The sequence below is a fragment of the Tenrec ecaudatus genome, chromosome 12 (assembly GCF_050624435.1).
Source record: "Tenrec ecaudatus isolate mTenEca1 chromosome 12, mTenEca1.hap1, whole genome shotgun sequence".
Lineage (NCBI taxonomy): Eukaryota > Metazoa > Chordata > Mammalia > Afrosoricida > Tenrecidae > Tenrec > Tenrec ecaudatus.
In genome coordinates this window covers 137,210,817-137,350,650 of record NC_134541.1, presented here as the reverse complement: position 1 = coordinate 137,350,650, position 139,834 = coordinate 137,210,817, and the positions used below count along the sequence as shown (strand labels likewise).

Sequence of the window (139,834 nt, the reverse complement as noted above, 5' to 3'; positions counted from 1 at the left end):
GACAGTCGAAAGGGCTCCTCTTCCAAGCTGGCTAAGCAGCTGTCCTCTGGACTCGGCTTTCGTGATGAGAACAGAGGAACTGTCAAGGGGAGCAGCTTGAACTCAACACAGATTCCTCACCCCCCAACGGATGACCTAGGGTCTGCCTCTGAAGACCATTCCTAGGATCCCTTAGGTGGTGTGATGGGTGCCATGTCAGGCTGCTAACCCCAAAGTCAGCAGTTCAAAGCCACCAGCTGCTCTGAAGGAGAAAGGTAAGGCTTTCTACTCCCATAAAGAGCTGCAGTCTTGGAAAGCCACAGGGACAGTTCTGTTCTGTCCTAGAAGGTTGCTATCGTCAGCATCAACTCAACGGCGGTGAGTTTTTGAGTTCAGAAATCCTGGGTGGTGCAAATGGTTAGTGCTCAAGGCTGGCAACTGACTGCAAGGCTGGTGGTTCAAAGCACCTTGAGATAAAAAATTATAGCTCTGCTTCTGCAAGGCCAGCCACTGAAAGCTGCAGGAAGCGTGGTTCTTCTGACATGCTGGGGAGCAAGGGGAGCCGGGACCCAGTCGACAGCAACTGGTTTGGGTGTAAGTTGGAAGACCCTTCCAGCTCCATCCATTCTCCAGGGTCTGGCGCCACTGTCTTTTCTAAACTTGTTGGGGTCTCTCCTGGATGCGAAACGTTGGCACCAAAAACCAGGAGCTGGGGAACATTCCAGAATGGTCATCTTGTTTCCCGTTCCTATGGGAACACCTACTTGTTCACAGCCCACTGTCTTCAAAGACTCTCAGTGATGTCTCAATGGCAGGACACAGCGCCAAGGGGACACAGCGCCAAGGGGACACAGCGCCAAAACACAGCCTCTGTTCAGTAAATTCATTGACCTAGAAATACAACAGGTCAAACCTCTCTCCCCTGTCCTTGTACAAAAGAGCCAGCTGGCTGACTCATCACCTTTAAGTTTGGATGACCTGAAGACCTCTGACCCGGCTGAGCCTATACACCTGCCTGACCTGGGGACCTGAGATGCTGCCTCTCAGACATTCTAATATTGTGTAAGGATTTCTCATGCCCACATAGATCAGCTATCTAACGACTCCAGGCCTCCTTTGAATAAATGTACTTCACATAGAATTTTATCTCCATGTGGCTATTCCTCGCTCATAAACAATGCAAAAGAGCACAATCTAAAAGCTACACACCCCAGGACTGGATGATGCCCTGCTACCGTGACCAAACTTTATTATTACTATTTTTAGCTTAAATAATACACATTTGCTATCTTAGAGTTCTGTATGATAATACAGAATTTGGGCATGCAAATGAGTCTCATGAAAACCAAGATGCCTACTAGACTGCATTCTCTCCTATAGGCTGCAGGGTAGAATCCATCTCCCTGTCTTTTTCAATGTCTAGTGTCCACCTGCATTTCTCCTTCAGCTCAGGGCCCTCGTCTTCCACATCAAAGCCGGTTATAGAGACTCAACTTCTTCCCATGTCACATCACTCCGACCTCCTTCCGGGCTCACATCTCCTTCTGCCTCCTTGAACATGACTGGACATTCCGATCCAAGAGTTTACAGAAGAATCCTGGTCAAAAGGGAGGGAAATGTAAAACAGAATTACAAGCTCTTGAAAATACTCTAGACTTTCTGGATCCCTACCTGGAGATTATCATTCATCTTTAACCGCTAAATATCTCAAGATATCTTGGGATGAACGTATCTCAAGTAAGTTCAGCTTCATGAGTCAAAAAGGTTGGCCTTGAGTGTCATAGCCTTTAAAGACCATGTGACCCCGGCCACTTGACATGAGATAGGACTGTTGGGTGGGGGGGGCAGGGAGCTCAAGGGGGAGGTCACTTCAGGAAAGGAGGGTAACCACAGGGTGACAACAAGGCCATGAATTGTGCATGTCGAAGAGATCGGATCAATATATGTACTCTCTTCACAATGGCAATAAAGCAAATAAAAAAATTTTTTAACAACAAAAAAAGCACCAGACAGTCACCACCTTTCAAGTGAAATTTGAGAAGAATGCGTGGAACAGAGCCAAGCATCCCTACCGAAAATAAAACATTCTACTTTGCTCAGCCGAGATTCAATTATCTCTCTAAAAAAGGGCTTTTTTTTTTTAACACCTCCCAGCAGGCAGCAGACCCAGTGAGTTGGTTGAGGATCACAATGCATAATCAAGCAGCCCAGAACTCGCGGTGTGAAATAAAACACGGACTGGCTTGGCTGAGATCAGCCGGCGTCTCAGCCCACAGAACATAAACACTCAGAAATGATTCTGATGATCTCTGTAGAATGGCTTCCACACCCTAATCGGTGACACAGTGGGGGTGACAAAGTCTCTGCCCTTGGCATGCTATTGACTTAGTTTCATGTTTAAAACTCGCAAGCTCAGGATGGAAGATAAACACACAGGGAAAGCCCTCTCTTTTCCCAATCAAATAACACATGCTCACTAAAGAAAAATAAGGAAGTATCTCCCCACCCTACCGCTCCTCTCCCCAATAAAAAAAATCCCAACGATAATCCCACGATTGCAAGACAGTCAGTGCTAGTGTCCTGATGTTTGGGTGATGTTCTTCCAGGCCTTGTGAGTTTGCATGAATGTGCATGGGAATGTGGTTTGAGTAGGGCAGTGCCTCGTCTGCCCTTTTCTAAATTGGTCTCTTGTGGCTAGGGGTCATAGAGGGGCCCAGTGGGCAACAGAACGAAATGCTGTCTGGTTCGGGGCCACCTTCAGCGGTGTTGGTATGTCTGAGTCCAGCCTTGGCCGTCACTGGCCTCAAGGAGCCCTGAGAGTGATGCCTAGTTGGACGGCTAAATTCAAGGCCAACAGTTCAAAGCCACTCAGGAGAAAGCTGAGTTTTCTACTTCTCTGAAGAGTTACAGTCTCGGAAACCCACAGGGGCCGTTCTGCTCTGTCCTACAGGCTTGGTATGAATCAGAAGCAACCCGATGGCAGGGGGGTTCGGGTTTCTTTTTTAGTTTCATTGACTCACCTATTTGCAGTGTCCTTCCTGAGGATGCGTCCGAAGTCAGGCAGTCAGTCCCAGACAAGATTCTGCACTCCAGAGAGTTTTCTTTGGCTGGTTTTTGGAAGCGGAACACCAGGCCTTTCTTCCTAGTCTCTTAGGAAGCTCCACTGAAACCTGTCCGCCATGGGTGCTCCCGTGGGTCTTTGACACACAGCAGTAAAATAAAGAGTGTTGATGTTTCACTTTGGGGGGGGGGCACGGTCACTCCACTCTGGCCTGCCTTCTTTTTAAATTTTCTTTTCTTTTTTATTTCCTGGCCTGCCATTGAAGGCCTTTGGGCCCCAGGGTCTTTGAGCTGGAACGTCCAGTCCCTTGTCTTCCTTTTTTCGGCCAGTCTATCCGCCACTCTTGCCTCGTTCAAACAGACAATGTTTCCATTTTACACTGACCCCAACGTGTGTCCCGTGGGTGTTGCTGTGCAGGGTGCCCTGCTGGACTCCAGCTCTGTGGCCTGACCTCTTGCCCACGGGACAGCCTCTGGGGAGTGGAGCCACTGCCCACAGTGTTCCCACCGGCTCCTTGTATATGCGTACGGGGCCCAAGTCTTTTCCTTGGAAATGCTTGTGTGAAGTGCAAAGGAGTTTGCCATCGGTTTCCCCTTCAGAATGATGACCTAGCACGGTTTCCGTTAAGGATCCCTGGTGGCATGCTAGGCTAAGCTTAAGCATTGACCGCAAGGTTGATGGTTCGGGGCCACTTTCTTTTCTTTTTTTTTTTTTTTTATGGCTAAGAGAGAGTTTTATATAAAGGTTAAGTGCACATCAATGAAACATCTCTACCCAGTGCTGCTGAAACCCACAAGTCCAACATTAACCCATATGTCCAACACCAATCCACAAAGTCCTCCTCCAGCTCACAAAACACACATGTTGAAGACAACTGCAGAAGGAGAGCCAAATCCGTGAACATGTAAGCATCTCGGCGCTGGCAGGAGTTTCCACACGGCTGCTCCAGCCCCCAGGGCTGCATTGGTGTAGGTCCATGTGGCTTCTCCTCAGGGATGTCTTGCAGGAACTCTCGGGGCCACTTTCTGCCCCTGTAAGAGATACAGCAAACACAGAGGACCTGTTCTACTCTGTCCTCTCAGGATGCCTTGAATCAGAATCAACTCGACGGCAGGGTACTACCTGAGGTGTAGTGGTTACCGTGTTGGGCTGTTAATTGCAAGGTCAGCAGCTTGAAACCAGCTGCCCTTTGACAGGACGATGGGGCCTTGTACTCTCGCAAAGAGTTACAGTCTGGGAAACTCACAGGGGCAGTTCTACCCAGACCACAGGGTCAGAATCAACTCGATGTCATTGAGTTTGGACCTGGGACTCTAGAGATCTCTGCACCTTCTAAGGGGAGTCTGAGGTTGTGTGGCTGCTTCTCTGGAGCCGGTGAGAAGGACAGGCAAGCAGCCCGTCACCTTTGATGGTGACAACCTGGGTGTCCCAGGAGCAGTGAAAAGGCCCTTTTCTAACACAGTCCAGCAGTTAAAGAACCTGGCCCCACCTCCTTCTGCTGTTATCAGATAATAAAACCATTGAGAATTCCAGAAGGAACCTTACCATCCGGCTCAGCCTGTTGGCAGCTTTTGTGACCGCAGTCTGTAGCTTTGGCCACCAACAGGCAGAGCCAGGGAGGGGCGGGAAGTCACCTGGGGCCTGTCTCCCTACTTGGGTCAGCATCTGGGGGGAGAAGGGGCTTTCTGCTGGGCTCAGAGCCCCAGAAAGGAGCCTCAGGCAGGATTGGAAACAAGAGCACACAAGGTGTATTGGGGTGAGTGATTTTTGAGCCTGGATCTGGCACCACTGGGTCATAGAGCCCTTCCTCACCTCTGGTCTTTGGGGTCTCACTAAAAATTTCCCACTTGGAACTCCAGGGCAGATGGCACCTGATCCCATTTGAAGACACCCTACAGAACTGTGGGACCAGGAGCTTAAGACTGGGCAGGCCCAGCCTTGTTCTCCTTCCCTGCTCCCTCCTGTGGACATCAAGGGTCCTTGATGAGGTGGGTGGCATTAGGAGATGAGGAGAGACCCACATGGGTCTTTCAGGAGGAGACTTGCAAAGGAGAGTGTCCTTTGCAGGGGCAATCTCAGACCTTCTCCCTGAGCTGGAGCCAGACCATGATGTGGCACCAGCAGATTGGGTGCGGTGAGGTAGCAGGCACCACATTGCCTGCCCAACCATACCTGGTCCACCTGCCAGCAATGCCCAAGTGAAACGCCCACCTGCACCTGGCCCAGCTGGCCCGGTGGGAACTGAAGTAGGAGGCGACATCCGGTGCTACCAGCCTCAGATTTATGGGCTTAAGGGCAAGAGCCCCTGGACTGGCAGGACTGCTGAGCTAGGATGGGTTTCCTAATCAGACTTGGCCGCCCTGCCCTGGAATGCAAATGCTCACACACACACACACACACACACACACACACACACACACACACACGAGGGCAGGGAGCCCTCTTCCTATTCACTGGGGTACAGGGAACCCTGGCTAACAGACACATCTTAGGCACTCCAAGTCTGTAAAGACAGAAGGTGGATGATGAAGATTGACACGCGCCCGCCTTGGGGAATGCTCACAGGCCACCCCAACTAAGAATGACAGCAGGTGGCCGAGTTCCAGGGCCACAGAAAGCCAGGGGTGGGGTGGAAGTGGGGGTGGCAATCCTCAGAATGAAAGGGCATTTCTTGGAGCAGAAGGTGGGGAGAACATCTAGATGGCGGGAACAGCAGAAGCAAAGGCTCAGAGGCGAAGGGCTTAGTGTGGGTGGGTCTGAGCTAGGGTAGGTGGTGAGCCTAGAAGGCCGTGGGGCATGGAGGGAGGGGACACCTGGCCCTGTCGGTGGTAAGGAGACACCAGCTATCTTTAAGGAGCATGTTGTTCAAGAAGACAGCCCTGCTGAAGGCAGGCAGGGGCACAGAGAAGCGAGAGAGGGAGGGAGGCGGGGTACAACCCACCCTGCTCCATCCTCAGGGAGCAGACCAGGACAGGTAGTGAAAAGGACAGTGAACCAGTGACATTGAAAGGGGGTGGTGGGGTGGGATGGGAGGGGGTGACCAAAGTGACTGTGCAATTTTTTGTAGTGTTCCAGCCGAGATTTAATTATTTATTTTAAAACCATCTTATTATATAATTCCCATACCGTGCAATTCAATCCTTCAGTCACATTAAGAAGAGTTGTACAATCATCACCAAGAAATTTATTTTTCTTTTAATGAAAATAAACTGGGAGTTTATGATAACAACAAAAACTTTTTTTTTTTGTCAGCCTAGCCCTTACATGTATCCATATCCCTACCATGCAGAAACTCTCTCCTAATGCACTTTTTGAACCTTCTAATACTATCTGTCACTAGTGTTCGATGCATCAAATCTGTTCCTATTAACAGCCTGCGATACGCAGACCACACGACCTTGCTGAAAGTGAGGATGGTGCCTTCAGCCCTGTGTGGATTAAACTCAATGTAAAGAAGACCCACATCCTCACAATTAAGCCAACAGGTTTCTTCACAAGAGAGACGAGACCCTAGAGAAGGACCCCATGCTTGGTGCAGGGACGGTGAGGAAGAGGAAGACCTTGACCAGATGACTGACACAAGGCCTGCACCAACGGGCTCAAACATTAGAACAATTTGGTGCAGGACCGACGGACGGCGTTTCGTTCTGTTGTACAATGACCCACAGGCTCGCCGTGAGTCAGAACCAATTCGATGGCACCTACCAACAACAATGTGTTCTGGTCAGAGCTGTCATTGTCCCCCAGCCACGCAACTCAGGATCAGAAACAAGTCCGGATACAGTTCTTGGGTCAGGACAGCACCTTCTCAGCCTTGCCAAGCAGGCAAACCTCCTCCTTCTGGACTTGGGTCTCTGGGTTCTGTGGCCCCCTCAGTATCTGCCCTGCTCAGGAAAGTGTTATAAAGCTCGTTGGCACTGTCAGGAAATGGCGCAGAGGCATCCTCATTCCACCAGTAACCCTTGGCCTGAAGGTGCTCAGCTGTTGGGGGGCCTGTGGGACAGAAAGCCTACCATGCTGTCTCTGCTAGTCTCTTGGCTCTGCTTCCTCTGCTGTTGCCCTTTCTCTCACATGTCCTCTCTCTGCGGCTCCGTCTCCTGGGTCTAGGAGGTTCCCAACCCAGGGACCTCAGGTTTAAAGCATGCCTTCTACACCCAGCTCTTCTTTCTAAGTCATAAGATCCTGGCTTTCCACTTCTGGGGTGGCTAAAAAAAACCCCATTGGGGTTCCACATGTTGTATTTGCACACCTCCCGCCCCACCCCCAAAGGTGCCGTGCATCTTATTTACATGATTAGCAACCCATCTGATACCTTTGGCGGATCCCACAGCAGCCTCCCCACTCCTTGCATAGGCTCTGCCAGTCATTTGGTAAGCTTTTCAAAGACCATGGCTAACCACAAACCATGCCCATTGCTGCCTGATCCATTCAGACGCTTCCTGGGCTGTTGGGACAGAGCAGGACTGTCCCAGAGGCTTTCCGAGGCTGTTAATCATTTCAGAGCCAGACCTCCACATCTTGTTCCCATTCCACAGCTGGTGGGTTTGAACCTGTCAGTTAGCGGCTGAGCGCTTAACTGCTGGGCCACCAGGGCCCCTCAGACGATGGCTGCCAAGGGCATGTGAAGTAATTCATTACACCGCAGCTGGCTATTCCCGGGGCATCTTGAAGACCAGCTCTCCGAGTTGCTCCTTTTCCTGTTGGGGAGCAAAGACGGGTGGAGTCCAAGGAGGGGCCCAGTCCCTGGCTGCTAGGTCTCTCTGTCAGGTGTCCTGGGAAGAGGACCTTTCCTCCTACGGAGATTCCTGCTGGGACTTTCTTCACATGGGAAGGGCATTCAGAGGCTGGACAAGTCATCTGAGGGGCAGGTTCTACTGTGCTCAGCTGATCAAGGTTTGTTTAAACACTGTGAGCCACTGGGAAAGCGTTGTCCCTGCCCCACCTGTGCCATAGAAGGTGACCCCTCTCTGATGGAGCAGATACCTGAGGAACACCTGCTAATAGTCACTGCTCTAGAGGAAAGATTCAAAGTCCAACCAAACTCACTGCCATCGAGTCAATTCCGATTCCTAGCAAGCCTATAGCAAGGGTAGAGCTGCCCCTGCAGGTTTCCAAGACTGTGACTCTCGAAATAGAAAGCTCCATCTTTGCCCTGGGAACAACTGCTGGATTCAGACCGTGGCCCTGTGGCGAGCAGTCCCTCTTGTGACCGGACATCACCGAGGCTCCTCCCAGGGGAGAGAGGCAGAGACCAAACTCTCTGCCATTTGGTGCATTCTGACTCCTGGCGACCCAGTCAGACAGGGTCGAAGCGGCCTTGTGGGTTTGCAAGATTGTGAGTTTTTCTGGGAGTAGGGAATCTCGCCTTTGTCTCCCAGCCAGATGTCTTTTATCGTGACCCACTGATTGTCTTTAACAGGACAAAGAAAGGGCAAAGACAAATGGCTCGGAGGAAGGGGAGACCATCAGCATGAGGCCATAATGCTGGGGTCGGACCCACAGAGGCCCCTGCACAACAGAGGGAAACACTGTCAGGATCTCACATTTGAGCCCATTGTTGCAGCCAGTGTCCGTCCATCTCGCTGAGGGCCTTCCTCTTGTTCGCTGCCCCTCCACTTTACCAAGCACGATGTCCTTCTCAGGGACTGCTCTCCCCTGACCGCATGCCCCACATACGTGGCACGAAGTCTTGCCATCGTTGTTTCTGATGGCTTTGATTCTGGCTGGCCCTCTTCCAGGACAGGCTTGTTGGTTCTTTTGGCCGTCCATGGTGCCTCCAGGATCCTTCACCGGCACCCTCCTTCAACGGCATCCAGTCTTCAAGCTTCCTGATTCCACGACCAACTTTCACTTGCATGTGAGGCGATCGAAAGCACCTTGGCTTGGGTCAGGCACGCCTCAGTCCTCCTGGCTCTCCAACCACGTGTCCTTTGATCCCTGGGGTGCTGCTTCTATGAGCATTGATTGGAATCCATGAGGCCATAACGGTGTCCAAGGATTCACACAGGACGTGGTGCACAGAGGGGACCATCACATAATCATAGTTGGTGACAGATACATTCATCACACTTGTGGGGGGCAGTGCAGAAGGAGGAGGAGGGCAGGCACACTATTGCAGACTGGAAGAATTACAAGGTTGGTTCTCAACCCTCAGATCAAGACCAGCGAAGTTGGAGTATATCTCCAAACCTTGGGACCCTAGTCCCCCCACTTCCACCAAGGGTGTGACCAGGCCAGTCCCCAAGGGCAAAATTGCCCCTTCCTGGGCTAGCCAGTTTCAGCAAACCTACCCTGCCTGAGAGCAAAGCTTTTTATATTGCCCTTCAAAGGCCAGAGCGAACTCAAGGGAGACTATCTAGGTTAGGAGTGGGCCATTTGGAAAATTATAGCACCATTCCTGGGTCAAGCAGGAGAACGACAGGACTTTCTGCTTCTGTAAACAATTACATCCTCAGAAAGCCCCAGGTTCTACCCTGTCCTATTGGATCCTCATGGGTCAAAACCACCAGCAGCTCCGTGGGAGAAAGACTGGGCTTTGTACTGTGAAGTTACCGTCTCAGAAACTCACAGGGGTGGTTCTGCCCTGTCCTGTAGGGTTACGAAGGGTCGGCATAGACTTCATGGCAGTGAGCTTGGTTTTTGGTTTGAATGGCATGGCTGCCTGCTGTCAAGTCAACTCCAATGCATAGCCAACCAATGGTGTCCCGGTTCTAAGTTGGGCTGCTAATCCTAAGTCTGAAAGCCCCGGCCACTTGGAAAGATGAGGCCATGACTCGAAACTGACTCGGTGGCAGGGAGTGAGGGAAAATGCAATGGCCGGATCTGCTTCTCTTGGGTGGGATTGATTTCTTGGCCCTGATACGGTTCTCGGGCCTGACTCTTCCCACCTCTGAGCCAGGTGAAGGCTTCAAGTGGAGGTAGGGCTCCCATTGTACATCGCTGGGGAAGAACGTGGACAAGACCATGGGCTGCCAGAAGAATCAACAAATCTATCTCGAAAGAAGTTCAATAGAGTGCTCCTTGGACACGAGGCTGGTGAGGCCTCATCTTGGGACATCTTATCAGGGGACGCCATTCCCTGGCTAAAGATGCCATGCTTGGTAAAGTGGAAGGGCAGTGAAAAAGAGCAAGGCCCTCCAGGAAATGGACTGACCCAGTGGACGCAACTGCAGGCTCCAGTATAGCCACGGTGGTCAGGGGCGCAGGAGGAGGCAGTGTTTCCTTCTGTGGGACACGGGGTTGCCATGCATCAGAACCGACCGCAAAAGTGCTGAGTAATTGTAAGCAGTAACCTTCGTGCACCTCCAAAACCAAGCTCACTGCCTTCGAGGCGGGGCCTACTCACAGCCACCCCGGAGGACAGGGTAGCGCTGACCCTCTGAGTTTCCACTGATGGGAGTAGAGAGCCCCATCTTCTCCTGTGGAGTGACCGGTAGTTTCAAACTGCCGACCATGCAGAGCGCAGCCCACCGTGCAGCCACTGTGCCACCAGGGCTCCAGTGGCCAGCCTAGTGCTCAGAATGTAAACTTTAATACAGCACCGGTGACGTTGGATGTCGTCTACTTTCCATTCTGAGGCTTAGCAAGGGCTCTGGAGTCAGACAAGGGAGTTTGAATGCTGCCCTTGCCACTTGCTTTCTGGGAGCCTGTCTGTCCACATCTTTATCTGCTGCTGCTGTAACAGAAAGACCTCAAGTGGAGGTCTTATAGGAGGCTAGGAGTTTGGATTCAGAACCTAGGGTAAGTCCTCTCTCTCTCTCTCTCTCTGTGTGTGTGTGTGTGTGTGTGTGTGTGTGTCTTCCACTTCTGCTTCCTGGTCCCTTGGAGACCTCTTTGTGACTTGGTAACTGTCTAACCCCATCTCTCCTTGGCTCACTTGATCTTATAACGCCAAAGTTAGAAAAGCCCACCCCCAGTGCTGGCTCATTAACATAACAAAGACCAGTCGCTTCCAGATGAAATTCCAACCGCAAGCACAGAGGCTAAGATTTCTTGAGGACACCAGTCAACCCTAACGGTGATCTTGGCCAAGGCACTTGACCTCTCTGTTTCTCCGTTTCCTCACCTGTCAGATGGGAACGAAGACAACTTAAGCCAGTCTTGTGGTGTGGAGTCCTATTTTTTTTTGTCTTACTCCATCCATTTATTGTTCAGGAATCTCATTGTATGGCTGGAGAAAGCACAAAACAGTACCTAAGAGGCATCAAACAATTTAAAATTTTATACAAAGATCAACTCTTTGTTAACAACTCTACAAGCCTTATAACCCTTACCAGTGTCTTCTGTGAGACTGTGATGAGAGCAGTCACCCACGCAATCACTGTGATACATCGAGAAAGGCGGCAGTACACTCAAGGACATGGACTGTCAACTTGGCTCCAACAAGAGGCTCAAGCACAGGAACAATATGACGATGGTGCAGCATCCTCTCTGTTGTCCATATGGTCACTGAGTCAGGATTGACTAGATGGCGTCCACGAAGGAGATGTTTTTTTATAACAATCAGAAATACATGATACCAAAACTTGCCTCTTTCTGGTCTACAACTGTAATGAGTATTACTGGCTGTACTCTGAAGCCTGGCAGGCTAGTCAGCTTGTCTAAAGCTACACTTAATGCAACCAAAGGGAGTTTGGGTGGAAGGAATGGTTAGGCCTAGATTGCTAACCCATGAGTTGTGAGTGGAGCCACACCCACCCTCCCACACAGCAGAAGATTGTTTTAGTAATCTGCTCCTGTGATGACGACATCCAAAAAGAGCCTAAAAACCATTTCTACTCTGTTACAAGGGGTGACTAGGAGTCAGAATGCATTCAATCGCACCTAAGAACAATGGAAACAAAGGTCGCCAGGTAATACATGTAATCTGTGCTAGACTGATATCCTAATCTAACCACCTAGTGATACACAGAAATAAAAAACCTGGCAGTCTGCTTACAATAAGATTACAGCCAAGGATATCCTATGGAGCTCTTCCACCCTATCACATGCAGAGGCCCCTGTAAGTTGTAATTGACTTATGGCAACTATGGAGTTCTATTTTTACGAAAGTTCCTTGTCAAAATAAAGTGAGTCAACCAGGCAGTTGTTCTCTGCACAGAGCACCTGGAGCCACTGAGAGAGAAGGAGAGTTAGGAAAAAGAGAAATCTATGGAATTTTTTAATGTAACATTGGCGATGTGATGGTTACGGTTGTGCTGCTAACTGCAAGGTCAACAGTTCAAAACCACCGGCTTCTCTGAGGTAGAAAGGCAATGTGTCTACTTCCATAAAGAATTACAGTCTCAGAGACCCACAGGGGGCAGTTCTCTTCTGTCCTATAGAGAACAGACAGAGCATACCAAGCCACAAAGACCACTGCTGCAGAGTCGACCCCAACTTCTAGTGAGCCGGTAAGACAGAGCAGAACTGCCTCAATGGGTTTCCCAGGCAGGAATTCTTTATGGAAGCTGACTGACGGCCTCATCCCTCCTGCACGGGGGTGGGGCTGCTGGATTCGAACTGCCCATTTTGGGGTTAGCAGCCCAACACCCCTACAGCCCCTGAGCTCCCTCACATCTGTTTTAGGGTATGAAAGAGACCCCCAAGGGGCACGTTTATGAAGTCTCAAACAGGACAGAGACAAGGACAGAGCATACAGATAAAGGAGACCTGTAGCACGAGGGGATCGTGGCATCCAAGGGTCCACAGAGAATCTGGGGCTGAGGAGGACGTGGGAGGACCAAGGAAACTGTCCCTGAAGCTGGACTGGTGGCACATGACTGTATCACAGTGGCAGTGGAATCAAGACCTTGAAATCAGAACATGTACACTATGCCCCTCAGATAAAGCTTCAAGTGTTACTACTTATAAAATGTTACAATCGGCCCAGTACCTAGAAAGTGGTTTGTAAGGCACCGTCCAATAAAACTCACCTTCTAAGGAAGGCATCCGCACTAACGAGGTTGGCGAAAGAGACATTCATGGTATGATTTTGACGTGGTGCTCAATTCCTCAATCTCAAAATCCTGTGTGCACTTTTTAACAAATCCTGAAATGATACCACAATCAAACCCACTGCTGTTGAGAGTGGGTTCCAACTCATAACAACTCCACAGGACCAAGGACAACTGCTCTCATAGACTTGACTGGGCTGCAAATACTTACTGAAGCTGACTGCCTCATCATTATCCTTCGGGGTGTCTGGTGGGTTTGAACCACCCACCTTGAAGTCAGCAACACAATGCCAGACTTACTGTGCCTCCAAGGGGCCTGGCACCTCTCCAGTGAGTTGAAAAATCTATATGAAAAACTGATTTCCTCTGTAAACCTTCACTCAATTTATAACAAAAAGTTAAAGAGACAACACTTTTCTGACATCAAGGCGACACAATAGGATAGGATAGACCTGCCCCTGTGGTTTCTGAGACTGTTAACCTTTACAGAGTAGAAAGCCTCATTTTTCTCCCAAAGAGCTGTGAGTGGTTTCAAACTACTGACCTTGCTGTCAGCAGCCCAATGAGCAAGTGCTATACCTCGCATTCTTCAAAAGCAGTTTTGTCTCAATTTTGCTTAACCAATTGTATCCCCAATAGGCTCCTATAAATGTTCTAGTAGGTATGAAATGGTATCTTGCTGTAATTTACATATATACATATATAATTACACATGCATACACATTTTATATATATATATATATATTTTTCCCCCCCTAATAACCAATGATGGAGCAGCCCTGGTGGCATAATGGTTACGGGTTGGGCTGCTAACTGAAAGGTCAGCCGTTCAAAACCACCACCTGCTCCCAGGGAGAAAGAGGAGACTTTCTCCCGCTGCAGAGTCACAGTCTTAGAAACTCACAGGGGCAGTTCTATTCTGCCCAATAGGGTTGCGTTGAACCAGCATCAATTCGATGGCAGGGAGTTTGGGCAATGACCAGTGAAGGAGCCCTGTTGATGTAGTGGATTATAAGTAGGCAGTTGATATTTTCAAAAGCTCATTCACTGCCCTTGAGTCATTCTGACTCATGGTGGCCCTGACGGATACAGTCGAACTGCCCCTGTGGGTTTCTGAGACTAGGTAAGTCTTCAGGGGAGTGACATCTCTTTTGTGACATCAAGAGGGGAAGCAAGTGAGCAAGGATGAAGGGACATTCTACCACAGAAAGAAACGCTGATGGAGGACTGCAGCCTTTAGGCGTGGGGCCCCTGTACTGGGAACCTCCTGAAACTGGAAGACACACAGACTTCCCCTAAAGCTCACACTGAATTCAAATTTCTCGTTTCTTAGACTGTGGAAGAGTAGGTGTTGGGCTGCTAACTGCAAGGTCAGCAGTTGGAACCCACAAGGTGCTCTGCTGGAGAGAAACACAATTTTCTACTCCTGTAAAGATTGACAGTCCCTGAACTGGAAACACAGGGAATCCAGGACAGATGATCCCTAGAGGGCCAGTGGTGAGAGTGGCGATACCAGGAGGGTGGAGGGATGGTGGGGTAGAGAGGGGAAACTGATAACATAAATCTATATATAACCTACTCCCTGGGGGATGGACAACAGAAAAGTAGATGAAGGGAGACATTGGACAGTGTAAGATCTGACAAAATAATAATTTATAAATAGTCAAGGGTTCATGAGGGAGGGAGGAGCAGGAAGGAAGGGTGGGGAAATGAGGAGCTGATGCCAGGGGCTTACACGGAGAGCAAATGTTTTGAGAATGATGAGGGTAATGAATGTACAAATGTGCTTTATACAATCGATGTATGTATGAATTGTGATAAGAGTTGTATGAGCCCCCAATAAAATGATTAAAAAAAAAAGATTGACAGACCCTGAAGCCCACAGGGAAAGGTCTACCGTGCCTTACAGGGTGGCAATGACTCAAATTTGACCCAATGGCAGTGAATGAGAATGACCAAGGATACTAAGTATCCTTTCATGTGTTTATTGGCTATTTATCTATCTTCTTTGGAGAAATATCTATGTAGAATCCTACTCCTTTGCCAATTGTTAAATTGAGTAAGGGTTGTGGATTGAGTTACATCGACCCACCCCCTCAAAAAATAAAAAAAGTTTGTGTCAACTTGGCTGGACCAGTATTGTGTGGCTGACTTCCATTGTGTGATCTGATGTGATTAGCCTCGTGTTGTGATGTATTATAAATCATAACTACTGTATGTTAATGAAGGAGTCCTCACGGTGCTTTGTTAGACATTGAGCTGCTAACCGCAAGGCCAACAGTTCAAACTCACCGACTTCTTCCCAGGAGAGAGATAAGCTTTTCTACTCTCACAAAGATTCACAGCCTTGGAAAGCCTAGACTGAGTCACTCTATGTTGGACTGAATTTGAGGCAGAATCAATGTATCTTGAGCTTTGACTCACAGCCTTATGAGTGTGTGATGGCATACCTTACTGAAGTCGCCAACCTTACTCAAATCAAACACTTGCTTAGGTCACACCTTTTCTATAACAAAATCAAAGAAGAGAGAAGGGAGCAGAGAGGGGAAGGACCTCACTCCTATAAAGAAAGAAGAGTCAGGAATGGAGCATGTCCTTTGGGCCCAGGTTCCCTGCGCTGAGAACCTCCTGGACTCAGAGGAAGATGGAGATCGCAAAGAATGCTGGACCCAGAGATGTTAGAAGGAGACAGGGCCTTTCCCTGGAGCGGGCACCCTGAATTCAGACTTCACGTGTCCTAACCCGTGAGGAAATAAATTTCTGTTTGTTAAATCCATCCATTCGTGGTATACTTCTGTTACCGCAGTGCTAGAGAGCGATGACCTCTTTGTTGAATCGTAAGAGTTCCACATGTATGATTTGCAAATATTTCCTTCCATTGTGTGGTTGTCTTTTCACTTTCTTTATGAAGTCTTTTCAAGCACAAATGTTGGATCTTAACAAAGCCTTTTTCTCTTCTTTTTAGTCACGTGTGCTCTTGGTGTCATTTCTGTGAAACCCTAAACCAATCCAAGTATTTCCTTATAATCCTTTTGTTTTTACAAGGTCAGAATTAATAGCCTATGTTTCATTTCTGATATTAGAAATTTGTGACGACTTTTTTTGCCAGTCTAGTTAGATATTTGTCAATTTTGTTGATCTTTTCAAAGAATCATCTTTGGGTTTCACTGATTTTTCTATACAGTTCATTCTTTCTTTCATATTTCTGTTATAATCTTTATAATTTACTTCCACTTCTTGCTTTAGGTTAACCTTGCTCTTTGTTTTCTCATCTCAAGGTAGAATATTAGGTTATTGATTTGAGATTTTTCTTATTATTATATAAATGAAGGCATTTGGAGCTATATATTTTCCTCAAAGCATTGCTTTATCTACATCTTGTAATTTTTGGTAGGTTGTGTTTTCCATGTTAATCATCTTGAAGCATTTTCTAATTTCCCTTGTGAATTCTTTTTTTGACCTATTAGCTACTTGTGAGTGCGTTGCTTAGTTTCCATATGTTTGAGAATTCCTCAAATCCCCTCCCCACCTTTAAAAAAAAATTATTGGTTTGCTATTTCACTCTGCTATGGCCAGAGTACACTTTGTATAACTTCAATCCTTTAAAGTTTATTGTGGCTTCTTTCATGGTTCAATGTATGGTGCATCCTGAAGAATGTCCTATGTACACTTGAGAAGAATGTTTGTTCTGCTGCTTTGGGATGGAGTGCTTTATATAGATGTCTGTTAGTTCTAGTTGGCTGATAGAATTGTTCAAGTCTTCCAGAACCTTGTTCAAGTCTTGTAGTTCAAGTCTTCAATACATTATTACAAGTCAGGTGCTGAAGTTTTCAACTGTTATTATGGAATTTTATTTTTCTCTCTTGAATTCTCGTCTTTCCTTCTTGGGGGCTTTCTTGTTCAGTGTATGTTTTGTGGGGCTGGTACTTTTGTCACAACAAGCTGCTCGTCCTTATCTCTAATGCATTTTTGTTTTTAATTGTGTTTTGTCTGATATTAGTATAACCATACCAATTATTTTGGATGCTGTTTGCACGGTATTTCTTTTCCATACTTTTGCTCTGGAGCTACTTGTGTCTTCAGATCTAAAACACATCTCCTGCCCGAAAGCCACGATGGACACGCCTTCAGAAGCAGTGAAGGGAGTAATGATTCCCTGAGGGTTTGGGAAGAGGGGAGCTGATAACAATGACGACTGTGTAACCCCACTTGAGGGGAATGAATTACAGAATTGCAGGTGAATAGGCAGATTGGATGGTATAAGATACAGCAAATAGATATAATGTAATGTAATATAATATAATTATAAGGGTTCCTGGGGGTAGGGTGGGGGAGGGAGGGGATCAAAGGGAGCTGATATCAAAGAGTTCAAGAAGAAATAAAATGTTTTTAAACTTATAATGGTAGCAATTGTACAATCATGCCTGATCTAATTGAATTATTGACTGTTATAATATCTGTAAGAGCTCCCAATAAAATGATTAATAAAATAAAATAAAATGAATCTCTTGTAAGGAGTCTATAGTCGGGTCATGGTTTTCTAACCATTCTGTCAATTTCTACCTATCCTTTTGTCCATGTACATAGAATACAGTCATCAATAAGGTAGGATTTGCACCCACTGTTTTGTGATTTATTTTCTGGATATCTCTTGTCCTTTTTATTCCTCCTGTGCCCCATCACTGCCTTCTTTTTTTTTTTTATTTTAACAATTTATTGGGGCTCATACAATTCTTTTCACAGTTCATACATATACATACATCAATTGTATAAAGCACATCTGTACAGTCTTTGCCCTAATCATTTTTTTCTCTTTTCTTCTTTTACATTTTATTAGGGACTCATACAACTCTTACCACAATCCATACATATACATACATCAATTGTATAAAGCACATCCATACATTCCCTGCCCCAATCATTCTCAAGGCATTTGCTCTCCACTTAAGCCCCTTGCATCAGGTCCTTGTTGCTGTTCTTAACAATAAAAAATGCTTGGCAGTTGTCCTGGAAATTTCAATTAGTATGATACTTTAAAATAATCTAGTTCAGATTAATATCAGCTCAATTTTAATAGCGCACACACTTTTACCCCAATATAACTCTCACCTTCTGTTTTTTGGCACTAATATCATCATACAAATTATATCTTTATACATTATAAGCCCATCAACACAGGTTTATAATTACAGCAGTACATAATTATTTTTGAAAACAAGATAGGACAGGACAAAGTTAAAAATCAAAATACATTTATGTTGTCTATTACAATTTGGTCCTTAGTTCCTTTTCCTGGTACTTTTTATTTCTCCGGGTTAATTTGCGTTGTTATCTACCAATCTTTCCTTCTAGTCCAAAGAACTCCCTTTCGCACTTCTCATGGACATGGCTGCTAGCAATGAACTTGCTCAGCGTTTGTTTATCTGGGAATGTCTCAATTTAATCCTTCCTTCTTTTGAAGGATAGTTTTGCTGGATATACTATTTTTCCATTTTTCTTCAGAACTTTGAGTATGTCATTCACCTCCTGCGGAGCCTCATGGTTTGGATGAAAGGGTAGATGTAAATCTTCTTGAGGGTCTCTCAGACATGAGGAGTGACTTTATCTTGCCACTCTTTCAATATCTTTTCCTTGTCTTTGTCTTTTTGATAGTCTGTGATGTCCGTTTAGGTGTGGATCTCTATGACATCATTGTGCTCAAGCTTCTTCTTCTTTTTCTGTTGTCGATTTAGTCTGCTGGTCTCTCCAGCTCTGGTGTTAAACAAGGGAGCCCTGCTGGCATAGTGGGTTATGACTCATTGGGATGCTGATCAAAGGGTCAGCAGTTTGATTCCACCAGTTGCTCCTCAGGAGACAGATGAGGTTTTCTGCTCTCGTAAAGATTTAACGCCTCAGAAACCCAAGGGGCGGTTCTACTCTGTTCCATGGGGTTGCTACAAGTCAGAGTAAACTTGATGACAGTAGGCAGGATGCTAAACAATAGCCACGGGCTGTCTTTTGAAGGAACCCTGGTGGCACAAGTGATTCAGTGCTTGGCTATTGGCTGAAAGGTTGGTAGCTTGTGGTAGTTACATAATCTACTGTCAACTTGAGGAAGGATGGACTCTGGCCTGTCAATCAGGATATAACCAATGAAGCCTCTGTGTGGGCGTGGCCTTCTCTTGAGGATTCTGGGAACTCCTGTCTTCCTCTCTGGAAGCAGGACACACACTCTCTCTGCTTGACATTCCTGTTGAGAAGCCACATGGAGTGACGCTAATGGAACCAGAGCCCTGGAGCTGGAGGAGCCACGTGGAGACCCATGCCAGTGCTGAGATGCTACTACCACCACTGGATCCGCAAGACTTTCCACCCACTGGCCTGTGTTCTGCCAGCATTTGGCATCATTGCATGTGTTGCGTGAGTCTGAAGAGGAATTTGTAGATTGGTATTGGACATATGGGATAACATCAGACTTAAGGGCTTGATCTGGACTGGGCTGGGATATTTTCTTAATATGCAATTACTCTTTGATATAAAGCTCTCTTACATATATGTGAGTGTCCTGTTATTTGTTTCTCTAGTTAACCTAGGCTAACACATGGTCCAAACCCACCCAGACAAGAAAACCCTACGGTGCAGTTCTACTCTGTTCCAGGGGCGTGGGGTGAGCTGGAGTTGACTGGATGGCACCTGTGTCAGGCTGGGTAGATGAGGGAAACAAATCCATAGAAACTCATATGTATATAAGAGAGTGTTTTATATGAAGGGTAAGTGTACATTAAGAAAGCATCCCAACCCAGTGCTGCCCAAGCCCACAAGTCCAACATTAACCTATATGTCCAACAGCAATCTACAGAGTCCTCCTCCATCTCACAAAACACATATGTTGATAATGACTGCAGGAGGAAAGTTGAATCAGTGAGTGTGTAAGCATCTCAGCGCTGGCAGGAGTCTCCTCATGGCTGCCCCAGCACCCAGGGCTGCATCGGGGTAGGTCCATGTGGCTTCTCCTCAGGGATGTCTTGCAGGATGTGAGCCTTGACAGCTGAAGCAGGGAACTGGCTAAGGCAGCTGCACCCTGGTCCAACCATCAGAAAGCAAGAGACCTGAGAACTAGAAAGGCGAGGCTCACTGAGCCATTTATCCCTCCGCCCTTCAATGACTCCCACATGTGTTTATCGGCCAGGTTGGCACAGTAAACTTTAACTATCTCAGTACCCAGTGATAACCTTTCTTTGACAAATCGGGCTGTTTGCACGGAGGGAGAGAGCACTGGGTGAGTTCAAAGTCAACTTGGAGAATGGTGCTTTCCTCGGGATCTGACAGACAGGGCAAACAGTGACCATCTTTGGGAATGGGCTTGGGGAAGGGGGTCTCCGATCCCGTTCTGCCTCCTCCAGAGGCTCCTAGGCTGCCTGTTTTACAGATCCCACGGTTGTGAGTTTTGGTTTTGAGGTCTTTCATGGACACAGCGCTTGAAGAAGAGGAGCAGGACAGGTTACAACCCCTCAAAGTCTGCTGATTTTACCGAGGTTCATCCATGTCTCTTGGATAGATGCTCCTGTGATGTTGCCAACTTTTGATTAATTTAAGTCTTCTTTAAAAGAAAAAAAACATTTAAATGCTTTCTTGTACCGTTATAAACCATCTCCGTGGACCACATGGTCAGCCCAACATCCAGAACCTGGCAGCAGCCTCAGGGCAGCCTCTGAGCCTCTCATTCTATCTCGAACAGAGCACACATGTTGGCCTCACACACAGGGTCTTTCATGCTTCCGATGCTCAAGGGGCTTGTGTTGTCTGGGAGCTCCGAGTGCCCCTGTGTATGTGACCAAGTTGGCGGGAGGCCAGAATTCTTAACTAGTTGATTTTGACGACTTGGGGACCAGTGTTCTTGTTCTCACGGGGAAATGGATTTCCGGTGACCCCTCCTTCACCGTTCTGGAAGTGCTTCTCCACATGACATTGTTTTCAGCCTCGTTTGTTTTCCTCTGTCCTGGAAGAAGCACCGCCAGGGCGCCCCTTAGAAGCGAGGGTGGCAGGACTTCCACGCACGTACTCTGACTTGCCATCAGGAGCCACCAGTGCCTGGAGAAGGGGATCATGCTTGGCTAAAGGGAGGGTTAGTGAAAAAGAGGAAGACCCTCGATGAGATGGAGTGACACGGTGGCTGTCACACTGGGCTACAGCTAGGCAAGGATGGTGAGGACCTAGCAGAGTTTTGTACTGTGGCACATAGGTTGTCTCTGTGACCTGGAGCCACCTGGATCATACCTAACAGCAACCACTGTCTGGCCCTGTTTTTAACGATGGCTATGTTGAACCACTGGCATGCAAGCTCTCTGAAGATTTAATGACTGGCTTCCATATGAGCTGACTTGGCAGGTCCCTCGTGCCTGCAACCCATTTAATACAGCTCATTTCTGCAAACCTTTTGAGTGCCTGCTGGGTGCCAGATCTCCAGAAGTGCCTGCTCACACAGGAACAAGATGCTTCCAGATTCCTCAGCAGCCAGCCTGCACCCAGAGCTTGCTGGCAGGACAAATACTGCCAGAAGGGTGGTCCAGGCAATGCCTTGACATGAAAGCAACCTTGGCCAAGACAGAGCACAGGTGAGAAGGGCTGAAGGATGCCTGAAGGAGGCTGCTCCTAATCTGCAGAATGGAATCTGTAGTTGTGCCAAGGGCTGTTTTTCCAAGGTGTTGGTGCAAGAAACCAAGCAAAGAGGGCTGTTTGCTTTTCTTTATTCGCTTCATCACTGGAACGTGTACAGGGGAGGAACCTGGGTAATGGAACAGTGGTGAGATGGGGTAGAGGTCTCCATTAGGCATCTCTGAGGAACACATGTCTTAAGCCTTATTTTGGGATGTGGAAGGGAAAAAATAAAAGCTTTCCAATGTTTGGTCTTGCTCGGCTAATAACGAAACCTGCTTTGGCATTGTGGCCTGACATGCTGCACCTTAATTATAATGAACAATCCCAAGGATAATGAGACAGGGCGTAAGTTAGGTAAACAGAGTCTCTCCCTAGTTTCCTCAAACTCAAAGTCCAGCGTGTCCTGATAGGAGGGGAAGCGTGGTGGCAGAGTGATTGTGTTTCTTTTCTGTGCCTTTGCCTTCCTTCCTGGCCCCAGCTAGCTTTCAGCAGAAAGCCGTGGACACCTGGACATAGCATTCCATGGCCTGGGCTTTGTCTGTGGGTCCAGGGCTAGGTTAGGAGCATGGCACCGTGCTATTTGGAGAGTGTGGAAAATTGTGGAAAGGTTTTCTCCCGTTACCAGGTGGTTACCAGGTTTACAACATTCAAACCAGTTCCTCTCACTGCCCATCAACCGGACCGCAAGGGCTGCTTCAGAAAAGAACCTGGCACAGTACCAACCCCCAGGCCTTTGACCACGACGACACTTCCTCCTGAAACTCTTGAAGGGAAGCCTCAGGGAACGGTGTGAGTGGGAGGTGGTGTGATCGGGTAAAGGTCTCCATTAGACAGCTAAGGAATGCAAACCTTAACCCCTGCTCTGAGGAGTGGAAAATAGAGTTTTCTAACTTTCTTGTTTCGAAAGCAACCTCTCCACCTCTCGGTGGGGAGAGAGGCGTCTGAGGGCTGCACCTTCCTGGCCACCAGGCTCCAAACCTAGATGCCTTTCTTCGTTCAAAATGGGGCAATGCTTCAGCACCTGGCTGCTAACTCAGAGGTGGATGGTTCGAATCTACCCAGTGGTTGCTCCTGTCAAAATCACAGCCCAGGAGACCCCATGGGACAGTTCTGCCCCACAGGGTTGCTGTGAATAGGAATCCATTCTATGGCACCTAACCTAGAATTCCTCCCCACCCCGACCCTCAGCTCAATCAGATAGAGTTCCTGCCCTCAGAGAACTTACAGTCACTGGACTGTGACTGCTGTGAAGGGTCGGGGAGGGTCGTAAAGGAGAGCCACTCATTCCTCCTGGAGGCTGGGGAAGGGCCTTCTTGGAGTCAGGAGCCTAGGTGAAGTCATGCGCTCTCAGGCTTGAGACATGAAGGAGGAGTTTCTGCCAGGTAGACAAGAGAGGGCAGGAAGGGCACTCCTGGCTGAGCCAAGGAGCTGAATCATTGGATGACTAGGGGAGGGGCATCCTGTTCTTGTGGAATTTCCATCAAAAGCCCAACGCCCAACCCTGAGCGGATGTGTAGGTCATCGCCAGCAGAAGAGCTTTAAGAAGGCCCTGACAGGGAAAAAGCCACAAAGACAAAACAGTGCCCTGTTGGCATGTTATAAAATCCCTAGGGGGCGGGTAATTTCAGGATAGATGAGTGACTTCTATTGTCTTCTTTCTACTGGTCTGCATTGGGGGCTTGGAACTAATCGTGGGTATGACCTGCTGTCCACGCACTCCTCAGACTGCAGGGGGCGCCCTGGCGGCCACCCCGCCCTCCGCCAGAGCGCTGACGATTGGCCGACGGCGCCGTCTCTCACGGCGTCCCGCCCCCGCGCTACGTCACATGACGCAGCCCATCATGGCGGCTGGAGCGCGGCTTCCCGGGCCCGCGGCTCCGCAGGGCTGCTGCCGTTGCTGCTGTTGAGACGGCGGCAGTGGCGGTGCGGGCGGGCTGACGGGCGCGTGGGAAGGATGGTCTTTCTGCGGCCGGAGCGGCGGGTGCGGACCAGGAGCCGGGCTGAAGTTAGGCCGAAGCAGCGTGTGCTCGGGGGCAGCCGGCGCGGGTGCCGCTGAGGCTGCGGAGGAAGGCAGGACCGACTGACTGACTGACTGGCGGGCGGACAGACCGACCCCCCGAAAGCCGGCCTTGGGGGCCGTGCTGTGGATGAGATGCCGCGGCCGCCGGCGCGGCCGCCAACGCCGCCTCTGATGCTGCTGCTGCTGCTTCTGGCTGCCGGCAGCGGCGGGGCCGCGCCACTTCCGCAAACAGGTGCAGGTGAGCGGGCCGCGGCGGGGCTGGGGCTGCGGGCCGCGGCCACCCGGCGACAGGGCGCGGGGCGACGAGGATCGGAGGCCTGGCTGGCGCGTGAGGCCGGGGAAGCGAGCCTGAGCCAGGCTCCTGCCGCAGGGGCGTGGGGTGGGGGCGGGCTGCCGCTCGAGGGCCGAGGCGGGGGCGAGGCGCTGCCATCGAGCTCGGGGAGGGCGCCGAGCGGGGGTGGCACGACCGAGCCGTCCCGGAGGAGGCTGCGGCACCGGCGCTGGACCTGTTGCCCGAAGGACCTCAGCCTCCATCCTCCCCCTCGCTGGCAGCGCTGCCTCCCCTTCCAGATGTCACCTGCCTCCTGTGCGTTTCTCACTTCTTATAAATAAAGAACCGTTTCTTCGCCCGCGATCATACTCCGATGCAAATGACGCCGGGAGCCTGGCGGAGTTTCTGTCGCTCCCCGCAACTTGTTCCGAAGTTGTAAATTGATTTTCAGACGCTCTGCTTTTCATTCGAAATGAATCTCTGGGGGGGAGAAGGAAACGACTCGGCTATAAATATTCCTCTCGTCGGAAGCATGTCATCCGAGTGGCAGCCTTTGACTAACTATTGACAGCCTGGCCCGGGATGATTGAAGTTTCTCCTTTAGCTAGGTCGGTTTGCGATGTATTTATTTTTTTAGCGCCCCCACCACCCCCCTTTCCAATTCCACAACCTCGATCGCATGGGAGGTTGCTTTTCCTCCATAGAACGTGAACCCAAGAAAGCATCCCAATTTGATTTGCCAAAAACGAGGCTAATGTGTCACCAGCGTCCGCTGCTGATCTTTGAAACGAGGGAGACCGACGTTTTAGGGATTAACGGAGATTTTCTTTTTTTTTATCTGAAAGAGAACTTAAAAGAACCATCTGCCCTGTTTCTTTGTTTAGCTAGTGGTGCTCCTTAGGCCCAGGGAGCCATGTGCCCTAGCCAAGGTGACACAGCTAAATTGCAGGTAGGAGCACAACTAAAACTCAGGTCTTCAGATTCCCCTGGTGTGTCGGTTTCCTGCTTGCCACGCCAAGCCTTTTTCAGGACTTTGCATAGAGGCCAGGAGTTCATTTAGGGTGACACAGATTGGGTACAGAATGTGGAAGGACTCTTGTCAAGACACATTTTTTTCGAGCAAAGGACAACTCTTACAGTCATATAACCATAATGGTTGCTGTTGCCCAAAGCCACGCAGCTATGACATTGAGTGAGTGCCCTTTGGCTGAATGTTCATTGTTATCGTTGTGCCATGTAAGGTCGCTCAGACAGTCTGGAGTGGCCACTGCCTTAGATCAAATATTTGTGAGGGTGAATTCTGTTTTCTGATCTGATACAGAGACGAGGCGTGAATGGGGATAGAGGTGTATAGGCTGCCCAGGCAAGAATCGCAGAAAGTACCTTGGAAGATAGAAAAGATGACGTAGAAAGATACTGACATTGAAAACTAAGCACTAGAGTAAAATGGGTGAAGAAGAGTATTTATGTGAAGAGGGTTCGAGAAGTTGCCCCATGACTCGGGGTGCCATTGAGATTTTCGATATTCTGGAAAGCTTACTTTTCCCGTGGGAACCTATAGAATTGTACCTGCCTCTCTGGCGGTTGTTTATTCCATTCTTTTGTTATTTTGTGGAGGTGTGACTGGTCAAATGTAAGTAGGTTCTGTTGGGGCGGGGGCGGGGGGGTGGGGGGGGAGCTGTAAAAGGAAGCAAGCAGAAATAAGTAGAAGAAGTAACCCTCAAACAGAAACATATGTTGGAGGTACCAAAATCCTAAAGAAATAACTTGGTAAGTTAGCATAACATTTGTGTCCATTCTGATACCTGCAGCTATGTGGTCTGACAAGAGGCCTGTAATGGACAGGTACCAGTCCTGGTGGCTGTCAGGTCTGTTTCAGGAGCAGCCCCAGGTGTGTCCAGAGTCTAACTGCCCAGTCATGTTTTCGGTAGCTAATTGTCCAGTGGTAGATCGCCAGGCCTTTCTTCCATGGCTCCTCTGAGTGGACATGAGCCTCCAACCTCTTGGTTAGCGGCCAATCACCAGGGCCTCTTGGATGACTCGTACTTGGATTTAAAGTCAGTTGTTCACAGTCAACAGAGATTTGGGGGTTGGCTTCTCCATCGAGGAGTGATTAGGAATCCGGTAACAGGTGGATTCTTGATCAAGAGAGATTTGATCAAGACGAATGAAAAAGAAAAACTCTTTCGGCTTCTCTGGACCAGTGAGCTCACTTGTGTTTACCATGATCTGAAGGGCTGTCATTTAAAAGTCGGGCTGGCTGGTTTCAGCTGAGGAGGCCTGCTGCACAGAGCCCCTCTGCCTCCTTCCTTGTGGCCTTTCTCTGTCAAGTTCAAGTGGGTCTCAGTAGCTCTGAGGAAGAAGTCTGGCATATTAAAAAGACGTTGGAAATAGTGACCAGACTCCTCCTCTTTGCCCACGCTCTGCCGTGGTGGAGTAGCCTGTGGCGCAGTGAGTACTCAAATCTCAAGGTCAGCAGTTTGACACCACCAGCTGATCCTCAGGAGAAAGACGAGGCTTTCTACTCTTGTAGTTCTCCCCTGTCCTAGAGGGTCGCCATGAGTGGGAGTTGCCTGGGTGGCTGTGAGTCTGGTTTAGTTTGGTTCCATGGTGGGGGAGACAGCCAAGCTTGTGGTCCGTCATTCAGAGTGAAGATCATTTACCTAAGGGGCTTTGCGACCTTTCTAGGTGAGGCGTTGGGAAAAGGTCCTTACGCCCTCAGTCATCCTCAAGTTATGCAAAGACTTTGAGTGGCACACAGGCCTCTGCACTGCCTTGCCTCAGAGCCTCTTCTGAGACTTTCCATGTCGATGTTTCTCTGAGCCCTCAGCCTTGCTGACCCCCCCTTGCGGGATCTTACATAAAGGGAGAAAGTCCACCACCCCACACAGTTAAAATGACCAGACTCAGACTCCAGGGGAGAGATTCCCTTCTCTGGGCCACAGTTACCAGACCCTTGAAGAAGGAGGAGGAAATGTTTCATATGCCTTTCGGGAGACTGCCAGGCTCCACAGTGAACGTGGGGGCTGCAGAGGAAAGGCGAGCCAGTGTCTGTCAAGACAGCTGGGTCCGTCCACTAGTGCTCATTAAATTAGGAGAGTGGTCAGACGAGGAGACCCTCTCGGAGTGTCCTGCGGCATATTAGGTCACCAAGTACAGAGGAAGCTTTTAGCCGTTCCAGATAAAGGGCCGCACGGAAGTCTGTGCGAAGCCAGTGGGACTCCGCTGCTGATTAAATGCCAGCCAGTGGAACTGGGGCTCTCATTTGAGATGAAACAAAACAGACTTGTATCTTGCGGAATCTTTCCACAGGGCAGGAAGCTCTTCCCAAAGTGTGCTTGGCTGGGCTTGTCTTCCGAGCTTCTGAGAAGGAAAGATGCCTTCCAGAGTCATTTTTCTCAGGATTCCTGGTGACCAGGCTCAAGGTGCGACTGGGAATGTTGTAATTACAGCGTTCAGTTGGTGATCATTTTTGACCAACCGAGTTCTGCTCAGCTCCCCGGCAGTGGGAGGTTTGATCAGCATGCAAGTGGCCGAGTCCCAGGGTTTTGTCAAAGCAGTGTGCTGACTATTCCTGCCCTTCTCTAGAAATGGAGAGAGCGTCCTCGGCCCCTGGGGTCCTCTGTGGGCTGTGTCAGCTAGATAACAGCGTGGTCTATAAAAACAATCACAGAAAGACATGGTGGTGCCAGGGCAGGAACCCCAGGCCCTACAGTGCACACACAAATAGCTCTTTCTTGCCACTGTTGACCAGCAGGTTGGCGGTTCAAACCCATCCAGCCATTTTTACCCTGTAGGAGAGAGACCAGGCGGTCTGGCCCCTCAAGATTACATCCAGGAAAACCCTCTAGGGCAGTTCCTGGTTATCACCGAGGTTTGTAGGCGGTGGAACTAGGGTTTCCAACTGGTTTGTTCCTGTTCTGTGCCCTCCTAGGATGCTCCTTTTCCATCCCAGACACACAGACAGACAGACAGATAGAATCTACGTTTCTGCAAGATCCTTGGATGGTCTTAAATGTGAGGGGACTCCAAAAAGGTCTTAGGAAGATTTTTGTCTTCATTGTGCTTTTACTTTGAACAGCCTCCCGCCCCACCACACCACACCACACACACTACCTGTAGGAATCACCTGGGGGTCTTCTGTCTGCCATGGGGTGGAAAAGGAAATTCTTTCTTTTAAATCATTTTATTGGGTGCTCCTACGACTCTTATCACAATCCATACATTCATCCATTGTGTTAAGTACATTTGTACATTTATTGCCCTCATCATTCTCAAAACATTTGCTTTCTACTTGAGTCTTTGGTATCAGCTCATTTTCCCCCTCCCTCCCTCCCCGCTCCCCTCCCATAAGAACCCTTGATAATTTGTAAATTTATATTATTTTGTCATGTCTTACACTGCCTGACATCTCCCTTCACCCACTTTTCTGTTGTCCATCTCCCAGGAAGGGGATTATATGTAGATCCTTATAATTGGTTCCCCCTTTCTACCCCACTTTCCCTCTACCCTCCCAGTATTGCTGCTCTCACCACTGGTCCTGAAGGGTTCATCTGTCCTGGATTCCCTGTGTTTCCAGTTCCTATCTGTACAAGTGTACATCCTCTGGTCTAGCCATATTTGTAAGGTAAAATTGGGATAATGATAGTGTGGGGGGAGGGGGGAGGAAACATTTGAGAACTAGAGGAAAGTAGTATGTTTCATCAGTGCTACACTGCACCCTGACTGGCTTGTTTCCTCCCCACTACCCTTCTGTAAGGGGATGTCCAGTTGCCTACAGATGGGCTTTGGGTCCCTACTCTGCACTCCCCCTCATTCACAATGATACTATTTTTTATTCTTTGATGCCTGATACCTGATCCCTTCAACACCTCATGATCACACGGGCTGGTCTGCTTCTTCCATGTGGGCTTTTGTTGCTTCTGAGCTAGATGGCTATTTGTTTACCTTCAAGTCTTTAAGACCCCAAATGCTATATCTTTTTTTTTCTCCAAATGCTATATCTTTTGATAGCCAGGCACCATCAGCTTTCTTCACCACATTTGCTTATACACCCATTTGTCTTCAGCGATCGTATCAGGGAAGTTAGCCTCATAGAATGCCAGGTTAATAGACCAAAGTATCCTTGCGTTGAGGGAGTCCTTCAATGGAGGCCCAATGTCCATCTGTTACCTTAATACTAAGCCTATAAGTATATGCAGATAGACCTATTTCTCCATCATATATAAATATATTTACATATGTACATGCCTGTATTTAGACCTCTATAAATGCCCTTTGCCTCCTAGTTCTTTCCTCTATTTCCTAGAATAGGAAATTCTAGGATGGAATCAAACCAGAATAAACCAGTTGGAATCTGGTTGCACTAAACTCTGGCACCAAAGAGCCACATAAATAAGAGATGCCTGGGCTCTGGAAAAGGAGCCCTGGTGGTGCAGTGGGTTATGCTTTGGGCTCTAGTTGTAGGGTCAGCAGTTTGAACCCACCAACCGCTCCTCAGGGCTTTCTGCTCCCATAAAAATGGACAGCCTTGGAGACCCACAGGAATAGCTCTGCCCTGTCCTGTAAGGGTTCCGGTGAGTCAGAATCTACTCGCAGGTTCTGAAACGATCCCATCGGTCCTCAGAGCAGCGTTTCAGTCCAGTTGAGAGTCAGATCCATGGATTAATTACAGGAACTTGGGATTTGGAATAAGGCTTGGGTATGAGGCCTTGCTCTCTTGTTTCAGTAGCTTTACAGCCATGGGTCAGGTACTTAACCTTTATCTAATTAGAGAGTAGGGAGAGAGGAGAGGCTATCTGGTCTCGTAAAGTCTCAGTCTCAGAAATCCTATCCAGGGTCACTATGAGCTGGAATCAACTCAATGGCAGTGGTTTTGGGGTTAAAGGGACGCTGTGGGGATAAAGTATAGTGTCATATCTGGGGTGGTACCAGGTCTGGTATATACCTGGCACTTGGCAGCCCTGATTTCTCCATTGCTTCCCAAGGCTTTGTAGGTTCTCTGGCTGATCTGTGGAATCTGCTAAGGGTGGGAAGCAGGTCTCCACGGGAGGAACTCCTTGGGGCAGCAGGGTGTCCATCCTGCGATGTCTAGAACTTATTGGAGTCAGAAAGCTTTGTTCCTCACACTAGCTCATTAGCGGGTAGGCCGAGCAGAGACCCTTTGGTGAGCAGTCTGGGTTACAGTAAGCCGCTTTATTCCCTCTTGGGATTCAGAATGCTAGAAATTTCCAAGATTATCTGAGTCTGATTGTATAGCATAAACCTTTATTTAAACATCAAGCTGCCTGAAGCACTTGCATGTGGCCAGGAGCTGGTTTTAATTGGATTAATGGAACTCTGAGCAAGCAGCCATCGCTGCGCCTACTCACAGCGGCTCCCTGTGGCCAAGCAGAACCACCCCATGGGCTTTCCTCGTCTTTCCTCCTCCGGGGAGTCCTGTGGTACCCTGGTCAGGGTGCTGGGCTGCTAACCAGCCACCAGCCACTCTGAGGGAGCAAGATGTGGGAGTCTGCTTCCATAAAGATGATTCACCGGAACCCCCTGGGGCAGTTCTCCTTTGCCACTTCAATTCACCTTGTGGGAGTTGCCTCCGCGCTGGTGGCTGTGGGTTTGGTTCTAATCTTTATGGAAGCAGATCACCAGGCCTTTCTCCTGCGGAGCGGCTATGTCGGTTCAAAGCACCAACCTTCCCTTTTGCAACTGAGGCCTTCCTTGCTGTTCTTCGCTCTTACGTAATTGATCCCAACCAAGGTTTTATATCCCATGAAGCTTCCCCAGAGGTGGTAGAGTGAACCCTGACCTGGGACTGAGCAAGCTTGGGTGGCAGGTGGTGACTCAGCCAATCTGTATGTCTGTCAATCTATGTAGCTATATTAAAACCGCACTTTCTACTGTGCTAGACTCTTTAAAATACTCCGCAGCACTCGGACCCAAGGAAACCAGTGTTATCAGAAGAGGAAGCTGGACAGGCGTCCTGACGGCTGCACCAAGATGTGTCGTGTCCCCCCCCCCCTTCATCAAAACCAGCACATGGGAAAGATGGCAAAATCAGTGTGTTGGAGCAAAATGATGTATTTTTAAATTGTAGCAAGTGACTAATTTGGAGCTGTGCCTCGGCGTTACAGTTATTTGCCACAAAGAACAGGCCTGCCGGGGGAACAGCCTCAGTATTTGAAGAAAGGGTATTATTTACTTTCCTGCAAAGGTTGTTAGCAGCAAGCAGGGAGCCCGGATAGCATCTGTTTGCGTTGTGTTTCAAGTGGGAAGAGTGGAGACAGCCGACACCGCCTGTCTCAGGTGCTGGGAACCTCACATTGGTGTGGTACGCCTCTCTGCCTCTCACTGCCCGGCCCCCAACGAGGCTAGCACTGCGCAGTCTCTTCTCTCCCACCCACAGAGGCTGGCCTGAGACCTGCTAAGACAGAGTAGTGGAATCCACCCAGAGACAGCTTAGAAGAAAGGCTTGGCGATCCACTTTTGAAAAATCAGCATGGGAAACCCTGGAAGCAAACTCTGCTCTGACATGCCTTGTCTGCAGCCAGTCCCCAGGAGTCAGAATTGGCTCTTCAGGTGTGTTAGTCTAGGTACATTAGAGAAGCAAATCCACAGAAACACATATGTATAAGGGAGAGCTTTATATAAAAGGTAAGTCCACATTAAAGAAAGCATCCTAACCCAGTGCTGTCCAAGCCCATAAATCCAACATTAGTCCATATGTCTGACATCAGTCCACAAAGTCCGTCCTCCTCCATCTCACAAAACACACTATGATGCTGACTGCAGTAGGAAAGCTGAATCAGTGAGTGTGTAAGCATCTCAGCACTGGCAGGGGTCTCCACATGGCTGCTTCAGCACCCAGGGCTGCATCGGGATAGGTCCATGTGGCTTTTCCTCAGGGATGTCTCACAGGAAGTGGGCCTTCCAGCTGAAGCAGAGAACTGACTCAGGCAGCTGCACCCTGGTACAACCATCAGAGAGTAAGACACCTGAGAACTAGAAAGGTGAGGCTCAATGAGCCATTTATCCCTCCGCCCTTCATTTAACCCCATGTGTGTTTATCGGCCAGGTTGGCACAACAAGCTTTAACTATCTCATAAGGCAACTGGTTCTGTTCTGTTTGAGATTTCTAAGGACAGGGGTACGGTTCTGTAGCCCTAATCCCTCTGGGGGCTTTGAAGACACAGTAACCTTGATGTTGCCTTTTTTTTGCAAATCTGGCCAGCTATGCATTCTTTTCTCCTAGGAAGTCAATCGTAAAAGGTTTAAGTTACTGTCAAGTCAAAAGCAGGGGTGGGGACCAGCCAGACACTGTGGCCTGAGCAGCCCCAGCATCTCTGCCTTTGGTCCCAGTGTGGGAAGTCTGGTCAAGGGAGACTCTTGCCATGACATCTGATTGTGACTCGTCGTGACTCCCGAGTGACAGTACAGCCGCCACAGCAGGTTGGTTCCCGTGGCTATGTGGAAGCAGATCACCATGTCTTTCTTAGGTGGAACCAATGTGTTTGAGCTGCCAGCCTGTCTCTTAGCAGCTGAGCCCCTTGAAGGAGGCTGCCTCTGCAGACCCCACCTGCCTCTACCCTCTCCTGGCACAAAAGGGTTAAGGTTTGTAGAATATTCCTGCAAACCCCTCTCTTCCCCTCTATAGTCCCTCTATTTGGAATCTCCTGCCTCTTCCCTGCTTCTTTCTCTATGTACTGTCTGTCAGTTACACCTCTTTTGGGGGGTAGGGGGCAGGGCAGTGGCTTTCCTGTCAGTGTCTGTGAAGCACCCACAGTTCCTCTGGTACAGGCTGAGACTACTGGAGCTTCAGGTGTTTTAAAATTAATTTATTTAATCCTTTTATGTTCCTACTCATGTGGCTTTCCTAAGGCGGAGATTCAATTGCCCCTGATGCACCTCTGTGGTTTGTTGTACAGGCAAACTTCATTTTAATGGGCCTCACAGGTAAGCGCTTTTTACAAAGGTGGCTTCTGTTGCTCACATTGTCCAATTTTGTCCATTAGAAACTCTTTCAGTTGGCTGCCGTGACCTAGCCCATCTTTCATCTCTTCCTCACTGGACCCTTCTTTACTTGCCCTGGTAGTGCAGTGAGTTGTGTTGAGCTGCTAACCAGAAAGTCAGTGGTCGAACCCGCCAGCCACCTCATAGGAAAACAGTGAGGCCATCTGCTTGCGCAGAGATTTCCAGATTCAGCAGTCCTGTGGAGCAATTACCCTCTGCCCTCCAGGGTCGCTGTGAGTTGGAACTGACTCGATAACTTTGCATGTGGTGACTTTCTAACACACAAGAAGCTCAGATCTGGGCTCTGGATTTGCTCATTGCTGGAGCAACCATACAGAATTCTGATCCTCAGTTTCCTATAGGACCTGAGTCCCAAGAGGGAAACAGAGTGGGAGAGACCTTTTGGAAACTGTAGAGACAGATGACTTGTCACTTGATTGTCCTTTGCTCCAGCAACACAATCCTCTAAATGTCAACTGATATATCAAACCACACTCAGCCGCCATCAGGCCAGTTCTGGCTCCTGGTGACCCTCCAAGGCAGTGGTTCTTACCTTCCTTTCATACAGGTCCTCATGTGGTGGTGACTGCTCCCCCAAAACCATAAAATTATTTTTGTTGCTACTTCATAACTGTAATTTTGCTACTGTTATGAATCGGACAACCCCTGTGAAAGGGTCGTTCGATCCCCAAAGGGGTCACGACCCACAGGCTGAGAACTGCTGCTCTACGGCAAAGCAGAACTGCCCCTGTGGGTCTCAGACTGCCAGTCTGTCTTCGAGGGAGTAGAAAGCCTTTTCCTATTTGAACAATACGGACAGCGTATTTTTAGAGCAACCAGTGTATGACTGATAACTGAAAACCCACTCGACTCACGGTGACCCTAGGACAGGAGGTAGTGACCTGCCTCTCCCAGAAATGGCTCTATAGCTAGGCATGCGTCGTCTTCTGCTGAGAAAGGGCCCCCTCAAAGCTGCTGCCGCCTCCTGACTAGGTCTCTGCCCCCAGGAGGTTGCTCAGGTGGTTTGCATTTCCCTCTTGTACCGAGGGTCGCCTCTAATAAGTCTTGTAACGGTGGGGCAGGGGGGTGAACATCGGACCTGGGTCACTCGAGTGAAGGTTAGCTAAGGGTCGCCCTGCTCATCCCTGTGTAAGCCTCACTGTAGCCTGGAAAGGAGACAAAACCCACTGCCTGCAAGTTGATTGCCGCATAGCTCTCTGGGGGGCTGACCTTTCACTTAAACAGCCCAGGGCATGGCTACGGCACCATCAGGGCTCCGAAAAACCAACCCACTTTAGACCATTTGCTCCCTCACCCTCTGAGAATCAAGAGGGGCTCCCTATTTGCATAGAAAACAGTTGTTAGGACTAAGCCTTATGATTCTTTTTCTTTTAACCATCCTCCTGCTCTCACCACACACACACACACACACACACACACACACACACACGCAGTGTTTCTCTGCATTCCCCCCGCCCCACGGTGCATCGCCCCCACCTGCTCATATGTAAACCCCAGGCAGGCTCTCACCTGAGATATACTTTCGGGATAAAGTCTGGGTGTTTGTGCATCACCAGCTCACTTCCATCAAGGTCCCTTAGTAATTTGCAGATTTCTGAGCCCCAGACAAACCAACTGCCTGAGAATTCTGGAGATGGGCCCGGAAATCTGCATGGACATTGCTGTCCCAGTGACCCCTGACCCTCCGCCCAGGGCAGTTTCCTTTTCATCCTGAGGAGCAGCTATGTCGTAAAACTTGATTGACCTGCGTAACCAATGAGCTTCAAAGAAGGAAGGAAACATTTTTTAATTTAGGCGTTACAACACTATCACTTCATTATTTTGGGTGAAGTTTAGGTTCCCACGGGTCATACGCCACCTTGGGTTACTGTCTTCACCAGGTGTGGGCATCCCCAGGACCATCCTTTCTGCATGTTCCCTACCCCTGGATGTTCTCACCTGTGGTCCAAAGCCAGCGTTGGCCTGCAGGTGTGGTATGGATGATTTTGTGAGCCATTTGAAGCACCTGGAGTCTGAGGAATCTCAGATCCTGACCAGCACATGAGGGGGCTTAGTGGGAAAATGGAATAGAAAGATGATGGATTTTCCCACGAACTTCTTGAAGCCCCTTGCCCATGACTGTTGCTCTGAAGAGTCGTCTTGTGCAAACTAGGAATCGTCCTATGAGCCAAGAGCTCGGCACCGCCCAGGCAGATGGAACAGCTGTGCTTTTTGACCTGCGTTCAGGTTGGCCTGCCTGTGGGAGTCTGCATGAGCAGTAGCCCCTGCCTTCTAAAAAGATGCTGAATAATTACCAGTACAAACTGAGCCTGCAGAGCCTGACTGTCAGGTGCCACTTGGGCTGCGAGCTGAGAGCCTCGAGGTGTGGAGGTGCGGCCACAGCTCCGCCCACTTTGCCGTGGGCCGTGGTGGCAGTCGGTAGGTCGAGTGGGAAGGCATTCTTCTGGAGCTGACAGAATACAGTGACATTATTCCCTGGGTGCATGCTACAACCCAGTTAATGCTAGGTCCGTAACATCTTGCTTTTTAAAACGTTTGCATTTATGAGCTCATCTCTTTGAGATTTATAGCTGATTGCATTATTTTCTGTAGAAACTTTCCCCCCCTCTTCTTTGGGCTAGCTGATTGCTCTTTGGGGATGTATTGATAGGTTCAAAATATTATTAGGGGGCTAAAGAAAGTTAAAAAAAATTGTCTCGAAACTGCCGTGTTATAAACTAAGAAAAACCTGAACACTGCCATCGAGTAGTTCTAATTCCAAAAGTCTGTATAACCAGTTGGGTTGATTCTGAACACTATGGGCTCAGAGACTGGTACAGGTGACACAGTTTGGAGTCTGTCTGTGCCTTGGGTCCTCACTGCCGTCCAGTCGATGCCGACTCACATCACCCTCCAGGACAGGGGAGAACTAACTCTGGGCTTCTGAGACTGCAGCTCTTTAAGGAAACAGGAAGCCTTTCTTTCTCCCTCAGAGTGGTTGGCAGTTTCCAACTGCTGGCTTTGTGGTTAGCATACCAGTGCAGAACCCACTCCCAGGGGTCCTGGTGCCTTGGATGGGAGAAAACAAATCATCTCCAATAGTGATTTTTCAGAGGTTGCTCTTATTCAGAAGTGAAATAGCTATAATTTAAAGAGGTTCAAGGGTTTCGTTTTTAACTTTTTTGTCTTAAATTGCTGTCACTACATATGTAACCAATCATTTGCCCTTTCTGCATTCTTCACATGGACGAGGCAGTGATATCTGACACCCTTCCTGTGTAATTTATCCATTTCCACGCTTCCCTTCTTCACCCCTGACAAGTTCACTGCCCCCTAAGGGTTCAGGATCACAGCTTCTCCTGAGAAAAAGTTGGGGTTTTGTTTTTGGCAGCCCCGGACAGGAGACATGTATCTAATGTGACCTTTAATTATACATATAACTTTGTGTAATTTTATAACCTGTAGTTACAGTAAGTAAATCTCGAAGCCATCTCTGTAGCGAGTAACTTAGAAGATAAAGGAAGATGACTCTGAAATCATTGTGCACATCCCAAGTAACTACTGCATCATTGCACGCTGAAGTGTTGTGATCTACTGGTCACCTCTCAGATGGTTGTGTTAGGTGTCATCCAGTCAGTCCCAACTCAGAGCCGCTCCGCGTAAAACAGAAGGACACAGTGCCTGGTCCTGCACGGCACCCTCAGTTGTTGCTGTTTGCCAACCCATTGTTGTAGCCACTGTGTCAGTCGTTCGGTCCATCTCTCTGATGGTCTTCTCTTTCCTCACCAACTTCTGCTGAGCATCCTGCTCGTCTTCTCTGACCAAGCACGATGCTCTGCCCCAGGGACTGGTCTCTCTGGATCACATCTCCAAGGACTGGAGAGGATGTCTCGCCACCTTCCCTTGGGAGGGGCACTCTGGCTGTCCTTTCCCCAAGACATATGACCACCATTCAAAGGCATCCGTTCTTGGGTTTTCCTCATTAATCACTAAACTCACAGTATTTTTCCTATTGCACATCCTTTCTCAGAGTCCTCAGCAAATGACCCCATGGCTCCCTTCAAAGGGCAGAGAGAAACCCCTCCACCTCCCCTCCTGATTGCCACTGGCAGTTTGCCTCTGTCGACCAGCCGCACCTGGTCCCCTCCCCTCCCGGATGCTGCTACCAGTGACTGCGTGCCGCGCTTGCTCTTCCCCAGACTGCTATTAAGATGCAGCCCCCGACGCAGCGTGCCGGAGAACAACAGACCAGAATAGTCCCCAGAACCCCGTCACTTAACACTAGCAAGCCTTAACACAAAGAACATGGGCTGCAGTAAGGATGTTCACCACGCAGCACGTGCAGACGCACAGCGCTTTGGGATCCTAGAGGCCCAGGTGGAGAGCTGGGGAGCAGACACATCCACTGGGCCCAGAGAGGGGTTGAGTCCATGCCACCAGCAATAGCATAGGCCACTCTAGCATGAGGGACCCTGGAGCCCCAAACCCACTGCTGTCATCAGTCCTGACTCAGTAACCCTCTAGTCTTCAGCCTTTGAAGACCATTCTGGTTTGTGTGGGGAGGGGAGAGGGGGGTGTCTAGTGTCTGTATGTGTCTGTCTGTCTGTCTGTCTGTCTGTCTGTCTCTCTCTCTCTCTCACACACACACACACACACACACACACACACACACACACACAATCATTTCTCCTCTGCAGCAGATTCTACTTACTCTCTCAGTAAATGAGGTGAAATTTAAAAATACATACCATGCAATTGATACTTGCAATACTAAAAAAAACCCTTCATCTTAGAAATTATGAAAATAATTTTCATAGCATCAGTTAGCATCTCATATACTAGATGACAATTTATTGTATATCTTTTCCTATATAGCTTGGTTTGGTTTTTTTAAGGGTTTTTTTTTTGTCATTGTAAGGACACCCCCCCCCACCTTTGTTTAGTGTTAAGATCTGAGGGAGGAATAGTAAATAAAATAGTAGCACCCTTAAGGTTCTCTGGCTCGTGGCTATTCATCACCCCATGCGCTTTCCCTCCACCTGCTTCAGACAGGCTCTCTCTCACCTCCCAGGATTGCTTTTCCGTTTCCAGCAGCCCCCATGGCTTCCTTTCCTGGTGGGCTGTCCCTTTGTCTCCTCCCTTTAGTGTTCTGGTTTCCTGTCTCTGGCCTGTTTCTTTCCCTCTCCCGCTCTCCGCTCTCCTTTTCTCTCTTTTGTCAAGGTAATGCTCGTGGCCTTAACAAATTAAATCAGCTTCCAGGTCTTATAATGAAAATAACAAGTCCCTGGCCCGCCCCTTCTAAAACCCGACTGTGTCCCTCGGGTACCTTCCTTCAGTGTTGTTGGCTTTTTTAAAGTCATGTTGCTAAATATCGTTCCACTGCATTTTGACCAGAAGCCCTAGTGGATTGTGCTTTAGGCTGCCAACTGCAAGGTCAGCAATTCAACTCCGCCAGTGTCTTAGGACAAAGATGAAGCTCCCATAAAGACCTTGCAGCCTTGGAAACTCCAAGGGGCAGTTCTCTGTCCTGAAGGGTCTGTATGAGTCTGAATTGACTAAATGACTGGGTTTGGGGGTTGGTATACTTGGTGGGATTAGATACTGAATTGGGTGGCTTCGGGGGCCTGTGCCCACTTAGCAGCTGTGCAGAAAAGGCCTGGCAATCTGTTCTAGTAAAGGTGACTGCCTGGGGACCCCCGTGGGGCAGCTCTACTGTTACCTGGGCTCACGTGAATCAGAATCCGTCCAAGGCACACAACCACTTCAGGAGAAGAGGATATATATGTTCACACCCATTCCCCACCTCAGTATGATCTTTCAGCCACAGGATAAATCACTGTTCAGGGTATATATTTCTATGGCTCTACAAATCTGTGTTTCTGATGATTGGGCCCCTTTTCCATCCTTGTCCCTGGACTTGCCCCTTGTTTACCTAGCTTTCCGTACACGTGTTCCTCCTGCAGCCCCGTCCTCAGCAGAGGGTAACCTCCTGGCCAGCTTGCCCCTCTTGGATGGTGTGTTCTGTTGAGAGGTCCGAGGCCATGTGATCCTCTTCCCTCCCACCCTTCCCCGGTAGCTTCTCGGGTGTCCACTGCCCTTGGTGCTGAGAAGTTGCCCAGATGTGCGGTGCCTGCTGTCCTCAGGGTGCAGCATCTCCACTGAGTAGACCTTGGGCTTCTGCCTGGGCAGGGGACGGCTGCAGACTGTGAGCTACTGTAGTTGTCTTTTAAAGCTTTCAGCCTAGGCTGCTGTGCGTACTCGCCTCCCTCTGCTGTCTTCACATTGCCTGCTCCCCAAGTAGCTCTGTCTCCAGGTTCTGGCTGGAGTGATCCATGATTCCGGCCAGCTGGTGTTCTCACTGGCAGCCTTAGGCCCTCATTTTCTCTCGACCATGAGGTCACTGGGTGTGGTTTCAACCATCCTCCTCCAAACCCCTGATGATGACAAACAGAGCAACCCACCTGCCCTAAAGCAAACCCCTGCTCTTGAGTGACGCCGACTCCTGGCCCCAGGTCAGGCTAGAGCTCCTCCTGGGAGTTTCCGAGGCTGTCAGTCCTGACAGAAGCGGGCAGCCTCATCTTTTCCCAAAGAGTGGCTGTTAGTTTTGAACTGCCCACCTTGTGCTAAGCAGCCCAACAGTCCCGTATTCCTTTTGTGCCGCTACCAGCAACTCATACACTTCCTTCTCCAACTCTCCCTACTTGCCAGTCTTAAAATTAGTTGGTCCCACCTGTGTGTCTTGAAGCACTAATTATACCTGATGCACTTGTGGTCAGTTCTGTTTCTGCATACTCTGTAGACACGCCAGGGGCAGCAGTCTCGTGTGGGAAGGCCTAGGTGCCCTGGCCTTGATGTGCTGTAGAAGGGTTTCTGTCACTTGCATAGTTATGAAGACAGTACTTACCAAGAAACCTTTACCAAGGAGGCAGGAGCCCCACATGTGCAGAAGCAACCAGAAAAGTTGAATGCCTTCTCCCTGCCCGGGCCCCTGTCTCCACCCCCACCCCTTAATGGGCAGTCCTGCCTCATCCCCACCAACATCCAAGTCCTCTCATCCCTGTTATTTTGAAGCCAATCCCAGACATATGATTTCATCCATAGATGCTTGAAAAGAGAGCTCTGGTGGACACATTGTCCAAGAATGCGCTTCACATACCTGAGCAGGACTTTTAAGGCAGACCTGAAAATGTTAAGTTCCTCGCGCTGGAGCCATTAAAGTAAAAGCTGGGCACGGCCACCCAGCGATCTCAGGTGACACTGTGGGTTAAGTGACAGACTGCTAACCTCAAGGTTGGTGGTTTTAACCCACCAGCTGCACCTTGGAAGATGAAACTGTCTGCTCTCATACAGATTCACAGTCTCAGGAGCTAAGGAGCTAGCTCTACTCTGTCCTGTAAGGTTCATTCGAGTCAGAATTAACTCAGTGGCAGTGGCGTTTAGAGTCATCCCTCCCCAGGAAGTCAGACACACAGGCAGGACATCTCTCTTTTCTTTTTTGTATTGCCCGAGAATGGTGAGGAGCCCTGGTGGCACAATGAGTCAAGCGCTTAGCTGAGAATCGAGAGGGTGGGGATTGGAGCCCACCAGCAGCTTTGAGGGAGAAGGACGGGTTTACTCCCGTGGAGACGATGCCTTGGAAGCCCTGCAGGGGGCTCTGGGTCGGAATCAACTGAATTGCCCACAGATCTCAGCTGGCAGTGATGTTGAGAAGCACCACATGCCTTTCCCCAGGGTGGCCCATTACGGGAGAGGAAGGGATCCTGGAGCTGGTGGCTCTGTTTCTGTGTGCAGGACTGATGTGTGTGCTCGACGCCCACTTCCAGTGACTCAGTGATAGCCACTCAAGTCACTTAAGACTCACAGTGACCCTACGGGACAGCGAAAAACTGTAACTCTTTTCAGGAGCAGAAAACCTCATGTAGCCACCTGAGTGGCTGGTGGCTCTGACCTGCTGACCCTGGAGGGAGCCCCCAGTGCGTAACCCACCACTCCTCCAGGGCTCCCTCTGTGACAGAGCGGCCCAGTGTGCTTCTGTACTTGGCTCTTCAATTGTTGAGCGGGTCGCACGGCCCCCGGAGGAACCTGACTTCAAACTGCTAAAAGTCAAGTCCTGGGAGTCGCTCCCTACCTTCTTGTGATGCCAACGTCATGAAGGTGCTAGTTCAGAGTGTCACGCAGCCCAACTTGACCTCCTTTGGGCCAAACTTTTGTGCTGCTTTAGCTGAGCTGGGGAGAGAGTTGACAGTTTCCGGAACCCACTGGGCAGATCTGCCCTCTCCCATAGTGTCCTTGTGAGCCGGCATCAACTCAGTGGCAGTAAGTTTGATTTTGCTTAGCTGAGCCAAAGGACACCATCGCTGTTCTAGTTGAGAGCAAGCAGCTGTTTCATGGCCAGGATCTCACCCCAGGTGGGCAGCAGCTCTCCGTCACATAGCCTTTGGCTAAGAGGAGGGCCAGCCGGCCTCGCTGAGCATCGCTCATGGCCCAGGCCTCGCTCATCATGGTGGCATGGCTGGACATGTGACTGCATCCTCTCACTGGTTGTGTTTGGTCTGAGGGGTCTTTGTGGAATCTCTGATTCATCAGCCAGCTCCTCCCTGCCCTGCTTACTGTTCTCTGTGCGCCACACTATTCTCCCTGCATCGGGTGTCTGAGAGTCTGGCTAAGTATGGTCCTAAATGTAATGTGCCCCTACAGGAAGTCAGGCAGTACCTTCAGACCCCAGGTACAGGACACCTTTAGGAGGGCTGGGTCTGTCATTCTGAAGTTTTAAATGAAAATGCGCCTTCCCAACGATGCTCCAAACGTTCCTCCCTGGTGGCATAGTGGTTGTGAGCTGAGCTGCTCTTCAGGAGGAGGGGGAGGAGGCTGGCTGCTCCTGAAAACTGTCTGGGAAACCCAATGGGGCCTTCTCTGGCCTTAAAGGACCCTGATAGGGTCGCTGTGAGTTGGATTGACTGGATAGCAACTGAGTCTGTTAGCAGCCCGGGGGCACTAGCTGTAAGGCCAGCGGTTTGAGTGCACTCAGGCTTCGCGGGAGAAAAGCCCTGGGCACCTGCTCCCCTGGAAGAGACGGGTGGGCTGTCGGAAGAAGCCGGGCTGGACCTGAGGGGCCTGGTGGCAGCTGCAGGGTGGCGCGGGCTGGTCAGTCCTTTCTGTTCATGGGCTCTCGAGCAGACACAGTTGCCTCCCCTACAAATTTCCTGTAAAACAACCTGTTATGTAAGTGCCCGGCACTGCCTCTGGCAAGTGTGTAGCTCCTTCCCTGCCTGGGGACAGAGAGGTGGCCAGTCTGCACTTCCTCTTCCTGCTGCCTAATAGGAAAAACACACTGCCATCTAGTCAATTCCACCTCATAGCCACCCTGTAGGACAGACTGAAACTGTTGATCTCTATGGGAGCAGAAAGCCTCAGCTTTTTCCCTTGAAGAGGCTGACTTTGCGGTGAACAGCCCACCATGTAAGCCCACTCCTCCACCAGGGCTCCTTGCCCCTTGAGCAGGGTCTCCCTAAGTGAGCCAACAGACTGCCGAAGGTATCTGCTGGGTCCCTGTTACAAATGCCAACAGAGAGGCTGCGGGAACCTGACTGATCCAGCAGCGGAATCTGGGGCTCCCTTGCAGGAGACAGGGTGCCTCTGGGCGCTTCCTTGGCAAGTGCAGAGGGGACTTTGGTGGTGGCCGGAGGAGTGGGAAGCTAAGGAGGAAGGTCTGTGTAGAAACAAGCACCTGGTACTGTCGGTGACCGCATGTAGGAGAAAGTGACTTTTTAAGAAAGCCAAGGTGTTTGATTTGACAAGAATGTGGGGCAGGGAGGCTGGGGGGGGCGGTTCTTGGAGACCCAGGGAGGAGGAGGTATCCTTTTCCTACTGGGGAGGAGAGGACCACCTCATGGCTGTGCTCACTAGGGTGTGATGCCTGCCGGGAGGACCTTACTCAGCACAACTGGAATGTTCTGGAAAAATGGTGTTAGTACCATCTTCTTTGTCTGAGTCTGAAGCAGACCTACTCTGCTCACCAGTAGGTGACTCTGGGCCTGCTTCATGTTCTGCTTGGGCTCACTTGTCCTCCCCTTGTCCCTGCCCCACAGCGCCTGCTCTCCTACTCTCCTCCGCCCTCCCCACCCTTTCAGAGTGCAGCCACTGTGCTGGGCTCTGGCAGGTGCTTGTATTGGATAGGCCTGCCCCCTGCCCCATTTAGCCTGCAGTCTGGTGGGGACGACAGATGAGAATTATGTCCCTAAAATATGTGTCAGCGTGGCTGGGTCATGCTTCTCAGTGGTTTGACAGTTACATAAGCGTGGGAATCTGGCAGTTATGTAATGATGTACTCATTCCCCGAGATGTGATCAGGCGAAGTAAGGGGTGGGGGGTTGGCATGGAATCCAACACTCTTACTTAGGTCACAGCCCTGACCCACGTCGGGGGAGTGTCCCTGGAGTGGTGCCCACATCACTTTCATCTCACAGGAGATAGGGAGAGAAGGAACGACATCAGAGAAGAGTTGGAGGTGGAGCACATCCTTTGGACTTAGCGAGCTGAGAAGCCCCTAGACTTGGGAAGTTGATTCCAAGACTTGCGGAGCTCTCCCGGGGTTCCCAGGCCTGGAGCTGTTGAAAGGAGTCAGGAACCCTTATCTCGCGCTAACGAGAGGGCACCTCCCTGAGAGCGGCACCCGGAACCTGCATGTTAGCAACTTTGTGCCGGCCCTGCACGGGGAGAACTCAGACTCCCAGGGTTTGTTGGGGGCCCAAAGACGGCAGGGCCAGCTAACCTGTGGGACGTGCAGGGTGCTGTCCTGGAGACCAGGAGGTCCAAGCTGGGATCTGAATGATGAAGGTGGAGTTGGGGAGACCCTTCCTGACAGAGGAGAGGGTAAACATGGAGACTTGGCAGCCAAAACCACTGTGGAAAACAAGACGGAACCTGAAACAGCCATTCCACAGACAGGGAAATGGAACGGACCGAGACTGCTGTGCTGTGGGAAGGCCGTCTGCTTCGTATTCAGCTGTATGCAAATTAATCCCACCTCCGTTCCCATTTTATACCATTTGGCTGTCAGGAGTTGTTTAAAGGTCTGTTCATACTAGGAGAAGGAGGAGGCAAGAATAGAGATGATAAAATTGTTACGTTGTACTTTTTTCTACTCAAGCTTTTGATGATGGGAAATGTCCCCTGAAGGGTCATCAGTTCATGGCCAGCCTGATCCGTTCTGCCCCACCTGCCTTCTCTACTCAGCATGCTTTTGTTGCTGTTGTTGCCCTTCATAGCCTTTCACACAAATTCCAGACATAGTTGACTACTGTCTCTAAAAGATAAGGAGTATTCCCCACCCCACCTCCCCTACATCCCCACTCTCCCTCCTTGCTTTGGCCCCTGGAGTTTCTCGTAGTTTGTATTGTGCTGATTAAGATTCCCTAGTGACGAAACAGTTCAGTGCTGGGCTGCAAAGCCCAAGGCTGGTGGTTCAGACCCACTGGACAGCACCAAAGAGCACAAGCCTGCCTGCTGGTCTCCTGGCGAGCACCCAGCCCATAGGAGGCCACAAGGAGGTCATTTCACCCGTTCCACCACCTCACCTGGGAATTAGCAGTGGGATCTAGGGACCCTGTCCAAAGTCAGGCTTGATATTTTGTTGGTTGTTTGTGGTGGTGTGCGTTTCTTTGGTGACGGTGGATGCTTCAATCAGGAGGGACTGGTGGCCGGTGTCCAGTTGAATGTCCTTTTGAATTATCAGCGATTGACAGTTACTCGCTCCCTCCCTCTCTGCCATCAAGTTGATTATGACTCATAGTGACCCTATAGGACAGGACAGAACTGCCCTTGTGGGTTTCTTAGACTCACTTTGTGGTGATTTCAAACTGACCTTGCAGCTATAGCCTAGTGTGTGCCACCTGACCCTGGGGACTGTAACTACTGAGACTCCATTCTCACTGCTCCTGGGCAGTGCGAAGTGTTGGGCTGCTAACAGCAAAGGATGGGTGGTTCACACCCACCAGCCACCCTGAAGGAGAAAGGTGAGCCTGCCTGCTCCTGTACAGATTTGCAGGGTCTCTGTGAGGCCGAGTGGACTCGATGGCAGTTGGGTGTTTTGCTTTTCTTCAATTACTAGTTGCTGTGTTTATGAGTGCCCCATTCAGAATATCGTTGCTGTTTGCTGGGATCAGCCTGCGCTGAGGGGCTGTGAGTGGCAGTTAGCCAGTCACTGCTGTGGATGGAAACCCTTACTGCGTTTCAGTCCCTTTTGAGGATCATGTCCTCTTCCCCTTGGCCAGCAGGAGCTCTGCAGAGGTTTAAACCCTCTCATGAGGGGGGGGGGGTCCTCTGATGGTGTAGTGGGGTCTGTGTTGGGCTTCTAACCACAAGGTTGGCAATTCGAGCCCACTCGTTGCTTTTGGGGGGAGAAGCATGAGGCTTTGTGTTCCCGTAGAGATTTCCAGTCTCACATACCCACAGAGGCAGTTCCGACCTGTCCTGTAATGCCGCAAGGAGTCGCCGTCGCCCCTAGTAGGTCCTCTGGGGGTGGGGGGCTGAGATCGGTTTGAACTGCTGAATGCAAAGAATATAAACCCCCACCGAACTCCAGATTTTAAAAAGATTAAATAGTATTTTGAGGGTAAGAAAACGTCCTTCCTGAGACCTCTTACTTGGGACTGTTGGTTTTCATCCTAATGAAGTGACACTTTACTGTCTTTCGTGCACCTCATTGCTGGGACTCGGATGACCCCGGACGAGCAATGGCAGCTAAGAGGAAGTTGGCGTCTCCTGTGCTGACCGGTGTAGAGGGACAGTGCTGGGTTGAGCAGGATTGCTCCGTTAAGCTTAAGGCAACAGTGACAACTGCCATCAAGGCACTTCTGACTCAGTGATCCAGTGTGTGTCAGACAAGAACTATAGTTTTGTTTGTTTGTTTGTTTTCTGTTTCTTCTTAAATTTCACATATTTTGCTGTGGTTGTCAAGAAGACACAGCGAAAGCATGCTCCTTTCAGCCATTTCTACACATCCGATTTGGGGGTCAGATCCCAGGAGTGGCACAACCCTTCTCTCCCTCCCCAGTCTCATGCACTCATTTGTCCCTCAAGTTCCCGGGCATCCCCCAGAGGCAGCAGACCCTTCTTCCACGGGGATTCCCTTTTAAGAGGGAAGACTCTGCTTGAAGGCTTAAAGATGATCCCAGGGCAGTAGTTTCAGGGCCTCCTGTGCCCTGGGCAGCTGCAGAAAGAAGAAACCAGGAGAATGTGAAATTTTGTTTGCAGTGCAGTGTTCCACTGCAAACGACGACCGGAGGCTTCTGAAACATAATGTCTTCTTACCGTGTACCTTTAACATTTTAAGATTGTACCTGGGTCACTCATTGGTTAAAGACCCAGGTGCCCCGTGTTCACTTGGGGTTCCAGCGAGGGAGGTATAATAGTGGGGCAGTGCTCAACTTGGCTGTGAGCTGCCTGAGAACTCACCCCCCCCCAGTTAGCAGGTGTCGGACATCCACCTCACAGCGGTCTCACGTTTTCTGATGAAGTCCAATGCTGAGGGTACATTTTAGCACCTCCAGAACTGTAAATGGAAAACTGACATGGTGTGATGTAGTAGTGGTGCCAGATTGAATTTGGAGGGAACATACAAAGTATCCCAAATCCCTCAGCACCCTTACCCCCGTCGTGGGACAGCTGGCTCTAATGGATGGACAAATCCCTGCTGGGGCATCTCTGTCCAGGCTGAGCCTCCTGCTGCTGTAGAGGAGAGCCCCTTTTCGCCCCCGTTTCCCACCGTGCAACCAGAGCCTCCCAGAAACCTGAGTTTCAGCTTGCCCACAGAGGGGCATGGGGACTTGAGTGACGGCCCTCGCTCAGGTCCCCACAGACACGTCTCCCCTTTCAGCCGTGCCCTCGCTGTTTGGTTTCTTCCTTGCACGGCAGTTTTGACTTGACCAGTGGGTAGAATTTTTCAAAGCGTGGTGCTCATGAACAGATCAAAAAGTAAAATACAGTAAACAGACTGGTATTGAAAAGTAGCAACAACATGTTGACTCCTGCGTGTGAGCTCCCTCCCTCGTGCATGTTGGACATGGCCATTGGTACTGTCCCTGTCATTCGTTCTCACTGGTGACGCTGGACTATAAATAGGCTTGGTGGACATGGGGGACACCCGAGGACAGGCCGGGAGGGGCCCCTGCAGTGCTGTGGCAGTTTTGAGGATGTGGCAGAGGTAGGACAGAGCTCCGCATGATCTTTGAACATGGATCTCACTTTCATGGCACTGCTGAGTCTCAGAAGACGGTCTCGTGAATCAGGCCATTGAGCCAATGCCACAAGACAGGGGGAACGCGTGCTGATAACAGTATGGTGAGAAGATAGGGTAGGGCCGCTCTGTGGAGTTCACAGAGCCCTGGTGATGCAGTGGTAGCTGCTAACCATGAGGTTGGTGGTTAGAGCCCGTCAAATGCTCTGTGGAAGACAGATGAGGCAGATTGCTTCTGTAAAGATTCACAGCCTGGGAAACCCACAGGGAGCGGGTGGGGGGGTGTAGTTCTCCGTCTACAGGATCTTTGTAAGTTGGAATTAATTTGATGGCAGTGGTTTAGGGGTGGCTTTTGTTTGTTTGTTTGTGGCATTTTGGAGGAAAGCCTCAGAAGTATGCAATTTGTTCACGGTGGTAAACTCCAATTCTAAGTTCTTCCCCCAAAAAGGCATCGCTGGGTGGATTCTGTGATGTGGAACATGTGGCAGGAGTGTCAGTAGGCATGGGCGTCCCTCTGGATCAGCCTGGGCTGTCCCCTTGTTTATTAAGGTGGACTTTGACTCGGTGAAAGGTCACTGTGCACATTAGCCTTCCTGACACTGATGGTATAAGCCCCACCAAGGAGCCCCCTCGACCTATACGTGACCAGTCCACCCTCAGCTCAGGACTCCAGTTTGAACGTGGTCCTGCAGCGTCTTTCAGAAGCACCCCTCTCTCCAGGAAGTAGGGTTCGCTCCCTTCCTCGGTCGGTGTGCCGTGTGCTCAGACCTCGGTGGCCTGTTTTCAAGGAGGAGGAGGGTGCTGTCAGAAAGACCCCGCCCTCAGTGCGGCTGACCGCACCAGACAGGCTGTGCTCACCTGACTTCAGTTTGGGTGCCTCTTATCTTCAGATCGGTACGTCCAGTGTTCAGTGTCGCAGCAGGTAACCTGCTGATGTTACCCTTCTCAGCTGTCATGTTTCCACGCCCTGAAGGCGACACATAACTGAAGACGAGGTTGACAGAGGTTCCGATCCTGAAAGGCAGTCACAGTGAAAATTTGGGTGGAAAGGAGGTATTCGATGTCCATCAGAAGGGACTTGAGGTGGGATTGTGGTTGGAAAGGGACCCAGGAGGCAGCTTGCAGCAGGCAGAGGACGGGTCTGGAGAGCCCAGCTGCCTCCATAGCCTCGGACCCATTGAACCGTGGTGTGTGTGTGTGTGTGTGTGTGTGTGTGTGTGTGTGTGTGTTTCCTTCCGCTGGGCTGAGGTGTGCCTGTCAGGGGAGCTGACTACAGTGGCTGCGGGCTCTCTTGGGCCATCTGAGACAACTTCCCGGCCAGCAGCTCGGTGTGTCCTGCATTGATCAGCAGCGTGGGCTTGAGCATCGCGGCACTTGGTACTGAACTTGTTACTCACCCCATCTCTGTTTGGGTGAAAGTTGACTTGGGGAATGGTTCTCTCTCTGCAGGGGAGGCGCCTGCTGCGGAAGTGCCCTTCTCTTTCCTGATCCTCTCAGTGTGCAGTCTGATGCTCTTCGTCGTACTGATCGCCAACTGTGTCTCCTGCTGTAAGGAACCAGAGATAGACTTCAAGGTGAGTGCGGTGGGGGGCCCTCAAAGGCATCTTTTGGGGTGTTCGTTACTCAGGTACACAAGGGCCCCTGCCCCACAGTCCCTCAGGCGCAGGGCTGGGCAGATGAGACCTTCCTTGAAGACGGAATAACTAGTACGTGTGGTGGGCTGTGCTCAGAGACACAAACCTCGGTCACTGCTACAGGCGGATGGGAACAAGCCGCTGAAGCCGGTGCCCACACAGTGTTCTTCACAAAGACCGGAGGCTGGCCCTGATCTGTTAGCCCTGCCCTGCCCTGCCCTGGGAGTCCTGTGAGTGGGGATCGTGAGGAAGGACAGGCTGGTGATGGTTTCAGGTCATTACTTTTGGCAGGCCGGTGAGTTTGTGGTTCTCACAGGTGTTGAATGGAGCCTCAGTGACTTCTGGTCACTTGTTGGCTGCTCAGTGCAAGGACAGTGTTTTGAACCCACCAACCATTTCCTGTGAGAATGACAAGGCTCTGCAGGCTCAGAGACCCATCGGGGCAGCCCTTCCCTGTCTCAGAGGGGTTTGCCATGAGTCAGAAGTTTTGGGCATTAGGTAGTCGAACCCCAGGGACTCCCAGAGTGCTTTGTGTGAGGTGAGGAAGAGAGCACATTGTGTTTTCCTGGAAGCCCCGAGTTTCTGATTGGGGGACACGTGCTGGCACAGGGCCAGGTGCTCATGAGAGGGGGCACCCACAGCAGCTGACGGCTGTAATCTGCCAGGAGGTCCGCTGGGAAGCCCTGCTCTAGAGCCTGCTGCCAGCCTGCCTGGGTGCCCAGCACATGCCACTTCAGAGGGCACTCTGGGAGAGAAGCAGCACTGGAACAAGAGCGGAACGAGGACCTGCACACACGCCGAGACCGGTCCTTCCAATTGGGGCAGGGGGCTGTAGACCTGTGTGGCCCACAGCGTGTACACACGTGAAAAACAGTACCTTTGCATTAAACAGACATTTCAAAGATGGTAATTCGGTAAAGGCTGGCCTTGTACTGACTGGCCCGCCTTGCTCGGGTCCTGGTCCGTTTTCAGCCTGACAGGGTAATTTCCCCTTGTCATGTTTTCCGGAGAAACGCTCCCTTAAAAGCATGGCTTCACGGCGCTTATTTTGATAGACAGCACCCGCAGCTAGAGGTGCGTGTACAGTGAAAAGGAAAATCAGTTAGTTCTGAATTTCCCCATGCAAAGACATTTGCGAAGTGCGTCGTTTAGCACAGACAGACAACAAAAGGTTCCCTTAAACTCCCGCTCTGTGTAAGCAAAGGTCTACGCACGGAAGCGCGGTTCTGTTGTGTAAAGTCACATGACCCTTTTAGAACACAGCTCATTGAACCTCAACCTGTAGGTTACAAGTACTGTGAAACACACGGCAGGTCTTCCGATTCTGCTCTTTGGGATTTGAGAACGCAAGGATCGACGCCCAGTACTGGGGCTAAGTTTGAACTGGGCAGAAATTGACGCTCAGAGGAGTGAATGAATTCGGGTCTGCTCAGGGCTAGTGAACACCGCTCAGGCTTGTCTTGCGTATGTGTGGCCTCACGTGCACTGACTGCCGCCAGAGGTGACGAGACTCCTGTTTCATGGTAGGAGTTTGAAGACAACTTTGATGACGAAATAGATTTCACACCACCAGCAGAAGACACCCCCTCGGTGCAGTCCCCAGCAGAAGTCTTTACGCTCACCGTACCAGACATTGCGCTCCCAGCCCCCGCCCAGTTCCAGCCGTCTGTAGGTAAGACCTGCCCCGCCAGTGGCATCCTTTCCCAGTTTGCCTGGGAGTACAGGAGAGGAGCACGCTGTGAACTGCAAACTGGGCAGCCGGGTGCTTAGCAGTGGTCAGGCCCGTTGCTTTCCTACAGGAGCTGCTTCTGTCCTCTCAGGGGCTCTGGGTCTGCCTTGAGAATACAGCAGGTCTCCTTGTTCCTTCTAAGAGGGACGTTGGCACTGTTTGTGAAAAAGAGCCGTTGAACGGCCTTTGTTAGCTAACTGGTGACCTGAAGGCCAGTTCCCCCGTGGGAGAGGCTGCAGTCCCGTGGGAGTGTAGGCAGGGACTTGTGATCTGTCCAGGGAAAGGGTTGGGCTGTCCATTCACAAGCAGACCCAGAAGGAACTCCACCCAATTTTGTTGTTTCTCGCCTTTTAAAGTGCAGTGTAGTTTAAAACGTAGTCTTGTTCCTGACTCCATGGTATATGCACGCGCTTTGGTCCTCACACATACGGATGTGTGTGCAGTGGCGGGTCTCTCTCTAACCCTCGCATTTGAGCCCCACCTCCCTGGGTGACCACTCTTTGTGGTTTCTTCCACCTCTCGCCAGTGTCCAGATGCAGAGCCCCCCCGCCGCCCCCCCGCGCACACACACCACACGACTTAGTGTCTCATTTGACTCCCACAGGCCTGATTAAGTAAGTACATTATTTGGCAGCCATTTTCACTCATGGGTATACCCTGGGCGTCTTTTTTTTTTTTTTTTATCAAGAACAACAGCCTGTGCATTCGGGTTTATAGACCCGGGTGATTTGCACCGAGGGCACTTGAACACGGGAGCTCTGGTGGCACAGTGGCTGCCCATTAGGCCAGCGGCTTGAACCCAGGAGGAGGAAGACGAGGCTGTCTGTCCTCATAACCCACAGGGGCAGGTCTGTCCATCCTGCAGAGCTGCTGTGAGTAAGCATCCACTTGATGGCAGTGACCTAGGAGCACGGCTGATCCAATAGACTCCCCCTCCCGTGCACACCTAGGTTATTTCTAATCTCCTGCTATTAAAAACAAAGCCCGCGCCTTGTGGCTGGCAGACAGGTTGAGTCACAGAATAAAGAATGTCACCCATGGGTGCTTATTGCTGAGTTGGTTCCAACCCACAGTAACCCTGTAATAAGTCTTTTTTTCCCTCTCTAATGTTCTCTGCCCTTTTACAGAAGGTTTGAAGTCTCAAGTCTCACGCCACAGTCTCAACTACATCCAGGAGATTGGCAATGGCTGGTTTGGAAAGGTGAGCGTCTTCCTCTCTTCGCTGTCCTGTGTAAGACTTAAAGCCTGGTAGGAGCATCACACGCCCCACCACGTGCTGTCTCCCGCCTGGAGTTTGCCTGGCGCACTGTGAGCCCGGCATTCCCGAGCGTGGACTGTTATCCAGAAAAAGGTCTTTATGTGAGTGTCAGCAGGCTTCCTCACTTGTCAGCTTATGAGGAGTGAGAAGGATCAGAGACTGGGACTGAGAAGCTTTCCTTCCTCGTCAAGTTAAACCAGGAGCCTGGGGGTGCAGCGTGACCGTTTCTACTCGCTCATAGGAAGGTTGGTAGTTCAAATCCTCCAAGTGGTTGCTGGACAAAAAGATCAGGAGACCAACTCCTGTCAAGAGTGACGCTTAGAAAGTCGTGGGGACAGTTCTCTTCTGTCACAGGACGTCACATGGAGTCACTGTACATCCAAAATGGACTCCGTGGCCCTTGATAACAGGCTACACAATTTGCTTTTTCTCCTTCTTCTCCTGCTCCTCCATGCCTCCCTGCCTTTCTTCCGTTTCCCTTTGTGGCACCCAGCCCATTTCAGCTCTTTGGAGTGGGGAAACCCTTGGGGAGAGCTACTGGGTGGCACAGTCCCCACTCCAGGCCCGTCACTGGTGGTGGTGCATGTTGCTGATCTTTGCCCCTCGGGTTGTGGAGGATTGTCATGGCACAGCAGACGCCTCCACAGAACTACTGTTACCCTGCCTGTGAGGCTCCCGACCGAGTGGGCTGTCTTGGTAGCAGCATGGCTATGGGGAAGACATGCTTGCTCAGTGGCCGACCACCTTACACTTCTGGTCTTCCTGTCCAAGTGGTCTTTCAGTCCTGTGTGTTTGGCCCCTCCAAGCTTCCTGAGTTCCCTAATCTTCGAAGCCAGGTAGCAGAGGCTGTGAGGTCTCAGGCCTTACTCCTTCCTGGTGCTGGGAACGTGTGTGGGAGAAGATGAGTAGTACCCTGGCCTGTGGGGCACACTGGAAAGCTGACAGTGGGTAGGACTGAAGCCAGTCCCTGTAGGGGGTGGGCAGACAGTTCATAGTTGGAGGCCAGGGCAGCACAGAGGAGCCTAGTGATGCCACAGACTGGGCACCTGAGACTCAGCATGAGGTGTGGGACGTGACCCAACATCACCTTTTATTGTTATTACCCCACCCCACCCCCATGGCACCTTTTAAAGATGGTCTCTGGCAGCCAAGGCGAAAGCAGGGATGTGGGTTAGAACGTGTGTCTGACTCCCAGGGCTGCCAGAAGAAAGCAGATCACCATGGACAGCAGCCGTGTAGTCCCTCGCTGCAGTGGCTGCACAGGAGCCCTGGCTGGGCAGCACTCCACAGGAGAAAGACCCGGTGCTTGGTGGTCATCTTCCATAAAGATTACAACCTGGAGAACGCATGGGGCACTTCGTTTATATCCTGTCACTTAGGGTCACTATGACCATGATTCAGGTGCCAGTTTCCGCTGGAGTTCCCTGGGGGGAACCTCTTCCCTACCTCTCTCTTAGTGTCTGGTGTTGGCCAACAGCCCTTGGCCTGTGGACAAATCGCTGTCATCTACGCCGCCTTCTTCCACCTCTGTGTGTCCCCGTGGCTCTGTCTCCTAGTCATGTATAAGCTCATCTTCACTAGCTCACAACTCTGAAGACCTCATTTCACATATGTAGGTTCCAGTGGACATGAGTTTGAGGGGACACCACTGAGTGCAGAGCTCAGCAGCTGACCCGGAGGTCTGAGGTTCAACCCCATCTACCACTACCATCTCTTCCCATTAAGACTTGAGTCTCAGAAACTGGAGCTGTTTTACTTGGTGATCATTATGAGTCAGAATCTACCTCAGGCAGAAACGAGCAAGACTGCAGAGAGAGAGCCCTTGGGGGAGGAAGCAATTGGTCTGTTTTGGATGTTTGGTTTTTGAGGGTGTGGGGCTCAAACTCAAACTCCTTGCCACCAAGTCTGTCCTGACACACAGGGTAGAACTGCCCTGTGGGTTTCCACAGCTGTCAATCTTTATTTACAAGGGTAGAATTATCTTTCTCAGTGTGGCTGGTGGTTTCGAACTGCTGACCTTGAGATGAGCAGCCCATCATGTAACCCACTGTGCCACCAGGGCGTCTACAGCTGGATGTGCACTCCAGGCTGAAGAGCAAGTGCGTGGCATTGAGGAGTGAGGGGTCCGTGTTGGACGAATGTCTGTGTGGTGATCGAGCACCGAGGATGATGGCGGCAGTAGCGGGGAGAGCGGCGGACTGAGCCAGAGCATTGACCAGCCTGCTTTGTTTCCCCCCCTTTTTGAAACCGGAGTTGATGGTGGAGCCTGTGAAAGCTAATGATTGTTATGGTTACTGTTTATGCACAAGCTGATGATTTAAACCCAAGGCTGTGACTTAATTCTCAGAACCTCGTCGTGTTTTCCACCCCCACTTACCTGCTATTATGTTCCTAATGAGCCTGTTGACTGTGTTCAAGTCCTCACTCTTTGCTTCCAGGGCGTTAATGTTGCACTGAGCATTTTCTAGAAATAGGACGGCGCTCTTTGTCGATGGTCCCGCTGGCTCATCTTCAGTGCTGTGTTTGGGACGACCTCCACGACCGCCACGCTGCTCCCTCTGACACTCAGTGAGGAGAGCGTTTCACTGGAGGCCTGCGGTCATGATAAGGGCCTGCTATCTTTGGAATGCTGTGGGTCTTCAGGGTTACATAAAAGTGAGACAGTGCATTGGCTGTTTGTCGGTTGATGTTCCGCCCCCCCCCGCCCCCAGGTGGTGAAGAGTTTTTAGAAACATTTCAATTGTGACCCAGTTGAGTTTGTAACAATTGGTCTATTGTTCCTTTCTGTGAAAAAGCAATGCTTGTAAAAACAAAGGTAAACCGCTTTTGATGGTGTAATTCAGTGACCGTTTACAGAGCAGATCATCAGGTGTACATTCAGCAGTTCATACACGTTCTCTTTCGTCTCGTTCATTACAGTCCCCTCGATAGCCCATCACTGATCCCGCTTCCTCTCTGGGCTTCCCATTTTCCATCTTCCCCCTTCCTGGTCCTTCTGAATCATAGTCCACTTTTTAATGAGTAGAAAAGGAAAACATGACAAACATGTTGCAAGTAAAATGACCCCCTTTCGGAGGGAAGAACGCGTTTGCGTTTTCCAAGGGTTTTCAGGATGTCTGTAAAATAAGAGGGTTACCAGCTCGCTATTTAATTTGATTTTCCATGTTGCGACTTGTGGTCAGAGAGAATGGACTTCTTGCCGTGGGAGTGGAGGTGACGTGAACCCTGCTCTTTGGTTGCAGGTGCTCCTTGGAGAGATTCACACGGGCACGAGTGTAGCAAGAGTGGTGGTGAAGGAGTTAAAGGCAAGCGCAAGCCCAAAGGAGCAAGATGCTTTTCTGAAAAATGGAGAACCTTACTAGTAAGTACACCTGCTTCGCGTGTGCTTTATGCCCGTGTCCCGGGGTCTGTTGAGAGCCAACTGTTTAAAGCCACTTGGCCAGGTGAGGGGTGGGCAGTGGGCGGAACTTTAGGACCTTCACTCGCAAAATACATGATGTCATTAATTAAGAACCAAAGTTCCATGACACAGTACTCAAAATGCCCAGGTTTCAGTCGAAGATCACCCATCTTCCCCAGAACTGGAAGAACTCCACTTGGATGAAAAAGACTACAGATGCCACCTTTCAAGATGGCACATGTTAGGATCACCTGACAGGGGTCTACGGGCAGCCTTCAGAACGATGTCTCGGTGAGCAGTTGTCAACACACTGGGAAATAGAAGATTTAAAACAAACTTGGAAGTGAAAAATAGTCACACACACAGACACCTCAATGAGAAAGAATTGCTGAAAAATCTTCCAACTTTGGAAAAGACATAAGCATTTCAAGAAGGTGAGCGAATCTCAAACAGGCAAAAGACCCAAAGAAATCCACACCAAGATACATCCGCATCAGACTACAGACCAGGAGAAAGCAGTGCTCAGTTACAGCACCCTTGTCACCCAAACCACGGAGGCCAGTAGGAGCCAGATCGAGCAAAAGCTTTGCCAGAGCACCCACGTGGGTGGGAAGCTGGCCACACACCAAGGAATCTCCCGTTCCACTGGTCTCGTGGTGGAGGCGGGATTTCATGATACCAGGTCTCCTCGTGGGGTGACTGCATCGTAGCTCTCAAAACCCTGAGCTCTTGGGGCCCAGCCAAGTTGCACGCATGTTCGTTCTAACCATCGCAGTCACGGTGAGCGGAACTGACGCGACATTTAACAGCAATAACAACTATTTTCAAGAAACAACCGAACTCTAAAATATATACAGCTAGAATGGGTAGAATTGAAAAGAGAAACAGCCCACAATTATTAGTTGGGGATTTTAACATCCCTTTTTCAACAATTGGCAGGAAATTATCAACAGTATAGAATTCAGTGGTGCCATCAGCCAACGGGGTCTGATTGACATTTAAAGAACACTAGAGGGCAGTGATTCTCAACCTGTGGGTCGTGACCCCTTTGGTGGTTGAACTACCTTTTCACAGGGGTCACCCAATTCATAACAGTAGCAAAATGACAGATATGAAGTAGCAATGAAAATAGTTTTATGGTTCGGCGGTGGGGGGGGGGGTGTCACCACATGAGGGAACTGTATGAAAGGGTCACAGCATGAGGAAGGTCGAGAACCACTGCTCAACCACCCAGGTAACACATTCCAAGATAGACCAGATGTTGTGCCATCAAGCAAGCCTCAGTCAATTTAAAGAATTGGAGCTATGCATAGATTTTTTTTTTTTTTGCCCACAGTGTAATCAAACTAAAATTGAATGATGAATAGATTACGGGGGGTGGTGGGGAGTCTCCAAACATTTAGAAACAAAAACAACACTTCTCAAAACTCAGTGGCTCAAAGAGGACGTCTCAGGAAACAAATCAAGTGGACAACTGACCAGGAGCCCTGGTGGCCCGGTGCTAATGCAAAGGCTGGTTGTTCGAACCTACCAGCTACACCGGGAGAGAAATGAGGATCACAGTCTTAGAAACCCTCGGGGGTAACTCCTCTCCGACCGGCAGGGCCATCCTGAGTTGGAACTAATTCCATGGCAATAGATATAGTCAACTAAATATAAGCAATATGCAGATGATAAAATGTGCTGGCTTAATATATTTTCATAATAAAACAGTAAGGACAGGGAAATTCATAGCACTAAATTTATAGCTTGCATGAGAAAAAAAGAAAAAGTCTCAACAGGGAAGCAATAAAGCCCACATGGAAGAAGCACTCCAGCCTGTGTGTCAACGGGAAGATGTATCAGAAGTTTAAAAACAAGCAAATTGATGTGAAGGGGCATGGGTGTAGTGGAGACCCAAACCCCACCTATAAGCTAATCGGACAGTCCCTCTCACAAGGGCCACACAGAAGGGATGCAAAATCTAGGGTGTGGGAAAGCGCTGATGAACCACATAATTATCCTCTAGTTCTCTAATATTTCCTCCCTTTACTATTCTGTTTCTACTTGTCTTAACTCATTAATCATGTTAGATTTGCGTATGTTCGTTTGTACATTTAAGATCCTCGGCTCATGAAAGCCAGAAACAGTAACAGGAGTGAGTAACGGTTCTGCGAGGGCACGGGGATGAGGAGGCGCTGAGAGCACGATGACCTAGTAACCCACTCGATAGGGTCGAACAGCAGCCTTGTGTGTGAAGGGATAGATTGGACCTTCTAAGATACGACCACAAAGAGCCAGAAAACTAGGAAAATAATAAGGGTTCCTGGGACGTAGGGTGGGGGAGGGAGGGGACCAAGGGGAGCTGGTGTCAGACATCAAAAGGATAGGGAGGGAAGACTATGGCTTCGTGGCAATGATTGTAATCTCAACAGAATTCATTTGATAAGGGTCGAGGCTGATTCTGTACATTTTCATATTGAATATGTGAGTAGTGTGCATCTGCTTAGTATATTTATATTGTGACCTTCTCGGTTCATTTTCTTTCATTATGAATGTTAAAATGTGAGGTAAACTGTTAGCCAGTTATGCTAGCGTGCTTCTTAATGACAAATACCGCTGCTCTTCTTTTCCAGTATTCTCCAGCATCCGAACATCCTGCAGTGTGTTGGGCAGTGTGTAGAAGCAATCCCCTATCTTCTCGTGTTTGAGTTCTGTGACTTGGTAAGTTTTTAGTAGAAATTCGGTTCAAAGCTTTGATAGGGTTGAGGCTGGTGATGGAGGTGGTGTTAGTTTTTTGGGGGGTTTTGGTGTTGGTTTTTTGAATGATCAATTTTGCTGTGTTTGGGTGAAAGTTTATGCAGTGAGTTAGGTTTCCATTTAACAATTTCTATACAAATACGTCAGTGACAATTTGTATATTCTTCAGGTGTGTCAGCATTCTCTGTGTTTGCATCCTGGTTGTTCCATTTCCTATTCTCTAGTTTCCATACCCCCTTATCTTTTCATCTTTGCTATGAATTAAAGGCTGACCTTTTGGTCTTACCCCACTGCCCTCAAGTCGATTCTGACCCAGAGCGATGCTGTAGGACACGGTTTCAGTGTCAAGGTTGTCCATCTTTACGGAAGCAGATTGATGTTTCTTCTTATGAGTGACCAGTGGGTTGGAAATGTTGGTGTCTCAGTTGCCTGGCGCTTAATCCTCTGTGACACCAGGGCTCCTTTTGGGCTCATAGCAAGTGTTTTTTAGTAGAGCTCTCCATTCTCTCGGGTTGTTTTGTTGACACCCCCTCCCCCCAGCTCACTCCACTTCTGAAGGTGATCTCGGGGCAGTTTGGCTCAAGGCTTGAAGGGCATCTCAGGGTCGCAGCCTGTGGGTCCTCTTCCTTCTGGGAGTCCAGTTAGCTGGCCTTTCTTACATAGTTAACTTTTGTTGTGCATCTTTCCCCCACTTAACCAGGATAGTTTATTATGCCCGAGGTCAGATCCTCAGGGCGACAGCTGGGAACCCAGAGTTTTGGGGCAAGGTCGGAATGCTGGCCAAGTGACTGCTTTCCCTTCTGCCTCTCTGAAGAATCGCCATACCTTAAATCCACAGCCTCTCAGTTGACCTGTCAGTTCGCCTTCACAGTGACTTCAGCACACGGAGTGAAAGGCTGGCTGAGTCGGTGCTGTGGCACTCTGCTGCCCCCTAGTGTCGGTGTGTGTGTTCGTTTGTGTGGAGCCTTTTCTTTAAACTTAGAAAAGATTGCAACTATTTTCATTTAGAATGTATTGGTGTATTTGTCATGGTTTGTGTGTTTTATGTATTTGTTTTTGTTTAAATAATGGATCAAAGCCTTTCTAAAGCTCATTAAAACCATTATATAAATAGATTTGCCTTTTTTGAATAGAATGAATCCATTTTTCACAGGTAACTCTCTTAGCTCCTACACAGCACTGGTCTCAAGAATGGCACGGGAGCGGGCGGTGTTTCTTCCTGAGTGGGTGCAGTCACTAAGAGCAGCAGCGTGCCCATTGGCCCTTGCAGCTGTCCTGATCTTTGGGCCTGCTTTCTGCTGCCCGCAGCCAGTGAGCCCTCAGGGCACAGGCTGACACATTTGGCTGCTCAGACCCTCCAGCCTCTACACCAGTCAGCTTCCATAGCGACGCACAGCCCTGGGCGGCCTACGTGGCAGCTGAGCTCTGTTGTACAGGGTCTCTGGGAGTCGGACCCCCCCCCCCCCCAGCAGCAATGGGTTTCTTTTTGTCGGGATGGTGGTGGTTTTCTGTCCGAGACATCTGACAAGGCCCTGATGACCCTTCTAGAACATGGAGCAAACCCGGGACTACTCAGTGCATCCGCAGTCATCCAGGAGAGAGAGCCCTGGTGGTACAGAGGGTTATGTGTTGACTGCTAATCACAAGGTCAGCAGTTCGAAGCCACTACGTGCTCTGAGGGAGAAAGATGAGGCCGTCTGCTGTCTGTAAAGAATTACAGTCTCAGAAACCCACAAAGGCAGTTCTACTTTTCCTATAGGGCAGCAGTTCTCAACCTGTGGGTCACGACCCCTTTGGGGGTTGAACAACCCTTTCATAGGGTCGACCGATTCATAACAGTAACAAAATTATAGATATGAAGTAGCAATGAAAATAGTGTTATGGTTGGGGGGTCACCACAACATGAGGAACTCTATTAAAGGGTCCAAGCATTAGGAAGGTTGAGAACCACTGCTCTAGGGTCACTGTGAGTCAGCATTGACTCATTGGCCATTTGTACTGGCCCGCCTCCCCAATAGCAGGAGCCCTTTCATTGTCTAGCCACGCCAGAAGCTGATGAACTTAGATTCTAAAGTAAGACCTCCTTCTCTGTATTACATGTTACCTTCTGGTGAAACCTGGAGAGTGAGATGTTTCAGGGAGAAGATATTTTAAAAACAATGAGCGGTAACGAATGTACTTCAGATAATACTGAAAAATACCTGTACGTCACTTGAAAGGAGGCTGCACCGCTTGCCAACAGCAGCTACTGTTTGTTTTGAAAATGGGCCAGGCGGCACCCGGTCATCTTACTTCATGTAAGAGCAATTGTTTCCTTAAATGGATATTGACATAAAGGAGTTAAAAAAGGCCAAACCAAGCCCATTGCCATCAAGTCAATTCTGATGCAGTGGCCGTCTAGGACAGAGTAGAACTGTCCCCAAGGGGCTTCCAAGGCTGTACGTTTTGGCAAAGCAAGCTGATTGATTCATCTGTCTTCAAAGCGATGAGTGAGTGGCCTTTTAGGTAGCAGCGAGTGCTTAACCACTGTGCCACCAGGACTCCCCAGAGAGAGTTAGGCACATGAATTTGAGTTGCCATTTCATTGATAATAAAAATCGACTTCGGCTGTTTTTTTTCAAATGACCGGATACAGGTCAAATGGTCATTCCTACAAGGATCACTGAGATGGAGAGAGAGATGCAGGTGCTGGGAGGGGGCCCAGGGGGTATCTGACAAAGTGCTCAGTGTGAGAAATGAGCATGCTTCTAAAGCAGCGGTTCTCAACCTGTGGGTTGTGACCCCTTTAGGGGTCGAACGACCTTTTCACAGGGGTCGCCCGATTCATAACAGTAGCAAAATTACAATTATGAAGTAGCAACGAAAATCATTTTATGGTTGGGGGTCACTCCCACACGAGGAACTGTATGAAAGGGTCGCAGCGTGAGGAAGGCTGAGAACCACTGCTCTAAGGAATGTTGTGCTTCAACGTGTTATTAGAGAAGGCTCTCTTGAATAACAATGGCAAGTATTGTTTAGTGGGTTCAGGAAATTTTCCTTCCTCAGGAAGTGCTGTCCTGACTCAGTTTTAAAAAGACACGGTTCTTGGCTCCCTGTCTAAATTTCATTCACCATAGCTGAAAGGCGGCGCCATGGTGGCACACTGGGCCAAGTGCTCACCGGCAGTCTGGTTCCCCTCGGGTGACAGACCTGGAAACCCTGCGGAGCAGTCCGACTGCCCTCCCTACAAGGCCGCTAGGGGCTGGTGTGCTTTGGATTCTGAGGACAGAAACCTCTGATTCTCAATGAATCGCATCCCATTGAAATGCGGCCAGTGGGATACAGGCAGTTTTTCCCTCCTCAACAGTGGATTCCCCGAAACGGAGCTTGTGCTGGGCAGCCAAGCAGGGGTGGCCAGGCTGTACCGTGCACACTGTGAGTTGGAAGGATGCCTGGTAGTGCAGCGCTCAGCTACCAGCCAGAAGCTTTGCAATTTGAGCCCACCAGCCACCCTGTGGGGCAAAGCTGAGGCAGCCTGCGTCCGACAGCCTCGGGATCCCTGGTGGGCAGTGCTGGAAACACTGGCCCTGCGGGCTCGCTCCCAGTGGGGATGGACTTGACCGCAGGGGTGACAGTGTCTTGATGGATCTGCTTTTTCCTGCTCAGGCTGTGACCCTTCAAGTAGGCGGTTGAACGTCTCTGACTTTCTTTGCACAGAGGTGTCCGGGCAGCAGTGGACCCAGGGAGAAGCACCAGCACTGAGAGGCCTTTTCCTCCTCTCCTTCTTGCTTTCCGACCCCTCCCCGCCCGGCCCTGTGCCCCCCCCCCTCTGTCTCCCCAGTGCCTTGGTGGTGCTCTGTGGTGCCCCTCGACGGCACAGTCACGAGCGAGTTTCCCTGGGACCCTCCTGAGGCAGAGTTCCCCGTACTCTCTGCACATGTCCCAGCCACCCCCAATTCTAGAGTTCTGCACCGGAAGGCCTCGGTGGTCTTGCCCTGTGCCGCCAGGTGACACAGCATTGGGCGGGGGCAACCAGGATGGGTGGCCTGGAGAGGGGAGAGCGTCTCACTAGGGCACCTTTGTTTCTTGTCAGCTTTGCAACGTGGCCCAGCTGAGGTTCTTTGTCACTTGGAGCCCGTCGGTGGAATAGGGGCTGTGGGCAGAGGCACACGTGTGCTGCCCCTTCCCTCGGGCAGGCAGAGTCTGAAACTAAAACTGCCCCCCTTTGCAGGGCGACTTGAAAGCTTACCTGCGCAACGAGCAAGAGCACGTGCGAGGGGACTCGCAGACCATGCTGCTGCAGAGGATGGCCTGCGAGATCGCCGCGGGGCTTGCCGCCATGCACAAGCTGAACTTCCTGCACAGGTAGGCGTCCACAGCTCCCCTCCTTCTCCACTGCTGACAGCAGCCTGTGCCTCCCGTGCCAGGCTGCTGCCATTTGGGAACACCTTGTCTTCCTACCATGCTACTGTGCTCCAGTCCCCTGGGCTGCGATGGGTTTCCTGAATCCCAAACTCCCTATGTTTCTCAGAGTTGGTGGGCAGAAGACCACCCCACACCCCCCAACACACACCCTTTAAAAAGTTGATAGACGTAACAAGGAGCTGGTGGCATAGTGGTTGCATGTTTGGCTGCCGACCATGATGTCGGCATTTGCTTCAAGGGACAGAGATGAGACCCTCCTCCCATGAAGATGAGTCATGGAAACCCCCAGCAGCAGTTCTGCCCTGGCGTGAAGGTCAGAGTCAGAGCACTGGACTCAGATGGCAGTGGGTTTGGTTTGAGACAGAACAAGCCACACAGCACTCAACCGTTTCTACAAGGACCCTCGGTGACATCGATGACATCCACGTGCACCCTCTCAATGCCTATGTTGGGCTTCTGAAGGCACTGAGAGTTAAAGCGCTGAGCTGCGGACCCCTACATGGGCACTTCCAGCCCCCCCAGGGCCTCCAAGGGAGAAAGAAGTGGCTGTGTGCTTCCAAAGAGCTGGAGGCTTTGGAAGTGGGGTCAGGCAGTTCCCTCCGAGTCTGAATGGATTCGCGAGAAATGGGGTTCTGTGGGGCATTAGGCTTCTGTTGATTGCTGGCTGTCACCGAGCCCACCAGTCCAGGTCTGCGAGAGAAGGGGGTGTGCAGCTGTTTGGATTCCATCATCTCCTGTAAGGGCCTCAGCCAGAGCCCTGCTCCTGTCCAGGTAGTGTTGGGGTCCACCTGTGGAGGGTGTGAGCGGTACAGTGATGGACAGGTCAGGTTTCAGTGCCAGTTGACTGGCTCTCTGTGTGTGCCCACATCCTCTTGTTGAGACAATGAAAGGCTCCCTGTCCTGCCTCGGAGCAGGGGGAGGGACATGCACACCCACAGGAGTTTCTGCTGATTCGTCTCTGCCCTGGGGAGCGGGGCTCAGGAGGGCATGGGTGCTGTTTTAGCTCTGTCCCAGACTTTCACGTCTGCTTGCTTCACCCCCTTCTGACCTGGAAAGCAGCACCTGCACCTGCATGGCGGGGGACTGGCTGGGTGCTGTGGGCAACGTTGGTGTGCGAGCAAATCAGCGCGGTCCCTTGCTGGCTTACAGTGAGAAGCAGCTGGCTGTGTTTCCCGGGGCGGGGAGGGCTGGAGGAGGAGCATGCACTGGGGTGTGGAAGAATGCACTCCCACCGTTCAGGGAGAGGGAGAAGGTAAATTATTAATATTGTTCTTAGAGGTCTTTATCTTGTTTGACTTTCTATAATGGATAAACCATTCTGATAGCAGCCTTTTCAAAGGACCTGAAAGGTTAGGGGCTTCTTAAGCCCTGAGGCAGACTCCCCAAACAAGACAGTCGATTGTCTTAAAGTGGAGCGCTCCGGCCTGTCACTTTTAAACCCTTGCTGCCAGGCGTCGTAGGTAGAGTGGATTGCTGCCTGGTGCGCCCCAATGAGGAAGTTGGCGATGCCGGCAGGTGGAGCATTAGGAAAGAGGATCTTAGCCCAGTCGGCTTCATAAAGCCCTCAAAGGCCGCTGGCAAGTGCGTTGAGAGGCCAAGAGCCCTTTAGTGCGTGTACTTTGAAAACTCGCCAAGGTGTCAGAGGCAATGTGATTGTCTGTGAGTTTCTTTGGGTTGAACCTGGTGCGGAATCTGGTGAACTTTAGAGGAAACACATGGCTGGTGATAAGTCACGAGGTCCAGATCATATGCAGGTGCAGAAATCAAGAATCAAGCGGACGTTCTTGTAAGCAAAGCAGGTTGGGCTTCTCTGTGGCTGGTCTGGAGGAGACCTGGTGGTGTAGCAGACCCCGATGCGCTACTAGCCACAAGGTCAGCAGTTCAAAACCGCCTGCCGCTCCGCTTGAGAAAGATGAGGCTTTCTCCTACTTTGGAGTTAGTGTCTTTGAAGCCCACAGGGGCAGTGCAACCCCGCCCTGTAGAGTCACCATGATTCAGAATTGACTCGATGGCAGTGAGTTTGACTTGGTTTCGGTGGTTGGTATATCTCATACTTTGCTGATCAGCTACTTCAGGCCCAAACTGGCCCGCGCAGCCCACGCCTCTGCAGACCTCTGTCGCTCTCCCACGGTGTCAGCAGCGTGGAAGCAAGGCCTCGCCGTGTTCCGCGTGGTGAAGGTCCCACGGTGCAGGGGCCCATCCAGAAGTCTCTTCATGGTGTTCAGCGACCTCACTCAGAGCCCTCCTGTTCCGGTGTCTCAGTCCCCCACCCCCTTCCTTTCTCACCTGTGTTTACAATTGTTGACCACTGGTCTGATTAGGTGATTTCTAGAAGGTGTCCGGGACTGGCTGCTGGTTCTCATTCATTCCTGAGCCAGTCTGTTGGTTCATGACAACGTGGTCTCCAGGACTGGTTTCCATTCAGCTTTGAAGAAGCTTTCAGGGTACGCGTCTCCAGAGCCCTTCATTGTCTTAAAACCCAAGTTCTAGAGGTGCAGCACACATGCCGGCCACCACTGTACGCTGGTGTGGAGCCCTGTCCTGTCAGCCAGGCCAGCTGCTGATTCCAGACGTGGTCACTGCAAGGCTCCCCTGGCCCTGCACTGACGTCAGGCTGTCTGTGGGCTCTGTGACTACGTCCTCATGCAACTGCAACCTCCAACCAGGACCCCTGGGCTCAGTCTGGGAAGAGGCCCGGATCAGAAAGCCCCCTCTACTGCCTTCTCTCCAGGCACAGCACCCAGCTGACTGTCCTCAGTGCTGTGTGCAGTTCTCCACCCCTGTCCAGCTAAGTCAGAGCTAGGCAGTGAGCCCCATGAAGGCCCTGCTGTCCCCACTATCCAGCTCCAGGCACCCCTGGGAACTGAGTGAGGACAGTGCCCCTCCTTTGTCACCAGCCCTTGGATCCCAGTCCCCCTGTGGTGGCCACGTTCCAGCCGAGGACATGGTCTGTGTGTGTCCACAGCCTGTGGTGCCTGGGCTACAGTTGGCTAGCAGGGAGTGAATAGGGTTGCTCTCCTAGTCAGAGCTGACCAGTGAGCAGGCCGCCTCGGCCTCGGGTGAGGCTCTGCCAGAGCTCTGTGGGTCCAGTTTCCACTTGGGCCTCTTTGAGCGAACGCCCGTCTTAAGGGCTGCTCGGCTGCATCTCTTCCGAGCCCAGCAGTGGTTTGGTGTTTTTTTCCACCTTCCAGGCTGCCAAAGGCTACCTGGTGTGAGGCAGGGAAGAGACGGGAGGGAACGTGGGTCACTCACTTTACCATGTAAGCAGGTAAGCCACGTCACCTAACTCTCCCGTGAAATGGGATTCTCTCTACCCCGAAGCCTGCTGTCCAGATTAAGTGAGGTGGTGTGTACCAAGCCCCTGGGGGACTGTCCAGTAGCTGTAGCTCAGCACCCACAGGCGGCTCTCGGGTTTGCTCAGGGTGGTGTGGGGAGCAAGGAGCCCGCCCAGGGCGCCCTGCCTACGTGGGCAGAGCAGAACCTTGTGCTGCTGGCATAAACAGATGGAGTCATTGTGAAAATGGCTCAGCCACGTGGAGCTGTCACCTTCCCAGGGTAGATGGACAGCCATCCTAACATGGACTTGGGTCAGGCAGTTCCCTGAGAATCTGCGCCCTGACCTATTTATACTCCAGGTGGTGCTTGGGTGACACCATCACAGCTCCTGCGTCCCACCTCCTGTGTCTCTGAGCACCACCCATCCACAGCCTTGAGCCCCGTGCTGCTGCCAGCAGCTGCGGGGAGGGCTGCACAGGCTGAGGGGCTATGGAGAGGGGGACGCGCCCCGTGCGTGCTGCAGCAGAGTGGTGGCCTACCAGGGCACCCTCGCGGCCCATGCAGCCTGGTCACTCGACCTGTTTGACGGCTTGTGAGGAGCCTGCCCCAGGCATGTTTGCACTTCCTGACCTGACGGGCACATTGACGTCAAGAGTCAGCCTTGTTGTTCAGAAGCTACACCCTATGTCGTGCTGATCATCAGTGGCTCTTGCTGGTGGTGTGTGTGTGTGTGTGTGTGTGTGTGTGTGTGTGTTGCCTTTTCACCAGCTTGGAACGGAGTGATGTCATTCCCTGGAGTGTGGGAGGCCCATTCATGTTTCTCAGACATTTCACTGTACTTTGTGTTCACCCTGCATCTGCCATGAGATGCACGGCCTTCCCGTGCATTCGTAGACTCGCCCAAAGTCACAGTCAGTTCTGGGTTGTGGAGCCAGTGCTTGCCGGCAGGCCTGTGTGAGGCGCAGGCATGTCAGGAAGCCCCAGGCGCCCGGTTTCCCGCCTCGTTACCTCTCCTTTCCAGGTACCAGAAGCACAGCTCCTGCCCTGAAAGCGCCGTGGGCTGGAGGGCTCCTCAGAGGAGGCCATTCCCAGGTCACTTCCTGTCTGAGCCTCACATTGGCTGTATCCAAGGCCCCACTGAGTGTCCGAGAGAAGCTGCTCCATGGAGTGGCCCAGGTGCCAGGTGGCCAGAAAAGACCCTGGGGATCAGGGGTGGAGCGGGTGTTAGAGGTACTCCTACTTCTCTGTGCCTCCGCCATCTCTCTCTGCCCTGTAAGTGGGAGCCCCACCTCCGAGGGCCATGGTGGGAATGGAAAGAGCTGTGGGGTGGGGTGCATGACGAGCGTGCCTGGGCGACCCTGCCCCATGTGCAGTCGCAGGGGGTAGGGAGTGGCGCTGCGAGCGCAGAGCTGCCGGTCCATGTAACTGGTGCTCCACCGGACTCAGCGTGGCCTCCCCAAAACCACCACTGACTGGAAGCCCACCAGACCCACGGGCCCTGGTCAACTGCCTGATTGGAAGCCCCTCACGTCTCTTCTGTGGTGCTTCCACCAAAGCCAGGGAGAACATTCGGAGTGTTGATAGTGCGGCTTCTTAAATGATCCTGGTGTTGAGGATCTGAGACTTGGTCAGCCTTGATTTTCCGCAGCTGTAAAACAGACACCTTGTGACTGGCATGTCCAACACTGTGGTTGGTGCTTTCAGAAGCGAGGCATTTGGTCATGTGCTCTCAGTACCATCGAGTCGATGCCGTCTCAGCAACCCTGCAGAACTGCCCTGTGCATTTGTGGGACCGCCTCTCTTTATGGCATGGGAAAGCCCGGTCTTGCTCCCCCTCAGGGGCTAGTGGTTTCCAACACACAGCCTCGCGGATCACAGCCAACACATAGCACTGCGCTCCAGAGCTCCAATTTGGGGCCTACGATCATGTAAAGACACGCACTCACAAGGTTGAGCTAGAGAAACCCTGTTTGGGAGGACGACTGATACCTGACTCGAGCTTCATTCAGTGGTTCTTTTCTCCTGAGAAGTGAAGAGACTAAAGACCAGACCCCAAAGGTCATCTGAGACCTGTATTGGAAGTTCCCTTACACAAAGTAGTTTTTCTTTGTTGAATGATATCTTTTTGGAAAAAAAATTCTTCCTTATACTGAATAATGTGTTTTCAAAACCCCAAACTCCAAACTCTCTGCCATCAAGTGCTGACTCAGTACCCCCTGTGGCCACCTGAGGCTGTGACTGTCTGTGGACGTTGGAAGCCCCATCCGTCCTCCTGGGAGCCGCTGGTGGTTTCCAGCTGCAGACCCCACCCCACCCCACCCGTGGGGCTCCTTGCAGTTTGTCCCACGTCAGTCTCAGCAGACTTGTCTTTGCCCCCTTGTAGAGGGGTGCAGTGGGTACTAACCACGAGGTCAGCAGTGGAACTCCGTGGCCCCTGTGTGTTCCCGAAAGATTTACCGGGGGCAGCTCTGCTATAGAGTTGTTATGAGTTGGAATTGACTTGGTGGCAGAGAGCTTGTTGTTTTGTTTTTTGGAGTTCCGGTGGTAAGGTGGAATTTGGAGGAGGTGCACGTAATGTGGAAAGGGCCTGATGATGGAGTTTACTCATCTCAAAGTGGGGACGGTCTAAATTTGGGGTACGTACTGTTGTACCTGTTCACCTGAAAATACATGAGCTCTAGTCCGTTACTGGAGCCTCACAAGTTGTGTTGTCTCCTGAATGTGGCCCTGTCTGGGGGTCACCGGAGTGGGGCAGACAGTGCCCTCTCAGAAGGAGAATGCAGCGAAGCAAGGGACGTTCTCCGGGTTCTCACACGCTCGCACCCTCTCTGTTGCAGCGACTTAGCCCTGCGGAACTGTTTCCTGACCTCTGACTTGAATGTAAAAGTGGGGGACTATGGCATCGGGTTCAGCAGGTACAAGGTAAGTGGGTCCTGGGGAGCGGCCCCTCCCTCTGGCTCACTGTCACTGCCTTGGTGCTGCTGTGTGGGAGAAGGGCGGGGCCACAGCCAGGTGCCTTCCTGGAGAGGGCTCCCTTCCCGGCATTCTGGCGGTGACGGGGCGGCACCCCGAGTACTGTTGGGACTGAGAGACCCAGTGCCCCTCAGCATGAGCCCATGGGGGCCGCCCTTGTCACCTCGAGCGCCGCACCGTGCGTGTTAAGCAATATCTGGGCTCTGGTTCTGTCAACTTGGGACCTAGGTCTTACACTTCTTGTCATAAGTCTACCAGGGAAGGAGGACCATTGAGAACTGGGTGGGCATGGAAAAAGGCTGCTGTCTGGCTCCACTTTCCAAATATTGCCCCCTCACAGGCCCATAAGGGACAGGGGCTTGGCTATTTCCAAGTTCTTGGTCTGTACCTCAGACACGGAGTCCCTTCATTTCCAGGAAAGGCCACCTGGAGGTCATGGCTCGGAGCAGCCGTGGTACCCTGAGGCTTCTGGGAAACCCTCCCCTCCTCCTCCCAGGAAACGCTCTTCAGACCCACTTTCCCCCTTCCTGATAGTGTGTTTTTTATGTGGATTCTGAGAATCGCCGGGAATTCACTCACTGCGTTCACCAAAAGTGTGGCCCTGCTCAGAATCTCCTGTGCCTCTCCATCCCCCAGGAGGACTACATTGAAACCGACGACAAGAAAGTGTTCCCTCTCCGGTGGACTGCCCCTGAGTTAGTCACGAGCTTCCAGGACAGACTGCTGACTGCAGACCAAACAAAATACAGCAACATCTGGTATGTGCTGGCTGCCTGGTCATGTCTCTGGAGCTTTACGTAGCCACGTCCCACCGCGCTTGCATTTCCCGGAGAGCTTCCTTGGTGGGAGGTGGACGGCACTGGACCGAGAGTAGGAGAGAGGCTGACACCGCTGCAGCGGTCGCCAGGACAGCAGATTGGATCTGCGGGGTTTGGTTTCGCTTTCTCTCGTAGGACGGTACCTGTCATCTCTGACTCTCACTAGTTTGCCATGGCCAAAACTCAGAACCATGTGCAGTCTGAAGGGTGGCCTGGCCTGGCTTTGCCCTGGGTCCTCCTGGAGATGGCTCTTTGCCGCTCTTGATGGTCACTCTGTCATCAAGTTTGACGGCTCTTTTTTCACGCTGAAGAACCTCATCCTATTCCGTCAGCCGTTCCCGAAATGACCAGTGACCCTGCAGACCCACAACGTGGGTGTGAGGCGCTTGACCTCTACCAGGAGGCAACCCTTCCCTTGTTCCCACAGGTCCCTGGGCGTGACGCTCTGGGAGCTCTTCGACAACGCTGCCCAACCCTACGCACACCTGTCCAACGGCGAGGTCCTCAGCCAAGTCATCCGATGGCGGGAAACCAAGCTGCCGCAGCCCCGGCTTGAGCAGCGCTACTCCGACCGATGGTGGGTGGCTCTGTGCCAGGTGTCCCAGGCGTCCATGCGTCTCCCGCTTTTAATTCATGATAGGAGAAGCACTCGCCTTGTGCTCTTATTCATGACTGTTGTTTTTAATCGTTTTATTGGGGGCTCATACAATTCTTACCACAATCCATAGGTACATCAATTGTGTAAAGCGCATTTGTACATTCATTGCCCTCATCATTCTCAAAACATTTGCTCTCCACCCAAGCCCCTGGCATCAGGTCCTCATTTTTCCCCCATCCCTCCCCACTCGCCCCTCCCTCATGAACCCTTGATAATTTATAAATTATTATTTTGTCACATCACACTGTCCAACATCTCCCTTCACCCACTTTTCTGTTGTCCGTCCCCCAGGGAGGAGGTCACATGTAGATCCTTATAATCGGTTCCCCCTTTTCAACCCACCATCCCTCCACCTTCCCGATATTGCCACTCTCACCACTGGGCCTGAAGGGATCATCTGCCCAGGATTCCCTGTGTTTTCAGTTTCTATCTGTACCGGTGTATATCCTCTGGTCTAGCCAGACTTGTAAGGTAGAATTGGGATTATGATTGGGGAGAGGGGGAGAAAGCATTTAGAACTAGAGGAAAGTTATATGTTTCATCGTTGCTACATCACACCCTGACTGGCCAGTCTCCTTCCTGCAACCCTCTGTAAAGGTCTACCTGTGGGCTTTGGGTTTCCACCCCACACTCCCCCTCATTCATACTGCTATGATTTTTTGTTCTGATGATGCCTGATACCTGATCTGTTCAGCACCTCGTGATCGCACAGGCTGGTGTGCTTCTTCCATGCGGGCTTTGTTGCTTATGAGCTAGATGGCCGCTTCTTTACCTTCAAGGCTTTAAGACCCCAGATGCTATATATTTTGATAGCCGGGCACCATCAGCTTTCTTCACCACATTTGCTTATGCACCCATTTGTCTTCAGCGATTGTGTCGGGAAGGTGTGCATCGTGAAATGCCAATTTAATAGAACAAAGTGTACTTGCATTGAGTAAGTGCTTGAGTGGAGGCCCAATGTCCATCTGCTGCCTTACTACTAAACCTATAAATAGATGCATGTAGATCTATCCTATATAAATATATTTACATATGTACATGCCTGTATTTAGACCTCTATAAATACCCTTTTGTCCCTATTTCTTTCCTCTATTTCCTTTTACTTTCCTCTTGTCCCACTATTATGCTCAGCCTTCATTTGGGTTTCAGTAATTTTTCTCGGTTATATTGCCCTTGCTGAATCCCTACCAGGCCTCCCTCTTACACCCTCCTTGCCACTAATTTTGGATCACTTGTTGCTCCCTTGCCCCTGGGTTGGTCAACACCACCTCCTTTCCCCACCTCCCTCTCTCCCATGTCCCCCAGAACCATCGGTCCGTTGGTTTCTCCTCCAGACTGTTCATGCAGCCTGTCTTATCTAGATAGACCTGCGGAGCTAATAATCACCAAAAAACAAGGCAGAGCAAGACAAAGCAACAAAAGAGAACACAGCGATGACAACAGAAAAGAAAACCAATGACCCAGAAAAGAATAAATTAATTTGAAAAAGAAAAACACTTTTAAATCTTAAAAAGAGAAAAACCTGTACATAGATCAAGGTCTGATTTTTGACCTCTAGGTATGTCCTCCAGTCATGACTAGTTTTTTAATCTACGTATGTTTTATTGTTATTGTTTTTGAGGGGGATATTTTTTTAATGAGCAAGAACATGTTGTATTTTGAAATACAAGTGATTTTGTTTCAGACAATAAGAAAAAATTTTATCAAGATTAATAAGAAAAAGATTTCCAGTTTATTTTTTTTTTCTCTAATGGCACTGCTTAAGAGGGGGCTTCTGAAAATTTGTGGGAAATTCTTCCATTTTCCCATCAGCTTCTTGAAGTCCCCTCATCCAAGTGATCTCTGAGACCCTATGTCCCCCACTGTGCCCTAGAGAAGAGGGCAGGGCTGCCCCGTGGGTTTCCAAGGCGGGGAGTCTGGATGGAAGCAGATTGCTCCCGTGGAGCAGCTCGTAGGCTCGACCTGCTTGTCTATTCGTAGTTCAGTGTTTAACCCTCGGCACCACCAGGACTCCTTGAGCCAGTCTACATAGAATTAAAATTACAATCTGTAAATTGTCAATCAGAACAAACATGCCTGCTGGTCATCTCTGTTGATATTTGCAAAACAGGCTTGCTGTACGTCTCTCTGGACCGCGGCCAGCCCGCCATGTGTCCGGCTCTTGTGCCCCTGAAGCGCGTCAGCCTGTGTTCAGACGCTGCTCAACCTCGCAGGTTGCTAGGACTGTGTTTATCCCAGAATAACTCGGCGTATAAAATACTCTGTTTTGAAGTCGTCTGTTCTCCATGCAACTGACAGCTACCCTTTAAGAACATGACCGTGATCCCTAACCAGCCCTTCCAGGACTCAGCTTCTGGCCGCCTTTTCCCCTGGACTGCCCTCTCTGCCTGTTTCCCTCCCGCCTAGTCCTCTCACGATGCTACAAAGGTTAGGGTGCTACTATAGGGGGAGCAGTTAGAGACTCGTCAAAGTTGTGACCACTCGCAAAATCAGACGCAAGTAGACCCAGGCCTATGAAGCCGGCGCGTGGCTGACCGAGCAGACCCCGTAGGCTGCGCAGGCTGGGTCCAGTGGGTCAGCCAGTGACAGTGAAACACCTTGAAAGCGGAAAACCCTTCTGGGGCCCGCGTGATAGCCCTGCCTCCGCCTCCCACGGTGCCGTCCCTCGAGCTGAGGCCTGCGCTCTGTGATGCGGGTGGTGGAGGTGTTGACGAGGGGTTGCCCAGACACAGCCTCTCCCGTCAGTAGGTTAACTCCTCTCCCGTTCCCTCAGGTATGAAGTTCTTCAGTTCTGCTGGCAGCCCCCAGACCGGCGGCCGGCCGCCGAGGATGTGCACCGACTGCTGACCTACCTGCGGATGCAGAGCCAGCGGGACTTGGAGGTGGACTTTGAGCAGCAGTGGAACGCGCTGAAGCCCAACACGAGCAGCCGGGACATGTCCAGCAGTGCTGCCTTCCCGATTCTTGACCACTTTGCCAGGGACCGGCTGGGCCGGGAGATGGAAGAGGTCCTCACGGTGACCGAAACGAGCCGGGGCCTCAGCTTTGAGTACGTGTGGGAGGCGGCGAAGCAGGGCCCTGTTGATGATGGGCGTGGCCAGGCCCCCCCAGATGAGGCCTTGTCCTACACCAGCATCTTCTTCCCGGTGGAGGTTTTTGAGAGCGGCAAGCAGGTCGGGAGCGGCCAGAACTCCCCCCTCAGAGTGCCTGGGGTGCTCCCGGTGTTCGACGCCCACAACCTCTCGGTGGGGAGTGACTACTACATCCAGCTGGAGGAGAAGAGCAGCGGCCACCCGGAGCTGGACTGCCCGCTGACCCTGCTCCCCGCCGAGAGGGCCACTGAGGCTGCGGCGCCCGGGGTGGCCCTCGGGAGCCTGGAGTTGGAGGAGTCGAGCACGGAGGAGGACTTCTTCCAGCCCAGCCTGGAGCCCCGGGAGGCCAGCCTCCCCGAGGACCTCCATGGCGCCAGTGCCCCCGACAGCCCTTTCAGCAGCCTCTTCAGCGACCTGGACAAGCCCGAGGAGCTGTCCAGTCACCCGAAAATATTTGACCTGATGGAACTCAATGGGGTCCAGGCCGACTTCAAGCCCACTGCCTTCCATGTAGGTGAGGGGCAGCCCAGTGAGGCTGGCACGCCCTGCCTTTCCGAGAGAGAGAAGCCCCGGGGGCTGTTCGACTGTGAACCCCTCTGCTTATCCGAAGATCTCGCTTCTCTGAGCTCTCGAGAATTGTCAGAGAATTTCCTGTTTCTCCGAGAGAAGAGCCTCCTGAAAGACCCTGTCCCTGCCAAAGAGCGCCCAGAAGACCTGCAGGCGGAGCTCAGGAACGCCGGCTTCCTCGAAGCCGCCCCAGGGAATGCGCGCTGGGCCTCTCTGGATGCTGAGCTGAGGTTAGCCGCAGACCCCCTCAGCCTGCCTCCGCCACAGGAAGGGGTCAGGACCCGGGGCGCAGAGCTGGCAGGTCACAGTGCCAGCACCCCCAGGCCATCTCCCCCGGAAGCGCAGGTGCCTTCTACCTCACCCGCAAGGGCAGAGACACCCAGCAGCCCACCTCCCAGTACCCTCCTGAGGCCGGGGAAAGCCTCACCCACGGGCTCAGCTGCCAGTGCCCGTGATGGGGCGCTCTGTCAAGAACTGAACCCCAACTGTGGGCCTGTCCCTGTGGAAATGACCTTGACCGATGCCCACATTCAGAGCACGGGTGACGGCCCACAGGATTGCCCCCGCCTCAGCGAGGAGACCGTGAGACTTGCCAGAGGTGACTCCGGTGGTATGGATGGGCTCTGTGGAGGGAAGGCAGACCCAGGTTGTAGCCCCCCAGGCCTGGGCCAAAACTTTCGGATCCCACTGCTTCCGGAAGCCACCCCCAGTGGTGTTCTTCTGGATCGACGTGGAGAGGCTGTGGAAACACTTGGTCAGCTGACTTATAAGGACTCCCCACAGGAAGTGGGCTTGGTGTCCGCCCTGTCCTCGGACTCCACCAGCCAGGACAGCCTCCTAGAGGACAGCTTCTCCACTCCCATCCCAACGTCAGAGCCCTCAGCAGAGACCCCCGACTCCCTGGACTCCCTGGGCCCCCCCACACCCCCACAGCTCCTGCCCCCAGACAAGCCTGCCGACAGCGGGTACGAGACCGAGAACCTGGAGTCTCCAGAGTGGACCCTGCACCCCGCCCCGGACAGTGCCACCGCCGAGAGCCCCGCTGAGGGGGACGGCGACAGTCAGGGGGTACCACCACCCAACCCCGTCATCATCATCTCAGGTGCCCCGGACGGCCCCGCGCAGACCTCCACGCCCGGCTCCCAGAGCTCCTATCGAGACTCGGCCTACTTCTCCGACAACGACTCTGAACCCGAGAAGAAGTCCGAAGAGGTCCCTGGGACATCAGGGGCAGCCTCGGGGCCCTTGCCCGAGCCCAGCCCCCCAGAGAACAGCAGTGCTGCTGAGTACCCTTGTCTGGAAGCCACAGAGAGCCACCCTGGTCCCAGCCAGCTACCGCCAGCCCTGCACGACTCCAGCCTCCAGGAGCCGAGAGAGCCGTTGGCACTGGAGCAGACTGGTGTTGGCGCCCAGCTGCCTTCTCCCGAGGCCGAGGCCACTGGCAGCCCCTGGAGTCTGCTGAGCTGTGAGCTCAGCAGCATCGAGGAGCTGGAGCCCCAGGAAGCCCAGCCCTGCTCCCTCACGTCCACCGGGACCAACACAAACGAGCTGCTGGCCTACACAAGTGCCACCCTGCACCCGGGCGGCCCCACAGAGCTGCTGGGGGACAAGGAGGGCCCCAAGCTGAAGGAGCCAGACATCGAGGGCAAGTACCTGGGCAAGCTTGGCGTGGCGGGCCTTCTGGACCTCTCTGAGGACGGCGTGGACGCCGACGAGGAGGACGAGAACAGCGAGGACTCGGACGACGAGCTGCGGGCCTTCAGCCTGCACAGCCTCAGCTCTGAGTCAGAGGACGAGGCCGAACAGCCCGTGCCCATCGTCATCAGCAGCAGCGAGGATAGCCGGCACCTGCGGAGCTTGCTGAAGCCGCCGGCACCCCCGCCCCCACCCCCCGGCCAGGCCCAGAGCCAGGGGAAGAAGGCTGTGACGTTCTTCGACGACGTCACCGTCTATCTGTTTGATCAGGTACCTGCTCTCCCCCATGGCACATCCCGCTAGGGGTCTAGGCACCTGAGCAGTGAGTAGCCTGTGGGCTGCTCACTGCCTCTGCCAGGCAGCTGGTGGTGAAGAAGCAACAGGGTGAGGAGCGTGGTGAGCTGCATGGCCAGGGCTGAGCTGAAATGCCCCTTGCTCAGGGAGGTGAGCAGGAAGGAGAAGTGGAGGGACGTGTCCCGGGTGCCTGTCCCCAGCCTGCTGAGGTGGGTGACCTATGCACCATGCCCTCTAGTCTCCAGGAACCGTGAGGTGGGGTTACATAGGCCACGCCCCTGCGTCCTGGGAGAGGAGGCCCACCCTGTGCGTAAGAGGCTCTCTTTCCAAGCTGCCTGTCATCCAGTGGATTTGGACTCAGCGGCCCTGTAGGGCAGAGTGGAGCTAACTGCCCCTGTTGTGGTCTCTGAGGCTGTGACTCTTTCCAGAAGCAGAAAGCCTCATCTTTTTCACACCAGCTGCTGCCCCTGCTGTGTCGTTAGCAGCCTGGTGCACCAGCACTTCACCATCAGGGCGTCTCTGGTTGAAAGCTGGGTCGCAATGAGCCGGAGCTGATGCCAGAGCCCCTGACAGTAAGCAGCAGCATCGGTAACCTAGTTTGGGTGTGACATTTACGGACCCACCACCCCAGAACCCTACCGCCTGCCCCTCATTGGCACGTCCACCCCACCCCTAACTCCTGCCCATCACGCATGTGTTCTCGACCCGAAGGGTTCTCCCTTTCCAACCGGATCTGCCTTTTCCAACGGGATTGACACTGGCTCCTTCGGGATTCCGAGAGATCGTTTCTTGTGTCCCTGGCCCATCCCTCCTGATTGCCGGGGGTGGTATTCCTCAGAAAGAAGGGAATCACAGGACCATCCCCCCTTTCTGTCCTTCCACCGTGAGGACATGCATGTCCCCACTCCCCGGCCCCTCTGTCCATTTCTGACACCAGCCGTTCCTGCAGCACCGCTCCCCTGGCCCCTGCCACCCAGAGGAGTCAGGACATTGCCCTTCAGACTGACCCAGAGGTAGATGCCTGCGCCACACTGGGTTCTGACCTACTGGCTGCAGGTTTCGATTGTCCTGCGAGCTCCGCACTGGGGTACCGGCTGGGCTCTCAGGGCCTGTAGCAGCAGCCTGCTGGCTCCCACTGTTGTTTAGGGCTGACTGACCCCTGGCCCCACCTGCAGGCAGAATGTCGTTAGAGCAAGAGGGACCACATGGAGAGGGGCCACCTGCAGGCCTGCAAGGACGCCACAGGGCGGGAGACCCAGCAGACTCCCACCTCCACCCTTGGAGTCTGGGTGGCTTTCACCAGCAAGGGAACCCCTGGAGCTCCCATGTCCATGTTCCGTGTCCATGTTGGGGGTATCCCCCAGGTGTGGTGCGCTGCTCCCCACCTTTGGGAGTGGGCTCTGTGCCCCAGCCCAGCTCCACTGCGTCTTTCCACACCACCTCCCTCGCTGGGCCGGCAGAGGCGCTGCCTCCACAAGCAGACATTTGCTGACAGGAGGATCTGTGTGGCTTTCAGGAGACCCCGACAAAGGAGCTGGGGCCTGGGGGAGGAGCCTTGCACGACCCCTCGCTGAGCAGCCCCGCACCTCCCTCAGGCTCTCCCTACCTGAGCAGGTGCATCAACTCGGAAAGCTCCACTGACGAAGAAGGTACCCCCCTCTCACTGCGGGGCAAGGGGAGTCGGGAAAGCGGGCCTGATGGGTGAATGGTGGCTGATTGCCCTGAGGACGGAGGGACTTGCCTGCTCCGTCCACCTCGGCCCAGGGTCACAGGACTGCGCCTCGCTTGCCGATTTCAGGTGGCGGCTTCGAATGGGATGACGACTTCTCCCTGGACCCTTTCACGGCTGCCAAGCCTGCCCTGCAGACGGCCAAGTACTTCTCCCCTCCCCCGCCGCCCCGCAGCCTGGAGCCCAGCTGGCCGCCTGCCACGCCCTACTCCAGGTTCTCTATCTCCCCGGCCAGCCTCGCCAGCTTCTCCCTCACGCACCTCACAGACTCGGACATGGAGCAAGGAGGTGAGGGGCTGGGCGGGTGCTGGTGGCCCCAGCTGGGTGGGTGGGGAGTCCCCTCATGTGCTGACCCAATGCAGCTGGAGCATGTCTACGGCAGGCATCCACTCCAAGAGCTCGTTACCATGGTGAGCGTTGCCTGTGCCTTGCCGGTGGGTGAGGGTGACTGGCAGCCACCCAGGGGCCGCCCCACTCTCCCTTTGGCCCCTTCGTTCTCTGGGGCAGACCCTTCCAGGCTGCTGGCTTTGGCTCCTCCAAAAGGCCAAGGCTGTGTCCTTAGGATCCCTGCCTTGTGCCTGGGAGGGGCCCAGACCCACCTGGCTCTTCCCCAGCAGTGCAGCCAGCCCAGCCATTGGGCCCCGGGAGACGCCCCATGGGGCTGGGCGGCATTTACCGGGCAGGAGCGCATTTGAAGTCCTATCATCTGAGCACGTGGGCCCTTTTTGTCCTGCCGCCCGGCTGAGAGATAAGCCCTAATAGGTGTACTTTTCAAATTGGAAGTGCATGGGGCACATGACCAGCGTGAATTCTCAGGAGCTGGTGTTTGTGTTTGTTCCATACGGTGTTTGCCCAGATTAGGGAGAGGCCAGGCTTGTAGGGAGCGGGCGGACGTGGGAGTTCAAACATGTGTCTGGACGGGGTGCCTGACAGGTGTTACTTGTGAAGGAAGAAAAGTGGCCCGGGCAGGTGCTGCTGCCTGTTTTAGGGCTGCGCAGCCTCTGCTCATTCCCCCGGCTGCCGCCGCCGCAGCGCATTTTCAAGGTCCCTGTCACAGCTCTGCCCCTGCCCCTGCCCCCTCCCCCTCTCTCCTCCACAGGAAGCAGCGAAGATGGAGAGAAAGATTAAGTGGGTGCCAATTGTGCCCTCAGAGCCGAGTCCCTGAGCTGCCAGCCTGAGCCTGGACATCCACTCGGCCCCTATGGAGACGAGGCTGCGAGAACAAACCAGGCGGTGTGTGGCAGCCGGGCAGTGCGTGCTGGCACCTGGGTGCATGTGCACACCCTCTGCACCACCCTCGAGCGTGGCCGGCTGTGCTGTCTCTTGGGCCGTGTGTCCTGTCCTGTCACCCTGCACCATGCCACGGAGGGTGCCATCGTGAGCCGTGTTCATCATCACTGACAAAATCATCAATTGCTTCTGTGATTGCCCTGTGGGCAGCTGTCCCGAGAGAACCTTAAATTATTGCAGGAACTGAGCCGGGCACGCTGGGGCCACTCACTCGCCTGATTCTCTTTCTCGGTCCTGGCGTCTGTTTGCTCTGCATGGTCCTTGCAAAGCTTTCAGCTCCAGTGTCTCTTTCACAAACGGTCCTGGTGGTGCGAACGTTCTCATAGGAAGTACCTTTGAGGGTCAGAAAGCACCAAGCACCCTGTCTCACGGATGAATCAGACCAGTCTGTTTCTTCTCCACCGTTCCCACAGCGAGAGACCCTTCCCTAACGTTGGTCATTAGGGCAGGGGTGTGCCCAGAGCTGGACTGTCAGGTTCCTGTCGCTGCAGCTTCTGCCAAGCACGTCCGCTGAGCCGTGGCCAGAGTGGCTCAGGACTTCTGCGTCTCATTCGAGGGGCGGATTCCTGTGTCGCGGGGGCGTCTGTGGACGTGCTTGCCGCTCTGGCTGTTCCTCGGCTCCTCGGGAAGCTCCCGGGAGGTCTTTGTCTCAAGCCCTCAGGGTGTTGAGGATGCGTGAACAGATCCTGTTTGTATCTTTCAGGCAGTGTTGACTTGAACTTTTCAGTAATCCCCAGAGCAGACTTACTCTCTTGTCACCACTCCAAGTTCAGCCAGGCGAGGCCGGTCTCGTTTTAATACGAGGCACACACCACCTCCTGTCAGGAACAAGGACACAGCCCAGGCGGCCAGCCCGACCCCCAGCCAGGACATGTGACCTGCGGGAGGCCATGGCTCTGGGCTGCTGGCCCCGGACCCACCCAAGCCCACCCACCACACCCTTCAGCCTGTCCTTCTAGCCGCCGCTTCAGGCGGGCTCTCCTCTCTCAGAGTTCGGACAGGGTGGGTTCTCAGATGCCCCGGCTGCCCCTGCCCCGGGCTGGCTCACCTGCCATCGGCACAGGGTGCGGAGGACACGGAGTGGTTTGGCCTCCAGCCTCCATTCACCTCCAGTTTGCTCCTCTGAGCGCTCACACTAGCAATAAAGTCCAGAGCAAGAGCATCCAGCAGGCTCGGCCCCAGGGACCCACCAGCGAGGGAGGACAAGGCCCAGAGAGACTGCCCGGGACACCCGGCAGCAACTTTGCCAAACTTGTCTGAATTCCGCTCTTCTCGTCCGAGACTTCGTGAGTTTCTGGGATTTTTATGTCTGGTGACCGACCAATCTTGGTTGACCTAAAGACGTGAAAGGCTATTGGTTACACTGATTTGTGAGTTTTTTGTGTTTGTGTGTTTTTGTTTTTTCATTAGAGATTTAAGGAGCTCCATTTTCGTGAGTAGCATCCAGCATTTCCATGGACTGGAGTGTCCATAGCCCGCCGGCCCGGGATAAAGTCCGCTGGCCCTGGGGGCTGTGCACTTTGCACTTCACACCGCGACTTCCTACTCCCATTCATTTCCCAGCCAAACCAGCCTCAAACTTGAGCTTCAGCGAAAGTTTTTCGGGTCCCCCCACCTCTTTTTAATTCTCTCACGATCTCATAATTAATTGCCAAAAAGTAAAGTGTGTTTTCTACGCTGACTGGGGGGGGTGGGTGTAGTAAATCTTATCCTACCATGGTGTTGCATGACGGGGGCAGTGTTTTATTGACAAAAAGCCCTCGAGGCCACGTGTTGTGAGCACGCTCAAGCAGCATGCAGCAGGACGTAAGCCGGGAGAGCGCCGCGCCCCAGCTCCAACACAGTTTGTGTATCACAAGCCCCTCCTTGCCGCCGGGGAGGTGGACACCCCTGGCCCAGAGTGGTCTCACCTGGACGTCCCAACATGAGTCCACCTTCACTCATTCTGGCCTTGGGGAGTGTGCATTCTCCCCTCTATGAAAGAGCAGCCAGAGTCCTCTTCCCCTTAGCTAGTTAACGTGTTTGATCATGAAGCCAGAAGAAGACTGAGTCAACCGCGCCCCAGCACCTCCTGTGGCATGGGCCATGTGTCCTGTGAAGAAGCCGACTGGCCAGCTCCCACCCGCCTTGCGGTAGACAGAAACTCAAGGCGGGGTCAGATCAAAAACAGATGGCCCCTGCTCTGCTCAGTTGCACCGGTGATCGATTCTCAACAGCACGCTCACCTCCAGAAAGTCTGCCTCGCTGTGGGGAAATGCCTTTCACAACCTCTGTCCCCTCTTCCATGGGTGTCTGTAGGGCTCGTGGCCTGTTGCTTGTGAGTGCTGGGGGCTCGGACGGATGGGAGACACCTCCCGTTGTCACACACTTCACTGCCCTCCAGAAATTCCAAGGGCCCACTCTCAGATGTTCTGTGCCAGCTGCCGCGGACTTGGGCGGACGTGATCACTCTGGGTCCAAATTGCAAAAACACTCTGCCGAAGTTGTGGGGTTGGCTCCAGTCTTGGCTGTCAGATAGGATCAAGGCCTGGGACATGGTGACAGTATTTTATTAGTGGTGGCCTGTCAGGACAGTGTGGACACAGGCTGTCTGCATCGGGTGCTTGGGCCCACACAGGGAGGCAGGTGGGACGGAGGCTGCTGTGCACCTGTTTTCAGACAAGGGGCTGTAGGAGCAGCCACACCCCCTGCCACAGCCCTCTGCAGCTCTGGCGAGATGCCAGTTCTCGAACCTTCCGTCCACAATGGTGTACATTTTTACATTGTAAGATTTTTACTATATATTGATGCATAGTGTGATTCAATAAATTGCTTGTAATTTAAGAATTATTTAATATTCAAAAATAAATATAGTTATATATTTATAAACTCTGGTGCTGGGTTCATTCTGCATTGTCTGGTCCTTCCCCAGGGCCCCAATCACCACCAGGCCCTTCTCAGGCAGAACCAAGGCCCCCCCCATGCTCCTGAAAATTAAAGAGTGTGTGTGTGTGCCCGTCCGTCAAAGCATTACCTGCTTGAAGCTTTTTTTTTCTTTCGTTCACGATGTTGATTTCTGAAACCTTCAATGGACCCAACTGCCAATGCTCTCCCGGGCCCAAGAGGCCTCTTGGGAACCCTAGCCGACTTCCCCCATCAAGCCTGTCTAGTCTTCTGGGAGTGGCTGCAAACAGGGCCTGAGGGGGTGGTTCCTGGCCACCTGCTCAGGCTCACCAACCTAAGTATCACCAAGTGGAGAAAAAGACAATCCAGATCCCAAGGTACCTTCAGTTGCCCTGGAAGTGGCAGCATCCCCTCCCCCACCGCCCCAACAAGTTTACCACCTGGTCTGGTCCTTTTTCCCCACCTGTGGACGATGGGAGCCACAGGCTAGCAGGTGGGAGGGAAGCCGTGTTGGCCCAGTTGGAGAAGGCTCATTCCCGGCCAGTGCACCTCATGCACAGCCCACACCTGCCTGCGGCTATGATGGTTGAACAGGTGTCAGCAGGGCTTCCAGATTCGGAGGGACTAAGAAGAAAGGCCTGGTGGTTATTTAAGAAAACCAGCTTTTCCAAAGCCTACAGATCACAGCAACCCCATTTACAGCGGGTCACGGCAACAATGGCTCAGCGATGGAGCAGGAAGGACGTGGCAGGCAGTGGTCACTCAAAGGAACTGTGTAGCAGACTTGTCATGGGTCTCAGGTCACTCCAGGGGGGTTGAGCCTGCTGCCAGGTGAGGGTGGTGAAGGGATGGAGATCAACTTGAGGCTAGGGTTGGATGGAGGATGAGGACAAGTATTTCCTAATGACCTGGACACTTCCTTGATCAGGTGCCACCCACATCTGATGGCCCTGCACCCACTGCAAAGGTGTGAGGGGGTCTGGGGCATACTGGCAGCCTGCACCCCACAGCCCTGGGTGTCGCAGGGTCCCCCTTAAATGCCAGAGGGCTGGGGGTGGTCTTGTCCCTTGATCAAAGCCAAGAGGCTCCAGCTGCTTCAAGACCTGGCGGGGCGGACGGTGCCTTACTGCAAAACGGCTTTTCCAGGAATTGCGCTCCGCGCTGCTTCTGCAGCCCTGGGCCAGGTGCGCGGCCGCCAGGGGCAGCCCAGGCTGTGCACCCCGGGATGGGTGCCGTAGCCTGGTTTGCCGTGGGGCGCCGGGTCTCCGGCTAGCGGCGGGGGAGGCCCTGCGCCGGAGCAGGGCTGGGGGCGGGGGGAGATGGGGAGAGAGCGGCTCCGGAACGCCAGGTGCCTCCGCCCCGCCCGCCCCGGCCCCGCCCCCGGCGTATTTACATGCGTCCGCGCCCCGCCCGGGGCGGCTAAAGCGACGTGTCCTTGTCCCCCGTGGGCAGCAAGTGCGTGCGGCTGCGGACCCGCAGGTACCCGAGGGGTGGGGGAGGGAGCGCCTGGGTCCGAGCGCCGCGGAGACCGCCCACGTGGCGGGATGGGGGCTGCGCAGCTACTGCTGACCTCTGACCTGCGACGGCTGCGGTCCCAGCGTGAGTGGGGTCGGGGGCGAGGCGGTGGGGGGGGGGAACGCGGAGCGGGGGGCGTCGCTGCCTGTCCACAGCCGCAGGAGCAGCAGGGCGTCATTGAAGACCCCTCCCAGGGCGTCGCTGCTGGTGCCCACTGGTGCCAGGATCACCTGAGCCCTGGAGGCACTTGGCCCCAGGGAGGTCCCTGGGGCCAGTGGACGCCACCCAGGGACAGAGGGGGCACAGCACACAGGGAAGGCTGCGGGGCAGTGCAGGGCAGCTCAGGGCTCAGTGCGTGCTGCGGGGGACCGGTCCCCTTGTCACTCGGGCGCAGCTGCCCTGTGCGGCGCCTAAAGAGAAGAGGAGGAGGGTGTCAGGGGGCTGCGGCTCTAGTGCCCCCGTGGGCGTCTATCCACCGCGTGCCCCCACCGTGACCACCGACCACGAGGACTGACCGAGCCCCGTGTTCTGCATTTCAGCTCCCAGAAACCCCCCCGAGCCCGCCTTCTCGGACAGCCCTCCGCAGCCATGAAGACCAAGAGCCGGGCCTCCGGGCGCCGGGGGTCCGCGCAGGGCGCTGAGGCCGCCGCCGCCAGTGAGCAGACGCCCGAGCGGCTCGCGCAGGGGCCCGCGCCGGAGCCTGGCCGGGGTCTGCGGAGCCGGGCGGCGCGGGCGGCCGCGGGGCCGCGGGCCGAAGCGGGGCGGCGGCGGCAGGGCCCGGGCGGCCGGCGGGAGAGCAGCGTGCAGCGGCGGCTGGAGAGCAACGAGCGCGAGCGGCAGCGCATGCACAAGCTCAACAACGCCTTCCAGGCGCTGCGCGAGGTCATCCCGCACGTGCGCGCCGACAAGAAGCTCTCCAAGATCGAGACGCTGACGCTGGCCAAGAACTACATCAAGTCCCTGACAGCCACCATCCTGACCATGTCCAGCGGCCGCCTGGCCAGCCTCGAGGGCCCAGGGCCCAAGCTCTACCAGCATTACCAGCAGGGGGCTGGCGAGTCCCCGCCAGAGGGCCACCTGCAGCGGTACTCCACGCAGATCCACAGCTTCCGAGAGGGGACCTAGGGCTGCCTGGGACACCAGCGGGCCAGCCTGCCCTGCCCAGCCCCTGTGGTCTGAGTCTCTGGGGTGGCTTGGTGCCCCTGAACCTGGGCTTAGTGGCCCGGGCTCCCCATCACTCAGGCACTTCCCAGGAGCTGAGAGCTGTTTCCTGCTCCGTGGGCGACAAGTTTGTGGCTACACTGGCCCCACCTGGCATCTGTGGACAGACCCTGGTCTTCACTCCTCCCCCTCCCGGGCAGGGACAGAGTCCAGGGAGTGGGAGATGACTTGTCCTATTTGTTGGCAGCTGGGACCCTCCGACCTGCATCGTTGGGCGGGACCGACCTGGATTTGGCCTTCTCACTGGGGTAAACTGAGGCCCAGAGCTGGCCAGGAGCAGCCTGAGACCACACGGAGTTCCTAGCAGAGCCCAGGCAGCTGGAGCTTTCTAGCTGAAGTTGAGGCGCTCAGACAGGAACTGTGAAAAGAAGGACCTAGGTTCATTCTAAGAGGGAACAGCCAGAAGAGGGGGAGGGGGCAGGGCCCTTTTTAGCTACCACGTGGTGGGCTCCCTGTGGGGTCCATGCAACCCAGGCCCACCTGTGGCCCTGGTACTGGGGGGGCGCTCAGAGGTGGGGCTGGAGGCAGGGCTGGCCACCCTTCCTGCTCATCTGTGGGGTGTGCTGGGCTGTCCCCATGTAGCAGCCTGGGAAGGATGGAGCTCCCCTCCGGTTACCTCTCAGGCCTATTCCTGGTCACATGGGGTCACAGCGACTGATGGAAGGCTCCTGGTGGCACAGCAGTTAAGCATCCAGGTACCCACGAAAAGGTCAGCAGTGTGACCGCAGCAGCCACCATCCAGGAGGAAAGGCGCTGGGCCAGTGCGGCTGTCCTGCAGGGCCGCTGTGAGTAGGGATGTCTCCACAACAGTGGGTTTGTTTTTCTTGGTTGGCCTGAGAGGATTTTAGGGTGTGCCCGGATCCTGGGGACAGTTGGGTCTCCCTCTCCCAACTCTCCAAGGCAGGGGGGGGGATAGGCAGCTTGACAGGTCCCCACAGCCTCAGGCCAAGCTTCCTCCTGCCGGGTGCTGACTTGGCAGGACTTCTTCTCTGCCCCCAGCACAGCCGGTGACAGTGACGGCCTGGCTGAAGGGAGGCGGGAGCTCAGGCCCATCCAACAGGGTGCTCTTGGTCTCAGCTGTGGCTCTCCAATCATGAGCGGCTCTGCTCCTCTTCTCTCCAACCCCTCCCCACCCCCGGTCAGGCCATCCCAGGCCTCAGTCTTCTGAGGGGGGCTTGAGAGGGTGGTCTCTTTCTGTCAGCAACACCCAGGTCCCGACCTCACCCCCAGACCACCCCTCAGCCAGCAGTCAGGGGAACTACCAGAATATAACCCCCCCACTGCCCAGCCAAGGGAGAGTGGGAGCCTGCAGAGTGGGCGCTGAAGAAGGGTCCAGTAGGGGGACGTGGGTGTCAGGGTACCCCTCGCCTCTTTCTGCTTCCTGAGGGGTGGTGGGGCCAGGCAGCCAGTTTTCCATGCCCCTCGGCCCCATAGAGATCCCAGCTCTGCTTTGGGAGGGACGGTCTGGGCAGGGCTGCTCAGGCCCTGGTCTTGGACACTCCAGACCCCAACCACAGAACCCCATCAGGCACAGAGACCCTGGTGCGCTGCCTCGGGGTGACACCTTCAGCGTCTGGAGCCTGGGGGGAGGGGTAGAACGGTGGCCCTGTCATCAGGGAACTAAGAGGTGAAGGTGTCCGGCTGCTGTGATTCTGGGGGCAGGGTGACAAGGGAAGAACCCAGAGCTGCTGAAGGTCACGCTTCCCAGTGGCTCCTCAGAGCTTGGGGACCTGTGGGGTCAGAGAGGTAAAGGACCAGAAGGGTGCTACTTGGCGGGGGGGCATCTTCATCACAGTGGGCCAATAAAAGTGTCATGTGGTTTCGCACGCAGGCGTGCCTTTTATTGGACATTCATTGCACACTTATCTGAGGAAGTGGGGTGGCCCTGGGAGGCTGGCCAGGGTGGGGATGTGGGTGCTCCCAGGAACCAACAGCAGTCATGGGGTGACATGTCCTCTTAGGGGGAAGCAGCCCTAATGCCCCCCACCCCCGCAGAGAGGGGGCAGGGGACTTGACTTTAAAATGTAAACAAGACAGGGAGGGGCCACCCTTCATGATTGGTCTGAGAGCTCGGCGCCATCCACCCTACCCAGGACCCACCTCCCAGAATGCACCGTGCCCTCAGGTAGCTCCACATCACTGGACAGTGAGACCGAACCAAGTGGGACCGGCCCTGCTCTCGTGGGAGGCTGGATGCAGATGGGCACTGGGTCCCAGGTGGGCACGGCAGCCCGCCTGGCAGCCCACGGCCTTCTGGACCAGACATCCAGGCAGGAAACTGGCTCGGGACTCACCTAGCAGGCTGTCTACTGGTGCCCTCTGAAGCCCTGCAGTTCTGTCAGGGGCTTGTGGGGGCTTCAGCCCCAGCACAGGGTCTTGGATTGCTGCCCGGTTATCCAGGCTGGCCCTCACCCTGGACTCCACCTCATGATCCACAGAAAAACTCTACCACCCCAAGACCTGTGTGTGGCTGCCCAGTGACCTGGGGACTCACTGGACTGCAGGGTTCTGCGTCAGGAGCAACACCCACCCGGAGAGGGGGCTGCCCGTCCCCTCTCAGCCACTTCCCTGCAACTTCTGAAGGAAGGGCCCCCTCCTTGCAGGTCCTGTGCTGAGGGACGCTGGCCCCTCCAGCCTCTCCATCCTTCTCTTTGGAGGGCAGGAGGCACAGGGGGTGGGATTGCTGCTGGCGATGGGGGTCTGGGCTCAGAATGGCATTCCTGGTTCTGGTCCTGGAGATGGGGTAGGTGGTGGGAGGAGCTACGGGGTTTCCACAAAGTTTCACATTCTGGGCACTTGCATCACGATCTGGATGATACTGGCCCCTCAACACCTCACGGGGCCGCTGACCACCTCCTGCAGGGGCCCGCCGGCTTCCTGGCACCTGCTCTTGGGGGCCCTTGTGGCGTTAGCCCGGACAGAGATGTAGTCCCAGCCACCCTGGGGAGGAGAGGGCAGGAAGAGTCTCTGAGCTGTTGACACTCTGGGTCCCTGAGCCAGGTGTTTCCCACCATACTCTCAGCAGGCCCTGGTTAGGGACCCCCACTGGGCCCCAGGGGAATCCCCACTCTCAGGCACCTCTACCACACTCAGAGCCTCCCCATGGCCAGGTATCCCCAGACCCAGGGGACCCCCCAAGTCTAGGCATCCCCAGCCTCCCCAAGGAGAGACCCCCCCCAAAGTCAGACATCCTTAAAACACCCTCCCAGCCTTGCTCACCCCGATGCCGTAGTCCCAACCATGTCCCGTGGGCTCCGGGGGCTGCACTCCTGTGCGGTGACACACCGTCCCCCGACTCAGGCTGTGGCTCCCCTGGACTTTGTTGGCAATGACCCAGACCTGGAAGACAGACTGCTGAGCTTGGGGCCTTGGGGTGACAAGGGCTGGGGGCGAGGCGGGGCCGGGAGTGAGCACAGACCTGGTCCAGGGGCCCCACAGAGACCCTGCGCACGTTGTTGGAGACATGCTCCCAGCTGCAGCCTTGCGGGTAGCTGGGGGTGATGCCTTGGCGGTACCACAGGTTCCCTGGGGAAGAGAGCAGGGCAGGCACGCTGTCTCTGGTCCTCTGCCTCTGGACACACTCGGAGGCCGAGGACCTGCCATCGAGCCCATGCTGACCCGCACGGCCCCACAGGGCAGGCCGGGACAGCCTTGCTTCCCAGACTCTGACTCGTCCAGAGTAGAAAGTGGGACCAAAAAGCAAACCCACTGCCACGGAGTCGAATTCTCATGGGCAGACAGAGCCAAGGGGCTCTGAGACCCAGTCCTTACGGAAGTGGCCAGCCTCAGCTTTCTCCCAAGGAACGGCTTGTGGGTTCAAACGGTCAGCCTTTCAGTGAGCACCCTTATGCTTAACCTGCTGCGCCCCAGGACGCTTCGTAGAGAGATCTGGCCTAAGCGCCCTAACTGGAGTCCAGAGCCTGCTATCCCTGAGTCGTCCTCAGCTGGGCAGGCCCTGCAGGGGACAGTGAGCAGGTGGACTGGGGCCAGGTGCACCACACCCACCTCCTGGCTCCTGGCAGGTCCTGTGCTAGAAGACCATGTCTGGTGGTGGTGGGGGGGGGGGGGTGTCACTGCACCCAGCAGGAAAATACCAGCTCCTACCCAGGGAACCCCAAACTCCTGGGAGGACTGGTGCCCACCTCAGAGGCCCCACCCCAACCCCCTGGGCCTACCCAACCTCGCAGCCTGTCTGAGAAAATGCAGACCAGGGCTGGGGTCACCCAGGAGGTCATTCGGACACTTAAGACTGTGCTGGCCCCTCGTGTGCTCAGGGACCCGGGGCACCGAGGCCCCTGGGCAATGATCGCTCACCGTTCTCGTCCACGGTGTACACGGCCGTCTGCCCGACCGACACCTGCTTCAGCCGCTGTTTTGGGGGGGATGGGATATGGTACCAGCAATCACCTGCAAGAGGAGCCAGGAGAAGACAAAGGCTGGGGCCAGGGCAGGGAGGCAGGGGCCAGAGGGGTCAGGAGAAGCCAGTGGAGGTAGGGTTCAGTCTCTGCTGGGGTCCTGGCCCAGGCACCCAGCAGCCTATCATGAACACTTGTTGAGTTGACTGACATCGGGAGACCCACTTCCGTGCCAGGCGTCCCTCCAGCTCAGGGGTGGGGGTTGCCTGGCCAGGCCTCTGCATCTCGAGGGTGGACATGCTGGGTTGAGGTTTTTGGGAAACACTTACCGGCTGGCTGGGAAGGGGACACGGCACCCCGATAGAAGGCAGAGCCATCTCGGGCCACGGCCCACACCTGGTAGCAGCCGCCCACGGAGACGCAGGTGAAAGGCTGGTCGGTGCCCACGTGCAGCCAAGAGGAGCCCTGGGGGCAGAGGGCACTGAGGTGGCAGCCAACATACATGGCTCGGGCTGGGCCACCCATGGGCCCTGGCCAACCAGCCCCAGGTGCCAGCCCCTGGGCAGCAGCTCTCACTGGTGAGCATCCGGGGGGCGTGGCTCTGGGGCCACATATAAGGGCAGCCTGAGCAGCACAACCCTGACCTGATCTTGATCACATGACCTGCCTGGGCCTCAGAGTGCTCCTCTCTCGAGTGTGGAGGGAGCATGCTGAATGAGGAGCTTGGTGACCCCAGACCCTGAGAGAGGAGGTCTGCTCATCTCAGACCCTGGGCAGGGCACGTGTGCATGTGTGCCACTGTGTGGGTGAGGGGGGGGTCGAGCACATGCGCATGTGCTTCTGTGTTTGTATGTGTACACGCCCATCTGTGGTGTGTGTGTGTATGTGTGCATGCACATAAGTGGTGTCTGTGTGAACAGGTGTATACATACAAGCATGCATCTGTATACCTGTGGGGTATGTACATGTGTATGTGTACACTGTGCATGCATGAGAGTGTGTGTGTGTGTGTATGTGTGTGTGCACGCCCACCTCTGGCGTGTGTAGGTGTGTGTGCTTACCGCTGGGTTGAGCTCAGACACGCCCAGGCGGCACAGCACGTCCCCCTTGTCACTGATGGCCCACAGGGCGATGCTGCCCTCGGCGCCTGGGCTCTCAGGGATGATGGACACATCCCCCAGGGCAATGGGGGCCACCTCCAGCCAAGGCCCGCTGGTCACCAGCTTGCATTTTCTGGAAGGAGAGCAGAGGGCGGACAATGAGACCCACTGCCTGGAGTCCGTGGTCGGTGGGACCACTCCTCACCTCCATCCTCCCCCTGCTGCCCTGGACCCCAGACTGGCTCACGTCCACCCTCCAGGACAGAGCAAAACTGTCCCCAAAGTTCCCCCGGCTCTTGTCCTTCACATGGAAACAGACTGCCTCTTCCTCCCTCAGATCGGCTGGCAGGTTCACCCAGCACTCAACCCACCTGGGAAAGGTCTCACCAGGTGCCGGGGAGACCCCCCAGGAGCAGCTCAGCTTGGGGAGGGGCCCCCAGGTGAGACAGAGGTGCAGGGTGGGTAGAACTTCTGGATGATGAGCGTGGACAGGGCTCCTGGGAGGGGCTGTCCCCTCCAGCCCCACCCCCAGCCCCCAGCAGTATCTTGGAAACGGGAGCCTGGAGGCTGGCAGCCCTTGGGCATTTCCTGGCTTGACCTTTACTTTGACTCCAAGCCCCGCCCTCCCTGCCAGTCAGCCCTCCCCTTACCTGGCCCAGCAGCGCCTCCGGACAAAGTCCTTCATGGTCTTGTAGCCCCTGTAGGCACTGTGAGAAGCAGGACAGGAAGCTGCTGGCTCACCTGCTCCAGAGCCTGGACCGGGTTCTGGTGGGTGCCTTCCTCCCCTCAGGCCCAGCCCCACCCACTGCCCCAGGTATGGCCTGAGGCCTCCAGCAGGCACCCTGGCATCTGTCTGCAGGAGGAGGGCCCTGGGGCTGGGCCACAAAAGGCAGGGCAGGGCACCTGGTCAGCCAGGAGGGGCTGGTTCAAGGGTATAGACCACCTCCCAACCCCATTGGGCTCCTTTAGGGAAACAGGAGCATTCTCTGCAGGTAAGGGCCTGGGAGCCCAGGGAGTAGGGGGTGGGGTGGGGGGAGGAGTCCCAGCTGCTTCCCTTGGGGCCCAGGCACCCCCTTTTATAGGATTGTACAATGCAGGTGCTCCTAGCACCCCAGCATCCTCCTCCAGCTCCCCCCCCCGCCACTTCCCTCCACACCCCCAAGTAGCACACTGCCTGTGGCCTGCTCACACTGATACCCACTCTGGGCCTGGCCCGACCGCCTGGAGGCTGCCTCAGCTCTGGTCACAGGGCCCCCACTCTGGCCTCCTGGGTCCTGGGCCCACCTGGCAGGGAGGAATGGGTTGCCACGGCCTGTGCCCAGGGTCCTCGCATTAGGGGCCACAGCTCAGGGAAGAGGGGAGAGGGGCTTACGCAGGAAAGTCGCTGGCATACTGCCATCCCTCCTGGTCGGTGCCCCCAGAAACGCTGAAATCCACATACCAGTCAGAGACCTGGGGAGAGGCGGAGTCAGCACAGGGGCCTCCTGCACCCAAAACCTAGGGGCCAGGCAGACCTCAGAACCCCTGTACCCAGAAACCAAGTGGCCAGGAAGACCTGGGGATCCCCTGTACTCAGAACTGAGGGGCCAGGAAAACCTGGGAACCCCCCAACCCTGACAGAGGGGCCCGGCAGACTGAGGGTGGGGCCTGTCAGCCCGAGCAGGGCTGGTGCTCACCCAGGTCCACTGCGGCGAGGGTGGCTTGGTGCTGGCCTTGGTCCGCTCCTGCAGCCCCGAGGCGTCACTCCACATGTGCCGGTCTGTGGGCAAACCCCTGCGAGGGCAGCACAGATGACTGGGGAGCACCCAGAAGCAGGAGGCCCTGCCCGGGCCCTGTGGGGACCAGCTGGGACTCTGAAGGGAGCGGAGGAAGGAGCCCTGTGCTGTGCGAGCCACAAAAGGCGCCCCCTCCCCACCCCTGCAACTTCCCCCTGCCCCGGGCGGACACACTCAGGGACCCAGAATTCAGACGAGCGGCCTCTAATCTACCAAATGACCAGTCCCCCTCTCGTGGGGCTGGGAGACACAGATACCAGGACATGCTCATGGGAGTGGTGACAAGGAAACCTGGGCACCCCCACCCTGTGGGCAACCTCCCATTCAAGGCCTGGCGCTGTGTCTCCAGGCTGTACACTCGCTCCTGAAAGCTGCCCACAGAAACGAGTGTGTCCACCCTCGGCCCTCCCCAGATCCCAGGCCTGCCCAGACATCCATCACCGCCAGACACACCAACAGACAGCGAGAATGCCGCGGCGGTGCTGCCTGCCGCTGAGCCAGGCACCCACAAGAAGGAAGTCCATTCACTGGGTGCTGAGCTATATGCCTCCACCACTGCCCACCCCCCAACCAGAAAGGAAAATCACTGCCATTGAGGCCATGATGCAGACTCACAGCGACTCTGGGGACAGGGGGAACTGCCCCAGGAGTCTCAGCGGCGAACCACTGACCCTGCACCACCTTCCACCTTCCCCTCCTCCCCCCAAAACAGCACAGCAAGCACAGCCATGACAGCAGCCCCTAGTGAGAGACGCTGGGAACGGGAGGGCAGGGAGTTGGGGCAGCGTGCCACTTCCTGACCCGAGTGGTTACTAAGCTGGTGTCTGGGCATGGCCCAAGGAACTCACTCCCTGCCATCCTGTGGGTGCCAACTCAGAGCGACCCTAAAGGACAGGGTAGAAGTGCCCTGGGGGTCTTCGAGAGCGTGACCCTTTATAGGAGCCGAAGGCCTCGTCTGTCTCCCAAGGAGCGACCGGTGCTACTGAACTGCTGCCCTTGCAGATGGCAGCGGAACACGTCACCACTACGCCACCGGGGCTCCTGACCCAGGGTGTTCTGCAGCCTGTGTGTGATAGACCACACCTGCTGTCACGGGGTCAATTCCACCTCATAGCAGCCCCGCCGCATCCATTCAATTTTCCCATGGGGTTTCCGAGGCAGGTGATCTTTCTGGAAGGGGGCAGCCTCATCTTTCTCCCAAGGGGGGCAGTGGGTTTGAACCCCTGACTTTGTGGTGCCCAGCCAGGCACTCAAATGTTGCATGGCCAGGGTCCTGTTCTAGGTGACAGCTCCCAACAAAGGGGTTTTCAGGGGGTCTCCCGGGCTACCTGCTGGTGTAGCCGGTGACGGGGTTCCAGCGCTGGTTCTCATAGATGCAGACACACTTCACGTCTGACTGTGGGTAGATGTTGCTGGTGCTGCCGGCCAGGCCTGGGGGGGTGAGGCGGGTGTAGTGCCTGCCCCTCAGGAACTCAGGGTTTGGGCCAGCAGAGAAGGGGGCTGGGGGCAGGGCCAAGACCCACAGAGCAAGGGTAATGTGGACAGAGCTTGTCGAGCAGGGGGCTGGGCCAGGTGTGCACACCTTACCCATGACTGAGCTCAGCTTCAGTGAGAGAAGCCTGCTGAGAGGAAACCACCCCCCCCACCCAGCAGCCCCTCCAGCCTCCTAGCCTCATGCTGTTCTCAGCTGTACACACCCTCTCCCCATTGTGGTTAACGCCTTGGGGCAGGTGTGAAGCCCACCTGTTCACTCCTTACTATAGAAAAAGTACCTGGGACCATCCACGCAACTCCCACTAGCCCCAAATTCCTCACTTGTTTTAAAAAAAACAAACCCAAACCATACTTACGGCCATTGAGCTGATGCCCGCTCATGGCAGCCCTGTGGGACAGGGTAGAACTGGCCCTGGGGGCTTCTGAGACGGTCACTCTATGGGAGTAGACGGCCTCGTCTTTCTCCTGAGGAGCGGCTGGTGGTTTCAAACTGCTGACCTTGCCATTAGCAACTCAACTCATAACCGCTTTGCCACCAGGGCTCCCTTGCAAGCTGGACACCAACAAGCGGGGAGCGTTGCGGTGGTCTTAATGGACCACTGCACTATCAGGATTCAGTTCCTCCTACCCGCCCCGGGGGGAGCCATCTGGGCTGGGGCTGGCGGCCGTTCCGTTTCAGGGCTTGTTTCTGCCCAAGTTTCCTGCTGAGAGCCTTGCAGAACTTGAGGGGAGTGGCCCCCAGGATTTCAGCAAGCTCTTTGCTCCCTTGTCCCTTAAGTCTCAGGCCAGGGAATGAGGGGATTGGGGTTGGGCTGCCCCAGAGGTCCCATTTGAAATGAGACGAGTGAAACTGCAGGGCTGTGGCAGCTTGTCTTTCTAGAATGGTCCCAGCCCTTCCCGTAGCTCCTGGGTGCTGGGAAGGACCGGTGGTCTCCAGGCTGACCCTCAGGGGTCAGCCCAGGGACTGCCTGGCCCCTGTCACCTCCTGGGCAGGCAGAAGCATTGGGCAGGGACACCTGGGAGGGAGCCCTGGGCACTGGGCCTCACCTTGGAAGCAGCCGCCGCCGTAGCCGCCTGTGTATACCCAGGCAGTGTTGTTGTAGCCCAGGCCCCACACAACGCCTCGGCCGCTGGCCTCCACCGCCCGCAGATGACCGCCCATCTGCCGCCAGAACCTGGAGGGGAGGTGGGTCCAGCTGCAGTCCTGCCTGCAGCCTCTCAGCCTCAGGTGAGGAGGTTGCCTGCCTCCTGGCACCCTGAGGTGTGAGTCTTTGGCCTCCAAACCTGGATGCAGGAGCAAGCCTGGCTCCTCCCCAGGCTGCCCGAGGGATTTACATTTAGTGTGACTTCCTGCTCCTGGAGGAAGCAGGAGGGGGCTCTGGGGAAGGGAGCTCTGCCTTTAGGTGGGACTGTGAGGCCCCTCCAGACAGGGGACCCCAGGTCTGTGGGCAGGGGGTTTGAAGGTCCCTTCTGGAAGCAGGTAGCTCCCAGCCCTCTGCAGACAAGGTGGCAGACTCGAGTTATCTCACCAGACAGCAACCCCTCCTGTGGGCAGAGGCCCCGTCCCCATCACCAGGGACGGCCTGACTCCTTCTGCCAGGCCCCAGGGAGCTGGGATGAAGCCCAGTGGGCGGTGGAAGGCCAAGCACCCCTGCACCCCTGCCTGTGGAATGCTCCAGGACGCCCCTTTTCTTCTCGCCACCCTCACCTCCTGTGACCTCTGCCTTCAACCACCTGTCCCCCAGTACCTCCTCACCCCCTCTGTCCTTCAGAGCCCAGCGGGCTCCACCCAAGCCCAAGCAACCCCCTCTATCCCCCACAAGGCGACAACCCTGGGTACCAATTGGAAGGGACACTTACATGTGGTCACAGGGCAGTGGGCGCTCAGGGGCCTCCAGGTCCAGGCTGGGCTCACTCACGAAGATGTCCCCCTTGCAAGTGACAGACCAGATGGCCTGGGGGGAGGGGCGGCCATGCACCTTCCGGCTCTCACAGCACGAAAGGCTGAGCAGGGCCAGCTGGTGGGGGAGATGCACGAGGTCACGGCAAGGTAGGGGTGGGCTGGGCCAGGTGGGCCCCAACCACAGCCCCCTCCCTCCCTCACTCACCCAGTCATTCATTTCCTGCTCGGTGGCAGCGGCCAGGCGTGCGGGCCACCTCTGCCGGGTCCTCTCAGGAGTGTACAGGGCGAAGGAGTGCTTGGCCTCGTTCAGGATGGGCACCAGCACTGTCACCTCATTGAGGAACAGGTGGAGGTACTGTCCAGAGAGGGCCACATGGTCACTGAGGGGAGGGGGACGGCCCCGGGCAGCTGCCCGGGGTCACCTGCTTCTACAGACTTTATCCTAGGGGGGCTCCTGTGGGCTGCGGGGCCAAGGCCAGGGTGAATAAACGCAGCATTTCCACACTGCGGTTATGGGAAGGAGCCCTGGGGACATGGTGGTCACACATTGGGTTGCTAACCACAAGGTCAGCAGTTTGAAACCACCAGCTGCTCCGAGAAAGACAGATGAGGCTGTCTGTTCCTGCCAAGAGTTAGTCTCCAAAGAGGAGTAGAAACCAAGGGCTCAAATAGAAAGTGGATGTTAGAAAATGATGATGACAACATAGCTACAGATATGCTTGATACAATGGATGTGTGGATTGTTATAAAAGCTGTAAGAGCCCCCGATAAATTACCTTAAAAATAAAAGAGTGACAGTCTCAGAAGCCCACAGGGGAGTTCTACCCTGCCTTGTAGGCTCGCTGTGAGTTGGAATCAACCCCTGTGGACACCCCCACTGACCCCGTGCCCCAGCCCTGTGGACACCCCACAGTGCCAAGATTCTCATCTGCAAACTAGAGCCCGGTGTGCCCTGCAGGTGGTGGGGACAATGGAAGAGCCAGCACACACAGGGCCACAACCACAGAGGACTGGGCACCAGGAACAGCAGTCACTGGGCGGCGGAGGGGTGGGGAAGCGGGGTAGTTGTGGCGGACTTGGGAGGGGGAATTGGAGCCAGCACTGAGCACCAGGGGTCCAATCCAGGGTGGTGTTCCAACCCTTCCCCTCACTCTGCACCTTCTTCTCCTCGTGGACCACATAGTAGATGAAGAGGATGCTGTCGCGCACACCATCATGCCCTGTGAACTGCTCCAGGGCCACGCGCACGTCCACCCACTTGTGGGGCTTCCAGTCACACCACCACTGCAGCGTGCCTGTCTTCACCCACACAGACTGGGGAGGGGCGGGGGGTAGAACAGAGGTCATAAACAGGCCGGGGGGTAAGGGGCCTTCCAAATATCCACCCCCAGAGCCACACAGTGGGGGCCAGCAGGCTCTCTGGGGGCTCCCACTTAGCCCTGCCCCCAGCCGCCCCTTCCTGGTGATGAGATAGGGACCCCAGGGGATATCCTTGGGACCCAGGCCCACATCAGTGCTCAGCACAGCTCTGGCTGGGTGTCAGAACCCTGCCCCAGAGCCCAGGCTTGACCACTTCCAGACCCCAACTCCCCTGTGGGAGGAACCAGCTTAGGCTGCCGGGACCACCAGGGTGCACACTGTGGACACCCTAGGGACACTGTGCGGACACCCTTTGGACACCCAATTGACAGCCCTGGGGACACTGCATGGCCCTCCAGGGACATCTGTGGGCACCTGTGGGGAGCTGGCATGCAGCCGTCACCCTGTGGGCACCCCCATGGGCCCCCCACCCCCTCCCTGCCTGAGTACCAGGGCACCTGCTCCACAGCCTGCTCGTAGTGCCGGAAGTTCTCCAGCTCACGCTTGGTCCGCTCTGTGAGCTGCTGGAAGATCTGCTTCCTCCAGACCGCGGTCTGAGCTGGCGTCACCGGCGGCGCCAGCGTCTGCACGGCCAGAGACAGGCCTGCGGGGCCCAAGCCTCAGCACCGTCGCTCAGGGGACACTGACCATGCACAGCACATAGAGGCCCTGGCTGCTTTCACTTCTGTTTGGATGTTTGCTAGCAAGCACCATCCAGGAAGCTGGGCCCCTCCACAGCCTCAGAGACCCCGCTCCCCAATACTTAGCCTTAAGGTGGCCCAGGGAGGGGAGGAGGGCAGTGTGCCTGACATGAGGAGATACTCAGTGATGCAGAGGTGCAGGCAGCAGGGTGGGGCCTACTTCCGAGCCTGGGACACTGCCCACATGGGCCCCTCTCCCATCCACCCTGTCCTGAGAGCAGGGCCGCTTACCTGGCTGGGCAGAGAACCATCTGATGGTCCCGTGTGCCTCCACGGTGCAGCCTCCTCCAGACACCCAGGCCCACAGAGGGTGGTCATCGTTGACATAGGGCTCGTCCAGGCCCAGTGGCAGGAGCCCCAGGGAGGAGAGGCCTGTGGGCTCGGGGGGCCCAGAAGCCGAGTGGCCGGGCGCTTTCCTTGGCTCCTTGAGGTCGATATTGGTCCAGGGCAGCTCGGCCGGGGAGGATGCAGGGCTGCGCCGAGACCCCTCACCTGAGTCCTCCTCAGGCCCCGCGGTGGGCAGGCCGGGCCCTGGTCCCCCAGCCGAGCTGCCCTGGCAGCTTCCAGAGCCTTCCAGAGAGTCTACAGGGTGAGGCTGGTCAGGGACTGGTCGGTCTGTTTCTGATGTGGCCTCAGTGTCGCTGGGGGCGGAAGACTCACCACCACCCCTCACCTCCTCGCCGAAGAAGCAGCCGGCGCTGGGGGCACAACGAGGGGGCCCGTCACCCTCGGTGGAAGCCCTCCCCCCACTGATCCACTGACTCTTCTGGCCCTCTGTCCACCTGGTCCCTCCTTCCTTCTCCATAGAGCTCAACACTTTCACACCACCTGCTCCTGAGACACATCGGCCGTGCTCACACCCACCCTGCCAGCCACCCCCCACTTCTTCTGGGAAGGTGCTGAGTCGCTGCTGTGAGGGGACGCCAACTCGCTGAGCCCCGGGGAGGAAGCAGCACTGCCCCAGGGGTTTTCCAGCTCGCCGGTTCTATGGAAGGGGCATGGTGGCTCAAAGGTTAAAGCGCACCGCTGCAAAAGGAAAGGCGGCTGCCGGGAGGAAGAAGGGGCAGGCTGCAGCTGTGAGGGTTTCTCACCCACTGCCACGGAGTGGCCCCGGCTCAGAGCCACCCTACAGGACAGAGTAGAGCCGCCCCTGTGGGTTTCCGAGGCTGTGTGGCTGTTTCAGGGAGTAGAAGCCCCACTTTCTCTTGAGGAGCAGCTGGTGGTTTTGAACTGCTGGCCCTGCGGTTATAGCAGGAAGCCCAGTGGGGTTGTCCTCCTCTGTCCCGATACTCAAAAACCCAAACTCACTGCCGACGCTGACTCACAGCGACCCTACAGGACAGGAGAAGACTGTCCCTGTGAGTTTCCAAGACTAACTCTTTTTTTTTTTTTATTTTCCAAGACTAACTCTTTATGGGAGTAGAAAGCCCCGTCTTTCTCCCACGGACTGGCTGATAGCTTTGAACAGCTTACCGTTATGGTTAGCAGTCCAGCACACAAGCTGCTACTGAGTCAGAGTGGGCTTTACGGAGCACCGTGGGTTAGGCAGAGTTGCTAACCTCAAGGTCAGTGGTTTGAACTCACCAGAAGCAGGTGGTCGCAGGTTAGCTACCCCATCTCACCTGAGGAGACTGGATGAGCTGCCTGAGTGTGACCGGTCACACTCCCGGCTGGCCACAATGGCCTTCCACGTCTTCCCGCTGAGTTCACTGGGGGTGACGCCCTGCCGGAAGTACATGGCCCGGTCCTCACAGGAGATGCCCCACACCTGAGACGGAGAGAGGACTAACAGGTCAGGGCCAGCGCCTGCGGGACTCCACTCTGGAGGCCTCCTGGATTAGGGTGCATGTGCAGCGGTGAGGGGATTCCGGGATCTGGGAAGCACGTGACCAGGGGAAACCCAGGGACCACGCTGAGCCTGGCCCTCCCCGCCTGTGGGCGGAGCCTGGGTGACACCGAGCCCCGCCCCACCCCACGGCCACGCCCCCTTGCCTCGCTCCCTGCACACCTGGTCTCCGAGGCCCACGTTCACCATCACCATTTCTCCAACCATCTCAATCCAGCTGGTTCCGCAGGGGTTGTGGGAGTTGACGCCTCTCCGGAACCACACCTGGGCGAATCAGAAACAAAGGTGCCTCCTTGGCAGACGGAACCGCAGTTTTGTTTGTTGGCGGCTCGGGCAGAACAAGTGAGTCCTTTCTTTTGGCCATGCGTCTGTGAGCACGGCAGATGGCTTAGTGTCCACAGCCCCTCCCCCGCCTGCCATTCTGGCCGCGGCCCAGGAGGCAGAGGGGTGAGGACAGCCCTTCCGCTTTGAGTCCATGTTCAGGCTGAAGGCATTGCCCTGACGGCAGACAAGTGGCTACACTGGGCGCGCGGGTGGGAGGCTGCTGCTCCCACCTTCCTGGGTCTGACAGGCATTGCAGGGAGGGAACCAGAAAGGGGCTTGTCCACTGACAGCAACAGGAGGGGCAACCAGTAGCCAGCCCGGACCCTAATCCCAAACGCCAGGCCCTGCAGTAACCCAACCCTGACACTAAACCCTAGGTCTAATTCCAAACGTTAACCCTCTCTCCAATCCCCCACCTTATCCCTGAACCCAAATTCCAACCTTAAACCTGAACCTTATCCCTGAACCCCAACCCTTAATCCTTGCCCTAAACCCTATCTCTAAATCCTAACCCTTCAACGCCAACCACTGCCCTAGCTCCTAATGCTAAACCAGAACGAATCCGAACCTCACCCTTGCTCGAGCCCAGTGGTTCTCAATCTTCCTCATGCCACGCGGACCCTTTCAACAGTTTCTCATGTGGTGGTGAGCCCCCAACCATATACTATTTTCGTTGCTACTTCATCACTGTCATTTTGCTACTGTGATGAATTCGGTGACCCCTATGAAAGGGTTGTTCGAACCCCAAAGGGGTCACGACCCACAGGTTGAGAACCACTGCTAACCCCAACCCCAGTTGAGCTGGCCTCTGGCCTGGCAGGTGAGCTGCCCTTCCTCATCGCCCCCACCTACCTCCTCCCATTTTGTTTTGTAACCTTGGTTCCCAGGTGTCAGAGAATAGCCTTTCTGACTTAATTCTGGAACGTTCTCCCAAACTCAGCACGGGAACAAACAACCCGTCTAGGGTCTATCCTGAGGGCTCTATGCGGCAGCCTCGTGAAGCCCACCTTTCTTCGTGTTTTCCCGGCTTATGCCCCTCCAGCCCTGTGGTTCGTCCCCACGCGGCCCCCACGCTTCCCAAGGGCCATGCTGGCTCGTTGGCCCAAGCCTCACCCAATGGGGTCCCACAGGAGCTGCCTGCACAAGAAAACCCTTGGGCCCCTCTCAGCAGTGTCTGGAGCTGAGAAAGGCTGCGTCTGTTCATTTCATCTGAAGGGGACGGCACATGGTCGCGGTCCTCGTCCCAGGCAGTGGGACTTTGGGGACCATCCCATCTGTGGGTCCCAGTGCTGGAGAAGCCCATGTGGGTGCGGGGGGACCACCCTGCCAGGGTGCCGGGCAGGCCCGTGGCTGTGGTTACAGAGCAGCCATGAGTGGAATCTGCAGGTGGGCTTGTTGGGGTGCACCTGGCCTCTGACAAGCGAAAATGAAAACAGAAAGGAGGAACACTGCGGAAGAGCCAGGGGAGGCCCCCAATGAATTGAGGGGCTCAGGGAATGTTGCCAGCTGCCGCCCAGGAGGTAGGTGGGCCCGTGTGGGTCGAGGAAGAACTAGCTCCACCGGGGTTTCTTCTTTTTTTTTGGTTTCCTGTCACTTTTATCTATTGACTTTTAAGAACTTGATTCATATTTTACATACAAGGCCATTATTTCAGTAGTTTTCTACAAATATACCCTTTCCATGATTTTTGCTTTATATTTCTTAGAAGTGTCTTTCTTTTCTTTTTAATCGTTTTATTAGGGGCTCATACAACTCTTGTCACAATCCATACATACATCAATTGTGTAAAGCACATTTGTACATCCATTGCCCTCATCATTCTCAAAACATTTGATCTTCACTTAAGCCCCTGGCATCAGGTCCTCATTTTTTCCCCTCCCTCATGAGCCCTTGATAATTTATAAATTATTTTGTCATATCTTGCCCTGTCCGACGTCTACCTTCACCTACTTTTCTGTTGTCTGTCCCCTAAGGAGGAGGTCACATGTAGATCCTTTCCAACCCACCCTCCCTCTACGTTCCCGGTATCGCCACTCACACCACTGGTCCTGAAGGGATCATCTGCCCTGGATTCCCTGTGTTTCTGGTTCCTATCTGTACCAGTGTACATCTTCTGGTCTAGCCAGACTTGCAAGGGAGAATTGGGATCATGACACCCACCGGGGTTTCTTTGTTGCTCTTTCTGTTTTGAATATTTTATTATTAATTCAGTGAAGGTTATAGATCAACAGATCAGCAGTTCGAAACCACCAGCTGCTCCTCAGGAGAAAGATGGGGCTTTCTAGAATTACAGCCTTGGAAACCCACAGGGCCAGTGCCACCCTGTCCTGTAGGGTCAGAAGGTTGCTGTGAGTTGGCATTGACTCGCTGGCAGTAAATTAGCTTGGGTTTGGGATGTTTCAGAAGTGGGTTGCCAGTGCCTTTCTTCCAAGGTGCTTTAACTACTTATGCTGCTGGGGGGGGAGGGGCTCCTTCGGTGGAGGAGCTTCTGGTTGATTCACAGGATAAGATAACGGTATGATAAGTACTTTTGTTGTTCTGCATTTTCACATGGGGGGGGGGCATGCAGCAGCAAGGAGGAGAGGAGGCTCACAGACAACAGAGCCTGGAGCTTGCCAACCATTTGGGCCACAGAAAAGGTAGGTGGCTTGACTTGTTCTCATGGGGCGTTTGAGCCACGCTCAGAAGAACAGTAACAAACACACGACGGCTGTCTACGTTCAACAGAGGTGCTACCTGTGCTGCGGGAGAACAACCTGGCACTCTGCTCCCGTCCAGATGGCAGCCGAGGAAACACTGTGGGCAGTTCGACTGAGAATCGCCTTGGTGGCAGTGATGGCACCAACAGCTGGTGAGTCATATCTAGTGCCAGCTTCCCTAGTGGGCCGGTGGGGCAGTCCCCGTGCTTGCCTGCTTTGAGCTCCAGGGAAGGAATCCAGGTGAACGCAGGGACCAGAGGGGCTTGTGGGTAAACAGGTGAAAGCCGCCTGAGTGCCTGCGGATCTGTGAGATGACTCACTGCGGGGCGGGGCCAAGCGTGAGCCTGTCAATAACAAACTAACCTACAAGAGGAGCGGCAGCCCTCTTACCTTCTGGTCCTTGGTGACAGCCCAGACCACGCTGACACCCACTGAGATGTGCATGATGCCGTTCTCAGCCCCGGGCGGCTCCACGATGGACCAGGAACTTCCTAGGCCAGAAGGGGAAGCCAGGCGGCCTCCATCAGCTGGGAGGGCCAGGAGCAGATCCCCTGTCTGCAGCCCCCTCCAGCTCAGGGGCTCCCCAAGGGCCCACCTTTGGGGTTGTGCCTGCTGATGCCTTCCCGGACCAGGGCCTGGCCTTCCCAGAGTGTAGCCCACAGCAAATCATGGGGCCCACAGCTGATCTGCACCACCTCCCCCGGGGTCTCCATGAGGGACCAGGAAGAGCCCTCGGGGTTGGGGTGGCTGACGTCCTCTCGGTACCACACCTGGATAGGGAGAGAGCACAGGCCGTGGAGGTGGGGCTGGGGAGGGGGCTCAGGGCAGCGGCCAGCCCTTGCTGGGTGAGGAGAAGCAAATAGCTGGGAGTGGGACTCGCAGGGGGACAGGGACCCTGCCTCGGGGTTAGAGGCTGCCGGAAAAACAAATTCACTTCCACTGAGTTGATTCTGACTCATAGCGACCTCATAGGACAGGGAGGAACTGCCCCAGTGGGTTTCCCACACTCAGTTGCTAAGTGAAAGGCCAGTAGTTTGAATCCACCAGAGAGACTTGGTGATTGGCTCCCGTAAAGATTATGACCTGAGCAGTTCTACTCTGTCGCTGAGGGGCAGGCGCTGGGTGTCTGCCCAACGGTTGTTGGTCCAAACCCCTCCAGAGGCCCTCAGAAGACAGGGCTGGGTGGCCGCTGTCCCTGAAAGTCATCAGGGCTCCCTTGAAAGCACCCAACACAGCCAAGAGATGTCCTAATGGAGTCAGGAGCCATGCTCCAGAGGCGGGCTTGGGCACGCCCTAGTGGTGAAGCACACCAATGACACCTGCCTCTCAGGGAACCTAGTCCTGGAGGGACTTAGGAGAAAATCCCCAACCCCTTTTAGGAAAGTTCCTAAAACACCTGCCTCCTGTCCTCCACCATCAGCTTGTGCCACTTACAATGCTTAAGGGGCTTCAGCTTTGGCAGCTGAGGTCATAGCTGACCAGCCGCCGCCACCCTTGGAAGTGACCTAAATGTCAACCCAGTGTCTGTGAATCCAGTTATCCACCTCACTCACCTATCAATCCACCCATCCACCTACCTGCTCAACAATTCTGTGTGGAAGGCCAGGGATCTGGGCTGGGTACCCCCACCTCCCCTTCCTGGCGGCACCTAGACAGAGTACCCCCACCTTGCCCTCCCAGGGGCACCAGGTGGCTGCCAGGGAGCTCAGAGCCCAGCCGGTGGTCACTCAGTGAGTTAGCAGGGCAGGTGGGCTCAGAGGAGGTGGGGTGTGGCTGCCTGGTGGCTCGGGCCTACAGTAAGGGCAGGCGGGGATGCAGGCTAGCCTGTGCTGCCCCTGCCCCTGCCCACCGCATTCAGACTTACCTTTCCCTGCAGAGACACAGCCCACACTGACAAGCGGCCCACAGGCTCGTCAGTGATCTCCCACCCGCCCACGGAGAGGTCGTTGAAGGGGTCAGGGAGCTCCTTGGGGTCGTCCTTTGATGGGATCTGAGGCAGAGCAGAGGAAGCAGGGTGGTCAACACCTGGGTCGGGCACCCACGCTCTCCCTGAGGTTGAGAGGAGGAGCAGATAGGGTGGCGTGGGGGGCAGGTCCCAGGGTGGGTCTGGAAGATCATCCTGAGCAGTCTTGATGAGACCCCTGCCCACCACCCAATCCCCCCCACCACCCCAGGCCTTGGCTGCATCCCCACCCTGCCCCCAGCCTCCGAGACCTTGGCCCAAGTGTCCCGGGACTTGTATCTCCTATACCGGATCCACTTCCGCCGCCGCACACAGGAGTTCCACCTCTTGTCCCTGGTGTAGGTGGCCGGGAAGTCCACGGCGTATGTCCAGCCCTGGTACACCAAGGGGGCACTGTCAGCCTGGGGGCTTGTGAACAGCAGGGCAGGGGGGTGGGGGAACAGAGAACAGACCCCAGCACAGCATGCCAGAGGGGGGGTAGGCATGGAGCTGAGCAGTCAGGTTCACCTACCCCTTTCTCGGTGGGCTCCCCGCCAAAGTTCTCATCCACGTACCAGTCTGACTCCCACTCCCAGTGGGGCGAGGGCAGTGCCACCCCATCCAGCGGCTGGTGCTGGAGCCCACTCACGTCGCTCCACGGCCAGCGGTCGCTGGGCAAGAGCTTCTCGCAGAAGCCGCCCACGGGGTTCCAGCGCTGGGGACAGGTGGAGAGATGGGGCCTGAAGGCAGCACCCAGGTCTGCAGGGGTCCCCCACAGTGTGCTGCCCTGGGTCCCACTCAGGGGGATCCAGCAGTTGCTTTGTTGAGTACAGCTGCCCCAGAGACCCTGGAGGCCACACGTTCAGGTGGACCCAAGTCTGCGGAGGAACCAGCTGCCTTCCGAGTCGAACTGCTCTGGGTGGTTTCCAATGGCTTTGGGGAAAGTAGAGCAGCCAGGCCTTTCTTGTGGGTGCCTCTGGGTGGGTGCCAGTCTCCAATCTTTCAGTTCGCAGCTTTCACTGTGTGTGCCATCAGGAATGTACATTATACTGTAAGTACTACGTCCTTCTACTCATGCAATGTGATTTTACAAGGGGCCCTGATGGCACAGTGGTGAAGTGCCCGGTTGCTAACTGAAAGGTTGGCAGTTTGAACCCAGAAGCTGCTCTGAGGGAGAAAGGTCTGGCAGACTCCTTCTGGAGCGATGGGCGCCTTGGAAACCCTGTGGGACAGGCCTACCCCGTCCTGCAGGGCCGCTCTGCATCAGAAGTGATTGAACAGCAGTGAGGGCTGTCTAGCGAGGAGCTCTGGTGGTGTAGTTAGATAAGCACAGGACTGCTAACCACAAAACCAGCGGTTCCAAACCCACCAGCTGCTCCTCAGGAGAAACACGAGGCTGCCTGGCCCTGTAAAGATGTACTCCTTCATAAACCCCAGGGAGGACTTCTGCTCTGCCGGGTACTGTTGCTATGCGTCAGAACTGACACGACAGCAGTGGGTTGCTATTGGTTTATCTATCTTACCATGGCAAATAAGAAAGCATGTAACATCATTAGAACATTACAGTATGAGTCAGCCCTGGCTCAAGGGCACTAAGTTTGGGCTTTCGTTGGTTATAGTATTATTGAAGAGCAGCCCTGGTAGCATGGCACTGGGATGCTAAATGCAGGGTCAGTAGTTCAAAGCCACTAGCTGCTCAGTGGGAGAAAGATTCACAGCCTGGGAAACCCAGAGGGGCAGTTCTACCCTGTCCTGTAGGGTCGCTATGAGTCAGAACCAACTCCATGACAAAGAGATCAAACCGTATTACTGTACTTCCTATATTACTGTATTATATATTGCTAACACTCAGTATCAAAAGTATTACATGAGTATCATTTAAGGAGCCCTGGTGGCTTAATGGTTACGTGTTGGGCTGCTAACCTCAAGGTCAGCAGTTTGAAACCACCAGCTGCTCCAAGGGAGACCCACAAGGCCCTTTCATTCCCATACAGGGTTACAGTCTCAGCAGACCCAGGGGCAGTTCTGCTCTGCACTGTTGGGTCAGCATTGACTCGATGGCAGTGAGTTTGGCTTGGTTTCAGAATGGGAAACATTAGGAGTCCAGGTGGGTGACCCAGCAGGTGAACCACGGCACTGCTAACCTCGGGTGAGTGCTTGGAAGGGAAGTCGAGGCTGTCTGCTCATGTAGTTTTACCGCCCCGGAAACCGTATGGGGAGTTGGGCTCCGCTCTAAAAGCCTGTGCTGAGTTGGAAAGGGCCGGCGGGGATGGGTCTTGGGATTTCTGCGGCTAAGGATAACGCTCAGCAGAGGGAATGGAGGAAAGATAGGGCGGCCCAGTTCCCCTCGCTCCGCGTGGCCCCCCTGGCTCTACCTGGTTCTCGTAGGCCTCCTCCCGGCGGCGCACGGGGACGTCGCTGGCGCACACGTACAGGTAGACCTGGTTGTCGGCGGCGATGCCCCAGCAGCAGTGCTGCGTGGCGCTCACGCGCTTGAACTCCAGATGCGCAGCCCGGCAGGGCTCCCAGCGCTGGCCTGCGGTGGAGAGCGTGCACACGCGCCCGAAGAGGTCCACGGCCCACAGCAGCGAGGGCGGCATGGCGGCAGCTGGGGACGAAGCCACAGTCAGGGTCCCCTCCCCCGGGAGAGTGAGTGGCCGATCGTGGGGCAAACAGAAGCAGCGCCTGGCTTCCGGTCTGTTACTGTTACTTTTGGTCGGAAGCATCCCACCGTCTAGCCCCACGCCATCCTCGGGATGGGGTGCAGACCCGAGTCATGGGTTGGTGCTTGCAAGGAGACCGCCAGGCCTTTCCTCCTGGTCTGCTTTGGTATGGAAGCTCCACTGTGCCCTGTCCAGCACCCTGGCAACACGTGGGCCTCGGGGGCAGACAATGGTGGCTGTGCCTGAGCTGAGTCTCCCTGGAATCAGACCTGGACTCCCATACAGCAGGCGAGGATCCTACCAAGTTGCCCCACCCCACCCCCAGAACCCCAGCTCTCAGTCTCAGGCACCCGCTGTCCTTCCCTTTGACGTCTTCTTTCCACCAATGATGCATATTTTTAAAAATACAGAAAACGACCGAGATAAAAATGAACATCTGAGGACCCATCAATACATAACAAACTCTAAGCTTTTGCCTTCGAGTTTCCAGGGCCCCAAGGAGGCGTGGTGGGTGCAAGTTGAGCTGCTGCTGACTGCAAGGTCAGCCGTTCGAAACCAAGAGAAAGACAGGTGTTAGTCTCAGAAACTCACAGGGGTACGAAAGAAGTCTCGTGGAACAGGACATAAGCACTCCCTGCTAACCAAAAGGCTGGTGCTCTGCAGCCTGGTCTCTCTGAGGGAGAAAGAGGGCGCTCTGTAAAGATTTCTAGCCTGGGTTTCCTATGCCTATCCCCTTCCTTCCCCCTGACAAACTCACCACAATTGAGTCAATTCCAACTCATAGCGACCCTACAGCACTGGGTAGAAATACGCCTGGGTTTCCGGTGTAGAAAGCCTGGTCTCTTCCTGGGGGCAGCTGGTGGTTTCAAACTGCTGACCTTGTGGTTAACAGCCGGCGTATCACCATCATGACACCCGGGCGCCTTGGGTTTCCCACAAGCCACCACGCATCGCAGTGGACTTGAGGGCAGTGGGCTTGGCTTGTGGTAGAAATGGTCTTTGCTCGACTACTAACTTCAAGATTTGGTAGGTCCAGTCAGTCCAGTGGTGTGCAGAAGAAAGGCCTGGCAGTCTGGTCTGATCCCACACAACCCCGCATGGTGCAGTGCTGCTCTGTGGCCCAATGTCATGAGCAGGACTCGGCTTGGAAGCAATGGGTTTGGATTTTGGGGGGGAGGAGAGGGGTTGTTTGGGGGGAATCCTAGTTCATTCATCTTTCTTTCGAAACATAAACAAAAAGCAACAGGAAGGGTTGGAGTCCTGAAATGCAGCTCCACCCCGTGTCGCTGGAGGGGCCCCTTCTTCAGATGGTGATAGGTGTCCCTCTGAAACAGGGGCCTCTAGGGGGGGACTCCTCCTTGCTGGGTTTGGTGAGGGTGGCCATTTGGGCCCCTGCCACCCTAGCTTGAGTCAAGCCATGGTCCTTCAGGGGTTCACAGCTACATGAACCCAGGTGTTACCTGTCCTGGGGCCCACCCTGGAGTCTTGGTTTGTGGGGAAAACACCTCCTGCTTTTGGGGCTCCATGCCAGCAGAGCGTGGGGTGCAGCATCAGATCAGGGGACATGGCAGCTTGGGGCAGCTCCCCGCCCAGGGTCAGCCAGCCCGGTTGGGAACTGGTGCTTCCCTGGGGACAGGCAGGGTCTGGAGGCCCCGAGGCTAGGCAGGGCTGTTGTGGTGACCTGGGGTGTGTCAGGAGGGTGTCACAGGCTGCTGAGGAGAGCTGGCAGCAACAGCTGCCACGGACACCTGGACTCTTGAGAACAATGTGTCTCACAGACACCAGGACACAGGGAACAGACTGAGGAGGAAGTCGGGGAGGGACACGGGTGTGGACAGGAGCCAAACTTGGGAAATACACAGGATAGGACATGGAGAGAGGTGGGAAAAGGGAGATGACAGACGTCACGGCAAAGGCCACTGCAAACAGGGCATTCCTAACCTTCCAGGGAGCCCAGGCTCTGGGTGCCCGAGTCAGGGGGCTCCTTGAGGAGCTTGTGCCGACCGCATGTCCCTTATCTCCTCCGCCCTGGTCAGCCCTGAAGGCCTGCCTTCCCCTCTGCCACCTTGACTAGGGGCACCTGGACTGCAGGCCACAGAATCCGGCCTCCCAGCACCACGAGCTAACTCACCTCTGTGCCTCTCTGCCCTCGCCTGTCAAAGGCCTGGTGATGGCGTAGTGGTTAAGCACACAGCTGCTAGCCCAAAGGCTGGCAGTTCCACGAAAGGAAGAGCTGGCTGTCTGCGCCCGTAAAGATGACAGCCGAGAGCATGCTAGTGGGCAGCTCTGCTCAGTCACAGCAGAGTTGGTGTGGGCTGAACACGATGCTGGAGGACCCGAAGCAACAACCAGTATGGACCAGACCGTGCCCTTACTCAGGCCCCTTAACACCCTTCAGAGTGGCACAGACTCACCTCTCAGCCAAACGCCCACCTCCCTCTGAGTTCTATCGGGCTGGGGCTGGGCTTGGGGTGTCTATGGCACTCCACAGGGTTTGCAGGGCTGTGATCCACTGGGCCTCTGGGTGGATTCCAAACATCAATCTTTCCATGGGTAGCCAAGGGGGTGGACAGTCCGAGCCACCCAGGGACCAAACAGCAGTGGGCTGCTGACCCCAAGGTCAGTGGCTCGAGCCCACTGGCTGTTCTGAAGGAGAACGAGGTGGCTGTCTACTCCTGGTAAAGATTGGCAGCCTCGGAAACCCACAAGGGCAGTTCAGTTGTGCTCTCATCTCTGGGGTCGCTCTGAGTTAAGAATGGACCAGATGGCAGTGGGTTTGGTGTGGTTTGAAAAGAGCCCTGGTGGCAGGCGGGTTAAGTGCTAGGTGGCTCAGTGCCAGGTTGGCAGTTTGCACCAACCAACCGCTCCAAGGGAGAAAACGATGAGGCAGTCTGCTCCCATAATGACTTAAGAGTCCCGGCTGCCTCAGGGAGCAGTTCAACTCCATCCTCCAGGGTGGCTGTGGGTTGGAATCAATTCACCGGCAGTGGGGTTGGTTGCGTTAGTCTGTTTGAAACTGCTCGCTGTATAAACTGGTGGGGGAGGGTAAAGTGGTTTCTGGAAAGGCCCATTTCTCTGGGGTTATCTGAATGCACTGTGGTCTCCTGAGACAGCCCCTGGGTCACGGTTAGCTGCACGAGCAATCAGACGAGCCGGGCTCGGTCTGCAGGTTGAGATTCTGCGCTGCACGTGACACTTTCTTTCAGGGACGTGACAAAGCAGGCATTTCCACAGGGACGCAGTTGAGCCTCTCGGGCAGCTAACTCAGGCCTCTGCTACAGGGCAGAGCTGGAATGAGGGCTGTGGGCAGGCTCCCTCCAGGACAGGGCCTGGCCAGCTGGAGGCCAGTCGCTTCCCAGGCAGAGGGTGGCCCGTGGCTCGGGGCAGCCCTCCCTCATCAGTCTACCTCCTGAGCCTCCGCCTGGATTCCTGCCATGCCACGTCCACCTCCCTACTCCAAACCGACCAGTGGCCGCAAGCAAAGGACTCTTGAAAAAGGGGGTAGGAACCCACAGCCTCAACATGCTGGTTGGGTTTAAAGGTGTTTTGGTTTTGTGGGGTGAAAGAACAACATCCAAGGACGCACAGGGAACTTCTGCAGTGGAACTTCTCTTAGAGCTTTCATCCCTCCACGGAGAATGACTCCGAAGGCCTGCTCACTGCCCTCAGCACGGTTTATACCAGTCATATCATCCACAGACTCCCTCCAGGGGGCCAAAGATGCCCCAGGGAGCAGGAGCTGGGGAGGGGGCTGGGCGGAGACATGGTTGAGAGAAATGCCATTCCAAGAAGGCTCCCCAGGGCTGCTTTCCTCTGTTTTACCTCGGGCTCCTTCCTGGAAGGTTTGTTGGCTTGTTTTCCGGTTACTCCAGCTTGCTGTCAGCAGAAAGAGCACTGCTCCCCACCCCCACCTGGCGGGGGGGGGGGCAGGTGGGTCATGGGTTGAATGGTGTGCCCCCTAACTATGTGTCAGTTTGCCTAGGTCACAGCTTCTCAGTGGTTTGGCAGTTATGCATTGATGTCATCATCTCCCAGGGGATGCTCTCAGGCATTCAGACAATCAGCAGGAAGGGGGCTCAGGTGGGATGCAGCATCCTTATTCAGATTGGATGTAAGAGGAGCTCCTTGGGGGGTAGCCTGCACCACCTAGTATCTAACTAGAGGGAAAGACCTCATTCCTGCTGTATAGAAGAGCCAGGAGCAAAGCATCCTTTGGACCCATGGTCCCTGTGCTGGGAAGCACCTAGGCCCAGCGGAAGATTGATGCAGACACCCACATATCCTCTAGGGATGCCAGCCTACAGATGTTGCAAGGAGACCAGGACTGGCACCCCGGGTTAGGAGTGGGGCAAGGTCAGCAGTTTGAGACCACCAGCCGCTCCCAAGGGATAAAGATGAGGCTTTCTACTGCTGTGAAGAGTGAACAGTCTCGGAAACCCACAGGGGCAGTTCTCCTGTGTCTTATAGGGTGGCTGCGAACCGGCACCAGCTCGATGGCAGTGAGGGAGGGAATACATGTTTGCTAAAGCCATTCACTTACGTTTCTGCGATGGCAGCACTAGGTAAGTGGTTCATGCCACTTACCATTGAGTAAATGCTGATACCCTGGTATGAGTGTACTCCAGCTGGGCCTGTGTTCCCAAGGGTGGGGCCACAGCCTCCAGGATTTAAAAACGTCAGGTCTTCACCAGCTCTGTTCCAGAATGTTAGGTTGCCATTCATCAGTGCCAGTGTAATAGAGCCAAGAGCTGGGGCAGCAGAGGGGGATGGAGAAGGTTGCCCTCTCCAAGCGGCAGAAGAACTGGGCTGAGGGGACAGGGTTGCCACCCAGTTGGAGGAGAATGGTGTTGCCCTCTCAGTGGGCTTAGAGGGTAGAGCTGAAGCCCAGAACTAAGGGACCTCTGCTCAGATATATGGGGACCTTGAAAGAACACTGGACCTCAAACTCACTGCCAATGGAGTCCATTCCCATTCATAACAACCCTGTGAACAAGGTCGAACTCTCCCCTTTGAATTTGAGGCTGTAACTCTCTTTGGGAGCAGTAAGCTTCTGCAGGGAGACTGGTGGGTTTGAATTACTGACTTTGTGGTTGGCAACCAACACATAGTCATAGGCCACCCGGGGCTCCTGCACAATGCTTACAGATGTTGTAAGGAGACAGGGACCTTCCCCCAGAGCCAAGAGAGAGAAAAACCCTGCTTTCCAAACTGAGAGAAAATGTTTGTTTGCTAAAGTCGCCCACCTGCGGTACTCTGGTTAGAGCAGCACTTAGATAAGATAGGAGGCTTACACCACAGGCGGCCGAGTCAATTCCAACTCATAACCTCATGTCTGTCCTGAGAGATCGGTATGTACTCCCCCGGGGCTTCCAAGGGCTGTACTCTTTTCAGAACTAAGATAAGCTCTGGGCGTACTCACACCGCCGAACTTTCCATTAGCAGTCTTAGGGTTTTAACTGCTGGTACATGCTGGCTGCGGACTGCAGGGGCTGTTCAAAAACCACCCCACAGTCCAGAGGTGGCGTGATGTTCCAGCCCTTCCTTATAAATGGGGTCAGCCGGACCAGAGGGTGCCCTGGGCTGGGTATTCCACAGACAGTTTGCCTCCGCCCATCACTGTGGATGAGCCAGCCTGGCTTTTGGTTGGCTGACAGGTGCCGGCCTCAGGCCCCCTATGCTGCCACCAGCGGCAAGTGTGGGTGTGTCCAGCCCTGACCATCTGCTCTCACTAAATCCTACGATGATGAGGACTTTGCTCCCTCCACTACTAATCCAGAAAGCTGGATGGGCTCCTGGTGGGGCCTTACTCTGAAACCGGGCTCTAGCCCCGCAAATAAAATAACCAACCACCCAAACAGCTGCCATCTGCCCCAAATCAGCTCAGATGAGAGCTGAGCGCCTAGGGCTGTCTTGACTGTAATTCTAATGGAAGGAGTCTGGTGGCACAGTGACTATCTGCTTGGCAGCTAACCCCAAAGTCTGCGGTTTGAACCCACCAAACGGCTCATCAGGAGACCGCTGTGGTATTCCGCTTCTGTAAAGATTACAGCCCCAGAAACACACTCTGGGGCAGTGCCACTCTGTTCTATGGGGTCACGATGAGTCTGAATTGAATGAGTCTGAATTGACTTCACAGCAAAGGGTTAAAAAAAACCCGAAAACTTTACAGCATCAGATCGCCAGGCCTTTCTTCCTCGGCACAGCTGGATGGGTTTGTTGCCATCCACCTTTAAGTTGGCACCTACACCTTACGAGTAGCAACGGTTGGCATCACCTGGGGCTAATTTCAGTCCAAACACAGGGGAGCATCGCCCATGCCCCGCAGTCCCTGCGCCCACCTGTCCGAGTGCCAGGGCACGGGACCGGCTCTCCCAGGTGTGTGCAGATTCAGCCCCTTCCTCCGGTCGAAGGACCCTGCAACGCGGTGGCGGGAGGGGACGGGCCCCCCTGCCCCGTCGTGACGCCCTCTCTTAGCGGGCCGAAGCGTTCGATCTCCGCTGCAAGGGTTGCACTCACCTGGCCAGCACGCGCCGGCCCCTGCAGACCAGCGCGGGGTCCCAGGCTGCTCCCCGGCGGCGGCGCGGCGGCGGCCGGGCCCTCCCACAGGAGGGCGGGGGCGGGCCGGAAGCGGCGGACAGGCCCGCGACTATTGGCTAGCCTCGTCGTGACGTCGGAGAGAGCTGGCGCGCGATTGGCCGCGGGGCGTTGCGGCCCGGGCCGGCCTGGGGTCGCGGCGAGGTCGCGCGGCCGCCCACTTCCGGCGTCGCTCAGGGGCTCCCTGGCGCGGGCGCCCGGGCGACCTGAGGAGGGACCCGCGGGCGCAGCGCGGGAGGCACGCAGCGGGGACTCCTAGCAGGTGTCCAGGTGGCTTCCGTCCTTGGCGGTGGGGCTTGAAGCGTGGGCCCTGGGGGAGGACGTCCCTTCCACGGGCGGCGTCTTGGGCAATACGCCGTGGGAGCTGGGTAAAAGGGAGCGGCAAAGCTGTGTTGCGGCAGAAAAGCTAATTCTAAGTTAATTTAGGGCGGGGGGTGGGGGCGGCGCTGCCAGTGTGAGTAGGACCGCTGGAGGCTGCTGTGGAAAGGCCGTCGGCTGGCAGTGGGGACCAGGCCAGCGGGCCGCGTGTGGGGAGTAGCCGGGCCTTGAGACTGCGTGGCCCCCAGGGCGGGGGAACCACGAGGCTGCGCCCCGCCCCCCACCCGGGAGGTGGGGAATCACGAGGTTGGGCCAGAAGGGTGGCCCCAGTTCCCCTTCCCCGGCGAGCGAGCGCGGTCGGAGCAGCTAGCTAGACTTCAGTGGGAAGCAGAAGACCCAGGCTGCTCTGGGCGGCTTCTCCGAGTTTTAGCGGACCAGGAGCCCAGCACGCAACTGCTGCCTCTGGAGATGCGAGGAGAACCTGCCTGAAGCAGGAGGGCCAGCCCAGCAAAAGGGATGGCTCCCAGGTAAGGATGAAGGTACTATTAACAGAAGAGGGCCAGGTGGTTCAGTGGTTAATTGCTCGGTGCTAAGACCCAACAATTGCTCCAAAGGAGAAAGACGTCTGCTTGTAAAGGTTGAACCCCAAACCAAACTCACTGCCGAAGAGTAGGGTCAACTTCTAGGGTTCCCAAGGCTGTAGGTCACCCCTTAATGTGTCGCAACCCATTATTTCTCCATCTGTCTCCAGGTGGGTCCGCCCACTTGCAGATATGCCCACATACGAGTACCCGGTGTGAAGACTGTTAACCACGCTACACCACACTTCAAGACAAAATTTCATTGATTTGTCATTAGAAATAAATACTTCACAATCTATAATGACATTGTTTTTGTGATTCATCACTATGCTTTAATTATGTTCAACTTGTAACAATGAAAATAACATCCTGCATATCAGATACTGACATGATGATTCATAACAGTAGCAAAATGACAGTGATGAAGTAGCAACGAAAATAATTTTATGGTTGGGGGGGTTACCACAACATGAGGAACTGTATGAATGGGTTGCGGTATTAGGAAGGTTGGGAACCACTGCTGTAGATCTTTAATAGAACAAACAACCCCTCTCTCCCTCAGAGTGGCTGGTGGGTTTGAACCTCTGACTTCGTGGTTGGCAGCCCAGTGCTTAACCACAGTGCCACTAACTTTGGAAACACAGTAGGGCATTTTTACTCCATTCCTTCAGGGTCACTCTCAGGTGGAATTGACAACACACCACCACAGGATGAGGGACTACCAGTCACAGCACCCTTAGACTGTGGGTCAGGAGAGGTGGGTGCCGTTCTGCCTGTGACCCTGGAGCAGGGGTCATCAAACTTTTTAAACAGAGGGCTAGTTCACTGTCCCTCAGACCTATTGGAGGGCCGGACTATAGTTTAAAAAAAAACAAAACTATGAACAAATTCTTATGCACACTGCACCTATCTTATTTTGAAGTAAAAAACCAAATGGGGCAAAAACACCTGGCGGGCTGGATAAATGTCCTCGGTGGGCCGCATGTGGCCTGCAGACCGTAGTTTGAGGACCCCTGCCCTGGAGCTGTGTGAACTCAGGCTTATGGGCGTTGAATTCAACGCCCTCCATGGATGGGCTATGACCGTTTTGGTCACAACCAGGTGTGCTTCAGAGTCTAGAAACAGCACATCATTTGGGACTGAAAGTTAGGGAAAGCCTTCTAGCACAGGCTCCTTTCAGGTGCCAGAGGCCTAGCATCTCGTTGTCACTTCCCAGCACATGGCCCTCATCTCCATGTCTGCTCCTCACACATGTTCATCGCCTTCAGTGCTTTCTCTCAAATCACGCTACTCCCCACAGGCGGCCCGCTGGCCTCGTCCCCAGTGTGATTTGGAGAAACATGACAGAGCAGATCCGTTTTCCAGTCAGCACTCCGATCCGCAGGCAGCTGGTTCCCTTGTGGAGATTGCCATCCCCACGGCTGGCTTTTTCCGTTCTGCCTTCTTTCCTGTCCCCGCCTGCCTGGGAGCTGTTGGGCAGATGCTGGCCTGTAGATCTCACCTGATCGCCTGCGCTAAGGCATGCAAACCTCCATTGTGTGGTCGCTCACAGCACAGGAACCCTGGGAACACAGTGGTTATGTTAGATTGGGGAAGGGAACGTGAGCTCACCTTGGGTGCACAGAAGAATTACGACCAGTTGAAATGCAAACATGGCAAAAGGAGTTTATTTGCTAGCTCGAGCTAGGGCTTTTTTCCCTGCACTGCCCAGCGCAGCGGGACCCAGCGTCCCAAAGGGAATCAGCCCCGAGTTCTTTGTTCCCTGGACTTTTATGGGGCCAGGGGATGGGGGAAGTCCAGTGTTGCTGTTCTTTAAATTTATTGGAGAAAACTTCTGGCATCAGCGTTGTCCAATGGTGGTTGGCGAGTAGTTCCGTGCGTATTCTCTTGACTCGTCAATTGGGAGTGGTGGTCGCTGCTCCCTACTGGTCAGTCTGGGACAGGTGATGCCTTCTCTGACAGAATTACCTCAGTGTCCAGGAATCTGAAATTAGAGCTTAAGCCTGCCCCAGACTTTGGTTATATGCAGCCTGTCATGGTGCTGGTGCTGGCAGTTGTAAACCAGGACCCCACAGTTACCCATTGGACTGCAAGGTCAACGGTTGGAAACCACCAGCTGCTCTTTGGGAGAAAGAGGAGGCTTTCCACTCCTGTAAAGAGTGGTTGCTGGGTACCAGCCAGTCGACTCTGACCTGTAGAGACCCTGTGCACAGCAGGACAAAGCTCTGCACTATCCTGTGCCATCCTCACAGTTGTTCCGAGGTCTGAGCCCACTGATTTGGGCCACAGTGTCCATCCGTCCCATTGAGGGCCTTCTTCTTTTTCACTGCCCGTCCTCTTCACTAAACATGATGCCCTTCTCAAGGGACTGGTCTCTCCTTACACTATGTCCAAAGTACGAGGGAGTACCCCCCAAAACCGGAAAAAAGCTCCACTGGGCGGAGCATCCCTAGTACGCATTTTTCCTGCTAGGCAAGCGTCAAGCAACTCCCTCAGAGTTAGTGCACCCATTGTTGTTGCCTGGGAAGGTGCTCTCTGGTCGCAGTGGACTTTTCATAAAAGCAGCTTCATGTGAACCTCATTTTGTGCTGGCTGATTTAAGAGAGCAGTGTGTGGCTGTGACATTGTGTTTCCTGGTCGGGAAAACTGCTACAGGAACTGTTGTGATGTTGAACACAGCTAACCAGGACAGTGTTACGTAAACACTCAAGTGTACCAAGGGGCTTTCTCATTTCAAAAAGGTGAAATGCCAATTGACGACAAACCTCATCCTGGACGTCTGTCAACCTCCCAAACGGACGGAAATGTCGACTTGTGCATTTGGAGTTCTTTGCCCCAGGTCAGACATCTTTGCCCCAGGTCAAGCATCTCTTTAGAGGTTCTGAAAAGATTGCATAACTGTGAGTGACAAAAAAGGCCCGGTCTGTGGCAGACAGGAGACTGGTTTTGCCACCACGAAAATGCACCTGCTCATGCACCCATCTCAATGCGCCAGTTTTGGTATAAAAAAAAAACAAAAACAGCCTACCTCTCTTGCCTCACACACTTTACTTACCTGCCCTCCATGCAATTTCATTTTGTTTCTGAGAATGAAGGAGGACATGAAATGACAGCGATTTGATGACATAGAAGTGAAGAAAAAAACGAGGGAGGTTCTGTCAGCCATCCAAACAGAGGAGTTTGAAAAATGTTTCCGAGAATGAAATCACAGAAAAATCTTAGGAAAATGTTTCCAAGAATAGATTTGACAAATGTATTCAGTGTAATGGAGAGTAGTACTTTGTAGGTGATAACGTTGTTTTGTAAAAAAAAATTTACAAACATAGCTTCGAACAAAAATTCCTGGTATTTGGGTTTGTTTGTAAGGTTTTTTTACAACAGCCTCCATCTCACCTGTGGATTTTGGATTCATTTGCCTCTGCAGCCACCAGCCTGTCACCTTCCTGCCAATCTTGGTTCATCAGCCCCTGCAGCAATGTGATCAGAAGCTTCCGGCCAAACACCTACCCCGCAGACTTCTACAGCTGTGTGGGCCACTTCCTTGATGTAAAGCTCTCGCACTCTCGTGCTACCTAGCTAGGAGCTGTCATTTCTCGGATTTTGCTTCTCTAGAGAGCGCACTTAGGGCAGACACCAAGGGAAACCCCAGAAACAAGAAGAGATGTGGAAGGATTCTCCCCCTGGAGCCTTCCGAGAGCAGGGCCCTGCTGGACACCGACTTTGCTGCCTCCCCGCTGTGAGGGGTCCATTTCAGTGTGGGAAAATGCCATTGTCTTTCGGTTCCGTTTCCTGTGACCTTTTTAAAGTCCCGCCTCGGTTTATGTGGGTCAGCAAAGAAGGAAGACCCTCCGCGAATAGGCAACAGGCTGTGCTTAAGGGGCACAGCTTTGAGCAGGGCACCACTGCCGCCTGCCCACTCTGCTCCATCAGCCATGCAGGAGCCCCGGCACTTCAAGCACAGCAGGCTTTGGGAGGGCGGTGCAGGAGCAGCAGTGCTTTGCTCGTCAGCCATAGGGAGGCTATGGGACTTGACCTGCTCCACAGCACAGGGCTTGGGAAGCAGCCCTGCTTGCATAGTGGGTAAGCACTCAGCTGTTAACCAAGAGGTCAGCAATTGAGAGAGACCCACTGTCCACTGGTGGGGAAAAGCAGCGGCAGTCTCCTGTGCTCCTGCTACGACCACCGCCCTGCGGATGGCGTGTGGCCGCCAGGGAGGGGGAGTAAGGCCAGCAGGAGGCTGGGTTGGCAGACGTGCTGGCTGCAGGAGAGTCAGCCCTTCCCTGTGGCCATCGCTCCCCAATCCTTCCTTGTGTCAACTTCTCTCTCACCCCCAACTCTGCTCTCCACCAACTCTCCACTCCTAACTCCGCTCCACCGTGTCAGACCTCTCACCTCCCAATGCCCCATGTGCCCACCCCACTTCCTCCTGCCTCTTTCTCATCTTGGTCAGGCTGCCAGACTCTAATCCAGGGGATCAAAGGTCAGCTTGTGGTGGGACCCAGTGGCAGGAGGCCTGGGCTGCCCCACCCTCAGACTTTGTACCTTTTCCAGCCTCCCCTCACCTGGCTCTGCTTGTTTCCTCATCTGTCTCCCTGATCGCACCTGGGACATCTTTCAGTGGGTGACTTCCTTAATGGCTGCCCCAGAGTTTCTCCTCAGTCACAACCGAAGGATGGACATCAACTGATCCCCAGCTTACGGGCCGGTCCCGCAGTGAGAACCATCAGAAGAACCTGAGAAAGCTTAAAGTTTGTAGCACGAGACCGGTCACACCTATCTCCTCTCCTCACTCCACCTCCACATGCATGTGCTGGCCACCCTGGCCCTCTCTAGTCCCCCATTAGGAGGTCTTCCTGTGCTAGACGGGGGTGACCAGGCCCTTCGTGACAACTCTGAGGGTATATGGATATGTTATCCATTGTGTGGGGTCACCTAGTGAGGTTCCAGACTCCAAAACTCCCAACGCCCTATCGAGTCAGTGCCGGCTCCTAGCAACCAAGCCCAGTCTTTCCCCCATGGAGCTGCTGGTGGTCTTGCACTAAGCCCAATGCTTAACCTCCACACCACCGGGGCTCCTCGCCTCGTGTGACTGTAACAGAAACTGTCACGAGTGGATGGTTTTGACAAGCAAATTTACTTGCTTAGTTCAGGTGGCTAGAAGTCCAGGGGCGACTCCCTCTCTGGCTTTGGCTTCACAGGAAGGTCCCGTCTCGGCACGTGTGGGCCAAGCATTCCTTGGACATCTCCCTGTGTCGTGGCAGCCCTTCCCTGAGGCTCGGTGGCTCCCAGTGAAGAGAACCTGGGTCCAAAGCCCTCGGCTCCCAGCACTTCTTTCTTGGTGATAGTAGGTTCTACCACTCCCCCTTGTTAGTTCAAGTCAATCCCTTTTATATCTCAAAAGAGATGGGCTCAAGATACAGCCTAATCATGTAAATTACGTCCTGCCTCATTAGCATGACTGGCCCCGCTCAGGCCTCAGGAACATCCCTGAAGTGAAGATTTATAAAACTAAGTAGAGGATGATCACATCACATCATAGATGGAGGAGGATCACATCAGAGGGCAACGCCATCCCACGGCAACTCAAGGCCCAGCCACGTTAGCAGATGTTTTGGAGAGACGCATCCCAATCTGTCACACATTGTTCTAGTTCCCCTTTCTCAATGCTGTGATTCATATGAGTCGCCTTATCACAAGTGGCCCATGGTATTTCTTTGCTCTAAATTTGGCCAACAACCATTTCCCCTCTGTCCAGCCAGTGAGTCAGGCGGTCAGCATTAGCTGGACACTCCCCAAGGCAGGATTCTTGGCAGCCCTCAGCCCCACCTCTCTCCACTGGCTAGTTGAACAAGCCCCAGCTCTGTCCTGTCTCCTGGTGGTGCACAAGGCGCTAAGTAAAGCAGCTAACATGTCATGTTTCCCCACATGTGGCCGAAGAAGCCTGGCAGGAGCTGCCCATGGAAGCTCCCGTGTGGCCAGGTCCTTGTAGCTAAAGGTGCCCTGCACGAGGAAGTGTTTTTGTTTCAAAGAGAGAAAAAAACATCATGGAAACTTTGCAAATCTCTCAAACTTAAGGAACAGATGATGGACCACACCTCGAAGTCCGCAGCAGCCCCCATGCGTGAGACAAGGAGCCCTGGTGGGTAGTGGGTTACCGCAAGGTTAACAGTTCAAACTCCAGCTGCTCTGAGGGCTTCCTGTGCCTTGGGAACCCACAAGGGCACCGCCACCCTGACCTGTAAGCTTGTCAGAGTCTTGAGTCGACTTCCTGGCAGTGGGTTTGATTATTTTGGTTTTATGCCTGAGAAAGCGTAGCCCTGGCCCCCATCTGGTTCTAGAGATCAAGCAAGTGTGACAGCCAGGTGTTCCTCATACAGGTGTTTGCTGCCGAGTTCTGTGCCAGCATTAGCGATGAACCCTGGTGGTGCAGTGCTTCAGCTCCTGGCAGCCACTAGCTGGCGGTTGGAGCCGCTGGCTACTCCTCAGGAGAACATCCATTGGAGTCAAGACTTGCACCACCCGAAACCCCTAGGGACAGTTCTCTGCAGGGTATCAATGAGCCAGAACAAACTCCACAGCAGAGGACAGTGCGCCTTGGTTAGAGCTGCCAGCATGTGGCCTTTCTGTTGGAGCAGAGACAGGAGGTGCCCCCACCCAACAGACAAAAGGAACCCCTTGGAGTCCTACCACCTACACCTTGGGTCTGACGCCATTCAGGAAAGGATTAAAAAATGGATTTTCTTTGTTAATTGGGCCCCATCAGCAAAATGAAAAAAAACCCCAAACTCAGTGCTGTTGAATCGATTCCAACTGGCAAAGACCCAGAAGGTTTCAGGGAGAACTGCCGTGAGTTCCCGAGATGGTAACTCTAAGGGAGTAGAGAGGCAAGGGGCTGGCTTACCCCCACAGATGGCGCCCATCGCGCATCAGTAGGAAAAGAACTCTTTTTGAGCTACACCCTGTGTGACAATTGTACGCCCCGCTGGACTGTACAGTGAGTCTGGGAAATTGTGTGAAGTGGGGATCCGGTTGGGGGATTAGCAGATAGGTAGGAATAAAATAGTAGTATAATATTTTAAAGAGGACAGTGGGGCAAGACGGAAGTAAACCTAAGACTTAGGCTATTGCTTTCACACATTTACTGAAAAAAAAACAAAAACAGAAAGTAGCAGCAGTGAATAAGAAGATGCAAGGGTTTTCTACAAGTGGTGAAAAGGTATAATCCATGGTTCCCAGAAAAAGGAACTTTGCCTCTAGGAAGATGGGAGCACTTTTTCTGTACCCCACAGTAATGACCCAATAGGGCAGGGTAGCACTGCCCCTGTGAGTTTCCAGGACTAGTGATGGGAGTAGAAAGCCTTGTCTTTCTCCCTGCCCCACCCCACAGCCCCAGAGCAGCTGGTGGTTTCAAACTGCTGACCTTGCAGTTAGCAGCCCAGCACTATTGCAGGTCTGCTTCCCTGTCAGTGTAGGCAGGTCCTACACCAGGTCACTTGTGGGTGGCACAAAGAGCAACGCAGACTAATTGATGGCAGTGGAGACAGATGGGTCTCCAAGCCTTGGAACGCCCAGGATTGCCGACTAAGAGAAACTGAACTAGACAAGAAGGGAGTCCCTCCCCCTAGAGCCGGACTCTGAACCCCAACTTCTTGCTTCTAAGCTCTGAAGACACAGCACTGCTCTTTAAAGCCACTGCCCTGTAGTGTGATGGTTAGCGTTTATGTCAACTGGACACTCCTGGGTGGAGTCCAACCTATCAGGTTGCAGCCTGATGACACCTCCGTGTGGGTGTGACCTTTTGTAGAAGACAGCAGAGTAAAGGCACTCTTGCCTCCTTCTGGATCTGGATCCTGCATCTAGTTCGTCCAGAAGCCAGCGACAAAATGTTCAACCCTCTGATTCATTCAGCCGACCTCGGATTCATTTACCTCTCCAACCACCAGCCTGCAGCCTTCCTGCTTCATCTTCCTGTTTTCTGTTGATCTGCTTCCCTAGCTACAGGAGTCAGAAGCCGCTGGCTGACCATCCAATCCATGGACTTAACCCAGTCTTCCACTGTGGAATGTCTCTCTCATTAAACTTTTGTTTTAATGGGTCTCAAAATGATGTGAAATTTTGGTCAAGTTTTCCAATTTAAAAGTACGGGTTTAAAAAATCTAGTAATATAAAACTACCATACACAAAAGCAGCGTGGTCCACAGAACATTGCTTTCCCTCGGAAAGCTTTATGATGCACTATCACAAACAAGTCTTCTACTATGAAACTGAAATGGCCAATTGGGACAACCTGCTCTCAGGCCGTTCTTCCCTTGCTGATGAAGATTGGGGTGGCAGGTGTCACGGGAATACTCATTTAGCCTTCTGAGCAGATTTGGTAGCTTTGCCAGTAGGTGAGCCATTTCTTTCCTGATGGGAATCTCTCCGCCTACACACGCATGCCCAGGCACACCCACAGCACTGGCTTTGCTCCCCTAGAGAACCCAACCTAACATGCAGAGGCAGTGCCTAACCGAGACCCCCAGGAGATCTGTGCCAGTCCTTGGGCAGCAAGGGCATGGCCCACCGGAGGGCCTCTGTTCACTTGCCTGTTTGGGACCGTGGTTTTGCACTGGGGTCACTGAGTTGCCTGCCTCCCCCACCCCCCCTATGCAATGAATTTCTTTGCTCAGCATTTCGGCCAAGCAGTTCTGTGCCTCTGCCCTAATTTTCCACCCCAGGGAGAGTGTAGCTGTTGTTCAGGTTGATTGACTCTCCTGCCAAGCCTGTCGGCAACCTGATGGTTGGACACTTTTGAGCAGCCCCTGGCCTGCAGCCTGCCTCGTGGTGGGTCAGTTTTAAGCATCTGGTAGGGATCGGCCCCCAGTGGCCTGTGGTTCCGAGCTGGCCAGCGGTCTGTAAGGTAGACACTCTGAAACCACAGGAGGAAGAGGGGCTTTCTACTCTTGTGAATGGTGACCATCTTGGATGGGCACAGGGCACTTCTGCCTGCCCTGTAGGGTCACTACCAGTCAGTATTGACTGGATGGATGGCAGTGAGATTGTTTTGGAGGGATTGGTTAATAATCTTACAAATAAGTGGTATGGTCTACCAAGAGGGGATTGGCCAGTGTGTCTCCCCTACACACACCCCGCCCCTGCTGTCCTTGAATTGACTGGTAATGTGCTCATATATTCAGCCAACCACATAAAAGGTGGCAGAAGATAAAAGAAACAGGAGAGATGAGATGCAGTAGAGAGAGCAGAATCCCCTCAAAGGAGAGGATCCCTTAAACGGAAGTCCCACAGAGACGACGGGAGACCCAGGAGGGTCCCTGTGCAGGCCCAGTGCGGCCAGGCCAGGGAGAGACTCTGCGGCTGAGTTGGTGGCGATGGCACAATCCCCTGCAGGGATGCAGCTCTGAGAGCCCAAGGAAGCTGCCAAGCTGGCTGTGAGCGGGGCCAGACGCAGTAGAGGCCGAGGACAGGGAGACCCGTCCTGCACTGAAGGAGAGTGGGGTGAGGCTCCACTTTGGGGAGTCTCTAGACTTTGCCTTGTGTGCCTCCTGGCCCTGATCCAAGTTGTCATCTCTTGATCCCGGTCCGGGGGGTGGGAGGGGACCCTGTTCTTTCCTTCATAAACCACGTCCCTGTCAGCATGGTCCCAGAGGGCCACCACCACCGACAGTTAACCCAGAAGCGAGGTACCAGAGAGGGAGGGCTGGCGTCAGAGCTGTAAATAAACATTAGAGTTGGGGAACCCTACGGCCTGACGTCCGAGGGAGCAGCGGCTGTGCTGATGGCGTCTCTCACCGACCCCTGTGCAGTTACAGTGTGCTGCGACTGGTCCCACATTCACGGGGGAAAGAAGAGGCGGTCAGCTTCAGTAAAGACTGAAACCAACCAACCCAAACCATGGAGCCCCTGCTGACCCAAACTGGCCCTATAGGTCAGGGCAGAATTGCCCTGTGGGTTTCCAGAGCTGTAATCGTGACAGAAGCAGAAAGTCTCATCTTTTCCCACGGGACAGTTGGTGGTTTCAAACAGTTGGCCTTGCAGTTAGCAGTCTAAGTTATAACCCACTATGTGCCACCAGGCCTCCTTCCAGTAAAGGTTTACAGCCTACGACACCCTCAGGGCAGCTCTGCTCTGTGCCATGAGGCTGCCAGGAGAGTGGACCAGGCAGCAGTGAGTGTGGTGGGCAGATGGAAGCCTGTGGAGGTGGCCCTGTTTGGAAACAGGTTATGTGAATGACACCGTGACTGAGTTGGGTGGGTCCTAAACCTAGTCACTTCTAAGCGACAAGAAAAAAGATTAGACACAGGTGGGGCATATGCTGGAGCCGTGGGCTGCGATCTGACGGTTCAGCAGTTTAACACCCCCAGCTGCTCTGTGGGTGAAAGAGCTTTCTACTCCCATGAACGATGCTACGGGGTCTGTGAACCAGCACTGACTCAATGGCAATGAGTTTGGTTCTTGAAAGAGGAGCTCTGGTGGCATAGTAGTTATGTCTTGGACTGCTAACCAGAAGGTCAACAGTCTGGAACCACCGGCTGTGCCATGGGAGAATGACAGGCATAGAGTGACAGTGTCGGACACCCACGGCACAGGAGCAGTCTACCTTCCCCTACAGGGTGGCTATGAGTTAGGATTGACTCGTTGGCAGGAAGTTTGGCGGTGGTGCTGGGCTGGTTTGTCGGGGTGGGTTTCTGAGTCCATGAAAACCACCCTGTGGTATTTATGTTGATTTCAGGACGCAGAGATGACCCAGCCCCAAATGGCCACGGTCGAGCCCCGTGTTAGACTGAGGGTGGATTGGCATGGTGCTGGTTAAATTCCGGAGGCAGACTGAGGTCTGCTGAAATGACAACAGGAGGGACCCAGCTAGGGGGCTCACAGGATGGCAGCAGTGACTGGCAAACTGAGGAAAGCCCTGGGCTCCCTAGTGGCTCAAGCAACTGCGAGTGAGCTCCCTCCCACCCCGCTGAGTGGGTCTTTGCAAAGAAGATCCACAGGCGCCTATGATCCCACCGAGCTCTGCAGCCCACTCTTCCTCATGCCTGCTAGGTGAGTATGCAAACGCCTTGGGGAAGCTGCCAATCATCACCATTTTACAGATAAGGAAACTGAGTCACAGATGGGGGCCCAGTTCATAGATCAAGCAAGCAAGGACTTTGAAACCAGGCAGCCTGATCTGGGAGCCTGAGTGTGGAACCAGATTAGGTGGGAGTAGGGGGTGGGGAGCAAAGGGGGCAGTCGTCCCCAATCCCCCAGGTCTGAAAACAGTGCAACTGAAATGGCGCTAAAAGGCCCCATGCCAAGTGAGAGAGGTTGGAATTTAGAGGAGGGATGTTCTTGGGGGTAGGAGTGGGCTTGGAAGCTGACCTGTATGGGACCCTGAGCTTGCATGTGACCTTGAAGGATCTTCTGCTCTGGGGTCCAGGGAAAGCCCTAGGAAGTCGTTAAGTAGAGAGAGCTATTCAGGACAGTTAGGTCACTTGCCTCTTAGAAATGTTTCCTCATCTGGGGGTTAGGGGAGAGCACACAGACCCAGTCACCAGGAGCCGGGGGAGGAAAGGAGGTGGTGCAGACTGTGGGTTCTGAAAGACATCAGGCTGTTGGCTCCTGACCGCAGGGACAGAGAAAGGAAAATACGTGTCCCTTCTGAGTGCTTTCCCAGGTTGGACTAAAGAGGACCAGGTGATGCATCACACAGAGCAACAAAGGCCAAACCAGGATGCGAGAAGATCCAGTTCTGCCTGCCATGAGCATGCCAACATCAGGTCAGTTCTCACCCCGACGCACACAGCCCTCGGGCAGGTGGCAGGTGGTATGGAGTTAGACAGCTCCGTGCCCCACACCTGTTAGCAGTTTTCAGACTTTTGTTTATTTACATCCATAGTCAAACCCCTCGGGGCCGCAGTTGAGCGAGAACGGACATTGACATTGGTTCCGGCCTCCAGGTTGTTTCAGCATTCTCATTATCCTCCTGTTTCTAGTTGTTCTGTATCCATCGGCTTCATCTGTCAGCCCCCAACCACTATAGAGCAGCGCTCACATGGCTGTCGGTCCTTTGGTTTTATGTGCTTTTTTTTTAACTTAAAGAAACACAATAATCAAGGGTGACAGGCTATACTTTTTAGGCTGAACTATGTTTCTGAGTTTAAAGGAGATATCGGGATAGTTTCATTTCACGGTTTGAAGAACAACTGGACCATGGTCTCAGGGACCTCCCCAGCTTCAAACAGGTCCATTCAGTCTGGATGGAGGGAGGGAGGGATGGATAGATGGATGGATGGATGGATGGATGGATGGATGGATGGATGGATGGATGGATGGATTGTGGCAAGAGTTGTATGAGCCCCCAATAAAATGATTTTTTTTAAGTGAGAAAATGCATCTCACATTCTTCTAGTGCTCAGTAGTGGTAGCCGGGCACCATCTAGTTCTTCTGTTCTCTGGGTGGAGGCACCACTGGTGTGTGGAGACACTTGGCTCTCCAGTCCCGTTCCTTCTCTGGTGTGTCGGTTTCCTTCTTTCCCCTTGGTTCTAGGTGATTTAAGACCAGTCATTGAATCTCAGGTAGCCACTCATATACTTTAAGATCCCGGATACCACTCACCATATGGGACTTGTTAATATACCAACTAGAATCAGGTAGCATTTTATCCAGTGTGCTGGACTGGGAGCCCTGGTGGTGCAGTGGTGACAAGTTGGGCTGCTAACCATAAGGTTGACAGTTTGAAACCACCAGCAGCTCTGTGGGAGACAGACAGGGTTCTCTACTCCACAAACAGTTACAGCCTCAGGAACTCCCAGGGAAGCTCTGCCCTGTCCTATGGGGTCGCTGTGAGTCCGTACCATCTCCATGACAGTGGGTTTTTGTTTGTTTCTTTTTTATACTAGATTGAATAATGCCTTCTTAAAAACCCATGTCCAACTAGAACCTCAGATGTGACTGCAAGGCAGTGCATTATTTCATTCTGGCCCTTTGAGCCATAGTCCGTGTTGCTTCCACCGAATGACTCCCCTTTGCTTCCTGTTGGGTCTGGTAAGAAGGTGGGGGAAGATATCATTCAACTGTGAGGGATTGTGAACAGGGCAAATTGTTATAGCCATTCTGCTGGGTATAAAGAGTCCTCTTGGGAACGGGAGTGGGGAGAGAATCTCAGTATCAGCAAAAATAGAAGCCAGGAGGTGAGCACATCCTTTGGACCCCGAGATCCATGCGTATTGAGCCTCCTTGACCCGGGAGACAGCTGTGCCAGCAGAGAGTGGCAGAGGCCCAGCCAGGGCGGCGGCAGGAGGCAGAGCAGTGGACTGCCCGCCCACAGAGCAAGTCAAGCACTTGGCTGGCTTGTGGAGTGGGTGCCTTGGGCACTCAGTTAGGGGTTCTGGGTTTTGCTGCCCCACAGAGCTGGAGCTGAGTACTTCGGGTTGAAGCTTAGAGTGTCACGTGCCCTTCGGGCATTCATGGGCAGTCCTAAGGGAGCTGTGCAGCATTGCCATAAGAGGCCAAAGGCCAAGGAGAGGCCTGCCTGTGTCCCGACTGAACAACTTCACCCTGAGCATTTTCCACCTGGACTGTCACAGTTAACCTCCACACAAACGCCATCAGTATGAGCGCTGTCTAGGAGGCTTGGCACCTACTGCTGACCAGCAGCAACATTTTTCTCTTGATTATTTTGGCTTTCAGATCTGTTCCCGGGGTTATCTGGGGCGCTGCAGCAGAAGATTGCCTTGGCTAGACTGCATCAGCTCCCGTTTCTTAGGTGTGGTGTTCCACAGTATTTTCAGCTATTAAATTATACTAATTTATTTATTTATCTTCCTGGTTTTAAATATGGGAGGAATTCAGACTCACAAATTACAGGATAAGACAAAACAGGGTAGGAAATATTTGAAAAAGAATGAGCTATTTAAGGCACTTCCAAGAGAAGCTGTATTTGGACCCATGGTGGCTAGTTGATTATATATTGAGCTGCCAAGCGTAAGGTCAGTGATTCGAACCCACCGGTCGCTCTGCAGCCTTTAAGAGACTGAAAAGGTTCGGAAATGCAGGGGCAGTTCTCTGTGCTGCGGGGTCACTGTGAGCTCGAGTGGACTGGACGGCAGTGGGGCGCTCTCTGCAGTATGGGAGGCTGCGCGGTCTATGAAGAGGCCACACGTTAGATACTGCAAAGCCGGGCCACAGCCTGAGAAGAAAATAAAATGGGAAAAGGCACATATCTGGAAGGTATGAGGGCAATTTAGTATCAAAACCGTAAGCCTTCATAGCAATTTTCATAAGTGTTTGGAAGACCTAAAGTTTTCTGCTTCAAATTATCCAGTGAGCATTTCAGAACACATTTCAGTACACAGAAGTCACTGGATAATTCATGCTAAATGTTTCAGAGGTGAAGTTGACTCCAAGCTGCTTGATAAGAACAATTCTAATGTCCTTTGAGAAGTTCTGTGCACAGGTGGAGAAGCTGTACTATCTTATAGACAGGAATATTTTAATAAGGGAATTCGAACTCTGACAGACCCATTTTGAATATTTACTGTACAGAACTCATAGAGGTCCCATAGAACACACAGGAAGTTCTGTGGATTTCTGAAGCTGTAAATATTAAGGAAGCAGAAAGCCTCATATTTCTCTTGCAGAGTGGCTGGTGGGCTTGAACAGCTGACCCAGTAGCTACCAGTAAAACACATAACCCACTCTGCCACCAGGACTGCCCGGTCATCCTACCCAAACAAACCCATCTCACTGCCATGTAGGGAATTCTGACCCGGTGACCCCGTGGCACAGGGTAGAACTGCCCCTGTGGGTTTCTGAGACCAATTCTTTTTTTTCCTTCTTCAAATAAATCATTTTATTGGGGGCTCTTACAGCTCTTATAACAATCCAAACATCAATTGTATCAAGCGCATTTGTACATAGATTGACATCATTTTCAAAACATTTTCTTTTCTATTTGAGCCCTTGGTATCAGCTCCTCCCCCACCTGATCATGAACCCTTGATAAATTATAAATTATTATTTTTATATCTTACACCACCCGCTGTCTCCCACATTTCTGTTGTTCGTCCCCCTTGGGGTGTGAGTGGGGTTTAATACATCACTCATTGCGATTGATTGAGACTCTTAATTCTTTTTTTTTTTTTGACTCTTAATTCTTTATGAGAGTAAAAAGCTGCATATTTCTCCTTCAGAGTCACTGGTGGTTTCAAATTGCTAACCATGTGGTTAGTGGCCTCATGTGTAGCTTCTATGCCACCGGCTCTCCATCATTTGTACGGTAACTCTTGTTCCTGGCGCCCTCTTAAGGGAACAAGTGGGGACTATTCAGTTTCTGCCACTGGTGAAGTGATATTTGGGGCAAATCCCAAGTTCATGTAATTTGTTCAAACATCTATATCTTTGGATCAAAGGACACCATGTGAAGGATCGCTTGACCTAAATATTCAGTCCAACACAAACAACTAAAGAAAGCCCACATGCACTTCCTCTGTCGCAGGCTAGCTAACAACACTACATTCAGATGCCCTGGTATTTCCTAGGGGCGAGCAGGCATATGTTCTCCTCCCAAAACTAGATCTAACAGGGGACCCTGGTGTCACTTTTGAAACCAGCAGACAAAATACACCCAGAATCAAGTCTAACATCGAGGCTGCAGACCGTGTGTCGGCCAGGGCTGGCACCCAGCTGGGAAGCAGAGTGTGCTGTGTGGGCAGAGCAGACCTTACTTGGAAACGGGGGTCTTTGCAGAGGCAGTGAGCTAAAGGAGAGGCCATCCTGAAGTAGAGTGAGCCCCGAACCCAGTGGCTGGTGCCCTCAGAGGATCAGGTGAAGGTGGAGTTATGAGGCCACAAGCCAAGGATTGCGAGACCCCCCCACAAGCTGTGCGACAGGTGTGGAAGGCTCTCACTCAAGCCTCCAGCCGGAACCAGCCCTGCTGACACATTCATGCCGTGACTTGGGTTTCCCGCTTCCAGCACCGAGAGAGGTTAGCCATCTGGTTTCGCACACCCAACGGAGGGTCAGCCCTCCACGAAAACAGGACCCCATAGCCCAGGGGGTGGGCAATGCCCTCTCCCACTGGGTGCCTTCCACCAGCCCCTGCTCTCTGGCATCCTGACACTTGCTTAGCATCCATCTCTGGGGGCGCCCCTCTGGCAGACGAGAAAGGCATAGGATGGCACCCTGAGAAACCCGAGGGGGTGACAGCCCACACAGATGGCTGGGTGATTGCCCTCTGATGCGTGTGTGGCTTGTGGCCCCGCCAGGTGGCGGGTGGGGGGGAGTCTGGGAAACCCACAGGGACGGATCAACCCTGTCCTGAAGGGTCGCCACGGGCTGCAGTCAACTCGCTAGCAGCGAGCCTGGTTTGTTAGTTCTTGGTCCCTCATGAATGAGGCTACCTGTGGGGCTCCTTACCTCATCTGCGCCCAGTGACACTTTCTAGGGACACAGGGAAAACTCTGAGCCAGGACTTGTCTCCAGTGCCTTGTTGCATTTTGTCTCAACGGGGCTTGCTCTAAGGCCCCCACGCTCCCAAGTCACGATACTGTCTTAAGGAATCCTTCAGCACTGGCATTAGGCAGCTTCCCTCTAGAATGTTCCACATGGCCCATGACCCTCTTCCGCTCGCAGGACTCCAGGCTCAGAACCTGAGAATCTTGGGGCTGGCGGGGATTATGAGGCCACATTCTGTCCCCCGAGGAGGCCTGCCCTGCCCAGCTCCTCCCAGCCTCCCATGGCCGAGATGGCTCCTCGCGTGTGGCCTTCTCCTCACGCAGTCCTGGTCCTTCACGCTGCCCTCTGCCCATATTCTGCTGGAGCATAAGAGGGCTTTGCCCAGCCCTGTCCTCCTGGCCTCTGAGGTCTCACGAGGAGCTAGCCATGTCCACTGTGCAAGAAGCAGGTAAGATCTCCCACGGCTCCAGGTCGCATGGGTGGGACGGTGGACCCAATGGGAGAGGACAATGGGTGAGGGGAAAGGAGAGGGGGCTGCGGTTGGAGGATGCCATATCAGGGGGGTCCTGGTGGCTTCTTCCCTCTCTGTCACTTGGCCATGGTGGCCTCTGGCCTCCTTGAGGCTCCTACTGGGGGGCAGTCCTTATGCCAACTTGATTCTCAAAAGCAAGCACACACCCCCCCTGTTAATCCCACCTCAAAGACCCTGCGTCCGCTCCCTGCTCTCTTCACTCCGTAGCCTGAGGGAGCATGAGTTCCCGGCATCGGTGGCAAAATACAGCTGGAGCCGAGGGAAGGAGATGCCCGGGATCCTAATGGAGCGAAGTGAATCAGCCACACTCCCCATTGCTGCATCCCTCCTGACACAGGGTGGCTGAGGGACCGGGCAGGGCCCTGGGAAATCCCAGTATGGGGACAGTTCCCCCAGAGTAACCACAGGAGGTGACCTCTCCGTCTCAACGTGGGACTGGCCCTCGGTCTGTTTCTCCCCAAATGCCTGATGGTCACCAGACTCAGGGCACGGCGAATGGTAACCAGGTGGCGTCACGCTCCCATTGGCTTCTTTCTGCCATCTTGAGCGAAAGAGCGAGTGGTTGACCATCCCAAAGAACTGGTCTTGGAGACACTCGGAAGACTCCCATGGATGCCTGGACGCCCCTCCATCCCCACCGGCCTCCGGGTAAGAGTGTGCAGCACCGGGCAGCTGCTCTGGCGTCTCTCAGAGGAAGAACCGCTCGGGGGCAGTGGGTCCCGTTTACACGGCTCCGTGGGGCCCAGGAGATGTCCAGAGGCGAAAGTAAGAAAGACGCCAGCAGACACGACTGTGCTCGCGAAGTTCCATTCTAGGACAGTGGACCCGCCATTGTCATTCTCCAAGGGCCTGAGGGGAAAGGCGTGGCCAAGGAAGAGGTGCTGGGCAGGATGTGGAAGCAGTCAGACTGGAGGCCAGCAGGCTGGGAGAGCCCGGGCAGTCTGCTCCGGCCACACAGCGAACCGTGGCACGTTCGGCCTGAGCATCAGCCGTCCACTCAGCGCAGCCCACCCCTCCACGCGCACCCTCCAGTGCTGACGGAAACGTTTCTCTGCGCCTCACCCGACACCGGCCGAGTCTCCAGAAAGCGCGCTGTTCCGTCACTGACTGTGGCTGAGAGCAGAGCGTTCAAGGCCCTCAGCCCTAAGAGTGGTGGCTTCCATATTTGTTAAGTGCTTCCCGGTGGTTCCAGTCCACAGCGACCTGTGCACGGCAGGATGAAACACGGCCTGGCCCCGCGTCCTCCTCCCAATCCGTCCTGTGTTCGAGCCCATGGTTGCAGCCGCTGTGTCCGTCCCTCATCAAGGGCCTTCCTCTCGTTCACTGCCCTTCCGCGTTACCAAGCAGGACTGGTCTCTCCTGACCGCATGTCCAGTGGATGAGGGACAGCGTCTCACCATCCTTGCTGCTCACGAGCTCTCTTGTCGTGCTTCCAACGCAGATTTGTTTATTCTTTCGGCAGCCCATGGTCCTGCCAACGCTTCTTCACCAGCATCACAACCCAAACGCAGCTGTCCTCCTTCGGTCCTCCTCATTCAGTGTCCAACTCACACGCATGTGACGCTGGGTCAGGCTCACCTCCAAGCACACCTTTGCTTTCTAATACTCTGAAGTAACATCTTTCTAGTACTCTGAAGACCGCTTGTGCAGCAGATTTACCCAAGGCAACACCTCTTTTGATCTCTTGACTGCTGCTTCCATGAGCACTGACTGTGGGACCCAAGCTGGAGGAAGATGAGGCAGTTGGCTCCCACACAGATCTGCAGCCTGGGAAGCCCATAGGGGCGCTCTCCTCTGTTCTATGGGGTGGCTTTGAACCTGCGCCAACCCGAAGGCAGTGCGTGAAGGGTAAAACAAGGACACCCCGGCTTTCTCCCCTGCTGTTCACTGGTCTGTCATGAGTGAGATTGGCACTAGAAGCTTTTAGAACAGCGGTTCTCAACCTGTGGGTCATAACCCCTTTGGGGGTCGAACAACCCATTCATAGGGGTCACCTAAGATCATCGGAAAACACATACATATTTCACAATATATAATTACATATGTTTTGTGATTAATCACTGTGCTTTAAGTATGTTTAATTATGTTCAATTTGTAACAATGAAAATACATCCTGCCTATCAGATATTTACATGCTGATTCATCACAGTAGCAAAATGACAGTGATGAAGTAGCAATGAAAACAGTGTTATGGTTGGGGGGTCACCACCCCATGAGGAACTGTGTGAAAGGGTCGCGGCGTGAGGAGGGTTGAGAACCGCTGCTGTTGGCAGTGAGGGTCAAGCTGCCCACTTGCCAGGTACGAGTGCTCGACTGGGCGAGCCAACGTGTCAGGGACCACCCTCTTAGAGAATGCAGGGTGTCGCATGGAGACGGGTCGCTTAGATGATAATCCAGGTCCAGCTCGGCCTCGGAAGAAGGACGGCCAGAGGGCTCCTTAGAGGCCAGGATGGCCGGCGAGACTTTGTCTCACGTACTCTGGACATGTCGTCAGGACAGACCAGTCCCTGGGGAAGGACGTCCTGCTGGGGAAAGCAGAGGAAGCCTCTAGAGGAGCTGGCCTGACTCTGCGGCTCTGAGAACGGGCTCTGACGCGGCCACGAGGGTGAGGTTGCTCCCTTGGACTTGTATTGCTGAGAGCCCCGCCGATTGGGGGGTACCCAAGGACACACGTACACACATATGAAGATACAGCAACAACAACTGGTGCTCAGAGCAGCCCGAATGGCCTGCATGGCCCATGGTCCCCAAGGCTGTGACTCTTCATGGCCGGACGGCCACCTCTTTCTCATGGAGCTGCTGGTAGGTCTGAACTGCCAGTCTGCAGCCGAACCCAAGACCACGAGCTGCAGGGCTCTTTTGGGGACAATACATTTAAAAAGAAAAACACACTGCCATCAAGTTGATGTCGACTCCTGGCGACCCTCTAGGACCAGGCAGAACTGCCCCTGTGGGTTTCTGAGACTGTCACTCTCAGACAAAGGGAGGAGAAAGTCCTGTCTTCCTCCCCAGGAGTGGCTAGTGGGTTTGAACTGCTGACCTTTCGTACTGCAGCCCAGCTCAATACGAACCACTCTGCCACCACCGGCAACCCTACGGGGCCATTCTGCTCAGTTGAGTGGAGCCCCTGATAATAGGGATTGACTCGATGGGACCCGGCGGCGGTAGGGTCTCTGGCACCATTTCTGAAATATTTAGAAACCATTTGCCTAGTAGAATCACAAGCACCATGGACTTCCTGAAAAACTGACAACCTCCAACGTAAAATGTTGATCTAAACTCACTGAACAAATACTCAGCCGCCTCGGGAGCAGACGCTTGTAGCCGTAATTGGCGTGAACCGTGGGTTTTGATATTGCATGTACTTCCGCTCACCCCTCACCCCCCACTTTTCTTTTTTGCCGCAATCCCCATCATGTGAGACAGCGGCTTCCTGAGGACGCCAAGCAGCTCACGTGGCCACTGTGTGCACATCCCAGGCAGGGGCAAGGGGGAGAAGCCCTGCTCTGATGGCCTCCAGCTCCCCTGAGGAGAGCCAGAGCTGCCGTCCACTGGCTATCAAGGGCCAGTGGACCATGACAGCCCTCCTGACCCCAGGCAGGTGACAGTCACGCAGCAGGTCTGACCATGTCCTCACAGAGAGCCTCCAGCCAAAACATCCAGGCCACTCTGGCTGGAGCTCCGAGTCTTCCCAGGGGCACCTTGGAGATGAACTTCTAAAACCTCAGCCCCCGAAGACCCCACAGGGCACAGCTTGGCCCTGGCCCAGGAGGGGCCCTGCCTTGGGACTGGCTCAAGGGCATCTGGTCTGGCATTCTGCCTTTGTGTCAGGACTAAAAGGAAAGGAATAAACACACTGAAACCAGACCTCAAAGTCGACAAGCAGCAGAATTCCAAGTTTCAGAGAACTATGCAAAGAAGGAATGTTCTGTTCTCCTCACTAAGAACATGTTTTTAAAAGCAGAAATATGGTCCGTGTCCGCTGCCTTCTTGGGAGCCTGGGCATCAGGAGACCACAGTTGGAAACCACCAGCCAGTCCTCAGAAGCCGAGGGGCCGTTCTGCCCCATAAAGGGTTACAGCACCAGGGACCGACCCACAGGGGCAGTTCTCTCTCCTGTCAGCCGGCATCGACTTGATGGCAGTGCGTTTTGGTTTGGCTGGTGTCTGAAGATTCCCCTTTCCTGGCTGAGATACCTGGGGGAGGGAGGTGTCCCGGAGCCCCCTCTGAGGGAACCAAGGCATCCTGCCTCTGGCCTTGACCGAGGCGAAGCCTGTAAAGTACTTGGCGCGCCTGGTCCATACACCGTGGCTACCCCGTAACCGCAGCTGGGACAGGATGCTACTGCTGTTGTAGGTGCTGCAGAGTCGGTCCGACTCACCCCCCACCCTGTGTCCGACAGAAGGGAACCCTGCCCAGTCCTGCGCCAGCCTCCCGACCACTGCTGTGCCTGCAGCCCTGCTTCCTCAGCTCCTTAACGAGTCTTCCTCTGCAGGCTGACTTTCCCAAGCATTCTGCCCTTCTCCAGGGACTAGTCCCCCCTGAAAGCACGGCCCTCGTGCGCGAGATGCACTTTGGACTGGCCGTCTGAGGAGCATTCTGACTGTACTTCTCCCACGACCCGTTGCTCATTCTTCTGGCTGCCTCCGGTCCTTAGGGTGTCCCATACTCGAATTCAGACGCAGCCGTTCTTGCTCAGTCTGGTCGCCAACCCGCTGGGCTCCCTTGATTCTGACTCAGGCAGCCTGCAGTGCTCCTTAGGGTTCCGGAGATCCAGAATCTTGAGGGGAACAGCCAGCCTCGTCTGTTTTTTGGGGGGGGGGTCAGACCCTTGCAGGCATCTTCCCTGAGGGTGATCAGTGGCCAGACTGCAGTGCCCCCCCCCTGCTGTTAAGGACAATGGACAGGCCTGCAGTCATTGATTTGGTTCCTGTAGGTGGAGTTCACACCCTACTGATAATGGTTCCCATGGAGATCCAGAGACCAGGTCAAAGTTAAGCGCTGCCATCCTAAATCTAGGAACCACCCATCTTGTCACATGTATACCCAATCCCTCCTCTTCCTATTGCATGTATGTCCCTCTCATTGTTGTATAACCTATAGTGCAATCCCTTCCTGTGATTTATGTCTTTACCTGTAATTAGTGGGCTTGGACACCCCCAAAAGGTATAGGCCTGGGTTAGCAATAGAGATCTCTCTCTCTGCACCTCCCTTGACCTCTCCTCGGCTCTGAACTCGGCTGGTGGGCTTGAACTGCTGATGGTGGGGTTAGCAGCCCAATACTTCACCCACCCACTGTGTCATCCACACTGTCCCCCATGTCATCCAGCAGTCTGTGTCCTCAACCCCCACCAACACTGGCCCTGCCCTGTCCAAGATCTTCCTGCTTCTTCAAGAGCAGACGTCACTAGGAGAGCTGCCACCAGGGCACCCACCCACCACCTTCCCCCTGTGCCCGCAGGCCGCCTTCCCACAGCCCCTGCACTGGACCCGTCCCGTCTGCCCGCTGCTCTCTGTCCTCCCTCCTGGATTCTTCCACGAGCTGACAACAGGTCCATCCTTTCCCGCACCTTCAAAAAAGCAGCAAACAATCGGCTGGTCCTGTGGTCTTCACACAGCAGCCGCTCGGATCCAGTCTTGGCACCAGCAGTTCCTTCTCAACATGGCCCAGTGCTGCCCCACCTGCCCACTGTCCTTGGTCCCTGCCCCCAGAGCAGTAGTCACGTGCTCAGGCCCCTCCCCATGAGATCAAGGGGTCCTCCAGGGGAGCTGTGTGTCCAGCTGGGTCTGGCATGCACCAGGCATGGCTCCAACTCCAACACTCCCCAAGAGGACAGTGGGTGTCAACTCCCAGGCCTTTTATAATTAAGTGTTAGGGACTGAAGGACATCCCCCACTCCCCCCAGTTAATGCCCAGCCCCTATCTATGCTTGTTGAACTAATCCCACTGGCAGAGTTTCCTGTTCGGTAAATGAGCTCATACCCTTGTAGGGGCTTAAACCCACCAGCAAGTTAGCACAGAAGAAAGGATGCCCAGTGGGGACAGTGATGGCAAGGGCATGCGACCCAGGACAGAGGCCGAGAGCCAGAGCCTTCCCTGAGGGCCTCCTCAGTGGGGGGAGAAGAAGCCGCTCTTGTTGGTGAGAGCTTCCCACGTGCTGTCTCCTGCGAAGGCATGCAGGTTGGGTGTCACAGGACACCTTTCCACTCCTGTCCCTGCCCCGCCCCCCTGGTCTTCCCTTCCGGCTGGCCTCGGGAGTTCTCACTCCAGGTGTGGGTGCCGAGAAGTCACCTGAGCCAGAGGCTCGGGTATCCTCCTGATCCTTGTCTCGCAAGTGGGTCACCAGGTCGTGACAGAATCTCGGTGTGACCCACACCTGCCTTTCCTGGCCCTCCCGGCCTCCACGCCGGACCTCCAGCTGTGGTATTGACGGGTTCTGTGCGCAAAGGGGGAGCGAGGCAGGCGGGCGACATCGAGGGGATGGAGGAATATGCAAAGCCATGGTCCCAAAGGTGCTGAGCGACCTCCAGCCGCCGCAGGGGGTAGGATGTGATCAAGGACTGATGGCGCCGAAGGCACCGGCGACAAACCAGGCTCCCAGGACTGACGGCAAAGAGGAGACCCTTCTCCAGAGGGCCTCGGCACAGTGGCCGCAACAACACGTGCAGACAGGGCAGTACTTGGGAGGATGGTGCGAGACCAGGCAGTGTCTTGTTGGGTGGACGCAGGGTCCCTGTGAGTCAGGACTGACTCCATGGTACCGAGCCTCCCCCACCCCCTCCACAGCTGGCGCCCCTGAGCCCTCGGGTGGTCTCCTCGCTGCCCCCTGCCCCTAGTTACTCGCTAGAATGCTGCTGTGAGTGCACCTGGGGCGCTCATGCTCTCGGAAATGCCTCATGGCTTCCCGCACAGCTCAGGCAGGCTGCCAGCCCACTGCCCACTTCTGGCCTACCCCTCTCCTGGCCAGTCACCCTCTGATGCTGGCGACCCTCACAGGCCTCGAGCCAGCCCCCTCAGCCCCGGCCTTGAGTTCTGGCACATGGTAGTGGGCCACCGAATGCTCTTTGGGGCCTCAGTTCACTCTGCCTGGAATGTTCTCCCCGCCTCCCGACCCCCTTGGACCAACTCCTACCCTGGCCCCACAGCCCAGCTTCCACATGGCACTGGGGGCCTCGGAGTATCCAGACTCGGTTACCATTCTGGGTTCTGTACCCCAGCCTTCTGACAGCAAAGCCCTCGAATGTGGCTGGCAGGTGGGCAGGAGCGGCTCCCTGCCATCTCCACTTCCCCTAGAGTTTGCTCAGCCACGCTCTTGCCTGCTTCTTGTCGAGTGAAAGGAGAGCAGGGACTGTATGTGATGTCTCTCAAGGTGACAAGGGGACTTCCCAAACCCCCAAGCCACACCCCACCAGCCACCAATGCCACTACCACCCATCTGCTTGTTCTGTGGTGGTCTCCACAGTGCTGTGCTCCTGGAACTGACCATGCTGGCGTGTCAAATGCCAGCAGCATCACCTGAGGTGGACAGCTTTCAGCAGAACTCCCGGATGAAGACAGAGTAAGAAGATGGGCCTGGTGGTCGGCTTCCAAAAATGCACTGAAGGAAGACTGCTTTGGATAGGTCATCAGGAGGGACCCATCACGGAGGAGGACGTTATGTTTGGTGACATGGAGGGCCGGCAAGGTGTGCAGGACCGGCACCACAGCCCCAGCCCCAGCAATGAACCTGAACTTGCGGGAGACCGTGAGGCCGAGACAGGGTCTACTCAGTGGCCCTCACCTCCCTGCCTGTGTTCCTGGGAGCAGGGAAGTCCCACGGCAGAAAGGCAGACAATGGTCTCCATTGGAGAAGGGAGCCCGGGCTGTGGGTTTCGTGGGGTCTGAAAGCACACACAGGCCTTCACCTGGTAGGGAAATGGGCTGTGTGCTGCCGGACGGGCCTGTGGCCCTCTGGAGCTATGCTTTAGGGCTTGTGGGGCACCCACGGGGGTGGCTACAGCTGGCCAGGTGTGAGGGTCTCCCTTTCAGCCGCTCCTGTTCTGTGTGCCATCTCAGAGCTTGCTCCAGATGTCAACCTGGCCTTCACCTGGCCTGTCCCTCACCCCCACTCTCCATCAGCACAGGATGCTGGAAACTCTGCGTGGACAGGGGATGGGCTTTGATAGAGACAAGATGATGGGGCTGAAAGGGCCCTAGCTGCTCCTTTTTCAACTGCTGGGACCCCGTGTGACACACACCTGCGCGGACTTCTGGGCTGCTGCCTCTATGGGAGAGGAGGGCCAGGTCCTCCCTTGGACCTCGGCTTGGGTTCAAAGCACCAATCGTTTAGCTAGCAGCTGAGTGCAGAACCATTGTGCCCAGAGCTCCTGACTCCCGGGTCTTGAAGGTCAGGCAAGATGCAAGTCTGGGACCTGCCCCAGGTGTGCGTGGCCACCCCTCTCTCCTCTCCCCTTTCCCCTCTCCTGGGCCTGCTTCCCCATAGCAAAGCAGAACACGTGGCCACAGGACCCAACCAGACCCAGGCCAAGGGGTGCATGCCCACCCATGGTGACCCCAAATAAGGTGGTAATCGTTAGTGGCTTTCTCCCAAGGAGCTGCTGGGCGGTTTGAACCGCCGGCCTTGCAGTTAGCAGCCAATGGTCCAGTCTGCTGCGCCACTAGGGCCGCAGCCGCCGTAACACACCTAATTGGTCCACGGGACACTGGAAGGCATTAACAGAGTGGAGCCCTGGGCACCTTGGTTTTTCCGGCACCTCTCGGGAGGCTTTATTGCCCCGATTCGGGGTGCCGGCCCCCAGACGCACAAGGATCCTTGGTCACCGGATGTTAAGCCCCTCCTCCCGCCCCTCCTGCTGGGGGCGGTGGGACCACGTGGGCACGCTCCAAGGGGGC

The 139,834-nt window shown here is 54.0% G+C and overlaps 3 protein-coding genes and 1 long non-coding RNA gene across 5 annotated transcripts; 3 read left to right on the top strand and 1 right to left on the bottom strand.

Annotated features, from left to right (window-relative positions):
* Positions 1-23,452: 23,452 nt before the first annotated feature.
* LMTK2 (lemur tyrosine kinase 2) lies at positions 23,453-81,528 on the top strand. The gene is made up of 14 exons (XM_075565058.1): positions 23,453-23,870; positions 48,592-48,716; positions 50,304-50,448; positions 51,633-51,706; positions 55,006-55,124; positions 57,779-57,866; positions 62,113-62,246; positions 68,420-68,504; positions 69,192-69,313; positions 69,801-69,950; positions 72,805-75,655; positions 77,196-77,328; positions 77,478-77,696; positions 78,508-81,528. Exons 1-14 carry the CDS (start codon positions 23,765-23,767, stop codon positions 78,534-78,536), a joined length of 4,380 nt encoding a protein of 1,459 aa, XP_075421173.1. The 5' UTR covers positions 23,453-23,764; the 3' UTR covers positions 78,537-81,528.
* Positions 81,529-83,684: 2,156 nt separating this feature from the next.
* BHLHA15 (basic helix-loop-helix family member a15) lies at positions 83,685-84,700 on the top strand. Its single transcript, XM_075528570.1, has one exon. It carries the CDS (start codon positions 83,685-83,687, stop codon positions 84,219-84,221), a length of 537 nt encoding a protein of 178 aa, XP_075384685.1. The 3' UTR covers positions 84,222-84,700.
* Positions 84,701-86,135: 1,435 nt separating this feature from the next.
* TECPR1 (tectonin beta-propeller repeat containing 1) lies at positions 86,136-113,100 on the bottom strand. Its single transcript, XM_075565057.1, has 25 exons — positions 112,995-113,100; positions 106,191-106,423; positions 104,348-104,530; positions 104,088-104,210; positions 103,738-103,863; positions 102,469-102,643; positions 102,264-102,364; positions 99,013-99,114; positions 98,627-98,772; positions 97,236-97,702; positions 96,762-96,907; positions 96,103-96,258; positions 95,150-95,299; positions 94,902-95,059; positions 94,089-94,216; positions 92,876-92,978; positions 91,449-91,545; positions 91,145-91,224; positions 90,423-90,479; positions 89,734-89,905; positions 89,002-89,137; positions 88,632-88,724; positions 87,736-87,842; positions 87,537-87,656; positions 86,136-87,257 (listed from the first exon to the last, which is right to left on the bottom strand). Exons 2-25 carry the CDS (start codon positions 106,413-106,415, stop codon positions 87,144-87,146), a joined length of 3,465 nt encoding a protein of 1,154 aa, XP_075421172.1. The 5' UTR covers positions 106,416-106,423; positions 112,995-113,100; the 3' UTR covers positions 86,136-87,143.
* Positions 113,101-113,248: 148 nt separating this feature from the next.
* On the top strand, positions 113,249-135,182 carry LOC142462819 (uncharacterized). 2 transcript variants are annotated; one of them, XR_012787279.1, is made up of 5 exons: positions 113,249-113,917; positions 124,701-125,014; positions 125,628-125,730; positions 130,587-130,857; positions 131,149-135,182. It is a non-coding gene; the product is annotated as an uncharacterized LOC142462819 (long non-coding RNA). The 2 variants fall into 2 exon arrangements; XR_012787280.1 differs by having other exon boundaries at positions 125,617-125,730.
* The last annotated feature ends 4,652 nt before the right edge of the window (positions 135,183-139,834 follow it).

What these genes read in the sequence shown, in the direction of transcription:
- LMTK2 (XM_075565058.1), top strand. Translation starts at nt 23,765, where the DNA reads ATGCCGCGGCCGCCGGCGCGGCCGCCAACGCCGCCTCTGATGCTGCTG. An exon ending in AACCAGAGATAGACTTCAAG is followed by an intron (nt 48,717 to 50,303) that starts GTGAGTGCGGTG and finishes GTTTCATGGTAG; the next exon opens with GAGTTTGAAGACAACTTTGA. An exon ending in CAGCGCTACTCCGACCGATG is followed by an intron (nt 69,951 to 72,804) that starts GTGGGTGGCTCT and finishes CCGTTCCCTCAG; the next exon opens with GTATGAAGTTCTTCAGTTCT.
- BHLHA15 (XM_075528570.1), top strand. Translation starts at nt 83,685, where the DNA reads ATGAAGACCAAGAGCCGGGCCTCCGGGCGCCGGGGGTCCGCGCAGGGC.
- TECPR1 (XM_075565057.1), bottom strand. Translation starts at nt 106,415, where the DNA reads ATGCCGCCCTCGCTGCTGTGGGCCGTGGACCTCTTCGGGCGCGTGTGC. An exon ending in CTGTGGGGCCCCTGGACCAG is followed by an intron (nt 87,657 to 87,735) that starts GTCTGTGCTCAC and finishes TCTGTCTTCCAG; the next exon opens with GTCTGGGTCATTGCCAACAA. An exon ending in GTTGGGACTACGGCATCGGG is followed by an intron (nt 87,258 to 87,536) that starts GTGAGCAAGGCT and finishes TCTCCTCCCCAG; the next exon opens with GGTGGCTGGGACTACATCTC.